Source organism: Oncorhynchus nerka, linkage group LG3 (assembly GCF_034236695.1).
Source record: "Oncorhynchus nerka isolate Pitt River linkage group LG3, Oner_Uvic_2.0, whole genome shotgun sequence".
In the NCBI taxonomy this organism is placed as follows: domain Eukaryota; kingdom Metazoa; phylum Chordata; class Actinopteri; order Salmoniformes; family Salmonidae; genus Oncorhynchus; species Oncorhynchus nerka.
In genome coordinates, this window is record NC_088398.1 from 25,551,675 (window position 1) to 25,673,053 (window position 121,379).

The 121,379-nt window shown below is 43.4% G+C and overlaps 4 protein-coding genes across 9 annotated transcripts; all 4 read right to left on the reverse strand.

Annotated features, from left to right (window-relative positions):
* Nucleotides 1-43,399: 43,399 nt before the first annotated feature.
* Nucleotides 43,400-80,095, reverse strand: LOC115105576 (serine/threonine-protein kinase 40). 2 transcript variants are annotated; one of them, XM_029627775.2, is made up of 12 exons: nt 79,865-80,095; nt 75,603-75,729; nt 75,180-75,265; nt 74,124-74,267; nt 72,809-73,039; nt 72,132-72,184; nt 64,638-64,753; nt 62,411-62,555; nt 54,852-54,971; nt 54,583-54,667; nt 51,047-51,098; nt 47,226-47,359 (listed from the first exon to the last, which is right to left on the reverse strand). In XM_029627775.2, exons 2-12 carry the CDS (start codon nt 75,718-75,720, stop codon nt 47,322-47,324), a joined length of 1,188 nt encoding a protein of 395 aa, XP_029483635.1. In that variant the 5' UTR covers nt 75,721-75,729; nt 79,865-80,095; the 3' UTR covers nt 47,226-47,321. The 2 variants fall into 2 exon arrangements, with proteins under 2 accessions (XP_029483626.1, XP_029483635.1); XM_029627766.2 differs by lacking the exon at nt 51,047-51,098 and having other exon boundaries at nt 43,400-47,359.
* Nucleotides 80,096-82,759: 2,664 nt separating this feature from the next.
* oscp1b (organic solute carrier partner 1b) lies at nt 82,760-92,882 on the reverse strand. 5 transcript variants are annotated; one of them, XM_029627787.2, is made up of 11 exons: nt 92,681-92,882; nt 92,157-92,186; nt 90,940-91,094; nt 90,094-90,261; nt 89,922-90,002; nt 89,280-89,383; nt 88,534-88,662; nt 88,244-88,313; nt 87,765-87,904; nt 85,413-85,476; nt 82,760-85,033 (listed from the first exon to the last, which is right to left on the reverse strand). In XM_029627787.2, exons 1-11 carry the CDS (start codon nt 92,880-92,882, stop codon nt 84,908-84,910), a joined length of 1,269 nt encoding a protein of 422 aa, XP_029483647.1. In that variant the 3' UTR covers nt 82,760-84,907. The 5 variants fall into 5 exon arrangements, with proteins under 5 accessions (XP_029483647.1, XP_029483666.1, XP_029483656.1 ...); XM_029627806.2 differs by lacking the exon at nt 92,681-92,882 and adding an exon at nt 92,360-92,646; XM_029627796.2 differs by lacking the exon at nt 92,157-92,186.
* Nucleotides 92,753-94,425, reverse strand: LOC115105616 (PLAC8-like protein 1). The gene is made up of 4 exons (XM_029627845.2): nt 94,320-94,425; nt 93,628-93,775; nt 93,340-93,476; nt 92,753-93,069 (listed from the first exon to the last, which is right to left on the reverse strand). The coding sequence occupies exons 2-4, from the start codon at nt 93,737-93,739 to the stop codon at nt 92,971-92,973; spliced, it is 348 nt and encodes a 115-aa protein (XP_029483705.1). The 5' UTR covers nt 93,740-93,775; nt 94,320-94,425; the 3' UTR covers nt 92,753-92,970.
* A 422-nt stretch (nt 94,426-94,847) lies between these two features.
* On the reverse strand, nt 94,848-99,327 carry LOC115105608 (small ribosomal subunit protein uS15m-like). Its single transcript, XM_029627836.2, has 8 exons — nt 99,046-99,327; nt 97,653-97,721; nt 97,497-97,572; nt 97,213-97,261; nt 96,933-97,017; nt 96,767-96,825; nt 95,852-96,043; nt 94,848-95,356 (listed from the first exon to the last, which is right to left on the reverse strand). The coding sequence occupies exons 1-8, from the start codon at nt 99,218-99,220 to the stop codon at nt 95,246-95,248; spliced, it is 816 nt and encodes a 271-aa protein (XP_029483696.1). The 5' UTR covers nt 99,221-99,327; the 3' UTR covers nt 94,848-95,245.
* Nucleotides 99,328-121,379: the final 22,052 nt, after the last annotated feature.

Genomic DNA, 121,379 nt, shown 5'->3' on the forward strand with positions numbered 1-121,379 from the left:
GCCATATACCCCGGGCCAAGGAGACGCACTGGAGACCAGATGCGCTGAGCCGGTTTCATAGAACCTGGCTCGATGCCCACTCTAGCCCGGCCATACGAGGCGCTGCGATGTAGCGCACCGGGCTATGCCTGCGCACCGGGCTATGCCGTGCACCTCACGGCATAACACGGTGCCTGGCCGATCCACCTCTCTCCACGGTAAGCACAGGGAGTTGGCTCAGGTCTCCTCCTATTTTTTTTATACAATAAATGAACACTGAACAAAACAATAAATGACAAACGAACAGTCCCGTAAGGTGAATGGAAAAAACACTAAACAGGAAGTAATCACCCACAAAACACAGGTGGGAAAAGGCTACCTAAGTATGATTCTCAATCAGAGACAACGAACAACAGATGCCTCTGATTGAGAACCATACCAGGCCAAACACAAAACCACAACTTAGAAAAAAGAACAAAGACTACCCACCCCAACTCACGCCCTGACCAAACTAAAATAAAAACATAACAAAGGAACTAAGGTCAGAACCTGACAACCAGTCAAAGTTTGAAAACACCTACTCATATTTTTACTATTTTCTACTTGTAGAATAATAGTGAAGACATCAAAACGATGAAATAACACATATAAAATTATGTAGCAAACAAAAGAGTGTTAAACAAATAAAAATATATTTTATATTTGAGACTCTTCAAAGTAGCCACCCTTTGCCTTGATGGCTTCTTTGCACACTCTTGGCATTCTCTCAATCAGCATCATGAGGAACAACATATTAATTCTTTCAACATCACCAAGAATGGTTCAGAGTTGAAAGCTTAGCAAACAAAGCCAGATCTCTGCTTTTATATAGAAAATACAACCCCTTTCTGTATACGTGGCAGTCAGCAGATAGTGTATAAAAAGTCATTAGTTGTCTGTGCAGACTTTAAGATAGCATGAGGTTGATAGCACTAGCATATACAGTGCCTTGCGAAAGTATTCGGCCCCCTTGAACTTTGCGACCTTTTGCCACATTTCAGGCTTCAAACATAAAGATATAAAACTGTATTTTTTTGTGAAGAATCAACAACAAGTGGGACACAATCATGAAGTGGAACGGCATTTATTGGATATTTCAAACTTTTTTAACAAATCAAAAACTGAAAAATTGGGCGTGCAAAATTATTCAGCCCCCTTAAGTTAATACTTTGTAGCGCCACCTTTTGCTGCGATTACAGCTGTAAGTCGCTTGGGGTATGTCTCTATCAGTTTTGCACATCGAGAGACTGAAATTTTTTCCCATTCCTCCTTGCAAAACTGCTCGAGCTCAGTGAGGTTGGATGGAGAGCATTTGTGAACAGCAGTTTTCAGTTCTTTCCACAGATTCTCGATTGGATTCAGGTCTGGACTTTGACTTGGCCATTCTAACACCTGGATATGTTTATTTTTGAACCATTCCATTGTAGATTTTGCTTTATGTTTTGGATCATTGTCTTGTTGGAAGACTAATCCATCCCAATCTCAGGTCTTTTGCAGACTCCATCAGGTTTTCTTCCAGAATGGTCCTGTATTTGGCTCCATCCATCTTCCCATCAATTTGGGCAGGCCCAAACCATGATGCTGCCACCACCATGTTTGACAGTGATGAGCTGTGTTGCTTTTACTCCAAACATAACGTTTTGCATTGTTGCCAAAAAGTTCAATTTTGGTTTCATCTGACCAGAGCACATTCTTCCACATGTTTGGTGTGTCTCCCAGGTGGCTTGTGGCAAACTTTAAACAACACTTTTTATGGATATCTTTAAGAAATCGCTTTCTTCTTGCCACTCTTCAATAAAGGCCAGATTTGTGCAATATACGACTGATTGTTGTCCTATGGACAGAGTCTCCCACCTCAGCTGTAGATCTCTGCAGTTCATCCAGAGTGATCATGGGTCTCTTGGCTGCATCTCTGATCAGTCTTCTCCTTGTATGAGCTGAAAGTTTAGAGGGACGGTCAGGTCTTGGTAGATTTGCAGTGGTCTGATACTCCTTCCATTTCAATATTATCGCTTGCACAGTGCTCATTGGGATGTTTAAAGCTTGGGAAATCTTTTTGTATCCAAATCCGGCTTTAAACTTCTTCACAACAGTATCTCGGACCTGCCTGGTGTGTCCCTTGTTCTTCATGATGCTCTCTGCGCTTTTAACGGACCTCTGAGACTATCACAGTGCAGGTGCATTTATACGGAGACTTGATTACACACAGGTGGATTGTATTTATCATCATTAGTCATTTAGGTCAACATTGGATCATTCAGAGATCCTCACTGAACTTCTGGAGAGAGTTTGCTGCACTGAAAGTAAAGGGGCTGAATAATTTTGCACGCCCAATTTTTCAATTTTTGATTTGTTAAAAAAGTTTGAAATATCCAATAAATGTCGTTCCACTTCATGATTGTGTCCCACTTGTTGTTGATTCTTCACAAAAAAATACAGTTTTATATCTTTATGTTTGAAGCCTGAAATGTGGCAAAAGGTCGCAAAGTTCAAGGGGGCCGAATACTTTCGCAAGGCACTGTACAAGAGACTATTCTTTAAGCAGTAAAACATGGGATAGCATGACTAATTATGTAATTTTCCACGACATTCCCTTCCTTTTCAGACTAAGTCTCAAACTAATAAATTTTTCAATAAATTAATAAGCATTTTCATAAAACAAGCATTTACCATAAGGAAAAAGAGGAAAGGAAAAACTCTTCTTACACTTAGTACATTACAATGCATTACAATTATAAATGACCTCCGATGTCATTGAGTTTCAAACGTTCACATAGTGCAAGAAATTAGGAAAGGAACATGTGAATATTAACACCACCATTAATACATTATCACCACACACATATTACCACAGGTTCACCATGACGGTAGGCCACCATTAACTTAATTTTTTTATCTTGGTGCTATGAATTTTCATAGTCTTCATCAGACAAGCAATCAGACACAGGATGTAAATCAGGTAAATAGGGTTCTGAGTTGTCTCCTTCAGGGGTTAGTAATGGCATTGGCAAGAATAGTCTCAACGGCTTTGCTGCACAATGTCTTAACACAAGTTATAATAAGCATTATTGTAAAAAAAAAAAAAAATCAACCATTGAAATATTGTTGCTCCCAGAACACCAAATAATGACTGAACCCATCCAAATGGATTCCAATCGTTGTCTGGTTGGTGTTCGTTTGCAAGATTGCCGCTGAGCTCTTCAGATGTTCCACTACCATAGTCAATAGGGGTTAGAACAATTTTGCAGATAATTTTAGAAAGAGAGGGTCTAGTTTGTCTAGCACGGCTGATTTGTAGGGGTCCAGATTTTGCAGCTCTTTCAGAACATTAGCTATCTGGATATGGGTGAAGGAGAAATGGGGGCGGCTTCGGCGAGTTGACCGGGGTAGGGGTAGCCAGGTGGAAAGCATGGCCTGCCGTAGAAAAATGCTTATTGAAATTCTCAATTATAGTGGATTAATCGTGGTGACAGTGTTTCTAAGCCTCAGTGCAGTGGGCAGCTGGGAGGAGGTGCTCTTATTCTCCATGGACTTTACAGTCTCCGAGAACTTTTTTGAGTTTGAGAACTTTTGAGCAGTATTTAGAGAGGGAATTTATAAATACATTTGATTGATTGATTATTATTATCGAAAATCCTGAAGTGGTTAAATTTCCCAAAGATTCTAAATGATATCCTACTCGATCTAAATCATGGGCATTTTCCAATGCCCCAAACCAAGGAATTAAGTTTCGAGGATCGTCGTTTTTGTTTGAATAGTGGGGTACTCCACATTCAGTTTAACGGGAATGCTAGAAGCGCATGTTTCATTTATCCAGCTATATCCTAGCTATATCCTATTGGTAAGACACTGTAATTAACATGTTGACATTTCCAGATAGGATTCATTGAATTGTGGTATGGAGATATACTTGGGTTGTGACAATGGCAGATTCAGAATGGGGTTCACCAAGGTTGGATTAGAATAGGCTCTGGTACACGGTATCTGGGTTCTAAAATAATTTTACAAATCAAATTCGCCTCTCATATCTTTTGTCAATGACAAATCACCATTAATGCATTTTCCCTCAAAGATTTACCCTGTGAAGGTTTACACCATGAAGTTTAATTTGATAAGATCACTTCCAATGCACATAGAGTGTCATTAATGCTGGCCTCTACTGAATACTGTAAGAATGGTGAAATCGCTGAGTGTGGAAAAAGACTACATACATAGCAGGAGGTGTTTTCTACCACCAGTTCAGTTTTTACTGCATGATTAACTTCTTGGTGACAGGGGGCAGTATTTTCACATCCGGATGAAATGCATGCCCAAATTCTGCCTGCTACTCATCCCCAGAAGATAAAATATGCATATTATTAGTAGATTTGGATAGAAAAAACTCTAAAGTTTCTAAAACTGTTTGAATCATGTCTGTGAGTATAACAGAACAAATTTAGCAGGCGAAACCTCGAAGACAAACCATTCAGATTTTTTTTTAGGTAACTCTCTTTTCAATGGATTTTCATTGGGAATACAGATTTCGAAGGGACCTTCTTGCTGTTCCTACCGCTTCCACTGGATGTCACCAGTCTTTAGAAATTGGTTGAGCTTTTTCCTTTGTGTAATGAAGAAGTAGCCCTGTTCAGAACAGGGTCACTTGCAGTGTACTGTTAGATAGAGGCGCATGACCAGAAAGCTAGCTACAGATTGTGTCCCTCCTGTATTGAACACAGATCATCCCGTCTTCAATTGTATCAATTATATACGTTACAAAAATACCTAAAGTTGTATATTACAAAAGTAGTTTGAAATGTTTTGGTAAAGTTTACAGGTAACTTTTGAGGTATTTTGTAGTCACGTTGCGCAAGTTGGAACCGGTGTTTTTCTGGATCAAACGCGCCAAATAAATTGACATTTTGGATATATATGGACGGAATTAATCAAACAATGTTTGATGTTTGATGTTTATGGGACATATTGGAGTGCCAACAAAAGAAGCTCGTCAATGGTAAGGCATGAATTATATATTTATTTCTGCGTTTTGTGTCGCGCCTGCAGGGTTGAAATATGCTTTTCTTTCTTTTGTTTACGGAGGTGCTATCCTCAGATAATAGCATCGTTTGCTTTCCCCGAAAATCCTTTTTGAAATCTGACATGTTGGCTGGATTCACAACAAGTGTAGCTTTCATTTGGTATCTTACCATGTGTGATTTCATGAAAGTTTGATTTTTATATACATTTATTTGAAATGTGCACTGCATTTTGTCTGGCTTTTGGCCCAGAGAGGTTAAGCAGTGACCACCAAGTGTTTCCGGCTGTGACGCTCATTAAGTGGATGCATCGACCTCCTGCTTCTTCTGGTATCGGAGCGGCTATTGTTTGCTGGACTCCCGTCTTGAGCCTGCCGTTGGCTTGAGCTGGAGGAGTGGCTGTTATTTAAGTCTCGCTGTGGGACTTTGCTGGTGTTTTATTCCTCAGTTGCATTGTGGCCACTTCTCACTCTGGGCCTGTGAGATAAGAGTATGGATAGCGTGAGGAATTTGAAAAGTTAATGAGCACAGTGCAACAATGCTAGCACAAGCCAACACTGCTTCTGTAGCAGCCGCTACAGCCCTGAGACAACTCTCTCTTACCTCTTATCACACTGTGAAGTCTTTTAGAATAATAAGCAACAAGCCGTTGCTTTCCACCATGGTCCTGAGTGAGGACAGATGACATGAAACCATTTTTGATGCTATCAAACAGATGAAATGGTTTAGAGTGGTCTGGCAATCCTAATCAAGGAGTAGTATCGAGAGAATTACAGCCACATGATCCAAACCCAATTTCCTACTATTAGGTATAATGTATGTCCCAGATAAGTTGTAACCTTTTCTTAGAAACTTTGTGGCCATTTTCATCAAGAAACACTAACAGAGCTCTGGTGTCGACTTAGCAAGCTTGTTGGGTTTCAGAACACATTAACAGGTTGTCGACATACTGTATTAACATACTCCCATCGGGGGGCGTGAAACCCTCTAAATGTTGCGCCAAAGCAGCAGAAAATACCGCTGGAGATTCCGAGTAACCCTGGGGGCAGACGGTCCAAGTCCAGTACTTGTTTAAGAACGTAAACATGAACCAGAACTGTGATTCTGGTGTGACGGGATTGCTAAAAGAAAACATTAGCCAAATCAACAACTGAAAACCATTTAGCCGACGTCGGCACAGCAGATATAATCGTAATGGGGTTTGATACAACAGGAGCCCTTCTTTAGTCAATTTAACCTTTCTAGGGCAGGGGTTCCGCTAGCGGCAACATTCTGACAACATTCCGCTGAAAAGGCAGTGCGCAAAATTCAAAAATATTTTTGGTTAAATATGTAACTTTCACACATTAACACTTAAAGTGTAAAATTGGGGCCCACTATACATGTCACTGCAAAGTAAGCTCTCATGGGGTATGGTTCCTGTTAGCCAATTTTGTTCATAATCTAAATCTATTGTTAATAGTGAGAAATGTGCAATGCAATGTAAGCCAGTCTGTAACATAAAACTGCCTTTCTGTTTCCATCAACTGCGAGCAGTTGAGAAAATTTTGTCATTAGGGTCATAATGTGGCACATCAATATCCTGACGTCCCATTCATAGTACCAATCAAATGTTGAGACGGTGTCTGACAACATCATGAGATGACATGTCTCCTGAGGCTGTACAACAGTGAGGCCTTTTCCTTTACAAAGAATATGAATTCCCAATTTACAGAGAAGATCTCTTCCCGCCAAATGTACAGGACAACATGCAGATTTTTTTAATGGTTTATGCATGTGTTATCAATTTTAACAGGTATGGGCATCGTGAGCAATTCTTTCATAGTCACTCCCGAGGCTTCTACAGTGGTATCTGATTCATTTGACATGGGAGGATTGGACATAGATTTTGAATTTATGACAGACATTGCCGTGTTGCCAGTATATGCTAGAAATTCAATTGACTCACCATTGACAAAGAGACGAACCTCCACATGGGGGTTTGAAAAAATGGTTGTCAATTGTCTCTACCTTGTGTGAGTCCATACATTGGCTCGCGAAAGTATTCACCCCCCTTGGCATTTTTCCTATTTTGTTGCCTTACAACCTGGAATGGATTAATTATTTGGGGGTTTGTATCATATGATTTTCCCAACATGCCTACAACTTTGAAGTTGCTAAATATTTTTTATTTTGAAACAAATGTGGTGGTTAATTTCTTTACTATCAAATAAGGAGAGACAAACTTATCACACAAGTCAGTGATACTTAAACTAAATCTTTAAAAAAAGAGCTTTGCAATAGCAATGGCTTTCAAAGATTTACCATTTCTAATGATCCGTTGAGAGTGATAAAACAAAAATACAAAGGTCTTTTATAGCCAAGATACACCACTTTCAACCTACATGACGAAAAACAGATACATAGAATGTCCACAAGGTTAAGACTCCAAACTGGAACCATCTCTTCCTGGTATGGTATAGAGCAGAAACATTAACTCATGTTCTCTGGAATGCTCTTTAGGTTTTATCATCCAAAGACATCGTAAATCTCCTCTGTCAGTGTTCTCATAGAGGCCCATCCTCAGTAGAACACACACACAATAGTTAACAGAATACTCTATTCTGTCGAATAAAACAACCATTATAATGCAATACAAGCATTATAACATAATCTTGCAATTTCCCTGACACAAACAAGAAACAAGACAAAAAAACTGAAAACTTGAGCGTGCATAACTATTCAGCAATTACAGCTGCAAGTCTCTTGGGGTGTCTCTATAATCTTGGCACATCTAGCCACGGGGACTTTTGCCCATTCTTCAAGGTTAAACTGCTCCAGTTCCTTCAAGTTGGATGGGTTACGCTGGTGTTTAAGTCACATTTAAGTCATACCACAGATTCTCAATTGGATTGAGGTCTGGGCTTTGACTAGGCCATTCCAAGACATGTTTCCCCTTAAACCGCTCGAGTGTTGCTTTAGCAGTATGCTTAGGGTCATTCTCCTGCTGGAAGGTGAACCTCCGTCCATGTCTCAAATCTCTTGAAGTATGAAACAGGTTTCCCTCAGTAATTTCCCTGTATTTAGCACCATCCATCATTCCTTCAATTCTGACCAGTTTCCCAGTCCCTGCCGATGAAAAACACACCCACAGCATGATGCTGTCACCAAGCATCACTGTTCTCAGGGTGGTGAGAGGTGTTGGGTTTAAGCCAGACATAGCGTATTACTTGATGGCCTGTTTGATGGCCTGATGGTCTGTTTTTATTAAACATGAATCAATATAACCACGCTGCGTTTTGGACCGCCTCTACTTCACCACAGGAAAAACCTTACAGAATGACCCACCACAACAGGACCAAGCGGCGTGGTAACGGGCAACAGCAACAGCGGCGCAAAGAGGAATGGACATGGGACGATGTATTGGACGGCAAGGGTTGCTACACCTGGCAGGAGATCCTGGCGGGAAAGGATCGCCTTCCATGGGAACAGGTGGAGGCAGCTAGGAGAGCAGAGGCAGCCGGAGAGAGATCTGAGGGAACACGGCTGGCAAGGAAGCCCGAGAGGCAGCCCGAAAAATGTCTTGGGGGGCACACAGGAAGTGTGGAGAAGCCAGGTAGGAGACCTGCGCCAACTTCCTGTGCTTACCGGGGGGCGAGAGCGACCGGGCAGGCACCGTGTTATGCTGTGAAGTGCACGGTGTCCCCAGTGCGGGTGCATAGCCCGGTGCGGTACATTCCAGCTCCGCGTATCGGCCGGGCTAGAGTGGGCATCGAGCCAAGTGCCATGAAGCCGGCTCTACGCATCTGGTCTCCAGTGCGTCTCCTTGGGCCGGCTTACATGGCACCAGCCTTGCGCACGGTGTCCCCGGTTCGCCTGCATAGCCCAGTGCGGGCTATTCCACCTCGCCGCACTGGCAGGGCGACCGGGACCATTCAACCGGGTAAGGTTGGGCAGGCTCGGTGCTCAAGAGCTCCAGTGCGCCTGCACGGTCCGGTCTATCCGTCACCACCGCCACGCACCAGCCCTCCAGTGGCAGCCCCCCGCACCAGGCTGTCTCTCCGGTTCATCCTTACAGAGGCTCCCGCCTCTCCAGCGCTGCCAGAGCCTTCCTCCTCTCCAGCGCAGCCGGAATCTCCCGCCTGTTCGGCGCTACCAGAGCTCCCGCCCCTCAGTCCAGAGGCGCAAAAGCCCCTCATTCCAGAGGCGCCAGAGCTCCTTAGTCCAGCGCTGCCAGAGCCTTCCTCTCCAGCATTGCCGGAGCTTCCCGTCTGCCCAGCGCTCACTGAGCTTCCCATCTCTCCAGCGTTGCCGGAGCTTCCCGTCTGCCCAGCTCCATCTGAGCTACCCGTCTGCCCAGCGCCGCCTGAGCCACCCGTCTGCCCAGCACCGCCAGTGCCGCCAGTCTGCCCAGCGCCGCCAGTGCCGCCAGTCTGCCCAACGCCGCCAGTGCCGCCAGTCAGCCAGGGGCCGCCAGTGCCGCCAGTCAGCCAGGGGCCGCCAGTGCCGCCAGTCAGCCAGGGGCCGCCAGTGCCGCCAGTCAGCCAGGGGCCGCCAGTGCCGCCAGTCAGCCAGGGGCCGCCAGAGCCACTCAGCCCAGAGCCCCTCAGCCCAGAGCCGCCAGAGCCCCTCAGCCCAGAGCCGCCAGAGCCCCTCAGCCCAGAGCCGCCAGAGCCCCTCTGCCCAGAGCCGCCAGAGCCCCTCTGCCCAGAGCTTCCGCCCCTCTGTCCCGAGCTGCCCCTCAGTCCAGTGGGGTCATTTAGAGGGGTCGCCGTGGTTAGGAGGCCACGGAAGCAGACAATAAGGCGGACTAAGACAATGGTGAAGTGGGGTCCGCGTCCCGCGCCAGAGCCGCCACCGCGGACAGACGCCCACCCAGACCCTCCCCTATAGGTTAAGGTTTTGCGGCCGGAGTCCGCACCTTTGGGGGGGGTACTGTCACGTTCTGACCTTTATTTCCTTTGTTTTGTATTTATTTAGTATGGTCAGGGCGTGAGTTGGGTGGGCAGTCTATGTTTGTTTTTCTATGTTTTGGGATATTTCTATGTTTCGGCCTAGTATGGTTCTCAATCAGAGGCAGGTGTCATTAGTTGTCTCTGATTGAGAATCATACTTAGGTAGCTTGGGTTTCACTGTCTGTTTGTGGGTGATTTTTCCTGTCTCTGTGTTTTGCACCAGATAGGGCTGTTTTTGGTTTTCCACGTTTATTGTTTTGTAGTGTTCATGTTTATCTGTTTTTATTAAACATGAATCAATATAACCACGCTGCGTTTTGGTCCGCCTCTACTTCACCACAGGAAAACCCTTACAAAGATCTTATTTAGGGGTTTCATATCAAATGGGGTGAATACATATGCACACACCACTTATCTGTTTTTTATTTTTTATACTTTTTTTAAACAAATTATTTTATTCATTTTATTTCACCATTTGGACTATTTTGTGTATGTCCATTACATGAAATCAATTTAAATTACAGGTTGTAATGCAACAAAATAGGGAAAAAACCAAGGTGTGTGAATACTTTTGCAAGCCACGGCATGTGGGTTGTAAAAGGGTTGTTTTCGGTGAAGGTCCGGTTTGCCTCCCCGATGCCCCCTGTTTGGTAGGTTTGTTTCGACATGTTCTGGTGAAATGTCCCTTTTTTCCGCAGTTTTATATATTATATATATATTTAATTATACTATGTAATTTTAAATGCTATACCCATATGGTAGTTCCTCCTATGCAAATTCCCAATGTAGGTTTTACATTTATAGCTGGTTTCCCAATCCTAAACAACTGTTTTACCAAGTGCACTGATTCATTAATTTTATTAATTTTCTAAACTGCAGGAATATTTTTTGACTTGAACCTCAGGACCCTGTCCTGGAATCACATAGCTCATGCATTTACATTTTTCGATTGTAACCCATGGTATATTTCTTCAGGACTTTGTCCTGGTATCTCTATAGTACCCCAGGATCTTATTCTGGAATCGCTTTCATCAGGGCTCTCTCCTGGTATCTCTAACACAAAGTTAACCTCCCAATTGGACGTTTGCATTTAAGAAAATCAGTCTCACCCTTAACTCTGCATGTTCGGGATGGCATATCCACTCACTGAGCTCCTAGCCGGTCTGGGGCAGGTCCCTTTCTGCTCCGTTTTAGTCGGAGTGTGGGCTCCCTGAGCCACATCTAACGCAGCCCTGCGTGCATGTAACCTCGTCTCCATCAGGAGTAATCAGCAAGTGGAGTTAGCCGTCCATCTTTGTCACCAATTTGTCAGGGAAATTCTAGAGGAAGAGAGAGACTGTAGATTTTTCCAACAACAGCTTTATTATAAAATTTTCAAATTAAGTAATCAACATCACCAAGAATGGTTCAGAGTTGAAAGCTTAACAAACATAGCCAGGTCTCTGCTTTTATAGAGAAAATACAACGCCTTTCTGTATATGTGGCAATCAGCAGATTGTGTGTAAAAGGTAATTAGTTGTCTGTGCAGACTTTAAGATAGCACAAGGTTGATAGCCCGAGGGCTCAATCGTCTAATTGTATTCACAACAACAAACACTATATTTGACTCCTTTCTGCAAGGTTCCATACATGTGACGTTCTGTAGATAGTAAACCCATGGGATTTCACATGCTGCAGTTGCAGCCAAACGTCTCTTAGCTGTAAGCCCAGTCTTATGACTAAGTCACACCAAGATAAGTTTGTATCAGGTTAGAAAAAATACTGGGATATAACAAGGGACTATTCTTTAAGCAGTAAAAACACAGGATAGCATGACTAATGATGTGATTTTCCACGGCACCTTCATTGTCGAATTGCATGATGATTGAATAGGTTTCCTGTTATATTCATCAGATATGTAGGGAGAGTGAAGTCTATGAATCCCAAAAGTAGTAATTATACAGATGTTTAACAAAACATGCTCACAACATTTTCCATACCTTGGTTTTTGTGGTAAATGTGAATGAAAAAAAAATGTTTTGATAATGCTTTTGATACACATACCTTGTCCATAATGTAGAGGCTTATGGGGTTTTCTTTAAAGAGGTAAAGGAGGGTGGTACATGTGATCGGCATAACATACCAATACCAATTGACATACCTTAGTCTGCCTCCTCATCTGTATACCTGCAGACACAGACACAAAAGTGATCAGTTCAGTCATCTGCACCCAATACAGCTAGCCTTCAACATGTTCTTATAGCATACATATGCTTACCTCTTTGTTGATTGATATACAGTTGAAGTCGGAAGTTTACATACACCTTAGCCATTTAAACTCAGTTTTCACAATTCCTGACATTTAAAAAAATTCCCTGTCTTAGGTCAGTTAGGATCACCACTTTATTTTAAGAATGTGAAATGTCAAAAAAATAGTACAGAATTATTTATTTCAGCTTTAATTTCTTTCATCACATTCCCAGTGGGTCAGAAGTTTACATACTCAGTTAGTATTTGGTAGCATTGCCTTTAAATTATTCAACTTGGGTCAAACGTTTCGTGTAGGCTTCCACAAGCTTCTCACAATAAGTTGGGTAAATTTTGGCCCATTCCTCCTGACAGAGCTGGTATAACTGAGTCAGGTTTGTAGGCCTCCTTGCTCGTGCACACTTTTTCAGTTCTGTCAACAAATCTTCTATGGGATTGATGTCAGGGCTTTGTAATGGCCACTCCAATACCTTGACTTTGTTGTCCTTAAACCATTTTGCCACAACATTGAAAGTGTGCTTGGGGTCATTGTCCATTTGGTAGACCCATTTGTGACCAAGCTTTAACTTCCTGACTGATGTCTTGAGATGTTGCTTCAATATATCCACATAATTTTCCTGCCTCATGATGCCATCTATTTTGTGAAGTGCACCAGTCCCTCCTGCAGCAAAGCACCCCCACAACATGATGCTGCCACCCCCTTTTTCCACGGTTGGGATGGTGTTCTTCGGCTTGCAAGCCTCCCCCTTTTTCCTCCAAACATAACAATGGTCATTATGGCCAAACAGTTCTATTTTTGTTTCATCAGACCAGAGGACATTTCTCCAAAAAGTACGATCTCTGTCCCCATGTGCAGTTGCAAACCGTAGTCTGGCTTTTTTATGGTGGTTTTGGAGCAGTGACTTCCTCCTTGCTGAGCGGCCTTTCAGGTTGTAGATATAGGACTCGTTTTACTGTGGATATAGACACTTTTGTACCTGTTTCCTCCAGCATCTTCACAAGGTCCTTTGCTGTTGTTCTGGGATTAATTTGCACTTTTCGCACCAAAGTACATTCATCTCTAGGATACAGATCGAGTCTCCTTCCTGAGCGGCATGACGGCTGCGTGGTCCCATGGTGTTTATACTTGGGTACTATTGTTTGTACAGATGAACGTGGGTCTACAATTTGTTTTCTGATGTCTTGGCTTATTTCTTTTGATTTTCCCATGATGTCAAGCAAAGGTGGTAGGCCTTGAAATTGTCACATCCTGACCATAGAAAGCCTTTATTTTCTATGGTGGAGTAGTTCAGGGTGTGACTGGGGGGTGTTCTAGTTTATTATTTCTATGTGTAGTCTAGTTTTTGTATTTCTATGTTGGCCTGGTATGGTTCCCAATCAGAGGCAGCTGTCTATCGTTGTCTCTGATTGGGGATCATATTTAGGTATCCTTTTCCCACCTGTTGTTTGTGGGATCTTGTTTTTGTATTGTTGATTTTGAGCCCTACAGGGCCTACGTTCATTTGTTTGTTTCTTTTTATTGTTTTGTTGCTGGTTCACATTCTAATAAATTATAATGAACCCAAATCACGCTGCGCCTTGGTCTACCCATTTTGACGAGCGTTACATAAATACATCCACAGGTACACCTCCAATTGACTCAAATGATGTCAATTAGCCTATCAGAAGCTTCTAAAGCCATGACATAATTTTCTGGGATTTTCCAAGCTGTTTAAAGGCACAGTCAACTTAGTGTATGTAAACTTCTGACCCACTGGAACTGTGATACAGTGAATTATAATTGAAATAATCTGTCTGCAAACAATTGTTGGAAAAGTTACTTGTCATGCACATTACTTGTCATGTACATGTCATGCACAAAGTAGATGTCCTAACCAACTTGCCATATCTATAGTTTGTTAACAAGATATTTGTGGAGTGGTTGAAAAACAAGTTTTAATGACTCCAACCTAAGTGTATGTAAACTTCCAACTTCAACTGTAGTTGTCTAGGGTTTAATTGAAAGGAAAAACCCAAAACCTGCAAACATTAGGCCTTCCATGGAAAGAGTTTGACACCTCTGCCCTACAGCATCACGGTGACTATCAGTTAGAATAATGACTACAAAATCACTTTAAGTAACTGTACTCTGATATATTAAGTGCAACGGGTTTCCTCAAACGTTTTTAGTAATGACAGCACATTGGGGGTTACAGTGCAATGTACACATCACCATCATAGCCACATTTGGTTTGAACCTTTAACATCAATGCATGGATCTCAAATAATGCATTAATATCAAAAGGATTTAGTCATTATCTCCTCTGCTCCACGCACTCATCCCTTTGTGTACAGTTGGCACATGTCGAAGCATGGCGCCTACTCTAGAATAGGCTCTTCTACCTGCAGGCACAGCTGAGAATAGACACCGCCTATTAATTACTGTCCATCACATTTACAAGGGAGCTACATTCCATCCTCTACCTGGACCCGCCTCCACTGATTACTGGTCCAATACGGTGTCCTTATTAGGACACCGGGCATCAAAGTAGGGAGGGCTGAAATTTAGGGAGTTCAGAGGGTCCATGCAATGATAGTGTTGGCCTTATAAGACATTAAGAGGCCTTATTCACAGCCCATGCATGTGGATATCAATTTGAGAACTTTCATCCAAACCCTGGGACTTGAAACTCAACTCTTCAACCCATTATGGAGTTTGGTGCTGCACTTTCCCCCAGGGCCAGACCATCCAGCACTCTGTGCCTAGCAACAAATCCCTTCATAACAGAAGTAGTACACACAGCCAACTTTTACTGAGATCGATCTCCTTGATCCACCCCAGGGAATGCACAACTATAATTATATAACTCAGATAGATATAGGTCTCCAGTGTGAAAACCAAATACATCAACTGAGTCCCAGTTCGGAGTACAGTACATGAAGGCAATATTTTCGGCACTGTGGTGGGGTTTGTGTGTGTGTTTGTGTGTGTGTGTGTGTGGGGGGGGGGGGGGGTTGCATTGCATTTCTCAGCTCTCCCGTGACAGTGGAATGCAAAAACACAACTCCCTGGAAGTCCAACCATTTGCTTCACTTGTAATTGGCTTGTGCCGTGTCAGAGTGTTTACAGTGAAACCGAACAGTTTGAAAAACCCTCAGACTCCACCATTAATCAATTTCCACATAGGACGTATGTAGACACACACAGAGCACACGCACATACAGACACATGCACGCACGCACACGCACACGCACACACAGACCTATGAAGATACACATACACACATGAATATGAACAGTGGTGGAAAAAGTACCCAATTGTCATACTTGAATATATATATATGTAAAGATACCTTCATAGAAAATGACCAAAGTAAAAGTGAATTTCACCCAGTAAAATACTACCTGAGTAAAAGTCTAAAAGTATTTGGTTTGAAATATTCTTAAGTATCAAAAGTAAATGTAATTGCAAAAATATACTTAAGTATCAAAAGTCAAAGTATAAATCATTTCAAATTCCTTATATTAAGCAAACCAGACTGCACTATTTTCTTGTTTAAAAAAACTGTATTTACAGATTGCCAGGGGCACACTCCAACACTCAGACATAATTAACAAACAAACATACATTAGTGTTAGTGAGTCTGTCAGATCAGAGGCAGGAGAGATGACCAGGGAAGTTCTCTGGATAAGGGTGTGAATTGGACCATTTTCCTGTCCTGCTAAGCATTCAAAAGGTGACAACTACTTTTGGGAGTCAGGGAAAATGTATGGAGAATAAAGTACATCATTTTCTTTAGGAATGTAGTGAAGTAAAAGTAAAAGTAATCAAAAATATAAATAGTCAAATAAAATACCGATACCCCAAAAAACTACTTTAGTAGTATTAAAATATTTCTACTTAAGAACTTTAAACCACTGCGTATGAAGACACACACACACGCATGCAGGCACATAGGTTATTCACCCTAACTATGCTTAATGTTGCTTATCAGCAATGACATCATGTCTGGGCTCAAGCCAGAGAGCTTTGCCCAGAAACATTGAATTGTTAATAGGCACCTCTAACTGCCGTGGAGGGTCAAAATACATCAGACTTTAACTCCCAATCCATATAATTTATGACATCAGATGAAATCTACAATAGTGGATGGAAATGTGAACACACATAACCTAAGATGTTATTATTTCATAGAATGATACATGGTAAAAAAAGAAGAAAAAAAGACCTTGTTATTAGCATGTCACATCTATACTGAACAAAAATATAAAAGCAACATGTCCCATGATTCATGATCAGAAATAAAAGATCCCTGAAATGTTCCATACACACAAAAAGCTTACAGTTGAAGTCGGAAGTTTACACATACCTTAGCCAAATACATTAAAACTCAGTTCCACAATTCCTGACATTTAATCCTAGTAAATATTCGCTGTTTTAGGTTAGTTAGGATCACCACATTATTTTAAGAATGTGAAATGTCAGAATAATAGTAGAGAGATGTAACGGATTTCCGCCTCTTCGTCTGAGGAGGAGTAGCAAGGATCGGACCAATACGCAGCGTGGTAAGTGTCCATGATACTTTAATAATCACTGAACACGACAAAATACAAAAATCACAAAGTGAATGAAAACGAAAACCGAAACAGTCCTGAATGGTGACACAAACAACAAAACAGGAAACAATCACCCACGAAACACAGGTGGGAAAAGGCTACCTAAGTATGATTCTCAATCAGAGACAACTAACGACACCTGCTTCTGATTGAGAACCATACCAGGCCAAACACAACATAGAAAAATTAACATAGACAACCCATCCAACTCACGCCCTGACCATACTAAAACAAAGACATAACAAAAGAACTAAGGTCAGAACGTGACAAGAGAATGATTTATTTAAGCTTTTATTTCTTTCATCACATGCCCAGTGGGTCAGAAGATTACATACACTCAATTAGTATTTTGTAGCATTACCTTTTAAATGGTGTAACTTGGGTCAAATGTTTCAGATAGCCTTCCATAAGCTTTCCACAATAAATTGGGTACATTTTGGCCCATTCCTCCTGACAGAGCTGGTGTAACTGAGTCAGGTTTGTAGGCCTCCTTGCTCTCACATGCTTTTTCAGTTCTGCCCACACATTTTATATAGGATTGGGGTCAGGGCGTTGTGATGGCCACTCCAATACCTAGACCTTGTTGTCCTTAAGCCATTTTTCCACAACTTTGGAAGTATGCTTGGGGTCATTGTCCATTTGGAAGACCAATTTGCGACCAACCTTTAACTTCCTGACTGATGTCTTGTGATGTTGCTTCAATATATCCACATAAATTGTCCTGCCTCATGATGCGATCTATTTTGTGAAGTGCACCAGTCCCTCCTGCAGCAAAGCATCTCAACATGCTGCCATACACGTGCTTCACAGTTGGGATGGTGTTCTACGACTTGCAAGCCTCCCCCTTTTTCCTCCAAACATAACGATGGTCATTATGGCCAAACAGTTCTATTTTTGTTTCATCAGATCAGAGGACATTTCTCCAAAAAGTACGATCTTTGTCCCCATGTGCAGTTCGAAACCGTAGTCTGGCTTTTTTATGGCGGTTTTGAAGTAGTGGCTTCTTCCTTGCTGAGCGGCCTTTCAGGTCATGTCAATATAGGACTCGTTTTACTGTGGATATAGATAATTTTGTACCTGTTTCCTCCAGCATCTTCACAAGCTCCTTTGCTGTTGTTCTGGGATTGATTTGCACTTTTCGCACCAAAGTGCATTCATCTCTAGGAGACAGATCGAGTCTCCTTCCTGAGCGGCATGACGGCTGCGTGGTCCCATGGTGTTTATACTTGGGTACCATTGTTTGTACAGATGAACGTGGTACCTTCAGGCATTTGGAAATTGCTCCCAAAGATGAACCAGACTTGTGTAGGTCTACATTTTTTTTCTGAGGTCTTGGCTGATTTCTTCTGATTTTCCCATGATGTCAAGCAAAGAGGCACTGAGTTTGAAGGTAGGCTTTGAAATACATCCACAGGTACACATCCAATTGACTCAGAGGATGTCAATTAGCCTATCAGAATGCTTCTAAAGCCATGACATCAGTTTCCGGAATTTTCCAAGATGTTTAAAGGCACCGTCAACTTGGTGTATGTAAACTTCTGGCCCACTGGAATTGTGATACAGTGAATTATATGTGAAATAATCTGTCTGTAAACAATTCTTGGAAATTTGTGTCATGCACAAAGTAGATGTCCTAACTGACTTGTCAAAACTATATTTTGTTAACAAGACATTTGTGAAGTGTTTGAAAAACGTGTTTTACCAACCTAAGTGTATGTAAACTTCCGACTTCAACTTTCTCTCAAATGTTGTGCACAAATTTGTTTACATCCCCGTTAGTGAGCATTTCTTCTTAGCCAAGATAATCCTTCCACCTGACAGGTATGGCATATCAAGAAGCTGATTAAACAGCATGATCATTACAGGTGCACCTTGTGCTGGGGACAATAAAAGGCCCCTCTAAAATGTGCAGTTTTGTCACACAACACAATGCCACAAATGTCTCAAGTTTTGAGTGAGCTTGCAATTGGCATGCAGACTGGAGGAATGTCCACCAGAGCTGTTACCAGAGAATTTAATGTTCATTTCTCTACCATAAGCCACCTCAAATGTCAAGAATTTGTCAATATGTCCAACCGGTCTCACAACCACAGGACATGTGTAACCACGCCAGCCCAGGACCTCCACATCAGGCTTCTTCGCCTGTGGGATCGTCTGAGAATAGCCACCCGGACAGCTGATGAAACTGAGGAGTACTTCTGTCTGTAATAAAGTCCTTTTGTAGGGAAAAACCTATTCTGATTGGCTGGGCCTGGCTCCCCAGTGGGTAGGCCTATGCCCTCCCCGGCCCATCCATGGCTGCACCCCTGCCCAGTCAAGTGAAATCCATAGATCAGGGCCTAATAAATACATTTCAAATGACGGATTTTCTTATATGAATTGTAACTCAGTAAAATCGTTGAAATTGTTGCATGTTGGCTTTATATTTTTGTTCAGTATAGTTCTATCAAAACAAAGTTCTTTCAACAATGAGATGGAGTCTTGAGAGTGTTGTGTATGGGCTATAAAACACCTTGATTCTTTATTATTAAAGAATGCAGAAACTCCAGAGTGCATTGTCTGCTCTCTGCATACAGTACAATGAACCCAATGGCATTCATTCAATCACACAATCCGTAGAAATCTCCTGTGGCTCCACTGGGTGAAATGTAATAAACATCTCCTGTTACCGCACATGCATTCCATCCGTGCAGCTGTGGCCACCATCTACAAAGCAGGCCTGGCTTTAGTGATGCATATGTGACCCAGTCTCACGAACATACCTGTGTTCAAATACTATTTGAAATACTTTCAAATACTTCAGCTGGGCTTGATTTTGTTTGCCTGGCCCAATGGAACCAATAGATTAGTCATGGAAAGTGCAAACCCCTTCCATCTGTCATCCAAGGCAGGTCAAAGCAAACGCTTAATGATTTTGAATCGTTTTTGAACCCAGGTCTGTTCGCAGATGTTTCACCTTCTGAAACAGCACGTAGCACAAGTCCATATGTCCCCATCAGTTAAACACCATATTTCTCAAGGGTGCTATAGGGTGATAATTCTATTGGAGATAGGTCATTAAAGGCCCAGTGCAGTCAAAAACGTGATATCCCTGTGTTTTATATATATTTCCACACAATGGAGTTGTAATAATTATGATAATGCAATTTTAATGTAAGAGCTGTTTGAAAAGACTGCCTGAAATCTCAGTCTGTTGTGCTGGGATGGAGTTTTACAGCTAATTTCCTGAAATTCTACACATTTTGCCATAGGGTGTCTCACGGCTTTCTTCTGTTGAAGGAGAGGCGGACCAAAACGCAGCGTGGTTATTTTGATACATCTCTTTAATAAAGATGAAAATAGAACAATATACAAAAACAAGAACTGTGAAAAACCAAAAACAGCCCTATCTGGTGTAACAAACACAAAGACAGGAACAATCACCCACAAAACCCAACACAAAACAGGCTACCTAAATATGGCTCCCAATCAGAGACAATGACTAACACCTGCCTCTGATTGAGAACCATATCAGGCCAAACACAGAAACAGACAAACAAGACATCCAACATAGAATGCCCATTTGCATTAGCGTAGCCTCTTCTGTAGCCTGTCAACTATGTGTCTGTCTATCCCTGTTCTTTCCTGTCTGCACAGACCATACAAACGCTCCACACCGCGTGGCCGCGGCCACCCTAATCTGGTGGTCCCAGTGCGCACGACCCACGTGGAGTTCCAGGTCTCCGGTAGCCTCTGGAACTGCCGATCTGCGGCCAACAAGGCAGAGTTCATCTCAGCCTATGCCTCCCTCCAGTCCCTCGACTTCTTGGCACTGACGGAAACATGGATCACCACAGATAACACTGCTACTCCTACTGCTCTCTCTTCGTCCGCCCACGTGTTCTGCACACCCGAGAGCTTCTGGTCAGCGGGGTGGTGGCACCGGATCCTCATCTCTCCCAAGTGGTCATTCTCTCTTTCTCCCTTACCCATCTGTCTATCGCCTCCTTTGAATTCCATGCTGTCACAGTTACCAGCCCTTTCAAGCTTAACATCCTTATCATTTATCGCCCTCCAGGTTCCCTCGGAGAGTTCATCAATGAGCTTGATGCCTTGATAAGCTCCTTTCCTGAGGACGGCTCACCTCTCACAGTTCTGGGCGACTTTAACCTCCCCACGTCTACCTTTGACTCATTCCTCTCTGCCTCCTTCTTTCCACTCCTCTCCTCTTTTGACCTCTCCCTCTCACCTTCCCCCCTACTCACAAGGCAGGCAATACGCTCGACCTCATCTTTACTAGATGCTGTTCTTCCACTAACCTCATTGCAACTCCCCTCCAAGTCTCCGACCACTACCTTGTATCCTTTTCCCTCTCGCTCTCATCCAACACTTCCCACACTGCCCCTACTCGGATGGTATCGCGCCGTCCCAACCTTCGCTCTCTCTCCCCGCTACTCTCTCCTCTTCCATCCTATCATCTCTTCCCTCTGCTCAAACCTTCTCCAACCTATCTCCTGATTCTGCCTCCTCAACTCTCCTCTCCTCCCTTTCTGCATCCTTTGACTCTCTATGTCCCCTATCCTCCAGGCCGGCTCGGTCCTCCCCTCCCGCTCCGTGGCTCGACGACTCATTGCGAGCTCACAGAACAGGGCTCCGGGCAGCCGAGCGGAAATGGAGGAAAACTCGCCTCCCTGCGGACCTGGCATCCTTTCACTCCCTCCTCTCTACATTTTCCTCTTCTGTCGCTGCTGCTAAAGCCACTTTCTACCACTCTAAATTCCAAGCATCTGCCTCTAACCCTAGGAAGCTCTTTGCCACCTTCTCCTCCCTCCTGAATCCTCCTCCCCCCCCCCCTCCTCCCTCTCTGCAGATGACTTCGTCAACCATTTTGAAAAGAAGGTCGACGACATCCGATCCTCGTTTGCTAAGTCAAACGACACCGCTGGTTCTGCTCACACTGCCCTACCCTGTGCTCTGACCTCTTTCTCCCTCTCTCTCCAGATGAAATCTCGCGTCTTGTGACGGCCGGCCGCCCAACAACCTGCCCGCTTGACCCTATCCCCTCCTCTCTTCTCCAGACCATTTCCGGAGACCTTCTCCCTTACCTCACCTCGCTCATCAACTCATCCCTGACCGCTGGCTACGTCCCTTCCGTCTTCAAGAGAGCGAGAGTTGCACCCCTTCTGAAAAACCTACACTCGATCCCTCCGATGTCAACAACTACAGACCAGTATCCCTTCTTTCTTTTCTCTCCAAAACTCTTGAACGTGCCGTCCTTGGCCAGCTCTCCCGCTATCTCTCTCAGAATGACCTTCTTGATCCAAATCAGTCAGGTTTCAAGACTAGTCATTCAACTGAGACTGCTCTTCTCTGTATCACGGAGGCGCTCCGCACTGCTAAAGCTAACTCTCTCTCCTCTGCTCTCATCCTTCTAGACCTATCGGCTGCCTTCGATACTGTGAACCATCAGATCCTCCTCTCCACCCTCTCCGAGTTGGGCATCTCCGGCGCGGCCCACGCTTGGATTGCGTCCTACCTGACAGGTCGCTCCTACCAGGTGGCGTGGCGAGAATCCGTCTCCTCACCACGTGCTCTCACCACTGGTGTCCCCCAGGGCTCTGTTCTAGGCCCTCTCCTATTCTCGCTATACACCAAGTCACTTGGCTCTGTCATAACCTCACATGGTCTCTCCTATCATTGCTATGCAGACGACACACAATTCATCTTCTCCTTTCCCCCTTCTGATGACCAGGTGGCGAATCGCATCACTGCATGTCTGGCAGACATATCAGTGTGGATGACGGATCACCACCTCAAGCTGAACCTCGGCAAGACGGAGCTGCTCTTCCTCCCGGGGAAGGACTGCCCGTTCCATGATCTCGCCATCACGGTTGACAACTCCACTGTGTCCTCCTCCCAGAGCTCTAAGAACCTTGGCGTGATCCTGGACAACACCCTGTCGTTCTCAACTAACATCAAGGCGGTGGCCCGTTCCTGTAGGTTCATGCTCTACAACATCCGCAGAGTACGACCCTGCCTCACACAGGAAGCGGCGCAGGTCCTAATCCAGGCACTTGTCATCTCCCGTCTGGATTACTGCAACTCGCTGTTGGCTGGGCTCCCTACCTGTGCCATTAAACCCCTACAACTCATCCAGAACGCCGCAGCCCGTCTGGTGTTCAACCTTCCCAAGTTCTCTCACGTCACCCCGCTCCTCCGCTCTCTCCACTGGCTTCCAGTTGAAGCTCGCATCCGCTACAAGACCATGGTGCTTGCCTACGGAGCTGTGAGGGGAATGGCACCTCAGTACCTCCAGGCTCTGATCAGGCCCTACACCCAAACAAGGGCACTGCGTTCATCCACCTCTGGCCTGCTCGCCTCCCTACCACTGAGGAAGTACAGTTCCCGCTCAGCCCAGTCAAAACTGTTCGCTGCTCTGGCCCCCCAATGGTGGAACAAACTCCCTCACGACGCCAGGACAGCGGAGTCAATCACCACCTTCCGGAGACACCTGAAACCCCACCTCTTTAAGGAATACCTAGGATAGGATAAAGTAATCCTTCTCACCCCCCTTAAAAGATTTAGATGCACTATTGTAAAGTGGCTGCTCCACTGGATGTCATAAGGTGAATGCACCAATTTGTAAGTCGCTCTGGATAAGAGCGTCTGCTAAATGACTTAAATGTAATGTAAATGTTTATGAGCAAATATGTATATAATAACCATCATATCGAAGTAAACTTGGAGTCACGTGATGTTGTGTGTTCCTCCCACTACGACTCGGGAAAGCATAAAGTATATTGGCTACAGATGAAATAAATGATGAGCTTCACAGGGTGGTGAAAGTGCACGTTAATGAACTTGATGCTCCTTTCCAAGAAATACTGAGGATCTTAAATTCTTATTCTGGTGACATGATGATCAATGCTTGGCTTCCTTTTGACAAATAAAATAATTTAGCTATTTTGTCCATAATAATGTCATCATGTAGGCAAGCCTACACTTCTGGCGCCGACAGAGATGGCCGCCTTGCGTCGCGTTCCTAGGGAAATATGCAGTTTTTTGTTTTTTTACGTGTTATTTCTTACATTGGTACCCCAGGTCATCTTAGGTTTCATTACATACAGTCGAGAAGAACTACTGAACATAAGAGCAGCGTCAACTCACCATCAGTACGACCAAGAATATGACTTTCGCGAAGCGGATCCTGTGTTCTGCCTTTCACCCAGGACAACGGAATGGATCCCAGCCGGCGACCCCAAAAAACTACTTCGTAAAAGGGGAAAACGAAGCGGTCTTCTGGTCAGACTCCGGAGACAGGCACATCGTGCACCACTCCCTAGCATTCTCCTCGCCAATGTCCAGTCTCTTGACAACAAGGTTGATGAAATCCGAGCAAGGGTAGCATTCCAGAGGGACATCAGAGACTGTAACATTCTTTGCTTTCACGGAAACATGGCTCACTGGAGAGACGCTATCGGAGTCGGTGCAGCCAGCTGGTTTCTCCACGCATCGCGCCGACAGAAACAAACATCTTTCTGGTAAGAAGAGGGGCGGGGGCGAATGCTTCATGGTTAACGAGACGTGGTGTGGTCACAACAACATACAGGAACTCAAGTCCTTCTGTTCACCTGATTTAGAGTTCCTCACAATCAAATGTCGACCGCATTATCTACCAAGGGAATTCTCTTCGATTATAATCACAGCCGTATATATTACCCCCAAGCAGACACATCGATGGCTCTGAACAAACTTTATTTGACTCTTTGCAAACTGGAATCCATATACCCGGAGGCTGCATTCATTGTAGCTGGGGATTTTAACAAGGCTAATCTGAAAACAAGACTCCCTAAATTTGATCAGCATATCGATTGCGCAACCAGGGCTGGAAAAACCTTGGATCATTGCTATTCCAACTTCCGCGACGCATATAAGGCCCTGCCCCGCTCTCCTTTCGGAAAAGCTGACCACGACTCCATTTTGTTGATCCCTGCCTACAGGCAGAAACTAAAACAAGAAGCTCCCGCGCTGAGGTCTGTTCAACGCTGGTCCGACCAATATGATTCCACACTCCAAGACTGCTTCCATCACGTGGACTGGGATATGTTCCGTATTGCGTCAGACAACAACATTGACGAATACACTGATTCGGTGAGCGAGTTCATTAGAACGTGCGTTGAAGATGTCGTTCCCATAGCAACGATTAAAACATTCCCAAACCAGAAACCGTGGATTGATGGCAGCATTCGCGTGAAACTGAAAGCGAGAACCACTGCTTTTAATCAGGGCAAGGTGACTGGAAACATGACCGAATACAAACTAATGTAACTATTCCCTCCGCAAGGCAATCAAACAAGCTAAGCGTCAGTATAGAGACAAAGTAGAATCTCAATTCAACGGCTCAGACACAAGAGGTATGTGGCAGGGTCTACAGTCAATCACGGATTACAAAAAGAAAACCAGCCCCGTCACGGACCAGGATGTCTTGCTCCCAGGCAGACTAAATAACTTTTTTGCCCGCTTTGAGGACAATACAGTGCCACTGACACGGCCCGCAACTAAAACATGCGGAGTCTCCTTCACTGCAGCCGACGTGAGGAAAACATTTAAACGTGTCAACCCTTGCAAGGCTGCAGGCCCAGACGGCATCCCCAGCCGCGCCCTCAGAGCATGCGCAGACCAGCTGGCTGGTGTGTTTACGGACATATTCAATCAATCCCTATCCCAGTCTGTTGTTCCCACATGCTTCAAGAGGGCCACCATTGTTCCTGTTCCCAAGAAAGCTAAGGTAACTGAGCTAAATGACTACCGTCCCGTAGCACTCACTTCCGTCATCATGAAGTGCTTTGAGAGACTAGTCAAGGACCATATCACCTCCACCCTACCTGACACCCTAGACCCACTCCAATTTGCTTACCGCCCAAATAGGTCCACAGACGATGCAATCTCAACCACACTGCACACTGCCCTAACCCATCTGGACAAGAGGAATACCTATGTGAGAATGCTGTTCATCTACTACAGCTCGGCATTTAACACCATAGTGCCCTCCAAGCTCGTTATCAAGCTCGAGACCCTGGGTCTCGACCCCGCCCTGTGCAACTGGGTACTGGACTTCCTGACGGGCCGCCCCCAGGTGGTGAGGGTAGGCAACAACATCTCCACCCCGCTGATACTCAACACTGGGGCCCCACAAGGGTGCGTTCTGAGCCCTCTCCTGTACTCCCTGTTCACCCACGACTGCGTGGCCACGCACGCCTCCAACTCAATCATGAAGTTTGCGGACGACACAACAGTGGTAGGCTTGATTACCAACAACGACGAGACGGCCTACAGGGAGGAGGTGAGGGCCCTCGGAGTGTGGTGTCAGGAAAATAACCTCACACTCAACGTCAACAAAACTAAGGAGATGATTGTGGACTTCAGGAAACAGCAGAGGGGACACCCCCCTATCCACATCGATGGAACAGTAGTGGAGAGGGTAGTAAGTTTTAAGTTCCTCGGCGTACACATCACAGACAAACTGAATTGGTCCACCCACACAGACAGCATCGTGAAGAAGGCGCAGCAGTGCCTCTTCAACCTCAGGAGGCTGAAGAAATTTGGCTTGTCACCAAAAGTACTCACAAACTTCTACAGATGCACAATCGAGAGCATCCTGTCGGGCTGTATCACCGCCTGGTACGGCAACTGCTCCGCCCACAACCGCAAGGCTCTCCAGAGGGTAGTGAGGTCTGCACAACGCATCACCGGGGTCAAACTACCTGCCCTCCAGGACAGCTACACCACCCGATGTCACAGGAAGGCCATAAAGATCATCAAGGACAACAACCACCCGATCCACTGCCTGTTCACCCTGCTATCATCCAGAAGGCGAGGTCAGTACAGGTGCATCAAAGCTGGGACCGAGAGACTGAAAAACAGCTTCTATCTCAAGGCCATCAGACTGTTAAACAGCCACCACTAACATTGAGTGGTTGCTGCCAACACACTGACTCAACTCCAGCCACTTTAATAATGGGAATTGATGGGAAATGATGTAAAATATATCACTAGCCACTTTAAACAATGCTACCTAATATAATGTTTACATACCCTACATTATTCATCTCATATGTATACGTATATACTGTACTCTATATCATCTACTGCATCCTTATGTAATACATGTATCACTAGCCACTTTAACTATGCCACTTTGTTTACATACTCATCTCATATGTATATACTGCACTCAATACCATCTACTGTATCTTGCCTATGCCGCTCTGTACCATCACTCATTCATATATATTTATGTACATATTCTTTATCCCCTTACACTTGTGTCTATAAGGTAGTAGTTTTGGAATTGTTAGCTAGATTACTTGTTAGTTATTACTGCATTGTCGGAACTAGAAGCACAAGCATTTCGCTACACTCGCACTAACATCTGCTAACCATGTGTATTTGACAAATAAAATATGATTTTGATTTGATTTGTATATGTGAGCTGTTGGCATGTACCAAGACTATAACTAAAAATATTTTTGGACAAAACCATTTGTAGAGTTGAAAATACGACGTAAACTCATTTAACTTCAAATTTTTATTGGGATAGATTGGAATTTAACCACAAAAGTAATATTTATGTGCGTTATGTCATCATGCACATCCTTTTATCCTCAACAAGTCAATTATATGGAAACATCTCTGGTGGGAATTTGTGCATATTGTTTTTATGCAGATTTTTTAAATATTCAAACCAATTGTCAGTGACTGACATAAGAGAAACTGCTGATGCACAACTACATTTTGAAATTACACCTTGTGTATTCTACTATTCTCACTCTCAACAGTAAATTGAGACCCCCCCCCAAAAAATGTTTTATTTGCTTTATTACATTACTATTATTTATAGATTTTTTTCAGGAAAACAATGTCAGGATCTGAGCCTAGCAGCCCTCCACTTGCCAGGTCAGTACATCCCCTTTTTCCAGCGCCAGGCCCGGGATTCGAACCAGCAACCTTTCGGCTACAGGTCCAACTCTTAGCCACTTGGTTATCTACCATCCAACCGTTTCTAAGTTTGGAGCAGTGAGACCGTGTCAGATGCCCTTTATTCAGATTCTCCTGAAAAATCTTGTTGGAAGTTGTCTCCCAAAGTGCTATCACTACAATTGTACGCACCACATCTGACCATTAATGCACTGGTATAAATTGCGTGTGTATGCCATGTTGAGAAAAACTGAGGTGTCTGACCTCAGATCTGGGACTGTCGTTCCCGATAGTCTGGGACTGTCGTTCCCGTGTCTCCTCATCTAAACTAAGCTTTACTCATCCTAAAATTAAAGGTGTGTTTGACTGTCCTTTTATCTGGCCTAGAATTGAAACAAATGTGATTTTCAGATAAACCACCAATATGTTCTGTGGAAATGAGTTGTACGGACAAAACTCCCTCAGTTCTCAAACCATTCAACACAGTATCACTGTGTCTCAAAGTGTTGTTCACTTTTGAATCATTGTTGTTCTATCTCTATCCAAAAATAAAACTAAGTACGGAAGGCCAGACCTATAATCTGGAAATGTGGACATGGTGAGTTCACTCCAGGACACAGACAAAAAGAAAATGTTCTCACAAATAATTCCCTTGAAACTAAAAGCTGTTTGTGGGGGCAATAAGTAAATAAGCTTCAGATCGTTCCTCCCCATGCGGGGTTGTCTGTGTTTTATATCAGAGCATAAACACAGCTGATACCTTGTCAAGAGAAGTAAAAAAAAAAACTCTTGGATGGATGCACACACACACACACACACAGGCGTATGAAGAAACATACACAGGCATATGAAGACAGACACACACACGCACATACACGAACACGAACACAAACCACACACACAGTGCATTCACAGGTATGCTCCATCCTCCTCATATGTGCCTGAAAGCGAATTGAAGGTCTTGCAGTAAACCACAGTGCCTCGTTCTCCTCTCCTCTCTCTCCTGCAAAAGCATTCCACGTCATCCACTGTCTGCAGACCTACTGTACCGATACAGTATGTTTATCAGCCGGTCTGGTCTGGATGGGCCAGGTGTTTTGAATGAGGGCCTCTACGTAATGCACACATACACCTCAGTCGTGGAGGACAGAGATGACTGTGTGGATGATTTAGGGTGATTGGTGGGGTAGCCTAATAAATAACAGAAGCACCGTGCGCTGCCTTTAAAGCGCCATTTTACAGTGGGTTCTCATTTTTCAACATTAGCACTACAGCACAAAATACAATCTCGCCCCCAGTGCCAAGATCTCCAAAGCATTTCCACAGATGGAAGATAGTTATATTGCCCTGACGTACACCAGGAGTACAGGCTTATTTTATTACTGTTTGGGGAGATTTGAAGTGCCTCAAATCCTAGGCTTGAGTTTTTCTTTCAGGTGCAGAATTTCAGTCTGTCCTGAGCCCTCTACTTGCATTTCTTCAGGGAATGTGTTGACTAATTGTTTTGCGTTTATGGCTTGGCTTACACTATTCTTTGGTATAGAGAGAGAGAGAGAGAGCGAGAGAGAGAGAGTGCGAGAGAGAGAGAGTGAGAGAGAGAGAGCGAGAGAGAGCGAGAGAGAGAGAGAGAGAGAGAGAGAGAGAGAGAGAGAGAGAGAGAGAGAGAGAGAGAGAGATTGAGTTTTATGTTTGCTGAAGCTGAAATACCATCTTTGGTAGCTGAATTCAATTAACACAGGAAGAGACGCTATTGGCATAATATTCTGCGATTCTGACTGAAACAGTTAATTTCTCCTTGTTATTTCAGTGTTTCTTAACATGGAACGGTCTGAGACTGCGTCACCACCCAGAGAAAGAACAAAGATATGACCTTTCCACCACATTTCAGGAATTCAACAGCCTAAAAAAAACTCCTTAAAATTTAAAATTAAACTCTACTGCTCTTAGAATGTCTAAATCAGACAAATTCAAAGGTTTTTAGTTTCCAAATCTGACAAAGGTCTGTGGCACACCGCCCGTTTACTGTGATATACTGCTATCAGGAAGTTGGATCATTTTGTAACTCCTCATTGGATATAGACTGAACATTTGCAAATGAATGATCTACATTAAAACTATTTGGGTTTGTATTTGGGATTTGGAAGATTTCCTATATTTCCATAATTAGACCCCTAGGTTATGTGGAAAGCTATGATCTATAGAGTATATGAAAAATGGTACAGTGCAGTTCAGCAAAGTAAGACAGCGCATATTTTATGCTACAGAGACACCATCCTTTACACACGCCTGGAATGAAAACATAAACACACTTCAGTTACTTTGGCTAGAGAGGTGATGACACTGTCGAGGAGGCTTGTTATGATGTCGACCAGACCGAGCCCCATTCTCCTCGGCCAGATTGTTTAAATGATTGACAGCGACGGCTTGACCTCATAACAGACCATATACTGCACCAGGTGACCCCCACAGCTCAGACAGGCTCCAAACATGGGCATAATCGAGCTACCAGACTACCCAGGAGACTCGACTCCTTTCCCCTTAGCTTGTGGTTAGGACAGCACTCCACCCATGTCCCATTGTAGCCGAAGGGACAGCCACAAGAATTACACCCTGCAGGGTTGTTTGACGCTACACTGCTTCTAAGAACCACCACCACCCTCTAAGATTGGGCCTGAATCAGACTGCCGAAGACGGGAGTCGTCAGTTAAGCGTTACCCACGTAATCCCATAATGACCACCTAGTTGTGTTGGCCTCTCTGTGGCTAAGAGGACCGACTGAGAGAGAAAGGGAGAGCTCGTTAAAAATAGTAGCTATTCCAGCCACAGAGCTCCATTGGTTGTTGTTCCCTCCCGCCCCCTGGTTCTCTCCTGCTTTCTTCCCATGTTCATAACGGCAATCAGAACAGTCTGTTTGTATTGTGTGGAGGGTTTGTAAGTGTGCAGGAGATTGACCTACGGTACAATTGCAGTCCGAGTTCTTTAAGAAAAGCCCATTACAATATTCCCATATCACTGTGTGTCGACAGCTGTAAGGTTGATGTATGGCAAATATGTCATTTATTCATAGTCACATTATGTAAGCCAACCGAGTTGCAGTAAGATGTACCTCACAAACCATACACATACACAGCCAGTCGGCCACACACACTAACTCATGTACGCAGTCCTGTGCCTAGCTCATCCTGTTCTTTGATGAGAGCTGCAGCGATGGGCTTTAACAGATTAAACTGGGCTCTGAAGTTTGGGTGCTTTAATTACAGAAACTATTTACTGCATGTTACAGGGAGATGTGCTCCTACCACCGCCCACCCACACCAAAGCCTCCTTTTGAAGGGGCGGATTGAGACAGAGGAAGTCCAAGGGCTGTTTCCCATCACTAGATAGAGGGGGAGAAAAGAGGAGGTTGGTTACTTGCAGGGGTGATATGGGGGGGGGGTCACTCCATGAAACTTCCAATACAACATCCTAGAAATTCACTTTAAAAACCACTTTTGATATGTCGTATAACTCTGTTCTTAAGCGTTCCTCCCAATTCTACCCCCGGTTATTTTTGTATCCATAGCCCTGGAAAAGCCTCAACAGCACGGTTGGAAAATCCACGCACCTTCAGTTTTCTGCTGCTGCTAATGGTATATGTTCATCCCAGTGAAAGTAATACAGCAATGTATATACTTACAGTAAATCCCTTGTGATATGGTCTCCATTCCCCTTTTGTTTCTTACAGTCACCCAAGGTGAGAAGGTAACATGGTAGGCTAAGCTCCTGTATTAGCCACTTCAAAGTGCTCAACCTATTCAACAGACCCATATCACCTTTCCGTAAATGGGGTGCCTGCAAATGAGGTTCATGTGAATGGAAATGTTCTACCCTCACTAGGGGTTTCTACGGCAGAGTATGAAAGTGAAAAGTAGGAGCTCCCAAGACAAAGAGAGCCCTTGCATAAAATAACAAAATGAAGACTTTAAATCTGTTTCAGCAGTCCATTGTTTTAGCCTTTCTGTCGAACAAGCCCACTATCATTCATGTCAATCGTATGTACAGCTATCACCAAAGCAAGACCGGACCAAGTGTAGCCAACCATTGACATCATCATTCAAAATGTCGAAGCTCAGCAACATCATGAAAACATGACATATTTCACTGGCGAACACGGTGAATGTACAGTAATTGAATTATCCGTGTCATCTCATTTATGAGCAAGAAGTGAGGGGTCGAGGGAGTATGCTTCTACACATCATGAGGAAGGGAAAGTGTGGAAAGAAAGACAGCTGTGTTTCTTTCCTGGAACATTCCCGATGCTCTGACTGGAACCAAAGTGAAGCACAGCCCAATGTTTCCTCATTCCCTGGGAGCTGTGTGTGTGTGTGTGTGTGTGTGTGTGTGTGTGTGTGTGTGTGTGTGTGTGTGTGTGTTTTGACAGTGTGAATGCGGACAGCTGTTAGGGTTGTAATCACTAAGTGTTCGAGACTTTCCCCACATTTGGCCGGCGCTAGACCTCTGTGGGATAGGTGACCGTGTGTGTGTGTGTGTGTGTCTATATCCATTAAGTTGGGCTGCACTTGGATCTACCATCCAGCAAGACCGCTAGAGTATTTGAGTAATATCAAACTAAATGGCACCAAAAATGTTTTCCTTTTCAAAACGACTGAAAGGTTGGACGGGACACCATCATATTTCAACATTTGGTGTTTGGAAAACATTAAAAGCCCATTTGTTCAAACCACTTTTATTTCATGTCAGACTCAAGTAAATTTGTTCTCTTTCTATCGGCTTGGATGTCTCTTTATGCATTCCAAATGAAAACTCTACCAAAATGATTTTCATCCACAACTTATTTCAATTCATCACATAATGCGCCTCAGTATGAATTCAGCATAGTGTTAATATGTGAGTGGATACAGGTAACTCTATCCATGAATAAGTGTTTGTAATAAGAAAAGTAGATATGAATGGTGCTTGCATTTGTGAGGCTTCATACAATACTTACAGTTGGGAACCAGCACTGGCTTCCTGTAAGGGCAAGGATAGACATTCCTGAAGTGGAACAGAAAACTGGGTCGTATTCAGTAGGCACCAACTGGGATAAAACAGACCCAAACAGGGAGGGCACTACCTGAACTTGTCTAATAAAAAACACTCATTTGTGTTTCCTGTTGCATAGTGCTTTGGTACGATGTGCACCAATAAACACGACCCAGTATGGTAGGAGGAGCAAAAAATGAGACAAGACACCAAGGACACAGTACAGTTGTGGATATTATAATTTATTTTTTTAAATATTTTTTCAAAATGTCTGTTGCAGTAACGGTACATTGTTACTGTGACAAACTCTCTTGCTGGGTGACGCCAAGCAGCAACGCCATCAGCGATCATCTAACAATAACCTATGCAGTTAAATACATTTCTGAAATATACCCGACAGTGCAATTGCGTCCCTTTTTAAAGCAAACGTTTTTACCTGAACTGCAGTGCAGGTTAACTTTGGCATGCCCACACCTGTATGATTAACTTTACCACTCCTAAGACATACTATTAGTAAAAGTGCAAACACCAACAAAACACCACAAATGTACACATGAACATACTCAATACTGTTCTGCACAGTGTCCACATACATGTACAGGAACTCAAACATGCATACTCTTGCACGTGTTTTGTGCACACATGCTTGCACGTTCGCACAGGGACACAAACACACACCCACACACGCAGGCAGGCAGCCAGAGCGTGCGCACACACAGCCACACACACCTCCTTGTTCACCTTGTGGTAGGTCGGTATCCTGCGTTGACAGCGGTGCACAAGGACTCCCATTGAAACATTCACTCTTCTACTCCCCCATGGCAGATGTTCAGAGTTAGCGGGCAGTTTGATAATGACAGACGCTCACGCGCCATTTTAGATATCGCAAATACCCTGAGACATGTCATGGACAGAGGGAGAGAGGCAAAGAGGAAGGAAGAGAAACCATGCATACCTCACATGCTAAATGTATGGGATAGTCTCGTCTGGCTCAGTTGGTGGCGCTAGAAATGTCAAGGGTTTCATTCCCACAGGGATCACATAGACATACTAAAAACGTATGCACTCACTAAGTGGCATGTATTAAGTTACCTTACATTGCTGTATGCAGCAATCGACAAGTGACTTGACATCTATGAATCTCTATGGTACAGAAGAGTGACTGCACAACAGTCCCGGAAATCTTCGCCCCTTCAGAGGACTCTAAAAAGCATGTCTCTTTATTGCCTGAATTCCAATCTTCTCTAGCACAGTGACCAGACTCAGATGCGTCATTCTTTGAAGAATCAAACATGTTGTTTATCCTAATTCCTAGAGTGGCCCAGTCCAGTTGGACTGGCTCATCTCATCTCTCACCCCAGAGAGTTATGTGAGAAGTACATTTCTCCACGTAGAGCGGAGTGGAGTCCAGAGAGAAATATGAAAGGAATGGACAATCTTACCCCCATTGCCCTGCAACATGTCAAACATGAACAATGTGTGCCTGTGCTGCACAAAACGGGATGAGAAAGAATCATTAATGCCCACTCCAAACAGACAAGAACCAGTGCAAAGTTGGCCAAAGACAGGGCCGCTGCAGGAGCCTCACTGCAGCGCAAGAGTGGGAGAGAGAGAGAGAGAGAGAGAGAGAGAGAGAGAGTGGGAGAGAGAGAGAGAGAGAGAGCACAAGATTGAGTGAGAGACAGAGAAAAAGACAAAGGGAAAGAGAGAGAGAGGGGAAGGAGAAAGAGAGAGAGGAGAGCGAGAGGCAGGGAGCAGGAGGGGGCAGCTGAAAGCAACCATCTGTTATGGGAAGAGGCCATTACTGATGTGTTTCAGATGATTAAGAGGTTATTTTGCAGGTACAGTATGTGAAGGTTTAATAGAAATTGCCTCTATTATCCGTTGAGTTCATGAGGGCACACTATAGCAAAATGTTTCAAAACATTGTGCAACGGGAAACGAGCATGTTCGAACAGTACCTTACCGCATCACTCAGTTTCGGACCATTTTCCTTCGTTTCCTGCCAGTAAACAAGATCCTGGTTTCGCTCAGAGGTGGGTGGGTAGGATGATGCTGTACTCGTGTCAGGAAGAGAAAATCAGCCTATGATTGGACATGAGAGGCTAAAAAAGATCAGAGATTTGGATTGAATGCACCGGATAGTCTCTGGACATTTTCCTACCTAAAACTTCTCTACGGTAGGGGGTAGCATTGGACATTTTGGATGAAAAGCATGCCCAAATTAAACTGCCTGCTACTCAGCCAAAAAAAGCTCAAATATGCATATAATTAGATAGAAAACACTCTGAAGTTTCTAAAACTGTTTGAATGATGTCTGTGAGTATATCAGAACTCATATGGAAGGCAAAAACCTGAGAAAAAATCCAACCAGGAAGTGGGAAATCCTATGGGGTCATATTGCACTTCCTAAGGCTTCCACTAGAACGCTGTTTGATGCTTCTACTGTGAATTGGGGGCGAATGAGAGGGGAATGAGTCAGAGGTCAAATCAAATCAAATTTTATTTGTCAAATACACATGGTTAGCAGATGTTAATGTGAGTGTAGCGAAATGCTTGTGCCTCTAGTTCCGACAATGCAGTAATAACCAACGAGTAATCTAGCTAACAATTCCAAAACTACTACCTTATAAACATAAGTGTAAAGGGATAAAGAATATGTACATAAAGATATATGAATGAGTGATGGTACAGAGCGGCATAGGCAAGATGCAGTAGATGGTATCGAGTACAGTATATACATATGAGATGAGTAGGTAAACAAAGTGGCATAGTTTAAAGTGGCTAGTGATACATGTATTACATAAAGATGCAGTAGATGATATAGAGTACAGTATATACATATACTGTACATATGAGATGAGTAATGTAGGTATGTAAACATTATATTAAGTAGCATTGTTTAAAGTGGCTAGTGATATATTTTACATCAATTCCCATTATTAAAGTGGCTGGAGTTGAGTCAGTGTGTTGGCAGCAGCCACTCAATGTTAGTGGTGGCTGTTTAACAGTCTGATGGCCTTGAGATAGAAGCTGTTTTTCAGTCTCTTGGTCCCTGCTTTGATGCACCTGTACTGACCTCGCCTTCTGGACGATAGCGGGGTGAACAGGCAGTGGCGAGGGTGGTTGTTGTCCTTGATGATCTTTATGGCCTTCCTGTGACATCGGGTGGTATAGGTGTCCTGGAGGGCAGGTAGTTTGCCCCCGGTGATGCGTTGTGCAGACCTCACTACCCATTGGAGAGCCTTACAGTTGTCGGCGGAGCAGTTGCCGTACCAGGCGGTGATACAGCCCGACAGGATGCTCTCGATTATGCATCTGTAGAAGTTTGTGAGTGCTTTTGGTGACAAGCCAAATTTCTTCAGCCTCCTGAGGTTGAAGAGGCACTGCTGCGCCTTCTTCACGATGCTGTCTGTGTGGGTGGACCAATTCAGTTGGTCTGTGATGTGTACGCCGAGGAACTTAAAACTTACTACCCTCTCCACTACTGTTCCATCGATGTGGATAGGGGGGTGTTCCCTCTGCTGTTTCCTGAAGTCCACAATCATCTCCTTAGTTTTGTTGACGTTGAGTGTGAGGTTATTTTCCTGACACCACACTCCGAGGGCCCTCACCTCTTCCCTGTAGGCCGTCTCGTCGTTGTTGGTAATCAAGCCTACCACTGTTGTGTCGTCCGCAAACTTGATGATTGAGTTGGAGGCGTGCGTGGCCACGCAGTCGTGGGTGAACAGGGAGTACAGTAGAGGGCTCAGAACGCACCCTTGTGGGGCCCCAGTGTTGAGGATCAGCGGGGTGGAGATGTTGTTACCTACCCTCACCACCTGGGGGTGGCCCGTCAGGAAGTCCAGTACCCAGTTGCACAGGGCGGGGTCGAGACCCAGGGTCTCGAGCTTGATGAAGAGTTTGGAGGGTACTATGGTGTTAAATGCTGAGCTGTAGTCGATGAACAGCATTCTCAAATACGTATTCCTCTAGTCCAGATGGGTTAGGGCAGTGTGCAGTGTGGTTGAGATTGCATCGTCTGTGGACCTATTTGGGCGGTAAGCAAATTGGAGTGGGTCTAGGGTGTCAGGTAGGGTGGAGGTGATATGGTCCTTGACTAGTCTCTCAAAGCACTTCAAGATTACGGAAGTGAGTGCTATGGGGCGGTAGTCGTTTAGCTCAGTTACCTTAGCTTTCTTGGGAACAGGAACAATGGTGGCCCTCTTGAAGCATGTGGGAACAGCAGACTGGGATAGGGATTGATTGAATATGTCCGTAAACACACCAGCCAGCTGGTCTGCGCATGCTCTGAGGGCGCGGCTAGGGATGCCGTCTGGGCCTGCAGCCTTGCGAGGGTTAACACGTTTAAATGTTTTACCCACCTCGGCTGCAGTGACGGAGAGTCCGCATGTTTTGGTTGCGGGCCGTGTCAGTGGCACTGTATTGTCCTCAAAGCGGGCAAAAAAGTTATTTAGTCTGCCTGGGAGCAAGGCATCCTGGTCCGTGACTGGGCTGGTTTTCTTTTTGTAATCCGTGATTGACTGTAGACCCTGCCACATACCTCTTGTGTCTGAGCCGTTGAATTGCGATTCTACTTTGTCTCTATACTGACGCTTAGCTTGTTTGATTGCCTTGCGGAGGGAATAGCTACACTGTTTGTATTCGGTCATGTTTCCGGTCACCTTGCCCTGATTAAAAGCAGTGGTTCGCGCTTTCAGTTTCACGCGAATGCTGCCATCAATCCACGGTTTCTGGTTTGGGAATGTTTTAATCGTTGCTATGGGAACGACATCTTCAACGCACGTTCTAATGAACTCGCTCACCGAATCAGCGTATTCGTCAATGTTGTTGTTTGACGCAACACGAAACATATCCCAGTCCACGTGATGGAAGCAGTCTTGGAGCGTGGAATCAGATTGGTCGGAGCAGCGTTGAACAGACCTCAGCGTGGGAGCTTCTTGTTTTAGCTTTTGTCTGTAGGCAGGGAGCAACAAAATGGAGTCGTGGTCAGCTTTTCCGAAAGGAGGGCGGGGCAGGGCCTTATATGCATTGCTGAAGTTAGAATAGCAATGATCCAAGGTCTTACCAGCCCTGGTTGCGCAATCGATATGCTGATACAATTTAGGGAGTCTTGTTTTCAGATTAGCCTTGTTAAAATCCCCAGCTACAATGAATGCAGCCTCAGGATATGTGGATTCCAGTTTGCAAAGAGTCAAATAAAGTTTGTTCAGAGCCATCGATGTGTCTGCTTGGGGGTAATATATACGGCTGTGATTATAATCGAAGAGAATTCCCTTGGTAGATAATGCGGTCGACATTTGATTGTGAGGAACTCTAAATCAGGTGAACAGAAGGACTTGAGTTCCTGTATGTTGTTGTGACCACACCACGTCTCGTTAACCATGAAGCATTCGCCCCCGCCCCTCTTCTTACCAGAAAGATGTTTGTTTCTGTCGGCGCGATGCGTGGAGAAACCAGCTGGCTGCACCGACTCCGATAGCGTCTCTCCAGTGAGCCATGTTTCCGTGAAGCAAAGAACGTTATAGTCCCTGATGTCCCTCTGGAATGCTACCCTTGCTCGGATTTCATCAACCTTGTTGTCAAGAGTTTGGCCATTGGCGAGTAGAATGCTAGGGAGTGGCGCGCGATGTGCCCGTCTCTGGAGCCTGACCAGAAGACCGCTTCGTTTGCCTCTTTTACGACTTCGTTGTTTTGGGTCGCAGGCTGGGATCCATTCCGTTGTCCTGGGTGGAAGGCAGAACACAGGATCCGCCCCGGAAAGGTCTACCAGAGAGCCACGAGCTCAGTCTTGCGCGTTCACGTGATAGTTAGCTCTGTTCCATTGCAATTCTACAGACAAAGGAATTCTCCGGTTGGAACATTATTGAAGATTTATGTTAAAAACATCCTAAAGATTGATTCATACATCGTTTGACATGTTTCTACGGACTGTAACGGAACTTTTTGACTTTTCGCCTGCTCCTAGTGATCGCACGTCGTGAGTTTGGATTGTGTACTGAACACGCGAACAAAAAGGAGGTATTTGGACATAAATGCTGGACATTATCGAACAAAACAAACGTTTAATGTGGAACTGGGATTCCTGCGAGTGCATTCTGATGAAGATCACCAAAGGTAAGTGAATATTTATAACGCTATTTCTGACTTCTGTTGACTACACAACATGGCGGATATCTGTTTGGGTTGTTTTGGTCTCTGAGCGCCGTACTATTGCATGGTGTGCATTTTCCGTAAAGTTTTTTTGAAATCTGACACAGCGGTTGCATTAAGGAGAAGTGGATCTAAAATTCCATGCATAACACTTGTATCTTTTAGCAATGTTTATTATGAGTATTTTTGTAAATTGATGTGGCTCTCTGCAAAATCACCAGATGTTTTAGAACTACTGAACATAACGCGTCAATAAAAACTCAGATTTTTGGATATAAATATGAACTTTACCGAACAAAACATAGATGTATTGTGTAACATGAAGTCTTATGAGTGTCATCTGATGAAGATCATCAAAGGTTAGTGATTAATTTTATCTATATTTCTGCTTTTTGTGACTCCTCTCTTTGGCTGGAAAAATGGCTGTGTGTTTCTGTGACTTGGCTCTGACCTAACATAATCGTTTGGTTTGCTTTTGTCGTAAAGTCTTTTTGAAATCAGACACTGTGCCTGGATTTCAACAAATGTATCTTTAAAATGGTGTAAAATACATGTATGTTTGAGGGATTTAAATTATACGATTTCTGTTGTTTTGAATTTAGCGCCCTGCAGTTTCACTGGCTGTTGACGAGGTGGGACGCTACCGTCCCACGTACCCTAGAGAGGTTAAAACTTTGTTGTATCACATTATGTCAATTACACAGTTATTGAGACAGTTATAATCAGTGGTGGAATAGGTAAAAATGTACTCTTGAAACTGATCATGTAAAATCCTAGGAATTCACCTTCAAAACCATTGCCTGATGACTCAAATTGATGACTGAATTCTTCCTCTTCTCGATGTTTGCTACACACTTCAGTCTGAGACTGCCATTTTTGAAGTTGTTTGTTGTGACATTAAAATGAGGGGTGTTGTACAAATCAAAGTAATCAGTGATTGGATCATCTCTAACCATTTAGGGTATCAAAGCCAATGGCACATTTTTTTGTAAAATGCTGCTTTACCCACGTACAGTTGAAGTCAGAAGTTTACATACACTTAGGTTGGAGTCATTAAGACTTGTTTTTCAACCACACCACAAATTTCTTGTAAACAAACTTTAGTTTTGGATAGTTGGTTAGGGCATCTACTTTGTGCATGACACAAGCAATTTTCCAACAATTGTTTACAGAGAGATTATTTCACTTAAAATTCACTGTATCACAATTACAGTGCGTCACAAGTTTAGAAATCACAAAGTTGACTTTTAAGTTGACCTTTAAACAGCTTGGAAAATTCCAGAAAACGATGTCATGGCTTTAGAAGCTTCTGATAGGCTAATTGACATAATTTGAGTCAATTGGAGGTGTACCTGTGGATGTATTTCAAGGCCTACCTTCAAACTCACTGCCTGTTTGACATCATGGGAAAATCAGAAGAAATCAGCCAAGACCTCAGAAAACAAATTGTAGACCTCCACAAGTTTGGTTCATCCTTGGGAGCAATTTCCAAACGCCTGAAGGTACCACGTTCATCTGTACAAACATAATACGCAAGTATAAACACCATGGGACCACGCAGCTGTCATAACGCTCAGGAAGGTGACGCTTTCTGTCTTCTAGAGATGAACATACTTTGGTGCGAAAAGTGCCAATCAATCCCAGAACAACAGCAAAGGACCTTGTGAAGATGCTGGAGGAAACATGTACAAAAGTATCTATATCCACAGTATAACGAGTATTATATCGACATAACCTGAAAGGTCACTCAGCAAGGAAGAAGCCACTGCTCCCAAACCGCCATAAAAAAGCCAGACTGCGGTTAGCAACTGCACATGGGGACAAAGATTGTTATTTTTGGAGAAATGTCCTCTGGTCTGATGAAACAAAAATAGAACTGTTTGGCCATAATGACCATTGTTATGTTTGGAGGAAAAAGGTGGAAGCTTGCAAGCCGAAGAACACCATCCCAACCGTGGAAAAAGGGGGCGGCAGCATCATGTTGTGGGGGTGCTTTGCTGCAGGAGGGACTGGTGCACTACACAAAATAGATGGCATCATGAGGGAAGAGGAAAGGTATGTGGATATATTGAAGCAACATCAAGACATCAGTCAGGAAGTTAAAGCTTGGTCGCAAGTGGGTCCTCCAAATGGACAATGACTCCAAGCATACTTCCAAAGTTGTGGCAAAATGGCTTAAGGACAACAAGGTCAAGGTATTGGAGAGGCCATCACAAAGCCCTGACCTCAATCCCATGAAAAATGTGTTGGCAGAACTGAAAAAGCGTGTGCGAGGAAGGAGGCCTACAAACCTGACTCAGTCACACCAGCTGTCAAGAGGAATGGGCCAAAATTCACTCAACTTATTGTGGGAAGCTTGTGGAAGGCTACCCGAAACGTTTGACCCAAGTTAAACAATTTAAAGGCAATGCTACCAAAAATGAATTGAATGTATGTAAACTGCTGACCCACTGGGAATGTGATAAAATAAATAAAAGCTGAAATAAATCACTCTTTACCATTATTCTAACTTTCCACATTCTTAAAATAAAGTGCTGATCCTGACTGACCTAAGACAGGGAATTTTTACTAGGAATAAATGTCAGGAATTGTGAACAACTGAGTTTAAATGTATTTGGCTAAGGTGTATGTAATCTTCTGACTTCAAATGTATGTTCTGGCTCTGGCCGAACCCAATGGTTCTGGGATCAATCAGAATGTTGCGTTTGCGTTTTAGAAATTGTCGGGGAGGTACTCAGATCCAGACTCATTGCAGAGAAGAAATTAGCTTGGTGTGGCCGGAGTAAAGAGTTTGGGTAGCCAGGCAACAAAAATCACACCTTTACATGTCAAAAATGTTTCCACTCCTACTTGTCATGTCTTGTGCAGAACAAATCTTTCACTGAGAGCAGTGATGTGTTCTGAACATGGGCCTGTGCAGTTGTCTTAATCCATTTAGAATGGACACTCCCCATGTGTACATCCCATAGCTGACTCCAATGCCACAAAAAGTATTCATTTTAGCTAGCACCAGCTTTACAACTGTGTCGAAAGTCAGTAACCATCGTTGGATTTGTCTGTCCCCTTTAATGTGGGGACAGAAATAATCCCTTGTGGTTTGGACGAGAGACCCAGCTGGATTTATAAGTCTTAATTAACGTGGAATTCAGAACTCCGTTAGTCGTATCAAGTTCAGCAGCGATGACTTGATCTGTGTCCATCTGATTAAATCAACTAAAGTCAACAGGAATTCCGTGGCTATAAACTGCATCACCAAACAAATTAAAATAAAGACGTACATAGTCACTCAGTCACGGTAGTGACTGTACAACTAAATTACCCTGTGGTCAATGAATCCTTCAGTTTATTGCATCTTAATCCATTCTTAGATCTTTGGGTTTATTTCCTGTATTTACTCGAGTGGGACAACAAAAATTAAACCCATATATCAAACTAGATGGATGGTTGTTTGAACAATAACTGAAGGGTAGGAACCAAATCTCAACTATTTGAACGTTTATTTCCAACCTTGGACACCGAAGTGTTTATAATAGACTTTAACATGATCAGTTGTGGCATCTTTTTTTTTTGACTCTGCAAAATGATACTCTTTGTTGACATGGAGTTGCATGAAAGACAAACCCTTATGAGCGAATCGGGACATCATGACAATGGTGAAGCCAAAGTGCAGTGTTGTCTTTTGTTCGGAGCCTGCCAGAGAACGTGTCAGCCCAACAGGACACACAGCTGAAACACACGCACACTTTAAAACATATCTGCATAGTGAAACATTACAAAATGTACAAAACACACATCTGGGGATCTAGTGCACTCTCAATGTCCTCATCAGTGGCCAGATTAAGAAAATGTCCTGCTTTCTCAATTGAAAACTATGTAATGCTCCAATGCAATAAAGTAGACATCACAGCCCATGGTGTTTGCCTTTAATGAAGCATCCCAACTTGAAACACACAGGAATTCTAGATGGACCCCCACTAGAACAGGGGGTGTGGGTTTAAAAGGCTGAGGTGAGGCAGCGGCATAGGGGCACATGACCGCGGTGCAGGGGGAACCAGCAGGGGCCTTCCTGTTGGAGCAGATCTACCTTGGCCCATGGTCCAGTAGTCCCTCAGAGAGAAAAGAAAAATACTCAATTGAAATGTTGTGGGGTTAGGACACAATCACTCGCTGCAGGGAGTCTATACACATTCTGTAATGGCATGAGACAGACCCAAGAGAGTAGAAACTATAGGAAGATACCCATTCCTTTCCATTTTGTGAACTGAATACATAGTGTTTCATTGATGATATAGGATTCAACACTTGGGGTCATTATCATTACTAAACAATATCTGGTGTTCTTGGTTATACATATAGCAAATGCATTTCTATTCTTTGACACAGTACTCCACCTACTGGCAATGATAGGAAGTATTGTCAACATTCAAAGTATCACATGAAATAAACGGTAGGAATATAGAGAATGTTTCCATATCAAAGTTTATTGCTGACATGCATGTAGAGATTTGATGAAGTACAAAAATAATGTATTTTATACAAACTTTTAATTTTCTTCCATCTCTGTACAATTAGCCAGGTTTTTGTATTAGATGCCCTTTTCCAACCAAGCAGCTTACAACAAATCCTGCTGGTTTTCAACCATTTTTACCACCGCATATCATACACCATTATCTATTTTCCAGTTCAAATATTCAGCAAATCAAATACATCATTAAACTGACAGACATTTCCTCCATTTTAGAATTATGGTAAAAATTATGTTGAATGTTCATTAAATGAAAATCGGTTGTATTATGAAACACATTAGGTTTTTCCTTAAGACTCAAATTCCCAATTCTTCTCAGTTGGTGGATTACAGGGAATTATATTGTGGGACCACCTTGCAAGTAAAAAAATTCATGCAAAAATCGCATTTTACAAAGAGCTCAACATCATGCTTCGTATGGTGCTTTCAGTCCACAGACCGTCTGAAGGAGACAACTTTCATAGAAAAATGGGACAATTCCAACAGCTAAATGGGAACACTATCTTGATAATGCTACAGATAATACATTACTATCAAGGGTCTTATCCAATAAACCTACATATTTATATCCAATAGTGGGTTATGGTCACCCTCAAGTAAGATGGGATGAGAAATTTGCCTTCAACTTCAGCAAGGGCTGTAGTGTTCACAAAATACCTTTTTCTCATGAACTACTGACACTATCAACTACAATACTGCTTTTATACCCAGAAATTCACATTGAGGTGGGGGGGGGGAAAGCGTACATTCCTCAAAATCTAATTTAAATATTTTTTCATTCAAATGGGGTGGCTAGTACTGCCTCTAATGCATGTCTATATATAATTTGTGTTACAGCGGGCTGTTCAGGAGTGTGCAATGTTACAAAACTTTCAGATAGAAATTAAGATAGGATTCTGAATTCAACATGACAGGAAATCTTGTCAGTTCTATTCAACACATTCCTATCTGCAACATTTCACCTCACTGAATATACCCCTGATCAGAGCTGGATTCATTCCACTAGATGGAAGCTCTACTGGTGTTGTCACTGCCACGATGGTATTATATTTACATACTGACCAAAAGTCTGGTATGGGGCAATAAACAGTTGGCCTGGTCCCAGATCTGTTTGTCACTGTCAAGGCAACAGTTGGCAAGACAGCACAAACAGAACTGTGACCAGGCTAATAAACATCACTACCATAAAATCATTATAATGTGCGATTATTTTCTGTGTAAAAAATAGAACTATTATGCAGTCAGTCTCATTATTAGTAGTGTAGCTTAAATTGACCACGAGTGTGGCAATGGTAAAAAATTATAATAAAAAGATCTTTAGAGAAAAAAAAAACTGCAATGGTGGCTCAAGTTTGAATGTTTGGAGAAACAAATGGAACCAGAAGACTTCTTGCTTAAAGCTAAATGGCAGAGATTTGATGCCTGAAAATGGACAGTGAATAAATAACAAAATCAACAAACATGAAATTGAGGAAAAAGACAATATACAAAGAAATAAGAGGAAACTGACTCGAGTTTCTACTCATGTGATCAATTTGGATATAAAAATAGGGTGATGGTCTAAGCAATGCGGATACCCATAAAGATGGGCAAGCCTATGTGAACAGATGCCTAATATCGTTCACAAGTTAGTAGCTTAGCAACATAGCTAGCTTTTTTGGACAAACTTTGCTAACTTATGACATTGCCATCTGCCTAAAGTAAATTTGACGGCAAAGTTGTTTCCTACTAAATATCTACCTACTTTAGGCAATGCCATTGTATTTCCAGGACACTGGTTTAATTTAGACGAAACAGCCGTTAGCCTCTGTGGAGAATGATTGGATTGATCATGACGTTTGGCACCACAATGGCACCGCCAGCAGAGGGAGGCTTGAGAAAGTGCATAACAATGGCATGACAGAGTGATGGAGACGCAACCTCATTGTTGAGTTTCTCTGAAATATCACACTATCTATTCAATTATCATTATCATAGTAAGTCTTTCATGATCAGCTACTACAATATCACTTACAAACAGCTAAAAGGGCTTGAGAGCTACTGTGATCATTACAGTTTTGTTTGATTTTAAACTTAAGACATTGCTACGCACTAGAGGATTCACGACTAAGACAGGGCCAACATGAGGGATGCCCATCTTTCATAGCGGACACATTCAGTCCAGACAGTCTTAGAAAAGCCTATATATTCTCAGTGTGTGCAAGCAACTGAGGCAGGCAAGATAAAGAGATTGAGAGGATGGCTAGTTTAAGGGTGTGCACTGACTCACTGGGCTTAAATAACGTGGCTCTAGTCGACACCTACCACTGAAAAGGACATGGCTTTGTCTAATACAGCCCCCTGGCCCAAAATCACACGCATCTACACACTGACAATCACTGGCATTACCAATCATTCACATTCATGCCCAATACTTGTCCCACAATGATGATGTCACACAGGATAAATGGGAAGTTGAATACCTGGAAGTTGTTCAGTGGTGAACGAAGGGGAGGTATCATTTCCTTGGCTAACAATCCGTTAAGACTCTACATGATTTTTCACCCCCCAGAAAATTATAGCGTCCACGTCGTGATTAATAATCAAAGATCCCAATTAGAACAGCAATAACGAGAGAGGATCAACCTTAATCTAATAAAACATCCCCCATCCAGCTCTCGGCGTCACAACCTCCAGGTATTTGACACTAGATGCCTAAATGGGAAAAAAAGTTCCACAGGGGGTGAGCGAAAGCAAGAAAGCAAAGCAATCGGCTAGACGTAGGCGATTTGGCCACCCTTTGATTGTTAGCATCTTCAATGTAAGATGGGTAAAATGCTACTTATTATTCATAAGGAAAAAAGCTTATTCATATTCCACATTGCAAACCTTTACGCGCCAAAACATAGTAATGCTTTCTGTCTACGGTGACAACACTACCAACAATTCCTTGTTTTTTGAGAATGGTGGACATGGTGAAAAATGGACACATGAAAAAAAAAAAAAAAAAAGATTTAAAAAAAAGATTGCGAGAGGTAGATTTGAAGTCGTAGTTTAGAGACAGGACTAGTCCAGATCATTTTGGTTATGAGGAAACTGAAGAGTGGAGCGGGTGGGCACGTGAGTGATGTCCATGATCAAGTGATCCCAGTTTGGAGAGTTGAGGGAGGGAGGTTAGAGGAAGGTTGCTACATGATTATTTTGGCCCTGTATTGCTCAGGGTTTTCAAGAAGAAATGGGGGTAGGTAGGAGGGCGATGGCCAGGTCTCAGCAGATGGAAACAATAGGGGAGCTTTCCATGTCCAAACACACATACAACCGTGTCTGGTATCCCCCTGGCCTGCAAGACTCCATATGTGCCCATTGCTGGCTGAGAGAACCGTGTGTTTAAGATCAGTGGGAGCCTTTGGTTCAGATCTTCAGATTCTCCAGCCTTGCCATTCCTGTGCACACTGCCAACACCCAGACTTGACGTGTGAAAACTATGAGAGGTTGTTAGGTGAGTGATCAGTTCTGGTGCCCCCTCCCCACATGTCTGTTCCCACACCACCTAACTTACCACAGCTAGGGGCCTCTCTACCCAAGGGAGGGTCTAGCTGGGGCTAAGCTCCCACAGATATTCTCAGTTTTAGGGTACCTTCCCGACCCAACCCTTGTGTCCCTCACGCCACTTGTCAAGGCGATGAATGAAGGGGCTACTTCCGGAGAAAGCGCTGGGCCAGGATGGCGGCATCCAGAGGGCTGACGGGTGTGGCATCGTGGCCCAGGCGCCGCACGGGCGGGATGGCACCGAACTGGCGCTTGGTGAGGAAGCTGGCCTTGGCCTCGTGACTAGTGTTCTTCTCCTCGGCCAGAAGCAGCTGCTGGCGCATGTAGTTCTCAAACTCGTACTGTGACGACTCCTCTGTCATTTTCACCTGGGATAGAGACAGAGATGCTTATTAGTTAGTTACACACTGGGTCGTGTTCATCAGGGCATTGATTTTCAAACCACGTCTCAGTGACCCTCAGACAGTTTACAATATTGTTATTGATTAGTTGACTCAAGTGTACTAGATCTGGTATAGCTCAGATACATGGAACGTCTAGAGGTCCCTGAGGAAAGGTTTGAAGACCCCTGCATTAGAGCACATCATGGAAAAGTTCTTGAAACATTTTGCAACAGAAAACTGGGTTTCTTATTGGACCAGGTCTACCAAGTCCACATAGTCCCTTCCCAGTTTGTTCGTTTTCCATTTGGTGCCTTCTGAACACGACCCTGCTGTTACACAGAGATACTGTTACACAGTGAACACAAGTTAGAGCCAAGGTTAATGATCAAGAGATCAGCATCCTTGTCAAAACCGAGCTGATGAACCTACGCCACCAAGCTCATCGACGGGGCTGTAGCAGAGCAGCTTAAGAGCTTCCACATCAACACGCTAACAATTTGCATCCTGTAGCTCTAACTCAAAAGTTTTGGGACACTAAAGTCCATGGAGAATAAGAGCAGCTCCGCCCAGCCACCCACTGCAGAGACTAGGTAACACTGTCACCACCAATAAATCCACGACAATCAAGAATTTCAAGAAGCATCTCTACGGCTGGCCATGCGTTCCTCCTGGCTACCCCAAACCCGGCCAACAGCCCCACACCCATCACTGCAACTTGCCCAAACCTCCCCAGCTTCTCCTTCACCCAAATAGCAGATGTTCTGAAAGAGCTGCAAAACTTGGACCTGTACAAATCAGCTGGGCCAGACAATCTGGACCCTCAAATTATCCACCGCCATTGTTGCAACCCCTATTACCAGCCTGTTCAACCTCTTTCGTATTGTCCGAGACACCTAAAAATTGGAAAGCTGCCGAGGTCACCCCCCTCTTCAAAAGGGGGTGACACTCTAGACCCAAACTGTTATAGATCTACAGTGGGGCAAAAAAGTATTTAGTCAGCCACCAATTGTGCAAGTTCTCCCACTTAAAAAGATGAGGCCTGTAATTTTCACCATAGGTACACTTCAACTATGACAGACAAAATGAGGAGAAAAAAAATCCAGAAAATCACATTGTAGGATTTTTAATGAAATTATTTGCAAATGGTGGAAAATAAGTATTTGGTCACCTACAAACAAGCAAGATTTCTGGCTCTCACAGACCTGTAACAACTTATTTAAGAGGCTCCTCTGTCCTCCACTCGTTACTTGTATTAATGGCACCTGTTTGAACTTGTTATCAGTATAAAAGACACCTGTCCACAACCTCAACAGTCACACTCCAAACTCCACTATGGCCAAGACCAAAGAGCTGTCAAAGGACACCAGAAATGAAATTGTAGACCTGCACCAGGCCGGGAAGACTGAATCTGCAATAGGTAAGCAGCTTGGTTTGAAGAAATCAACTGTGGGAGCAATTATTAGGAAATGGGAAGACTTACAAGACCACTGATAATCTCTCTCGATCTGGGGTTCCACGCAAGATCTCACCCCGTGGGGTCAAAAGGATCACAAGAACGGTGAGCAAAAATTCCAGAACCACACGGGGGGGGGGGGACCTAGTGAATGACCTACAGAGAGCTGGGACCAAAGTAACAAAGCCTACCATTAGTAACACACTACGCCGCCAGGGACTCAAATCCTGCAGTGCCAGACGTGTCCCCCTGCTTAAGCCAGTACATGTCCAGGCCCGTCTGAAGTCTGCTAGAGAGCATATGGATGATCCAGAAGAAGATTGGGAGAATTTCATCTGACCATATGACACCAAAATATAACTTTTTGGTAAAAACTCAACTTGTCGTGTTTGGAAGACAAAGAATGTTGAGTTGCATCCAAACACCACCATACCTACTGTGAAGCATCGGGGTGGAAACATCATGCTTTGGGGCTGTTTTTCTGCAAAGGGACCAGGACGACTGATCCGTGTAAAGGAAATAATGAGGCCATGTATCGTGAGATTTTGAGCGAATACCTCCATCAGCAAGGGCATTGAACATGAAATGTTTCTGGGTCTTTCAGCATGACAATGATCCCAAACACACAGCCCGGGCAACGAAGGAGTGGCTTCGTAAGAAGCATTTCAAGGTCCTGGAGTGGCCTAGCCAGTCTCCAGATCTCAACCCCATAGAAAATCGTTGGAGGGAGTTGAAAGTCTGTGTTGCCCATCAACAGCCCCAAAACAGCACTGCTCTAGAGGAGATCTGCATGGAGGAATGGGCCAAAATACCAGCAACAGTGTGAAAACCTTGTGAAGACTTACAGAAAACGTTTGACCTCTGTTATATTCCCTTTGTTGGCAATGACAAAGTATTGAGATTAAGTTTTGTTTTTGACCAAATACTTATTTTCCACCATAATTTGCAAATAAATTCATTAAAAATCCTACAATGTAATTTTCTGGATTTTTTTTCTCCTCATTTTGTCTGTCATAGTTGAAGTGTACCTATGATGAAAATTACAGTCCTCATCTTTTTAAGTGCGAGAACTTGCACAATTGGTGGCTGACTAAATAATTTTTTGCCCCACTGTATATCCATCTCTAAAGTCACAGATTACTGATCATTTCGAACCCCACCGTACCTTCTCTGCAATCCGGTTTCCGAGCTGGTCACGGTGCACCTCAGCCTCGCTCAAGGTACTAAACTATATAACCGCCATCGATAAAAGAGTACTGTGCATCCGTCTTCATTGACCTGGCCAAGGCTTTCAACTGTCAATCTCCGTATCGGCAAACTCAACAGCCTTGTTTTCTCAAATGACTGCCTTGCCTGACTCACCAACTACTTCTCCGAGTTCAGTGTGTCAAATCGTAGGCCCTGTTGTCCGGACCTCTGGCAGTCTATGGGGGTACCATAAGGTTCAATTCTCGGGGCGACTCTTTTCCATGTATACATTAAAGATGTCGCTCTTTCTCCGGGTGATTCCCTGATCCACCTCTACGCAGACGGCGCCATTCTGTATACACCTGGCCCTTCTTTGGACATTGTTAACTAACCTCCAAACAAGCTTCAATGCCATACAACACGCCTTCCATGGCCTCCAACTGCTCTTAACTTCTCTAGGATAGGGGGCAGCATTTGGAATTTTGGATGAAAAGCATGCCCAAATTCAACTTCCTGTTACTCATCCCCAGAAGATGTGCATATTATTAGATTTGGATAGAAAACACTGAAGTTACTAAAACTGTTTGAATCATGTCTGTGAGTATAACAGAACTTATGTAGCAGGCGAAACCCAGAGGACAAACCATTCAGAATGTTTTTGTTTGAGGTCGCTCTTTTCAATTGTTTTTCATTGGGAATCCAGATTTCTAAGGGACTTGCTTGCAGTTCCTACCGCTTCCACTGGATGTCTCCAGTCTTTAGAAATTGGTTGAGGTTATTCCTTTGTGTAATGAAGCCTCCAACACTCTACTCAACAAATTGGATGCAGTCCATCATAGTGTCATTCGTTTTATCACCAAGGCCCCAAATACCACCCACCACTGCGACCTATATGCTCTAGTCGGCTGGCCCTCACTACATATTCGTCGCCAGATCCACTGGCTCCAGGTCATCTATAAGTCTTTGCTAGGTAAAGCTCCGCCTCATCTCAGCTAACTGGTCCTTATCTCAGCTCACATATCAACACCCACCCATAGCACGTGCTCCAGCAGGTCTCTCACTGGTCGTCCCCAAAGCCAACACCTGAATGAATGAAATATTCTAATTAAATACTTTTTTCTTTACATAGTTGAATGTGCTGTAAACAAAAATCACAAAAATTATCAATGGAAATCAAATTCATCAACCTATGGAGGTCTGGATTTGGAGTCACATTCAAAATTAAAGTGGAAAACCACACTACAGGCTGATCCAACTTTGATGTAATGTCCTTAAAACAAGTCAAAATGAGGCTCAGTAGTGTGTGTGTGGCCTCCACATGCCTGTATGACCTCCCTACAACACCTGGGCATGCTCCTGATGAGGGGGCGGATGGTCCCCTGAGGGATCTTCTCCCAGACCTGGACTAAAGCATCCACCAACTCCTGGACAGTCTGGTGGATGGAGCGAGACATGATGTCCCAGATGTGCTCAATTGGATTCAGGTCTGGGGAACGGGCAGGCCAGTCCATAGCATCAATGCCTTCCTCTTGCAGGAACTGCAGACACACTCCAGCCACATGAGGTCTAGCATTGTCTTGCATTAGGAGGAACCCGGGGCCACCGCACCAGCATATGGTCTCACAAGGGGTCTGAGGATCTCATCTCGGTACCTAATGGCAGTCAGGCTACCTCTGGCGAGCACATGGAGGGCTGTGCGTCCCCCCAAAGAAATGCCACCCCACACCATGACTGACCCACCGCCAAACCGGTCATGCTGGAGGATGTTGCAGGCAGCAGAACATTCTCCACGGCGTCTCCAGACTCTGTCACGTTAGTCACGTGCTCAGTGTAAACCTGCTTTCATCTGTGAAGAGCACCAGTGACGAATTTGCCAATCTTGGTGTTCTCTGGCAAATGCCAAACGTCCTATAATTTCCACCTGTTGTCTATTCCATTTGCACAAAAGCATGTGAAATTTGTCAGTGTTGAAGTGTTCCCTTTATTTTTTTGAGCAGTGTATATACACACACTGTGTTTTCTGTTCTACTCCATACCATTTGAATAAAAAAATTGAAAAATATATATATCTGACATGGAAAATATACACAATGTAACTCCAAGTCAATCACACTTCTGTGAAATCAAGCTGTCCACTTAAGAAGCAACACCGATTGACAATAAATGTCACATGCTGTTGTGCAAATGGAATAGACAACAGGTGGAAATTATAGGCAATTAGCAAGACACCCCCGATAAAGGAGTGGTTCTGCAGGTGGTGACCACAGACCACTTTTCAGTTCCTATGCTTCCTGGCTGATGTTTTGGTCACTTTTGAATGCTGGCGGTGCTTTCACTCTAGTGGTAGCAAGAGACGGAGTCTACAACCCACACAAGTGGCTCAGGTAGTGCAGCTCATCCAGGATGGAACATCAATGCGAGCTGTGGCAAGAAGGTTTGCTGTGTGTGTCAGAGCATGGAGGCGCTACCAGGAGCCAGGCCAGTACATCAGGAGATGTGGAGGAGGCCGTAGAGTAGCAGTATTTTTTACAATACTGCTACTCTGTTATTATCTATGCAGTCACTTTAATAACTCTACCTACATGTACATATTACCTCGACTAACCTGTGCCCCAGCACATTGACTCTATACCGGTACCCCCTGTATATGGCCTCGCTATTGTTATTTTACTTCTGCTCTTTTAATTTGTTAATATTATTTCTTATCATTTACTTTAACTGCATTGTTGGTTAGCATTGCTTGTAAGTAAGCATTTCACTGTAAGGTCTACCTACACCTGCTGTATTCAGCACATGTGACAAAATCAAATTTGATGTGGATTTGATTTGAATCTACAGCTTTATAACTGAGAATGTGCAGTGAGGGAAAAAAAGTATTTTCTCCTGCTGATTTTGTACATTTGCCCACTGACAAAGAAATGATCAGTCTATACTTTTAATGGTAGGTTTATTTGAAAAGTGAGACAGAAAAAAAAATCCAGAAAAAACACGTCAAAAATGTTATAAATTGATTTGCATTTTAATGAAGGGAAATAAGTATTTGACCCCTCTGCAAAACATGACTTAGTACTTGGTGGCAAAACCCTTGTTGGCAATCAGAGGTCAGACGTTTCTTGTAGTTGGTCTCTAGGTTTGCACACATCTCAGGAGGGATTTTATCCCACTCCTCTTTGCAGATCTTCTCCAAGGAATTAAGGTTTCGAGGCTGACGTTTGGCAACTCAAACCTTCAGCTCCCTCCACAGATTTATGGGATTAAGGTCTGGAGACTGGCTAGGCCACTCCAGGAACTTAGTATGCTTCTTCTTGAGCAACTCCTTTGTTGCCTTGGCCATGTGTTTTGAGTCATTGTCATGCTGGAATACCCATCCACGACCCATTTTCAATGCCCTGGCTGAGGGAAGGAGGTTCTCACCCAAGATTTGACGGTACATGGCCCCGTCCATCGTCCCTTTGATGCGGTGAAGTTGTTCTGTTCCCTTAGCAGAAAAATACCCCCAAAGCATAATGTTTCCACCTCCATGTTTGACAGTGGGGATGGTGTTCCTGGGGTCATAGGCAGCATTCCTCCTCCTCCAAACACGGCGAGTTCAGTTGATGCCAAAGAACTCCATTTTGGTCTCATCTGACCACAACACTTCACCCAGTTGTCCTCTGAATCATTCAGATGTTGGCAAACTTCAAACGGGCATGTATGTGCTTCCTTGAGCAGGGGGACCTTGCGGGCGCTGCAGGATTTCAGTCCTTCACGGCGTAGTGTGTTACCAATTGTTTTCTTGGTGACTATGGTCCCAACTGCCTTGAGATCATTGACAAGATCCTCCCGTGTAGTTCTGGGCTGATTCCTCACCGTTCTCATGATCATCTCAACTCCACGGGGTGAGATCTTGCATGGAGCCCCAGGCCGAGGGAGAGTGACAGTTATTTTGGGTTTCTTCCATTTGTAAATAATCGCACCAACTGTTGTCACCTTCTCACTAAGCTGCTTGGCGGTGGTCTTGTAGCCCATTCCAGCCTTGTGTAGGTCTACAATCTGGTCCCTGACATCCTTGGAGAGCTCTTTGGTCTTGGCCATGGTGGAAAGTTTGGAATCTGATTGATTGCTTCTGAGGACAGGTGTCTTTTATACAGGTAACAAAATGAGATTAGGACATTTTATAAAAATTGACATGGGTTTTCTGGATTTTTTTGTTTGTTATTCTGTCTCTCGCTGTTCAAATAAACCTAACATTAAAATTAGACTGATCATTTCTTTGTCAGTGGGCAAACGTACAAAATCAGCAGGGGATCAAATACTTTTCCCCCCTCACTGCATGTCAAGCTATACTATACACACTTCTGTATTTCTTACAACACCTTTAGATTTAAGAAGATTGGATTCAAATGTAATGAAAGTGCTAGCCTCATGGTGGCGCAGTGAGAACATCAAACACCAAGGCACCAGTCAATAAGAGAGGAGCATTTGGCTCTTTTCCCCAGAAGGCTTTGGGTGAGCTGAAGTTCTGAGGATTAGCCATGTGCTAATGCTAAAGGAGGATCAAGGGGCTGTTTGACCACAGGGATCTCACCTCCTGGAGATGCTCTGGGTGGCTGACCTGGTCATCAATGTCCGGTACAACCTGAAGAGGTCCGGTCAAAGAGGATACTGACTGCCTGCAAAGCGTACACACAAAAGGCAATTTATAGACAGAGCAAGGGTTGACTGATGATTCTATTAATGCCACCAAGTTAAACATGATATTCTCAAACCAGATGAGAATGCATTGTTATGCCCTTTTTAAACCACAACTGGCAATATTTACAGTTCTCTCCCTGTCCACCAGAGGGCATGACTCACCATGAGGCAATAATGCCGCTGAGAGACTCCAGGACCTCGGCAGCGGTCAGCCTCTGCTGGGGGTCCAGTACCAGCAGCTTCCGTATAAGACACACCGTGTTCTCCGACACACGCCCGTCCCTGAGGGGAGAGAGGGAGGAAAGGATAGAGGGGGAATAGTTATATTTATGGCCGTCAACCAGAAGGAGAAACTGTTGCATAATACATAGGAGGAACCAATAAGAGCACGGTCCTCCGTAGCTCAGTTGGTATAGCATAGCGTTTGCAAAGCCAGGACAGTGGGTTTGATTCCCAGGACCACCTGTATGTAAAATGCATGCATGACTAAGTCACTTTGGATAAAAGCATCTGGTAAACAGCATACATTACTATTAGTTAACCTCTAATGGCTGCATCACTTGTTCTCAATTTCTGCCTGAAGACATACCCTAATCTAACTGCCTGTAGCTCAGCCCCAGAGGCAAGGATATGCATATTCTTGGTATCATTTGAATGGAAACATTCTGAAGTTTGTGGAAATGTTAATTGAATGTAGGAGAATATAACAGTAGATCTGGTGGAAGAGAAAGAAAGAGCATACATTCTGTTTTTTATTGTTGTAGCACCATCTTTCACATGTACTAGAATAGCCACAGTCAGATAGGATGCTGGAGATAATTTTGATGGATAACACAAGAGGGCAACTGTAGGTGTGCAACGTGTCAGACTGATAACTTCAGGAATGGGTGAGCTACATGACATTTAGCATGAAGTCACCCAGGTGTCCCACACAAGTTTCCCAAATGTACCCAAGTGGCCAAATTGGTGAAATGACCTATATATACACACACACACACACACACACACACACACAACAATGCAAATAACTACATACAACAGTGCAAATAACTATATAAAACAAATCAAAAAGCAATTAACACAAAAAAAAAGAAAAAAAATACAAAAATGATTAAAAACAGTACACCCTTTGGAAGTACTCTACAGAATATTTTGCTGCCTGTGCCATGTCCCATAGCAGTCTCTTTCTGATGTAAAGCAGAGGCAAACTGAACAAGTGGTGCAGTTCATGCGACACAGAACCCAACGACACCTCCATGCTGTGCCCTTTTGGCCATGAGGCACAGTCATGCCTGCAGTAATGAACTGTGGCATATGAACACCACTGGAGGCAGGAGTAGAGGGGGCAGAGGTAGAGCGGGCAGCTTGGCACCGGAGGCTCCCAGTCGGAGTCACTATCACTGTGAAAGAAGCAAACAAATATTTGTATTGTATGAACCTTCTATCACCACATAAAATAAACAGATATGTATTGTATAGAGCAGAGGGAACAGTCACTACGATAAGTGCTGTTCCATTCAACTCCAGCCATTGTGGGCCTGCCCTCTGAACAGCACCAAATGGCTATTTCATATGGAAATGGAGAGAAGTAGCAGGCGCAGTGGTCATGTGTGTTTGCTGTTCTACTCCATTCCATTTGAATAAAAAAAAAAGGAAAAATATATATCTGACATGGAAAATATACACTGCTCCAAAAAATAAAGGGAACACTTAAACACAATGTAACTCCAAGTCAATCACACTTCTGTGAAATCAAGCTGTCCACTTAGGAAGCAACACTGACAATAAATTGCACATGCTTTTGTGCAAATGGAATAGACAACAGGTGGAAATTATAGGCAATTAGCAAGACACCCCCGATATAGGAGTGGTTCTGCAGGTGGTGACCACAGACCACTTCTCAGTTCCTATGCTTCCTGGCTGATGTTTGTCACTTTTGAATGCTGGCGGTGCTTTCACTCTAGTGGTAGCAAGAGACGGAGTCTACAACCCACACAAGTGGCTCAGGTAGTGCAGCTCATCCAGGATGGCACATAAATGCGAGCTGTGGCAAGGTGGTTTGTTGTGTCTGTCAGCGTAGTGTCCAGAGCATGGAGGCGCTACCAGGAGACAGGCCAGTACATCAGGAGACGTGGAGGAGGCCAACAACCAGGCAGCAGGACCGCTACCTCCGCCTTTGTGCAAGGAGGAGCACTGCCAAAGCCCTGCAAAATGACCTCCAGCAGGCCACAAATGTGCATGTGTCTGCTTAAACGGTCAGAAACAGACTCCATGAGGGTGGTATGAGGGCCCAACGTCCACAGGTGGGGGTTGTGCTTGCAGCCCAACACCGTGCAGGACGTTTTTCATTTGCCAGAGAACACCAAGATTGGCAAATTCGCCACTGGCGCTCTGTGCTCTTCACAGATGAAAACAGGTTCACACTGAGCACATGTGACAGACGTGACCGTCTGGAGACGCCGTGGAGAATGTTCTGCTGCATGCAACATCCTCCAGCATGACCGGTTTGGTGGTGGGTCAGTCATGGTGTGGGGTGGCATTTATTTGGGGGGGCCGTACAGCCCTCCATGTGCTCGCCAGAGGTAGCCTGACTGCCATTAGGTACCGAGATGAGATCCTCAGACCCCTTGTGAAACCATATGCTGGTGCGGTTGGCCCTGGGTTCCTCCTAATGCAAGACAATGCTAGACCTCATGTGGCTGGAGTGTCAGCAGTTCCTGTAAGAGGAAGGAATTGATGCTATGGACCGCCCGTTCCCCAGACCTGAATCCAATTGAGAACATCTGGGACATCATGTCTCGCGCCATCCACCAACGCCACGTTGCACCACAGACTGTCCAGGAGTTGGCGAATGCTTTAGTCCAGGTCTGGGAGGAGATCCCTCAGGAGACCATCCGCCACTTCATCAGGAGCATGCCCAGGCGTTGTAGGGAGGTCATACAGGCACGTGGAGGCCACACACTACTGAGCCTCATTTTGACTTGTTTTAAGGACATTACATCAAAGTTAGATCAGCCTGTAGTGTGGTTTTCCACTTTAATTTTTAGTGTGACTCCAAAACCAGACCTCCATGGGTTGATAAATTTGATTTCCATTGATAATTTTTGCGTGATTTTGTTTACAGCACATTCAACTATGTAAAGAAAAAAGTATTTAATTAGAATATTTCATTCATTCAGATCTAGGATGTGTTATTTTAGTGTTCCCTTTATTTTTTTGAGCAGTGTATATATTTTTTGCAAACAAAATTATATATTTATATTTCATAAAACGGCATTAGCACTTACCCGTCCAGAAGTACGTCCTGTCCTTGCCGAAACAGCTCCTCAGTTCCTGTTTGATTCATAACACTCAAAGATTCCTGATTTATTCGCCATGATGTCTTCAATGAAATCGTTGAAAATACAACTTTCCGAAATACTGCTGCGCGTAAAAAGCGTCACAGCAACTCCTCTGATAGTCAAGGCGAGAATGGAGTTAGTTACACGTGCATTTACAAACAAGGAATGGTGGTCCAACCCAAAACCATTACATACTGGCGTTTACCTCAACTCATTGGCTATCTACCCAGCTAGATTTAAAGAAGATCAGTGGTCATTGGGCAGAAACAGTCAATCAACGAAGCTTTGCTAAAATAATTGGTGCGCAAGGAAGTCATTGCTCGTAGTCTTCAAATTAGTTCACGTCGGTCAATACTCCCCGCAAGAATCCAATGACGTTTGGCTGTGTTTCAAACATCCAGAGGAATGCACTGAAACCAACCATATGACTAGATATACGATTGTTTACCGTGTGTAATTACGTCGAATGCTCCGTAAAAAAATTATAGGGATGGAATACACGGCACAAACAGGTTTCAAAATGTTTTGATTTAGGGTATAAAAATGGATTTAATCACAGAAAATCACACTTCATTTGATCACTGGGACCCTCAGGAAGAGAAATAAGAACACGATATCAGAATGTAAGTCATATTTTTACCCTGTCATGGAGGAAAATATTTGTCGATTGCTCTTCTCAAACAAAAGCATGGTATTTGTTCTCTGTATTAGCTATTTTAAATCGGAAAACGTAGTTTGATTACCAAGATCCTAATCTTTTGAAGGATGTAAGACACAGAATGTTTAATGTTACGTTGTATTTTTAGTTGTCACTCTGAAATTTCCCCTGATGTTGATCTCTGTACGGGGATCGCACCATAAGAGGTTATGACTTCCGGCGCCGACAGAGATGGCCGCCTCGCTTCGCGTTCCTAGGAAACTATGCAGTTTTTAGTTTTTTTACGTGTTATTTCTTACATTGGTACCCCAGGTCATCTTAGGTTTCATTACATACAGTCGAGAAGAACTACTGAACATAAGAGCAGCGTCAACTCACCATCAGTACGACCAAGAATATGACTTTCGCGAAGCGGATCCTGTGTTCTGCCTTTCACCCAGGACAACGGAATGGATCCCAGCCGGCGACCCAAAAAAACGACTTCGTAAAAGGGGGAAACGGAGCGGTCTTCTGGTCAGACTCCGGAGACGGGCACATCGTGCACGACTCCCTATCATTCTTCTCGCCAATGTCCAGTCTCTTGACAACAAGGTTGATGAAATCCGAGCAAGGGTAGCATTCCAGAGGGACATCAGAGACTAACGTTCTTTGCTTCACGGAAACATGGCTCACTGGAGAGACTATCGGAGTCAGTGCAGCCAGCTGGTTTCTCCACGCATCGCGCCGACAGAAACAAACATCTTTCTGGTAAGAGGGGCGGGGGTGTACGCTTCATGGTTAACGTGACGTGGTGTGGCCACAACAACATACAGGAACTCAAAATCTTCTGTTCACCTGATTTAGAATTCCTCACAATCAAATGTCGACCGCATTATCTACCAAGGGAATTCTTTTCGATTATAATCACAGCCGTATATATTCCCCCCCAAGCAGACACATCGATGGCTCTGAACTAACTTTATTTGACTCTTTGCAAACTGGAATCCATAGGCTGCATTCATTGTAGCTGGGGATTTTAACAAGGCTAATCTGAAAACAAGACTCCCTAAATTGTATCAGCATATCGATTGCGCAACCAGGGCTGGAAAAACCTTGGATCATTGCTATTCTAACTTCCGCGACGCATATAAGGCCCTGCCCCGCTCTCCTTTCGGAAAAGCTGACCACGACTCCATTTTGTTGATCCCTGCCTACAGACAGAAACTAAAACAAGAAGCTCCCGCGCTGAGGTCTGTTCAACGCTGGTTCGACCAATCTGATTCCGCACTCCAAGACTGCTTCCATCACGTGGACTGGGATATGTTTCGTATTGCGTCAAACAACATTGACGAATATGCTGATTCAAACCAGAAACAGTGGATTGATGGCAGCAGTCGCGTGAAACTGAAAGCGCGAACCAACCACTGCTTTTAATCAGGGCAAGGTGACCGGAAACATGACCGAATACAAACAGTGTAACTGTTCCCTCCGCAAGGCAATCAAACAAGCTAAGCGTCAGTATAGAGACAAAGTAGAATCTCAATTCAACGGCTCAGACACAAGAGGTATGTGGCAGGGTCTACAGTCAATCACGGATTACAAAAAGAAAACCAGCCCCGTCACAGACCAGGATGTCTTGCTCCCAGGCAGACTAAATAACTTTTTTGCCCGCTTTGAGGACAACACAGTGCCACTGACACGGCCCGCAACTAAAACATGCAGACTCTCCTTCACTGCAGCCGACGTGAGGAAAACATTTAAACGTGTCAACCCTCGCAAGGCTGCAGGCCCAGACGGCATCCCCAGCCGCGCCCTCAGAGCATGCGCAGACCAGCTGGCTGGTGTGTTTACGGACATTTTCAATCAATCCTTATCCCAGTCTGTTCCCACATGCTTCAAGAGGGCCACCATTGTTCCTGTTCCCAAGAAAGCTAAGGTAACTGAGCTAAACGACTACCGCCCCATAGCACTCACTTCCGTGCTTTGAGAGACTAGTCAAGGACCATATCACCTCCACCCTACCTGACACCCTAGACCCACTCCAATTTGCTTACCGCCACAGACGGTCCACAGACGATGCAATCTCAACCACACTGCCCTAACCCATCTGGACAAGAGGAATACCTATGTGAGAATGCTGTTCATCGACTACAGCTCGGCATTCAACACCATAGTGCCCTCCAAGCTCGTCACCAAGCTCGAGACCCTGGGTCTCGACCCCGCCCTGTGCAACTGGGTACTGGACTTCCTGACGGGCTGCCCCCAGGTGGTGAGGGTAGGCAACAACATCTCCACCCCGCTGATCCTCAACACTGGGGCCCCACAAGGGTGCGTTCTGAGCCCTCTCCTGTACTCCCTGTTCACCCACGACTGCGTGGCCACGCACGCCTCCAACTCAATCATCAAGTTTGCGGACGACACAACAGTGGTAGGCTTGATTACCAACAACGACGAGACGGCCTACAGGGAGGTGAGGGCCCTCGGAGTTTGGTGTCAGGAAAATAACCTCACACTCAACGTCAACAAAACTAAGGAGATGATTGTGGACTTCAGGAAACAGCAGAGGGAACACCCCCCTATCCACATCGATGGAACAGTAGTGGAGAGGGTAGTAAGTTTTAAGTTCCTCGGCATACACAACACAGACAAACTGAATTGGTCCACCCACACAGACAGCATCGTGAAGAAGGCGCAGCAGCGCCTCTTCAACCTCAGGAGGCTGAAGAAATTCGGCTTGTCACCAAAAGCACTCACAAACTTCTACAGATGCACAATCGAGAGCATCCTGTCCGGCTGTATCACCGCCTGGTACGGCAACTGCTCCGCCCACAACCGTAAGGCTCTCCAGAGGGTAGTGAGGTCTGCACAACGCATCACCGGGGGCAAACTACCTGCCCTCCAGGACACCTACACCACCCGATGTCACAGGAAGGCCATAAAGATCATCAAGGACAACAACCACCCGAGCCACTGCCTGTTCACCTCGCTATCATCCAGAAGGCGAGGTCAGTACGGGTGCATCAAAGCTGGGACCGAGAGACTGAAAAACAGCTTCCATCTCAAGGCCATCAGACTGTTAAACAGCCACCACTAACATTGAGTGGCTGCTGCCAACACACTGACTCAACTCCAGCCACTTTAATAATGGGAATTGATGGGAATGATGTAAAATATATCACTAGCCACTTTAAACAATGCTACTTAATATAATGTTTACATACCTACATTACTCATCTCATATGTACATTATATGTATATACTGTACTCTATCATCTACTGCATCTTTATGTAATACATGTATCACTAGCCACTTTAACTATGCCACTGTTTACATACTCATCTCATATGTATATACTGCACTCAATACCATCTACTGTATCTTGCCCATGCCGCTCTGTACCATCACTCATTCATATATCTTTATGTACATATTCTTTATCCCCTTACACTTGTAATAAGGTAGTAGTTTTGGAATTGTTAGCTAGATTACTTGTTGGTTATTACTGCATTGTCGGAACTAGAAGCACAAGCATTTCGCTACACTCGCATTAACATCTGCTAACCATGTGTATGTGACAAATAACATTTGATTTGAATAGTGTATGGCTCAGAAATTAATTGATATTGGCAGACTTGCACCAAGTCCTTGAGTAGACCAACTGTCATGATATGCATCATTGTAGCAACTCTGTATGGGGTGCTTGGAGTAATAATGGGGGGGGGGGGGTTGTATGTTGACCTACTCTGGGATGGAGTACTCTGCAGCCTTGATCTTGCGGAATAGCTCCTGAGGTATGCTGTCGTAGAAGGGGAACTGGCCGTAGAGCATGGTGAACAGCACCACGCCAAGGGCCCACATGTCACTGGGCTTACCGTGGTACGGCCGGCCTGCAAAGGAAGACAATAGATTCATTTTTTAAAAATTCACGAACTAGGTTATTACAAATGGCGACAGATTTTCATTCAAATCTTCTTTGTTTTAAGAAAAAAGTGAATTTTCCCATCAAAGATGCGTTTCCATCAACTGGACTTGTACAGATAAAAGGCTGTAAGTGATGACGTAATGCACATTAAAATACCTTTTGCAGTTAAATTCCCATGTACCGGATAAAAAAAATTCAATGCTGGCATGGGCACTCCAGCCAACAATGCTATCTGGGCACTGTTGGCTAGAAAACACGTATAGCCAACATGAGATTATCGTTATGGACAACAAAAAAGTGCATTTTTGTCTAACGGCAGCCAAGCATTGTCTATCCTGTCACCAGAATAAGACCCTTGATATTTATTGGAAAGCAGCATCAAGCTCATTACTACGCACTTTCACCACTCTGTGAAGTGCATAATTTATTTCATCTGTAGCCTAAACTGCATGCTTTTGTGACAAGTCATAGTGGGAAGACAACACGTCTGACTCAATGTTATTATATTCATGAGCATAAAAGCATTTGCACCAGCATTTCACTGACAAAGTTTAAATGTTGTCAACATTTTGAAAGTTGACCAAAAAAAACATGTTGACAATATGAAAATGTACCGTTTCCATTATTCCCGTCATTACATTTTGTATCCGACATATACACGCATGAAAAGTGTGGAGGGAAAAAGGGTTTGACATTTTGCGACTGAGAAAATGACACTTCTTTAAAAAAACATGTTTTGCATATAGGCTTTCACATCATGTACGTACATGCACCAGTACAATCACACTATCGAATCTTAATTCAACCACAAACATTGTTTGTCTTTACTCTTCAACCCACTGTCCTCCTCCAGTACCACCCATAAGATCTCATTAATCAACCTCAGAATGATTAACCAATTGGACACAGAAGAAGACAATGTGACTCTACACTCCAACTGCAGCTCTAGACTCATCTTCCAAGAAATTCCCAACCGCAATCCCATCTGGCAAGACCATACCTCCATTATGCTTAAACCTATATCAAACAGTAAAGGCACAAGGAGTCAGAAGACAGTGATGTATGGGAGGACAAATGAGCATGGTGCTCTTCTTTAGAACCAGAGAAAAGTGTTGTTATAAAGTGGTCGGCAGTCGCTTGCTTCCCTCCCTCCGCCCATGGGGCAATAATGGTAATGCATTTGACACACAGAGGGGGGGGTTGGGAGTAGTTTCCCTCTCGGTGAGTCATCAGGGTGACTCACCGGAGCTCAGTTTCATTGTTCTGTCTCCAACATGTCATGTTCCGCTCATATAGGCCTGGGTTCTGCGTTTTAAATGGAGCGGGGAAGAAGACACCATCCAAATCTGCTCGTTTCACACGTTTCCCTGACAATCGTGTCTAGACTGAAGGGCTAAGAATACTTATCAAACTGTGTGCACGAAGTGCGTGCACAAACTACAGAGTGATGGAATATTGTGTGCCGTCTCTACAGCAAGCGATTAAACTAATAGCAAAATGTAGCACAGTATACATGTTTGCAATCAACACCACATACCCTAACACGTAGCTTATCACGAGAGAACATCATGCAACGGAGATGATCAAGTCAATAAATGAAAAACAAAATACCTTGAGATTTTCAGCCTTCACTAAAGTTCCCAAGTTTGCAAAATAGGCTTTGCCTAATAACCGGAAATATCCAACGCAACAGTGGCCTGCCAAACATTACGCAAGCCTACTGACTGATTCGCAGTTTCCCAGCTCGACCCAGATTAAACTTGGCTGACCCTTTCAACAGAACAGTAAAAGATATAACAGGAGCTTATCAGTCAAACCTCCAACACATTTCACAAATAACATGCGAGTTACCCTTGGAAATCAATAGGCCTACATGATTTGCATCCACTTGTTACATAAAGTAAGCATGGAGATATGGAAGTTTCAATTGAACTGTTATGCGATTGTGTTTGGCATCAGTCAGTAGCATTTGTGACAGACTGACAGAACTTCCTTCTCCTTTCCCCACTCATGCCATCTGTGTGTGTGTGTGTGTGTGTCCTCTCACCACTCAGTACGTCAGGGCTGATGTAGGCTGGACTTCCTCGCTGGTCCTTCAGCAGGTCGTCCTCGCTCACCAGGTGCTTGCCCAGGCAGAAGTTGGTGATGGTAATCCGGTGAGTCCTAGGGTACACAGAGAGACACCAACACACCAGGGTCATATTCAGTAGATACAAAACAGAAGTACTGTCAGAAACTGCATGAAAGAAATGCACCACAGTATGCCCTAATGAATATGACCCAAGGAAACTGTACTCCACTTCCTGACTGTAATGGTCTGCCTCGTCATCACAAAAAAATAAGTGTTTGGTAGGCCTGTGTGATACACAATGCTTCATGAAACTAAATAGATGCAGACTGACTTGGGAGGCGTAGGTCACTCACTAATTAATTTGACTGCAGCACATTTAACTGATCAAAGCATTAGACTCCTGTTTTTTTTTTTTTTAAATGCTAAGAAGAAGTTTCAAAGAAACACAAGACTATATGATCACAAGCAGCAGTTGAAGGGACAACTCCAAACCAGGAGGACAGTGATATCTAGAGACAGGGTAAACTCCAGACAGTCTGGCACTCAAGCGCTGTTGCTAGGGACATCATATTGGTTTCTGTAGAAACATAGGCCTATCAGATGTTTGCATGAGTCATCATAGATAAACAGTGTGTGTGTGTGTGTGTGTGTGGGGGGGGGGTGCAGGGTTTAATGGTAGGCCTTCATACAGTAGAGAGAAACATGTAGAGAGAAAGAGGAAATAAAAAAGGCTGCACTTTGACAAACATGTGAGTCAACGTGTGGTTTGGGCTAATTATCTCAATGACTAATCCTGCATGGAATTGAATTGACGAATGTGTATGCAATAATAAGCTTGTGTGTGCACTTTTCCTTAAGTCCACCCACACAACGCATGCACAGGCTACACTAATCACAACTGAAATTTAGCGCCTTAGTCCACTCAAGTTCACGTTCTCACCCCTTTCTCCAAGGACCGAGGTCAATGCAGCTTCCCCTATGCTCTCACTTTCACACTGTATGCGGTTCACATTCTGCTCACACAGACAGAAGGCCACATTTAGGCTAAGGTTAATTCCTGTGAAAACATGCTTGCTAAAAATGCCACATTGTAAAAACATTTTTAAAGATGATACAATTCTGTCTTGACAGTCTACCATCTGATGAGGCTGTTCAAAATTTGTGAGCATGAATTGTCTATAATGCAGTAGCCTTTTGAACTTCACAATGACAGGAAGCTGCGCTTGAAGGGCTCTAGATAAAAAGCTGCTTTATGAAGGGGGCCTTTCTTTTGCCTGCATGCATCACACAACTGCGGTTGCTATTCTTACTCTGTATCCTCTCCATGAAAGAGATAGCGTGTTCGCCTCGTGAGAGGGACCTTTAGGACTGGGTTGACCAAAAGAACCACACCGTCTCCGCTTTCTGGTCATGTGACCCCAGGAGACAGGAAACCAGAAACCTCCACATCCCTTGTGACCCCCCCCCCCCCCCCCATCCTGCCCAAAATAACCAGACTGATGGGAAAGGGGTTGAACATGGCATCCTCTGGCTCTACATGAAGCTCAAATTACACAAAAAAAAATTACATTTTTTTTTATACCAATTTCAGCAGGAGTGTCCCTCAAAATGATGCTATATTTGAGAGATTTTATTTAAAAAAAAACAGTGGTGAGGTCAAGGATTTCCCTCAAACATTTTGGGATTTACCTGTGTGACTAGTGTCCAATCAAACACAATTTACAATATAAAAAAACGGTCAACTTTGCTTTCCAGTTTTAAACACAGATGGACTTTGAAATGCTACTAAAAGCTGCTCCTATTTTTGAAATGTTTCCTTTTTACTTATTTGTGAACCCTGCACCACCCTTTTCAAATTTGGTTTGCAATGTTTATTTCCAGCATAAGCAAACCCCTGACAATGATACAGCACACAGCTTTGCAGGACAGGAAGTTGGTGAAGGGAAGATTGAAGATTAGTTTACACCTGTACAGCACAGTCAGTGAGAATATATGCAGAGGCTGATGTCACCGTCAGTGGCAGCTGACAGAAGCATGATGAGAAACAAGCACCTCGCAGTCTAAAGACTGATTACCTGACAAGGAGGCTCAAGTCTAGATAGCAATCAACCAAACATCTTACAACCCTAAAGTACACCCTCGGTTATTTAAGTATTACTAGCCTACAAACACCAGCTATTTAAAACAACTTGCTGGCGAAATGCAATAATAGCCTAATTTCCATTCATCTCCTGTGGATTAATGACCTGAACCATGATGGAAACAGGAAATACAGGTACCTTTATTGTCGGCAAGCAATGTTTGTCAAAAATTACACGAGAAATAACCGTGTAAACGCCTTTATGTACAAATATTTATATAATAGCAATCATATCGAAGTAAACTTGGATTCATTCGATGATAAGACCACACAACATAGCCCACCACTAGGACTGGGAAAAGCATGTAGTTTATTAGGCAGATTAAATAAGTTATGAACTTCACAGGGTGGTGAAAGTCAGAGATCGAATATCAAATCGGGGGTGCTTACATTTGTCCTGCTTCACATGTACAAGTGTCTGGTGTAAAATCGTTTTTTTGCATACCCCAAATCTGGGAGAGGCCTTTCTCCATCCATCCCTCCCCCATACTGTATGCATGCACATTCAGCGAGGACACATGAAACCACGGAGAGCAAAGGCAAAAGCCAAAAAAGGAAGACAATGAGAGGGAATGGAAGAAAGGAAGCATGAGAAAACCGAAAGGAGTAAGGAGCAAAGAGTTTGTGAGAGAAAAAAAGCTTCTGACAGACAGAGCAGAGGGAGGGAGGGCGAGTAAATAGAGGGCTGAGAGTGTGAGAGAGCGAGAGACATGTGTGTCCATGGTGAGTCAGCCCTGAGCTATGGAGGGCCTTTGGCAGGCCTCTCCTTTTGTCTCCAGCTGGGACAGAGTGTTCTACTCGTCTGCTCTGTTCTGTGCAGCAGCCCAACCGGCCACAACAAAACACTTTGTTTCATCACCACTACGGCGGCCGAATGGTGCTCACTAGGGATGCACGATTAATCTACTTTTGATTTAAGATTGCAATACTGACATCCACAATATCTATATCGCAAGAGGCTGCGATATCATTCTAGATTCACTATAGATGGTTTAGCTGACCATGTCAGGAAAATGATGTGCGCGCTTCCATGGTGCAGAAGTTAGCGTGTTGAGATTCTGGATGGCCAAGTTTAGCTAGAAAGAGCTGACAAGAACCTGCCATGTGGGGAATCATAAGTGGCTCGTTTCATATTATTGATACAATGCCTTGAGGTGTTGACTGATTTCATGTCAACGCTAGTAAGGCAAAAATTCACTAGCTAGCTAACCAATAACTAACAATGTATTTGAGAGACAAGTGCTCATTGTGCAAAATGTACACTACCGTTCAAAAGTTTGGGGTCATTAAGAAATGTCCTTGTTTTTGAAAGAAAAGCACATTTGTCCATTAAAATATCAAATTGATCAGAAAAAAAGTGGACATTGTTAATGTTGTAAATTACTATTGTAGCTGGAAATAGCAGATGTTTAATGTAATATCTACATAGACATACAGAGGCCCAATATAAGCAACCATCAGTCCTCTGTTCCAATGGCACGTCATGTTTGATAATCTAAGTAGATCATTTTAAAAGGGTAGTTAATCATTCGAAAACCCTTTGCAATTATGTTAGCACAGCTGAAAACTATTTTTCTGATTAAAAGAAGCAATAAAACTGGCCTTCTTCAGACTAGTTGAGTATCTGGAACATCAGCATTTGTGGGTTTGATTACAAGCTCAAAATGGCCAGAAACAAAGAACTTTCTTCTGAAACTCGTCAGTCTATTATTGTTCTGAGAAATGAAGGCTATCCCATGCGAGAAATTGCCAAGAAACTGAAGATCTCATACAACGCTGTGTACTACTCCCTTCACAGAACAGCGCAAACTGTCTCCAACTAGAATAGAAAGAGGAGTGGGAGGCCCCGGTGAGCAACAGGGCAAGTACATTAGTGTCTAGTTTGAGAAACAGATGTATTTACATTTACATTTAAGTCATTTAGCAGACGCTCTTATCCAGAGCGACTTACAAATTGGTGCGTATGGGCAATAGTAATTAGATATGAATGTGTATGCATGAATGAAACCCATTCAGACCCATGAATATGCCACTTTCCCGTTGTTTAACCCTCGTGCATTGTTGTGGGTCAATTTGACCCATTTCTACTTTTGAGTTGCCAAAAATACTAGTTAACCTCTTTCTCCATGAAATTCAATGACTTCTCTCATTTAGGGTCATGAACCTAACTTCAAAATGTGCACATACTGATGTGTTGGGGAATGTCTGCAGATTTTGTATACAAACATGTGGGTCATTCTGACCCGGAGAATTTCATGTGTATAGATATTCGCACGGGTCCAAAATAAACCAAGTGTCTTTGATGGATTCGGCTTTGACTGGTTCTGGTTGCACTTTTATAATTAGGGGGTGAAAAGGACTTGCCCAACCTTCTCAGTGCGAGAGCAGCAGATCTGACAGAGAGTCAAAAATGAGCTCCAAAAGATTCAATCAATGAAGCCTCATCACAAATTCTGGACTGCGAAATAGAAGAGGTTTCAGAGATTGGATCATCAACAGCATTGTCCTCCTGATTGTGAAGTTGCTTTGGTGAAGAGGTTTCAGAGGTGTCTGGAATACCATCTCCATCAAATGAGAGCACATGCAACAACCATCATCCAGAGAAGAGGACACGGAAGTCCAAAGACCGTAATATAGAATGGTCACTGTCACCACGACAAAGTCAATTTGCTCTGCCATTCTCGCCAAGACAGTAAAACCAACACCACTTGTGTAGAATGCGATAAATACATCTGCAGAAAGCACACGTACATTGCGTTCAACATGTGGAGAGAAAGACTGAAGGGATGCTTGACCAATAAAGTCAAATCACACCTAAGTGTTAATGGAAAACACCAGGGGGAACAAGCCTACCCGGGGGAAACACAAAATGATAGTTTGTGAGAAATATTTTCAACAAATAGTTCTTAGAGTTTTTTAATTCAAATATTATTGTATTTCTTTCTGAAAGATCTGACAAGACAAAATAAAGTTGTTTTCACTTGATTCTTTGTTTGAACTTTGTTTAAACTGTGCGGGTCAACCTGACCCATACCACAATGGACAATTTTTTTCCAGAAAAGCACAAGGGTTAATTATCTTGTTTGCTAGCTAGACAGTTGCATCCAGGTAATGTTATAGCCAGTTAGCTGAGATGGCCAGTTACATTCTGCGGTTAATGTTGATTGCTGATGTACAAAACCAGGACAATATGTTTGTCAGTTTGTCATGTTTAACTAGCTAGCTAACGAAAATAGCCACTGTGGAGCAAGCTAATCAAACCAAGTTAAGTGACAGGCACAGATGAAATGGCTAAATAGCTAGATATCGACATGTTCAACTAGCTGACCAGCTAGATTAATACTAGGCTCGTAAAGAAATTTGACAGTGAAATAGTTACACTCATCTCTAACATGTAGGCTCAGCATTCCCGAACAGTCAGAATGTTAACCGATGTCCCTAAATTGAAATGAAGTTGACAACCTGTAATCTATGTCGGAGGTAATTTGATAAAACAATATCCACAGGGAAGTGTTACCAACCCAACCTTTGGTACACTGGTCTGTATTTCCAGTTGTTATTTTCAATACTGATGCAATTTGCACATGACAAAACACTTGAAAAATATGGCCAAGCCTAACTAAAAGGCAAACACTTCCAGCTGATTGCAAGGAAACGTGTGTCAGGCGACATTTCGGTTACATTCGGCTATTAATACAAGCAACAAACTACCGGTACTGCAAAGAGTCAGGTAAACAGCACTATCCTGTGGATACCCCATCTCTACCTCCCATCAACAGCATGTACAACCGGTAAAGTGGAAATACAATTTCATTCAATATACTGGCTTGTAGAGAATATTACATTGTTTTTTAGTGTGACTTCTGTCAACCCCCCAAAAATTCCATGGAGTAACCATGGCATTTAGGCAAGATGAATACCATGTACATCTAGCCTGCTGGTAATGATGAAGTTAAATGTTTGCTAATTATTAGCTAGTTATCTTGTAATGTCTGCATTGCCATTGTTTGGCTGGATACAAGTTGAGTGTATACAGGGCATTTTAGTAACAGGCAATAACAAGCTATAGGAGATTAATTCACACATTTTCTTTACCTATTGATCTGGAATTTGTCTTTCAGCAGAAACCTGCTCTCCCCACAAGTGTAAGGAGATGAACAAACAGCACTACAGGTATTTTTCTTAGTACTTAAATGCAAGGTTTTAATGCCTTGTCTACTTTTGTCTGCCTTTCTCCTTCACAGCTTAAATTGTCTGGAGCCTGGTGTTCTGGCCAAGGACCTTTCACACTGATGGAACTAGCTATCAGCTGCTGCGCAACGATGATGTCCTTCCTCCCAGAGATGAGCAAGCATCCATTGGACTGGACACAACCCAGGAAACACATAAGATCAGGACTATTGCAATGACAAAGGCCATGGACATTACATGCCCTGCTCCAAAGGGCAAGACAAAAATATGTTCAGTTTGCTCATATCATAACCTGAACCAAAGTCACTCAAAGGATCTCATGATAAAGGCCTAGGTAGTGTTTTAACGACACCCTTGTGTTAAATTTCTAATTTTAGGCTACTACCTTTAGCACTTGGAAGTTAGTGTTTTAATCTTGAAACATTTTCAGTCACGTGTTCACGTGACTTTAAGAGATGGTTGGGTCTAAGGCTTAACGGGTGTAAACAAAGAGCAACACTGTAGTTCTTCAATGTGAAAGGTCATCTTTATGATACAATAGGCAATTTAATACTGTTAATGGTTTGCCTAATGTGTGAACTTGGTGAGAATGTACAGAGAAATTATTTTGGCAATTTGGTGAAAGTATTCCTTTTCTAAATATACGTTTCCCAAGGATTAATGTGGAGCACGTGTGAAAAATCACAGCTAAATGTTTGAATGCCCTTCTCTTAAATGGGATAAGTTTATTAACTTTTAAAAACAGCATTACTTCCATGTTTTCTCCAAATACAGTGTATGATGTACCATTTTGAAGCTCTGAGTCTGTACTTTTACCCAATGTAAAAAAAAAAATCAAATAATGGAACATAGGACTGAAAATATATTTTTGGGGGGAGGGGCTTTATGGATAAGGAGCTGGCTGAATTCTGCAGGGCCCATCAGATTAATGGCAGCACAGCACTGTGCCCTGATGTGTACCTGAGCCAGAGTTCCAACCATGTGCATTTCCACCCCCCCTCAGAGCACAAAGTAAGTGTTCTTCAACCTCTTTTTCGCACTAGGTTCCCATCACTGAAGCCCAGTTGCACACCGGATACACACTGGATGGGGCCTCTCGCATGGCTAAACCAAATATGAAAGCATGACTGTGTCCTTACCGTTTGTTCAGCACCATGTTTCCAAGCTTCAGGTCTCGGTGCACAATGTTTTTCTGCAGGGTGAAAGAGGTAGAGACGGATGAGATTGATTGTCAGACGGTTGTTGAATGAAGCACTGGAACAAAAGCAACTCAAGTCAATGCTGTTACTGCTCTATAGGAGCGGTTTAGCTTGGACGACTCAACAAAGGGGCTACATTAAAAAAAGTAACATTTTGATTTGTCTGAACCCGCCCAAGACTTAAGTTGGAGACCGTAAAGAAAATACACTTTAATTCAAATATTTTCAAGAACATAATCGTCAAAGCTATGGGTCATAGATGACTATATAGTCAAGTCCGTGACCAATTACTTGATCATGAAGGTCAGCCTGTGAAGGCACTAGGCAGTGACCAGATAATCTGACATACAATTTCCCAACAACTGGCCATCAACAGATAATTTAAGGCCTGGTCAATCTGCAAAGCACAGACTGAACCCTAGACGAGAAGCAGATGGAAGTGTTCGAAACAGCCTAAATCCAAACAGCTACATTGTAGTCGGACTGAGTTGAATCACTGATCTACAAATCGCATCGTGTTCCAAATAATTAGGCATACGCATTGTGATCAAGATTAGCGATTCCGCACCTTGTCTTCCTCAAAAACGCGCTGTACATGTTTTGTTGGTCGGACTCACCTTGTGCAGGGCCTCCACCACACGCACCACGTCGTAGAAGATGACGATGGCCTCGCGCTCGCTCAGCCGCTTCTCCTTGATGACGTAGTGCTGCAGGTTGATGAGGTCCGCAGTCTTGTCGCTGAAATCGTGCGCACAGAGGCAGTCCAGCACTAGGCAGATCCGCTTCTTCATCCGGCGTACCTTGCCATTGTTGGCCTCCGGGTCCTCCACAATCTCGTACGCCCGGTCCTAAAGTGGACAGGGGAGAGAGAGCGGATTGGTTAGGGTGATTAAAGAGGAGACCGTATCCTTTATCAGCGCGCTTTTCGATCTGTTGTTATGGGTAGTGTTCAGTAAGCACAAACAAAAGGCCACAAAACATAATTAAAATGTGCTTGTCCAATAAAACCTTTTAATTGTTTTAAATTGCAAAACATTTTGCTATGTGTGCCCTAAACAATACAGCTCTGGGGCATCTCTTTAGAAGATTGTAAGAAAGAACAAATTCGGACTAAAGACATGACAATTGTACGGCTTCCATTGTCGAGTGAAATTGCAGTCTGACGATCAGCTATGAGAGAGAACAGTGGAGGAGATGACAGGGCTCAGTGATCTGTGCACAACCATCCCATCACCAATGTGAATAGGACACATTCACCTCTACTGAGCCTGGGGGGGTTGAGATGAATAACAAAGGTCATTCTTCTCTATTCACCTCAGAGCGAGCCACCGTCCCCAGCTGATCCCCATTGGTATTGGTTTGTCCAGATTTAGATGGCTGGGCCTCAAGGCTTTCCTGAGACAAATCATTATTAACTGGCCCTCTTGGAGACGGAACTATAATAAACCAATCAATAGCGTTGTAGCCTTGAATGAATCATGCCGCACGGCTCAATGTAGCTATTCTAGGAAGAGCGCGTTGAGGAATAGGGTTGTGAAAGAGAGAGGCGGCAAAGGGAACAATAACAAAGTTATAAAGAAATGGGAAGGGCGGGAGGGCTGAGTCACTGTGCGAGTGGTCGACTAGGAAAGTGATGGCTTGAAGAAAAAGGTGCTTCAATATTTCTATGGAAGTGTCTCTAAGCTCAACTGGACTGGGACTGTGCAGTGTGGTTGGTAGGGGGTGTGAATATAATGTTTTCCCTGAATGGGTGTCTTTGGGAGGCAAGTAAAAAACTATGCAAGTCTCTCATCAGAAAGAATAATGTACAATCACAGTAATTCAGTACAGGTCTTGTGAAGTTCTCATCATTGAAAGACATTACAAAGGGCTGCAGCACCAAGCGATGTACCTGAAAGTTTGTGACGCACCAAGTAAACTATTGCCATTTACCTGGAACAGGCCATGGTGGTGCACCACTCCGTCCTGGTTATGTAGCAGCGAGAGGAGGGAGTACTCGGTGTGCAGCAGCATCTTCCCCTGCCTCTCTTCCTGGGTCTCTGCGGCCGCATCTGCCCGCTCCTCCAGCGTCAGGATCTACAACAGAAAGCAGCAGCAAGGTTGTGTTCATTAGGCACCAAAAAACAGAAAACTGACTGGAACAGGCAGGGCCTACCTAGATTTGGCCAATAAGAAATGCTTGGTTTTTGTTTACCATTGCAAAACATCTTGCTACGGTGTCGCCTAATGAATTCGACCCCGAGAACACAAGCTCTGGGACTGGGGAGAAATCTCTGAACCACATGGAGTCCTCACCCCTACAACAATGCCTAAAGATGTACCATTAACAGCTGACGCCAGCAGCTGATCTAGGCCTTGGGAAAGAACTTAGGAAAGGAGGGGAGGGGGAGGGGTTTGAGAGCCAGAGGGGACAAGACAGGCCTGCATTTTTGGCACATCAAATCAAATTTTATTTGTCACATTCCAAATACAACAGTGAAATGCTTACTTAAAAGCCCTTGATCAACAATGCAGTTTTCAGAAGAAAAAAAAGTGTTAAGTATTGACAAAAATAAAACTGTTTTTTTCATGCTCATTTCATCCTTTGCAAAAACATGTCCCTACAAGCTACGGTCAACACACTCAGGAGACACTGGGGGGGGGTAGAGAGACTTTGCACTGGGACTTAGCATTGGGGCCGAGGCAGGGTGCCACCTTTTCGCTCTTCCTCCTAAAAACACCTTGTGTGTAAAACAGATTATTGGATTGCCCCAATAAACAAATAGCCTCTACAGTTTGTCTTCCGCCTAAGCAAGCGCAGGCTGCTGCACTGAAATAGGGCCGTAAAGGCATAACTGAACACCAACAAAGACGTCTGTTTAGGAAGGTCAAAGGTTCAAAAGGCTATTGGGAGACTGTAACTAACTAGCCATTGTTTGAAGACACTAATTCATCTCCATCGAACAGTGAAAATAGATCATTCAAAAGAAACAGATAATGTCCACTCACTTTTAGCTGGTAGAAGTCATCCGTCCCATCCTTCCTGGCCAGACACTGCACTATACTTGGCACGGGCGAGTTCCCCAAACGAGGCCCTGTAAGGAAGAAGTGGCAACAGCTGCATGACCAAAAGGTAAGGAGAGTGTGCCCTAATGCAAACAATTAGGAGGCATGCAAACTTCAACACCCCTAACATAATCTAGCAGACAGCAGAAGCCTTATGCTAACATTTCAAAGTTTACAGTATACATTTCCTGAAAAGATTGAAGAAACTTTGCAGAATAGATTCTGAGCCATCTACCCAACGTCAAATAGTTCACATTCTTGCCTCAAGCTAACTGAATCCCCCCACCTCTTTCCTAGTTTCCTGCGCAAACAGTTGTAAGAGGCCAACCTTTCCCCTTTTTGCCCCCGGGTACCACCATCTCTTACCCAGGATGAAGGGACCTGCCCTCTTCGCGTTGCTTCCAGCAATTCCAGGACAGAGGAGCTTGCTGGCCCTGCCTGAAGTCTCTCCGGCCCCCCTCTCCAAAGAGTGCCGCTTAGACATGCTGGAGCTCTGCAGGAAGAACACAGCAGCAAAAAGCTAATCGGATAACATCAGATCAAGATAGGTACATTAAGTGGTGTAGGACAGAAATGTGACCACAAGGAAGCAAAACTCTCAAACTAACTGATAGTCTTGATGTTCCTCCAGGCCACTAGCAAAATATCCATCTTGAGTTGCATAATTAAACCGCTAAAATGACCAAAATTCTACCAATGTGTCATACAGTAGAAAATACATTAGTTCTCAATAATACCTGGCACTGCATGACTATACATGGGGTCTCTCCAAAAGTTCCAGACTTGAATAATGCAGCAGACTGTCTGTCTTGTGGTATGAGAGAGGAGAGGGTTTAACCCCACCCAACCACTTTAGAAAACCCCTCCCACAAGTTTACCAACACAGTGTGAATGGCTAGCCATTATAGGCTCATTCAGATGTTGTCTCTGGTGAGAAAGATGACGCCTCAGCTTTAATCCTCAATGTGGCATGCAAACTAAACATCCATGTGCTCACATTGAATGACAAATGTGATGATGCAGAACGCAGTAAAATGACTGCAACATCAAATCCTGCAAGGGTGGAATTCTGGTGAAATGCTAAAGATGGCAAAACATGTATTAGGCTGAATGCCATTTTGTGCATAGATGCTTTTTCATGCTGGTTTCATTTTATCCTTAGCAATTACTTTCTGAAAATCCTGCCGCGGCTTTTAGGACCTCCATCAGGCTGTGTGAAAGGAAGGCCCGGAAAATCGTTAAAGACTCACCCCACCGTTCGCTCTGTTTCCACACTGCAAGTGGTACCGGTGCATCAAGTCTGACACCAACAAGCTCCTGAACAGCTTCTATACCCAAGCCATAAGACTGCTAAATAGCTAGCAGAATGGCTACAAGCGCTGACTGAGTTGACCCTTTTATTTTTTACACTGTCTATGCACACTCACATTCATACTGACACCACACACATGCACTCATCATTTATGCTACTGCTACTCTGTTAATCATATATCCTGATGCCTAATCACCTTACCCCTATACATATCTAACTATCACTCCAGTATCCCTGCACATTGTTAATATGATATTGGAACTGACTGTATGCATGCATCTATGTATATATATTTTTTAAAAAATTGTACATTTAACAGGCAAGTCAGTTAAGAGCAAATTCTTATTTACAATGACTGCCTACTGTGGAACAGTGGGTTAATTGCCTTGTTCGGAGGCAAAATTACAGATTTTCACCTTGTCAGCTCGGGGATTCGATCCAGCAACCTTACGGTTACAGGCCCAAAGATCTAACCACTAGGCTACCTGTGTGGTTTCTATGTAGTTTCTTACTTTGTGTTCTTATTAGTACTACATTAATATTGATTACTGCATTGTTGGGTTTACAGCTAGCAAAAGGCCTTTCACTGTACTAGCGCATGTGACATTAACTTGAAACTCAATCTGCACTGGTTCGTGGTTCTCTAAGTCTGTGCCGAGTTATAACCATCGACAGTAAAATGCTACGACTTTCTCTCAGAAGACAGTTTCCCATAAAAGGTTGGGCTCATGGCTTTTTTTCACGACCGAAAAATAAATAGCAACCCTACCATTTCCGATAAGGAAGTGAAGGCACATGCCAGGGGAACCTGTGTGACATCTACCTACAGTAACATGCCAACCTCTATAAAAACCTATGGTACTCTATCTTTGAGGGGTATATGCTTTGTTTGCTGCCTGCTGATAAGGAGTCCCTAAGTGATGAAACGCGCTCTGGTTCCCGTAACAGGAAAGTAATGCTCAGAACCAACTGGAGGAGAGTGAATCACTCGGTTCAGTCGCCCCAGGGTTACCATGGACTAGGATTTGTCAGAAATGCTAAAAATGTCAGAGGGACGACACCAATAAGAGTGTAAACTGAAACATGTCCCAGGGTGTAAAAGGGGGGCATCGTTTCAGAGCGAAAACACGTGTAAATTTCTGTAGTGAAACTGCAGCACAAAGATGGTAGGTCAATGTGCCTAAAGACAGCATTGTGGTGACCGTAGATCTTTAGTGGACACATGCGAGTACAAGCTCAACCCTACTAGAGACATTCCAAAGAGATGATTCGTGCTGATAAAAGTGGCAGCAGAGAGCAACAACAACACATTTGAACAACCTGCATGAGAGTCGATATTGGAAACTGACACCACCAAAAGACTCAAAGTATACAGTGCAGGCAACACTCGTCAAAATGCTCACACATTAGCAAACACAGTGAACCCAAGGAAAACAAGAAATCTTTCCATTTTGAAACTTCCGCCATGGGCCAGACAGTTTGGCTCTGGTGAGGACATTACAGGTTGCAGAAGTCAGCGGGCCTACACAAATTCTCACTTCTAAGAGGATTCTTTCAAATCTCAAACAGCATACAGTGTCGAAATCATGTCTCTCGCCATCTCAACCAGTCATCATAAGCCTGCCTCCCTTGGTGATTGAACAGTGCTTTTCATATGACTCCCAGTCAAATGTGCAACTGTAGGAGAGCAGCATACTCAATCAATTACCACACCATTTATTTACACAAGTCATCTAAACTAAATGTTAGACATTGCAATTTGCAAAGATGGAATAGTACACAGGGTATGCTACTAAAATGACTGTCCAACAAGATAACTATTACAAACAGCACCTGTCGGCTCTGATTCAGATTTCTACAAGAGCACTGTACTGCCCTAAAACCATGTGACAAAACAATTACCTTTCTGTAATGCATGCACCTTAGGCTTGCCTGAAATGGGCAGCTCACAACTTGACTTCAGATTAGTTTGGCATTTGATGAATGTAAGCAAATTACCAATAGTTCAAGAAACAAAAGGTCAAACCACCCGAGGAAAGCACAATGATTGGCAAGATTAGGAACACAGCCTACTGAATCATATCAGACAAAAGGCACCAGAGACAATATCCCACGCCATCCACGGGAACATGCGCTCTTTAAATAGCTAGAGAGCGCGCACACACCGCCGCGATAGGTGACCGGAGAACCACCCACGTCCTATTATAGCGGCATGAATCATGCATTCCACAGTGTTCTGTTGCAAAACAAAATTATTAGCTAAAAGCACTAGTTAAGGAGCCAACCCTAAATACATCTTACAGATCCAAATGTCATCTTTACACATTCATACCTGGAACCGAGGCTACATCCGAACACATAATAGTCCAAGCTATCACAATGTTGTCAGAGGAGATGATTTATACGTTGCACCAGTCAATATGTTGGACATCATGATAAAGATGCCCATTACGAGCTTGCTAGGTTTATTGATGTACCTGGATGAAAGCTCAGCCTTCTGCGCTCTAGCTACCTACCATCTTGCAGCTGGCTGCCTATTGTTACATTTTGAATGCCCTTAGCCATACAAGGTCACCAAAATTAACTAGAGCGGAATGACGACAAATAAAAAGGAGCACGCATCGCAGGGATGCAATCCCGCAAGTAGTGTACACGAACCCTTTTGACTCCTACAACAGACACTAGTGCCGACCATCACCGTTTGTCCTCAAGCCATCCTGCTCTTATGTCATGAGTAAAATCTAACTAGGTACCATTTATAGTACCGACTGACCGACAACCCAGAAGCGTTTCCAAACGAAACGAGCCCCACGCCCAAACGCAATGTTGAAGCAAAATAAGTTTGTAAATGAATAGGAATTAGTGAAACACCGCGCATGTACGGTGTATGGGAACAGTGGGTATGTTAATTACAAAACCATGTACGATAATCCGCGTCATTAAAGCTACGCTAGGTAACCTTAGCTAAATCGGACACGTTCCATTTGTCACGAACAACCCAAAGCTAGCGAACTACAACAATGCACGCCGTTCTCACACATAGGAACAACCCCAATGACAAATATGCATGGTATTTGTGGAAACACATTTGTTCAGTTTGAATTGACCAATTGTCTGCTAAACAATACACATTGCGCAGAGCGGGGAGGCCATTTAAACAAAGTACATGTTAGCTAGGTAGCTGCTGCTGCTACTACTGCTACTACTACTACTACTACTACTACTACTACTACTACTAAACGTTACTACCGCTAGAGCAAACTCATTCGCCACCTCGCTCACTCAGGTCTTTTTCTTTTCTTTATCAACAACTTACCTCGAGCTGAAAACGCCGAGGAAAGTCTGCGTTGTATTACTACAGCATGAACATTTCTTTAAACGTATTTGTTCGGTGCATACGAAGTTGGTTATCCCCAACGAAAGGAGACCGTATATGGAGGATTGATATCGCGCTGTTTGTTTTAGCCACTATTACCGAAATGACCACTCAGCAACAGCTTCCATTCGTCAGCTTTCTGATCGCATCTTTCCATAGCAGCGCCACCTGACAACGGAAATGACGCAAATTGAATGACTGACAGACTTGCCCAGCCAATAAAAAGAGAAACATCATTTGATTGAGTAATTTTGTCTAGCAGATACAGCTGATTGTTTAAGAATTTGATTAAATGTGTTTGATAATAGGACTAGGAACAACATAACGTTGGGCAGAGGTGCAGTGCCCAACTATGTGTCCAATTAAATTCGATATAGTTTCAAATGCACACGTGATTTTACAACACTGTTATACAAAGATGAAAAAGTAAATTATGAGCTTGGAGGAAAATATTGTATCCATTCAACTAATCCGTGGCAACAAAAGGTCCAGCATTACACTCCATTCTCCACTCACATGCTGTGATAGATTTGTGCTTTAGAAAAATTCTAACATTATATCCTTGATTGCTAACAATTCCTCCATTCATGAGAAAGGATCTAGCAAGTGAGAGGAAAGCCCATTGAGAATGAAATTGGCTACAATAACTTTATACTCCTATCATTATCCTCATCTCTACTCAGATGGATAACAGGCTTTTGGTTTAACTCCCAAACATATCTACACCTTCATTCAAATGAATGCCTGTCGTACATATCGTACATATTGTACGAGATCATTTGAGTATTATACAGTTATACATCCAGTACATGTATTTGATTGATTAGAAATCTTATAAGTATAAATGAAAGGTGTAGATTCACTCTGAAAAAAAAATGTGTCTGAAATGTGCTCCCTTTCCTCCCTGACCAGTTATGCTGACTAACATGTCTTTTGGCTCCAAAAAATGAATCCTTCTACAAGCAGACCCTCCCATGCTGATTCAAATGTAGCATCCCTCTTATGGAACAATAATCCCGCCCCCACCTACTAGTTTCGATCCAGTGGGTGGGTATAGGGGGATATAAAGGGCACAAAGTGATTTGGGTTGCACTAGTCTTCCTGTGTTGACTCAGCACACTGTATGCCCCTGGCCACATGAAACACTTGTCAGCCTGTGTGGTTAACATTGTTCCAGCCCACAGCTTTTGATGAGGAAACTGTGAATCATACCTCAAGAGAGCTTAGAGGTACAGAGGGACATACAATATCATTCTAAAGTGTCCTATTTAATTCTGTGGGAAGTGACCCAGCCTTGTAAGAGTCATCAATTTGCATCCATGGATATGGCACATTCCCTCTTTACATGCTTTAATTCAAACATGAAACATGGTGGATGATTGGTTTAGGAATATAATGTATCTTTTTGTTGGTTTGTTTGTTTTTTTTAACCCTTGTTTAAGAAAATAAGCAGACTGAGAATTCTCCTTTACGGGAACAACCTGGAGATGAGTAGCAGAGGAGAGAAGGGTGCTGCAGTGCTGCAGTGCCTTTGTTTTCCAAATAAACCATGCCCTTGGGTAAGGCGCTGGTCTGACATCTCTCTCCCCAGCAGACTGTCAGGAAGGCCTCACCTGAATCCTCCAACACAGGTCCATTCAGCACAGCCATGTTTCAGCATGTTTTGACTGCTTGGTATGCACTGATCTTGTGTCTGTGTGTGAGTGAAAGAGAGAATGTGTGGATGAATGGTTGACTGGGAGAGAGGGTTCTTCAGAGACATGCCCAGACTATCCAGTTCTCTTTGACTTGATTTCTGGAGGCACTCAAATAACCCAAACCCATGCAGGTACAGCATTGTGCTGTTTCCACTGCAATCTGAATTGTTGGCGCAGACGAGGGAGTTGAGGCCAAATTCGGGATGGGTGAGATTTATTTGGACATAGTGTTTGTGTCAGATATTAGGTTTGTATGTTATGATGGCTAATCCCATGTTCCATACAATCCTGTGATGTTTATATAGAGATGAGTTGACTATAGTTTTTCGTGACAGATTTGTTTCTAGGTGCCAATATGAGTTGACTGACATTAGATGGGCAATGTGAGTGTCTTTATGCAAAGGTAAATGAGTGCTAAAGTCACAACCCAGGGAGTGGGAGTAGACTTGTCACCCCTGTAATAAGAACACAACTTTTTCAATATTGCTCGATTCAAAAACTCATTAAAAACGAAATGTCTGAGCAGTGTGTGGGCAAGGAGGTGATCGTGTGGGCGAGAATAAACTAGACGACAAGAAATGAGGAGCAATATTCTCCCCTTGAAAATTACATGGAGGGATTGAATGGTGCTGAATCATGGTTTTGCCTCAAGGCAACGTGTTTGTACTCTGAATGTAACGAAAATTCTTGAGAGAAAAAAAAAATCTTTCTGCACTCTCATACTGCTAGTCGAGCAGTATAGACATGACTAAATACAAAAGGTTAAAGCAACAGCGCCCTCTAGTGACAGGACTCCTATACAACAACAACTGTAACTTAAATATAACTAGGCAAGTCAGGTTAAGAACAAATTCTTATTTACAATGATGGCCTACACCGACCAAACTTGGACGACGCTGGTCTGATTGTGTGCCGCCAACCACGGCTGGTTGTGATACAGCCTGGATTCGAACCAGGGTGTCTGTAGTGACGCCTCTAGCACTGAGATGTAGCGCCTTAGACTGCTGCACCACCTGGGAGCCCCATTAGTTATATTCTTCAGGAATCAATGGGTATATATAATTAATTTAGTCCAAAAATGGATGTAGCAACCTCAGATTGCCCCTTTAAATATAAATGAACACAGTACATAAAAAACTAATGAGAGCTCCATATTTTATTTACTTTTCAATCTATGCATTACGACATTTCTATAAAAACTTTTATTTTTAACAATCATTAATATTTCACCCGACAAAAAACATAAACATGTACACCATGCTAATTAATAAATAAATAATTCCATAAATATACATTTTGGACCATCTGTCATATTGCATCAAAGGATCAGCTGCTTCGATACATTAGTGTTGTGTCACACTTAATCCATTAATCTATTACCATCCCATTTGGTGACGGGAATTATTGCAATATAATATATTTACAAATAATTTGTCTTTATTTGAAGACACTAAAGGTCACCCTAAACATACAGTATATATTTATCCCATACCAAAACAAAAATCAAGGTACAGTAGAAATTTCTCAAAATGTTTTGGGATCCATGTTTTTGAATTACAATGACAAGTGCACTTGTGTTTCTTTCATTTCCACCAGTCTCTTTAGGTCAGGGGTGTCAAAATAAATCCCTGGAAGGTTGTGTGCTTGCTGTTTTTTGTCATTTATGTCAAATTAAGGCCTAGAGAACTAGATGAGAGGAGCGAAAACCCTCAGACACAAGGCGCTCCAGGAATTGAGTTTGACACCCTCTAGTTTAGGTCCTGTTCATTACTCAGTCAGAGTAAATCAGATTAGGAAAGTCAGCAAAAATACAAATACTGTATTACAGCAGGTATGTGAGAGAAAACAGCGTTATCTTAACATCATGCCGTGATAACAAATGAAAGAGGAACTTACTTTTCCTTCCAGATAAATAGTCAAAAGAAATATTGTTTAAATGTGACATCCATGGAATGTCAACTTGAAATACATTGATTGAAGCGGGATCAGCAGAGCAGAAATCATTGAAGTGGAACAAATGTCCCATTTGACATTTCAGGGGGACTAACTAGTACAGAACTGTTGTATCTAACTTTTAAAAACTCTTGAGATTACCACCATAATAGCACAAAATACAATCAACGGCCAGTTTATTAGGTACACCACCCTGTTCACAAAAATGAATCGCTCTTACAGACAGTGAGTCATGTGGCCTGCTATGTAAAGCAGACAGGCTTCAAGGCATTGAGTTACTGTAATTGAATGTTAGAATGGGAAAAATGAGTGACCTACGCGACTTTGAGCGTGGTATGATTATCGGTGCCAGGTGCGCTGTATCCAGTATCTCAGAAATGTCCGCCCTCCTGGGCTTTTCATGCACGACAATGTCTAGGGAATACCCGAGAAAGGTGCAACAAATTAAAAACAGCAGTCCTGGGGTAAAAAAACAGCTTGTTGATGAGAGGGGGTCGAAGGAGAATGGCAAGAATCGTGCAAGGTAACAGGCGGGCCACAAACAGACAAATAACAGAGCAGTACAACAGTGATGTGCCGAACGGCATCTCTGAACGCCGATTGGCATCTCTGTGCACAACGCACAAATCGTCACGGATGGGCTATTGCAGCAGACGATAACACCGGGTTCCACTCCTATCAGCTAAAAACAAAAGGAAGCGGCTCCAATGGGCACGTGATCACCAACACGGACAATTGAGGAGTGGAAAAACATTGTCTGGTCCGACGAATCCCGGATCCTATTGTGTCATGCTGATGCCAGTCAGGATTTGGCATAAGCAGCATGAGTCCATGGTCCCATCCTGCCTAGTGTCAACCGTACAAGGTGGTGGCGGTGGTGTAATGGTGTTGGGAATATTTTCCTGGCACAGGTTAGGTCCCTTGATACCAGTTGATCAACGTTTGAATGCCACAGCGCAACTAAACATTGTTGCTGACCATCCCTTCATGGCTACTGGGGGGTCCAAACGGGTACAAGATGGGTGTACCTAATAAACGGGCCACTGAGTGTAAGCGTAAAGTTTTCCCACTTTTGCAAAATGAACAGTCGGTCCTTGCTGAACAAATGAATTGACCTGTTCACGTCAGATCAGCATCGAAAAGCTTGACAAACGAACAAAGATGAGGTTGGTGTTGTGTGTGCTTTTGTTAGACAGCTGCCATATTTGCAGAGTGAGACAGACGGCTAAGCACAGCAGAGCAGACAAGACACTGTCCTACAGTAGAACACACCGTTCCTAACCAACTCAGCCTTGAGCCCCGCCCTCGGATTCTGGTCACCATGGTAACACTGTCACAGCCCGTCCATCATGGCCAGAAGGTCATCCCCTTTACTGTTGGCACTCGATGAGCACGGCTCACCAGCCTCCTCCGTGAAGTCCCCCATGATCTTAGCCAGCTCTGCATTGGCTTGCTGGTTCTGAAATAGAAAGCAAGCCACCAATAGTAGATCTGAAAGGTCTCGATTGGGGAGGGGCTTACATTTGGTTATATCACAGCTTGTTAGTCTGGCCTATCCTGATCGTAGTGCAGCTCAGATAACCTACAATCGTTAGCCTGTCAATTACAGAAGCTATTCTGTAAGTGCTAAGAGATGACTGCACGGTAGAGTAAGTCTCCTGTGACAGGTTTTCATGGGGGACCTGTTTGACGGTTACATCACAGCATGTACAGTAAGACAGTCTCAATCTACGAAATGCTTCCATATCATCCCTTCAAGTTACATAAAAGCATGTTATATGGTTGAATATTTATCTAGCCTCTGTGACAGAAATAATATAGGTTAGAATGAGCTTTACCTTCGTCGCTTGGATTTTTATGACGTCATATGAAAACTCGTCTGGTCTCGATATCAAGGCCTCCCTAAGAGGAAGACAAATCCACATTATTGTTAAAGGCCCAGTGCAGTGAAAAACTTGATTTTCTGTGTTTTATACACTATATGACCAAAAGTACGTGGACACCTGCTCATCTAACAACTCATTCCAAAATCATGGGCATTAATATGGTGTTTGTCCCCCCTTTGCTGCTATAACAGTCTTATGGGAAGGCTTTCCACTAGATGTTGGAACATTGCAGCGGGGCACTGAAGTCGGGCACCGATGTTGGGCGATTAGTCCTGGCTCGCAGCCGGCCTTCCAATTCATCACAAAGGTGCTCAATGGGGTTGACATCAGGACTCTGTACAGACCAGTCAAGTTCTTCCACACCGGGCTCGACAAATCATTTCTGTATGGACCTCGCTTTGTGCAAGGGGGCATTGTCATGCTGAAACAGGAAAGGGCCTTCCCTAAACTGTTGCCACAAAGTTGGAAGCACAGAAGCGGCTAGAATGTCATTGTATGCTCCAGCGTTAAGATTTCCCTTCACTGGTACTAAGGGGCCAAGCCTGAATGAAAAACAGCCCCAGATAATTATTCCTTCTCCACCAAACTTTACAGTTGGCACTATGCATTGGGGCAGGTAGCGTTCTACTGCCAGCAGCCAAACCCAAATTCGTCCGTCAGACTGCCAGATTGTGAAGCGTGACTCATCACGCCAAGGAACGCGTTTCCACTACTCCAGAGTCCAATGGCGGCGAGCTTTACACCACTCCAGCTGACGCTTGGCATTGCACATGGTGATCTTAGGCTTGTGTGCAGCTGCTCGGCCAAGGAGCCCCATTTCATGAAGCTCCCGAAGAACACTTCTTGTGCTGACGTTGCTTCCAGTAGCAGTTTCGATCTCGGTAGTGAGTTTTTGTGACCGAGGACATACGATTTTTACGTGCTACGTGCTTCAAAACTTAGCGGTCCCGTTCTGTGAGATTGTGTGGCCGATTACTTCGTGGCTGAATCGTTGTTGCTCCTAGACGTTTCCACTTCACCGTGTCAGCACTTGCAGTTGACCGGGGCAGCTCTAGCAGGGCAGAAATTTGACTAACTGACTTGTTGGAAAGGTGGCATCCTATGACGGTGCCACATTAAATGTCACTGAGCTCTTCAGTAAGGCCAGTCTACTGCCAATGTTTCGCTATGGAGATTGCATGGAGGTGTACTCAATTTTGTACACCTGTCAGCAACGGGGGTGGCCGAAATAGCCTAATCCACTAATTTTAAGGGCGTCCACATACATTAGTATATATTTCCACACAATGAGGTTGGAATAATACTGTGAAAATTACGATAATGCCCTTTTTGTGTAAGAGCCATTTTAAAAGACTGAAATATCAGCCTGTTTTGGTGGGATGGAGTTTTGGCTTGCCTGGTGACATCAAGCAGTAAATTAGTTAATAGACCACTAAGAAAGCCAATTGAAAACCTTTCTGCCAATAATAGCTAGTTTTCAGCTTCCCCTCCCCACTCAGACCACTCCCAGACAGTCCTAGCAAAATTCTTAGTTGAGAATTTGCTCTGCTAAGAAACTAGTTGTTTCTTTCTGACCATTTTTATTGGAAACAATCACAGTAAGGTACTTAAATGTAAGGTACTTAATTCTACCTTTAATTAAGGTACTTAATTGTAATTTAAACTATTTGATAATGAGATGAAAACGGCTGCACTGGACCTTTAACGCTGATACTGATTCTTAACACTGACAGTGATTTTTAACACTAACTTAACATAATTCAAAAATCAGGTTCAGTTCGTTTCATCATGTTGTGAGGAGTACCAATTTCGTGATATCCAATTGATAGGTACAGTCTTGTCCCATCACTGCAACTCCCATACGGACTCGGGAGAGGCGAAGGTCGAGAGCCATGCGTCCTCCGAAACACGACCCGCCAAGACACACTGCTTCTTGACACACTACTCGCTTAACCTGGAAGCCAGCCGCACCAATGTGTCAGAGGAAACACTGTACACCTAGCAACCGTGTCATCGTGTGTGCGCAAGGCCCACCACAGGAGTCGCTAGAGCGCGATGGGACAAGGACAACCCAGACTGTCAAACCCTCCCTTAACCCGGACGGCGCTGGGACAATGGGTCTCCCGGTTGTAGCCAGCTGTGACATACCCCGGTATCGAACCCGGATCTGTAGTGATGCCGCTAGCACTGCCTGAGACCACTGCGTCACTTGGGAGGCACGGTACGGTTGTAATTCCATATTTAATTTAAACACAATGACACAAAAATACAACAAAACAATGCTCATAACATAAGAGGACTTACTCTTCTTCCTCATCTGTGGCAAAGAGGTTGACTCGGAAGCCACTGTCTGCATTTCCTGGTTTCTGGACTTCCAAACCCCCCATTAACCTGGCCAACATGTTCAGCTCCTCTTTTGCCAGGGGGTTTGGAGCTGTGTTGACCTGTATACACAGTGAAGGTGCGCATAATCATTAACACAACGCATTAATTGCATGATTTAGCTGATTAGGGCATTTTTCATTTAATTTAAGGCTGATTTCCATTACATTTAAGGCTTAATTACAGATGGAAGCTTAGTCTGACTTGGACAGATTGTCCTTTCTGTAGCCTAATCAATGATGAAATAACACAGATATCAATACAATTTCGACCCTCTGTCAAAAATATATTATAGGACATACTGTAAAATGACATTTATAAGCAAAAATGCAAGGCCTTGCAGGATACATGCCTGTGAGAGAAATAGTACAGCGTAGTGGTTAAGCATAATTTCAACTCACCGACTTTTTCTGTGTAGAGTTTTTGGACGTCCCTGACATGTGTGTTTCTACCGGACGGCTTACACTGTACCTGTGGGTAAACAGAATCCAAGCACTTGACAAGCTGAAATACAATGTAGCATCACGGGGGAGGCAAATAAACATGTCACTGTGTAAATTACTAAACAATTTGCAGTGACTTTTAGCTACCATGTTGATGTAGGCCTACAGTATATGACCATTGACGACAGTAGAGGAAATAGTAGAGAATGTAGTAGTCTCAGTGGGGGTAAGTGTGGAGCAGCACATACATGTTGGTGCCCAGCTTGATGACCCGCTCTCCAAACATCTCAAAGGAACCCTCGCGGAGAACACCGGTGTAGTTCCCACCGTTGCGGAACTGCAGTCTCTTCACCTCTTCGCCATTGCAGCTGAACATTCTGATGGTAACAAAAAAATACACACACACACACAAAATATTCAGCAAAAACACTTTTAACATCATATGAGGCAACCAATAATTTCCTAAAGATAATTTGCAACTTCTCCTGTTTCCCAGAAGACACTTCTAACAATGCAAAGACGTTTAGCTAAGCGGTTGCAATGTACTTGTAACAGAGTGGTCACTAGTTTGATTTCATCTGTCTACACTTTCACATTGTTCAATCTCAAGTTCACCACGTGAGCTTAAGTTCCTAAGACGCAATAAATGAGTTTTAAGCCCCGGCTGCACTCAATCCCTTGGCAAATACAGCTGTGCTAAAAGTAAGCTTTTCTAAATTTAGGCAGCTGCTCATTCAACACCCTCAGTAATGCAATTAGCTGCAGATATGCTGGTCTAAATTAAGCCGACAGCATCTGCGAAAGGAGAGCAAATAGTTGCCATCAAAAAGCACAACAAAACAGTAAAAATAAAAAATAAAAAATGTAACTATGGATACAGCCATATTCAATGCATCTAATAAAATTGAGATTTTACTCTACTGCAACAAACTTGGCTTGGTTGGATTGGCGAGATTCCATGTTATGTGGGCATGGACAATTATAGTGGTGGTACCTGATAAGTCCTGGGATGTGTGTTCCATGGGGCACAGGACCCGAGATCGGGAGGACAAAACGTCCATTGGAATTCTGCACTTTGTCTTTGAGGAAGATGGACACCTGCAAAGACAGATGAGCAAAACGTAGTGATAATTGTGTAACACTTTGTGTAATCTCTCGTGGACAGACTACTAAAACATAAATTATACTGTAGATCTGTCCTGATACAACGGGATGAGTGAGATAACGAGCAGCATTAGTTCCGGTGCTTTGGAAAAATCAAGATTTCGCAGGTGTTAGCATCTGACCAATTACGCAAGACTTTAGTTCTGGGTTAACCGAGATTACAATGTGTATAATTCCTTATGATGGAGTTATAATGCATTGTAAAGGGATAAATCACCCAAATTACAAAATTAAATACTGGCTTCCTTACTTTGTAAGCAGTTTACGGACAAGTTATGACAGCAATTCATGCTTTGGTTTAGCTTCCCTGGCACGGTTTTCAAATGCTAACGTTTTAGCGTTTAAAAATGTTAATAGTACCAGAACTCTGTCAATCTCTGAAACCCATCAAAATATGCCACACTCCCCCTTCCCAACACGCTCATCATCTGTGGAAAAAAATTGACAAACTTCTGCGAGATCCTGAACTCACCCTTATGTGCATGTCTTGAAAGAAGATGAGGAGCGTTTGCCGGATGAGCTGAAATTCACCACTAGACAAGGGTGTGTACATCTAGAAATAAGAGCACAAAACATGCAATGAATAAGAGATCATACTGAACACTTAGCTGAGGTTTGAGCAATTGAAGGGAAGTTTATTGTACCTCTATGAGCTGTCTGTATGTCTCGTCAACCTGGCTGAGAACGCTTGGGGTGTCCTTCACAAAATCCTTGATGGCATCCATATGGTTGAAGGACACAAGGAGGATATCTTTGGCCCGCGGGCAGAGGAGCACCTGGTACTTGAAGGCCATGGTCATCAAGTCATACAGCTGTGTGCATGAACAACAGTCATATGGATGATGAGGGGTTATTGTTATGCTCAAAAATAGCTGCTGCCAGTTCATAATGTACACCAGATGGAGCCGTCAGCATATTTGAACAAACTAGGATCATGCTCTGCAGGTGGATTTATGCAACATTAAACTTATAATCAGGATTATAATGTCAAAATGCTGAAGATATTCTGTTTGATAGCCTACATAAAACCACTTTTTAAACACAACAGATAGAACTCTTCAAAATAGTCAAGCAATGATGGTGCAATAAATGATGAAAGCTTTGAAAATTATAGGTCTACATAGGGTTTTCAGTGACTTGGGCAATTTAAAGGGTCACTAGGTAAAGAGGACGTGATTCTGAGAATGTGATAAAAGTGGTAACGTCGCCATGACAGCTTCTCAGCTGACTCCAAAACGAGGTGAATGATAGAGATGTATCTAACAACTTCTATCTTTCTCAGAAAGGAGATAACTCGATGGCCTTTCACTTCCAATAAAGGGTCCTTTTAATCAGGGATGAAACAGAAGAAAACAGACTGAAGCACAGAGGGATTACACATCATTGTCCAATAAGGAAAGCCTAGTTTTGTTTTCTGGTGCAAAACATTTTGAAATGTTTTGGTACAGCGTGCCCTGAACATGAACCAGGTGACACGATTCCATCCATACCTTGTCCATGCTGGCCTGGTTGAGTCTCATGATGGAGGCGTGGGCCAGTCGGTCAAACACCGTCCTGAGGGCCTTCTTGGAGTACAGCTCCTGTGGCTTGAACAGCTCCTCCAAAAACTTTTTATTGAACATGGTGGTGATGATGTCATTCATAACTGGCAGAGTGAGGGCACGGGACACAAGGTTGATGTCAGGTCACAAGTGGGGACTGGAATAATGTCAGTCTGTAAAGTTAGACTCAATCAAGATGACATCTTCAACATAAACATTGGGAGGTCTTTCCAACTTTCACAAACAACCAAATCTGCTAAAATTGTTATTATTGGCTCTTTCTAATGTAGGCGTGCAAATTGTAAAGAGCCCATGATATAATGCAGTCTTGATAGAACTGGGCCCATATTCAATAAGTGTCTGAGTAAGAGTACTGATCTAGGATCAGGTCCCCTTGTCCATTAATTATAATATAAAGGGCAAAACTGATCCTGGATCAGCACTCATACTCAAATGTATTATGAATTCGGGCCCTGGATTTAACTGTTGATGTTTGTAGATGTGAAGTCGCCCCCTTGTTTATGATTAGTACAACTGGGTGTATTCATTACGGAAACCGTTAAAGAACCAAACAGAAACAAACTAAGCAAACAGAACGAAACGGGGAGGGACCTACCTGAATGTGTCCAATAGAAACTGGGTGGATGTAATTTGTGGAACGTTCCACAAATTATACCCACTCATAGAAACTCTCGTTTGCGTTTTCAGTTAGGAGTAAACGGTTTCTGTTACATAACGTTTCGCAACAGACGAAATGTTTTGCAACAGAATCGGCGTAATGATTACACCCCTGGCAGAGTCTACCTTTAAAATCAAGAAGTTCCGTGCTCAAAGGAGTCTACCTTTAAGCAAGCAGATATGCATTCTATAGGCAAGGCTTAACGTCCACCTATTCCCAATTGCTCTAAGAAAGCAACAGCCTTTTAAACCATCAGCAGCATTATCAGCTAGCAAAGTTATTTGATTGGGAGGTAGAAACCGGATCTCTTCTTAATGAAGCCCATGGCTGAAATCTCTACAATCTTGGAGGCAGAGTGAATGAATATCTCTGGGCAAAGATTTCATCCAGATTATTGCATTTGTAGAACACTCTGTTGGTTTCCTCGAAGGCCTCAAAGCAGAGCATGTAGGCCTAGTGATGCATTGCATGAGAAATATCAAAATACCTCTCCTTCTGTCATCCTCTATCCAATCAGCTACAAGTACAATGAAGAATTTGCAGGTTAAAACACAGGCAGGGAGACAAATGAATGTGCTCCAATTTATGGCAACCAGTTTGTGGACATGACAAGGTCAGTGATTCACCTGTAGCTAGTTGAATTCTAGCCTAATGCAACCAGACAGTTTTGCTAGCTAACTATAATGTTACCTTTCTTGGCTTTGTCAACGGGAATATTCTGAGCTCTTAAGCGTTGATCCAAGATGTATAGCATTTCTCCACCGAGATTAATAAAAAGCAGGGGTAGCGTCCTCGAAGACATATTTGTCGTATTGTGCTGGATAGCTAGCTAGCGAAAAGTCCCTTCTGCCTTGTTTAAGCGTATGTAAGCTTCCACTTGGTTGCCAGGTCACAAAGAAAAAGGACCAATCAGGTAGCACGTAGGCTAACGTGCAAATATATTTTATGTTTTGTGCAAATCAAAAATTGAGACGTATTTGTGAAGGCTCGACCGTTTATGTTAATTTATACCTGTGTTGTGAACGTCCCTGAGACACTGGGACAGCAGCCTGTAAATCATCCTGAAAAAGAACCCAAATGCCATTGAAAACAAGAAAAAAAAACATAACTTTATTGTGCATCTTATGTTCATACATGGTGCTATGAATTCTTTAAGCAGTACTGTTTGAGGGTAGGGGTCAAATTTAAACAATACAAAAGTAAAACTGTACATAGTATAACATTGACAATTTGTATCAACAATATGTGACACAAGGTTAATTTAACTTCCACTTGAAAATGTCTTCAAGTGACTGTACAAGTCAAACGTCTCCATTTCTGATGCGAATTTCACGGGCCATCCTGCACATCTCAAAGAATCCACAGCAACAGGTCATCAATGCATCATTGCATATTGTCCCCTGTAAGAAAATATAATATTCAAATATGAGAATGAATCCACCAAATATTTGACAGTTCAAGTTCCTCAAACTAGGGAAAATCATGAGGCTAATTTATTTGTCAGTATGTGTACTGATGAAACGCTCCATTCCTGTCTTTCATAATAAAAGGGTGAGACTGGCTCAGACAGGAATGAGTTGCAGTTCTCCCTAGTATGCTATAAAATTACATACTCAATGCATGAATGCATCACTATCCCTAATTTCTTTAGGCTCCTAAGGGTAACATACCTGAATCCCATAGGTCAATCTCATGTGGGTCCTCATGGCTGTCATGCCTCCTGGAACACAGGCCAGGCACACGTTCTCACCGTACTTGTGAGCTGTGTAGCAACTTAATGCTATTGGGCAGATGAAGCCCAAGGCACCTGTATGACAACATTTGACATTGTAAAATCCAGAAAATAGGAAACACTTTTTACTTGAAACACTTGACAACCATTAAACCCTATGGTATGGTACGAGGTAGGCCTACTTAGTGATGATACTTAAGGTCTTATTATTTGTCTTAATACTCACAGACTAGGATGTCACTGCAGCAGGAGCACAGCCCAGTGCTCCACTTGCCCGTCTGCACATTTGTCCCATAAGAGCCTGCTCCTGGCTGGTGGGTGATGACTGGGTTTGACATGTCAATCAAATGGGGTCAGCTTCAGTCACCTAAAAACTAACCACATCCAACAGTTAGCACAGTGGTTGAAGTTTGATCATTTCCCCAATAAAGTAATAAAACAAAACTAGCAGCATGTTATTCCTTCTGGATAATTGCTCATAGGAAAGTTCAAATAAAGGTTCCATACACTGGTACTCAAGTAATTGATTTGGTACTCAAGTTTATACACAGGTCCATTCATACCCTGAACCACCATCTTACGTCATATACTACAACCCTCTCATGTATTGCAATAGGTTTTAATATAATTACCTATGTAAAATGGGATATTTTTGTATTGCCATTTCATTAAACAAAGACTAATAATAACTGTTGTATAACTGTCATGTATCATCAAAAGGACAAGACATGGTGTTCAATCTCTGGGAAACCACTTCAAATACTTTGTATACTCTAGTATAGAAATATACCAAATGTCATACATGTACATCACTTTCAACTGATCCTCAGAAACATTTTAGGTAGTTATTGATAAGTAGTTACTCTATTGTAGCTTTTTCTACATATGTGAGAACAGAGGAAAGAGCATGTCACTTACCTATCTTGTCTGCAGCTCTGAGCCTCTCCTGATCTGAGTCAATACACTAACAGGAAGTTACTAAAGCTGTGAACAAGCGCTGGTTACACACTCCTACAATGTTTCTCAAGACAACTCTCAACAGCCGTGAAAACACCAAATTCACAGTAGGACAGTTAAGCTGTTTAATGACCTCACCATTCCACAGTATTATAGGTTTTAAGGTCAATTCACAGGTGACAGATCATGAGTATAACCTTGGTTTAACATAGGTCGGTCGATAAACACCAGATATCTGATGTTCTTTCAGTTCTCGTAAACACGATTACAAGCTATGTTCAGGAAAGTCATCATATGATTAATCTTACACTTCAGTTTCAACCACAGTTCAACCATAGGGCGTAATGTTCTTTTTTCTCATCTTTCATTAGCATTTTAATCAGCATCAAGTAGAAGTGTTTTATCTCTTTCAATTGGGGTAGTTACATATCACCATACACAAGTGACTATATGTGATAAGTTTTTTTTTTTAAAGAGAGCAAACAAATGGATTGTACAATACATTTTATTAAATGATTCATTGTGGGTTTATTTGACACTCTCAGGTCACATATGCAGAGCACATAGACATTGCCCACACCAAAACCACATATCTGCGTCACTGCATTTATTTGATGATGCATCTACTTGCAGAAGGGACAAGAAGAATGAAGACTTGGTGTACTACAGACAATAAGTTATTCATGTTTCTTATTACAGTATAACAATACATGGGAAAATTAATTTTACATGAACTGGTGGCATGGGTGGGTGGAGATCTCTACTTAGGACAAATGGAATGGTCGAAAAGGAGCAAACCCCACTCACTGGGCCATGCAAAACTAATTTGTCCATTGAGAGCAAGACTGCATGCATAGAGTAAGACAGACATTGGATACTGTGGCAGTTTATTGGGTTCCTGTAGCTTCTGTCCTGGCTGTTTCTGCCAACGTGGGGGGAGGGGTCTGCTTAATTTTCTTCCTTTGCTCCAGTTTCTGTTTCTGCACCTCTTTGAAGACCTAAGAAAGGACACAGTCAGATAAACCTACAGAAAAACACCCAACAACAATGACAACAACAACCAAATTATAAATGTCTTCATTTTGGGCGGCAAACAGCCTAGTGGTTAGAGCGTTGGACTAGTAACCGAAAGGTTGCAAGATCGAATCCCTGAGCTGACAAGACAAAAACCTGTAATTCTGCCACTGAACAAGGTAGTTAACCCACTGTTCCTAGGCCGTCATTGAAAATAAGAATTTGTTCTTAACTGACTTGCCTAGTTAAATATAGATCAAATAAAAAAGCTTTGCTTTGACTTTTAGATTAAGTCATGCATTAGACTAATGGTAAAAGCCATGGTTCAACAGCCTGCATACAGCAGAAATAGTAACAAGAAAATTGCTAGTCTGGTCCCAGATCTGTTTGTGCTGTCTTGCCAACCATACAGTACAAACCACTCTGGAACCAAACTAGAAAATTGCGCTAAATAAAGTGAATAGAGTTTTGTTGTGTACCTTTATGCACAGGGCCTTCTTGGCCAGCCAGCGTCGGGTGGCATGTCTGTAGTACTCCGGAGGGAAAGTGTAGGTGATGCCCAGCTGCTGGCAGACATGTTCAAAGGCGTCGTAGCGCGTTACCCTGAGGTGCTTGAGCAGCTTCTTCCTGCGGTCAATGGCCATGAGCATCCATCGCTTGTTCGCTTTGTCCTGATACAAAGATGGGGGGCCGAAACACAGAGTCAGAGGTCAAATGGAGAAAAAATAAGCTTAAAGAGATAACATTATTTAAGGCTTGATTCAATCCATAGCGCTGAAGAGCAGCACTGTAGGGCGATTGAAATGTAAAGGTAATATCTCATTGAGCTGACCAACGCAGCATTCACCGTGAATGATGTCTCCGCAAGAATATTGCCTTTAAATGTATATTGTGCTGTAACGCAGCTCTTCATGGCTACAGATTGAGTCAAACCCCTAGTCTGGGAACATGTCTTTTACATAATAGAGGGTTTTTTTCTAATTAAAAATAGCATAGTGATTTTGAGACTTTCAAAACCAAACTAAAAAAAGCGTAGGGGGAGTGAGATACAAAAGTGAGACACAGTATAGTGACAGACTGCTTAACCTTGGCTTTAACATTTTAGCTGTGCTAAAAGAGTTATATTTTGCAATATGTCTGCAAAAATGTTTGATTCAATGTTACGTGTATACGTTGTGACAGTTTAAATTCCCAGCATGCAGCAGCACCACCTCTACTACTCTGTCAAATGTCATGGTGGGTGTATGCACTACACAGGAAATCCTGTTGACAAACCTCACACCAGACAGGGAGCGGATAGGAAATTACACGTGTGGAAATAATATGCATTCACGTCACTGTTACTATAGGGACTTAAAATTACAGTCTTGCATTTACCCGTCGCCCATACACACCTTTGTATGTTTGTGCAGGTGCTCCTGGTAGTTTCGGATTTTGGAGGTCAAAATGGCCACTAAAAGGTCAAGAAAGGGGTTAAGGAATGAACAAACGATTGCTGAAATAAGGTGGTTCCTCAGAGGAAAAGCACGGTTGTTCACTAGTCCCAAAACGGGAACCTACCCTTGACTTCTGAAGAGCTGCGGTCAGCTTCATCCCTCTGGACTTTTGCAATCAGCTGCTCCGTTTTCAATTTCAACTTCTCGCTCTGGTGACACACAACATGGTGTTTTGATTATGCAATATCCAGCATAGGTATAGAAAAACGGTCGTATCATAATGTAAACTATAGCAACGAACAGAGGTATACACAAACTGTAGTTACTCTATTGTAGTTATCCTTATGAGCGCAAAGAGAAAGACTAGATGAATAGAATGTAGTAACAAGGTGAAAAGAACATACATGGCTTGCTAGTTCCAGTGTCAGAAGTCTTTTGACAAGGTCATCAGCTCTGTAAACACATAATAACAGATCAGCATTAGGAAGAGATGTACTGTATAGTAGAGGTATAGTACAAAGGCAGAGTAGGCCTATATATTGTACAAATAAAGACAGAATAACTATTTTAAACAACATAATCTCAATGCTGTAGTTGTTTGGACATGGGAGAGTTGAACATACATGAGCCATGTCTGCATGACATAAAATACATTTAATTTAAGTTTGGACAAATTAAATGTACATACGTTTGAGCGAGTGGAACAGCGGCATATTCCATTTTCAGCATTGTCGGAGGAAGATCACTCAACTGACTTGTCATCACTGATGGAAAAAAACTTAGACAGTAAATATCAAACATCCAAGTGGTCTTAGATCAAATAGTTGACCCTGGTCCTCCATACCTTCTTTCTTCTTCTTTCTTACGACACGGGCATAGTTTCTCACAGACTGAATGGTGAAACTCCCAATACCTGGTAAGAATTAAACAAATGATCAAACAATACATAATTACTCATAGTCCATTGCTTTATGAACCATAGGATGGTGCCAGATTTTTGCCTGCAACTACACTGAGTGCACAAAACATTTTGTGCACTCCACCACCCCAAGAACATCCAGACAACGTGGTACAACTGTGGGAAGCATTGGACTCAACAATGACCAGCATTCCTCTGGAATGCTTTTCGACACGGTCTATGCACTGACGAATTGAGGCTATTCTGAGGGGAAATGGGGGGGGGGGGGGGTCAACTCAATATTAGGAAGGTGTTCTTAATGTTTTGTACACTCAGTGTATGTGTCTGCATGAGAAAGCATCTGTAAGCATGTTCAGCAGCAACATGGATTGCAGTAAGAGTTGGGATATCTTACTGTAGTAGTACTTGTTTTGATGTACGCCTACATTTTGTGAACTGTAGTGCTGAGATAATAGAAACAAGAGTTGAGTGTCATGTTCTGCATACATGACCAAGAGTGGTGGAGTGAGAAGAGAAAAGCTGCTGCAGACACATTGCAGGGGGCCTGTGGGGAAAATAACTCTGGTTCCCACATCCTTTTCATAAAAAACACTTACTAGTAGACCGACTGATTAAATGATAGGAAATGTATTAGTCATATGTCTGGGTTAAAATGGCATTACCTTCGCACCAGTCGGGTTAAAAAAATATTCCTTTCATTTCAGCTGGTTAGATAGGTAGCTACTAGCTATAGTTATCACTACATTAGTATACAATAAGGATCACTTTTATGTAATCTATTTTTATAATGAAACCATATAGCTAGCCTAGTTAGTACACAGGATGATAAGGACAATGGGGTAGTGAATTGATGTCCCTATACAAATAGAAAGCCTGTGTCACTGTGTACACAAAGAGAATAACTCGTGTACCTGTCTATCATGTTTGCTGCTGTTGTGATTAGCTATATGTGCACTAAATATCCTAGCTAATTGCTGCAGTGCCCTCTCCTGGCCTGCCCAAGGAAGAATTGTACTCACTACATGACTAATGGAAAAACACATTTTTACGAGGTGTTCTGATGATGATGTTAAGTGGGGTTTCACACAAAATCTACCTATTCCGTATTTTTCAGTAATGGTTCCTTGATTCTTGCTCGGCGGGTGCAGCTAACTAGTTGACATGCATATGCGAGCAATTGCAGAAAATTAACAGCCGCGCGCATCGACAAGACGTTTCATTGTTGCATTGACTTATACGGCCTCCTTAGCTAACGAACATATCGCAAGCACACATGTCTACTCTGTGAAATTAGGAGTATAAATATATATTTATTTACCTGTCAATGCAGTCTCATTGTTGTTGTGTGAAGGCCCTGTGGTGACAGAGGTTAATGCCTTATGTTTCAATTGGAGAGACGCATAGGTTCCTTTCAGCCTGGATAAAACACCACATTCTCGCAGAACGACAGATGTCGATTTAAAAGCACTTCTTAAAGCCATGCTTGATAACATGGCTGATTCAGAGATGATTTGATATATGTCCGGTATTAATGGTCAAAATGTAACGAGTAAACAGCATTCGCCCCTCACATGAGGATCGCCATTTTGATTAGACATAACCAATCAGACGGAGAAGTCAATTCAGGAAATGAGAAGGATGCTTGAATAATCGTACCGGTATGTTCAAAACAGACTAGCGTTATTATCCTTGGTATTTGCAGTATTTATTTTATTAACGTGAACGAGTTACATTTTTACAGAATCCTTTTTTTTATGCAAGAGTGAAAAATAGTAAACTGTATAGGGCCAATACCAATACATTAAAGGTATTGCACACTCATCCTATTTCCCAAGTAACAACAGCCTTTGAATGACTAAAACATCAACCATAATATTTTCATGCTATTAAAATGTTCAGAATTTAAGAAATCATCTCAAACTATCAGGAAGCCGGGGGAAAAAATAGGTTGAGTGGGCAGGGAGCAGAGCCGGGTTGCTATGTCTGCAGTTTTCAGGTAATTGGGCTACATTGAAAACTATGCTGCTGGTGAAAATGTATTGGTCGCGGGTTATAGGTTTTTGAGCTAATTCTAAATTGCACTGCGGCCGCCAGGGCATCTCTTTACATTTGTGTTTTATTAATTGCACACTGCTACTGCTGACTAGCACATGTACATATGGTATTGGAACTGACTTTTCCCCCAAAAATCCTGTATATTGTATGCTTTCTTACTTACTTACTTTATTGTGTATTTCAATTTGTTTTTCTTTTCTAGTAATACATTGTTATTATTGCATTGTTGGGTTTTGGCTTTGCAAGAAAGGCATTTCACTGTACTTGTGCATGTGACAGTAAAAGTTGAAACTGACAGCTCTTTGAAACACCCTTGTGGTCGTTGCCAAGTAACAAGGTAAACAATGGGCCACATGTCATTGATGACAAGGTAAACAATGGACCACATGTAATTCTGAGCCTAAATAGTTTGTCTCAACCCATTATCTCTGCAAAATGTTCTCATGGTCAGCGTTGCTGATCATGGATTGTTGGATATCAGACAAACAGCAATACACAATTGCATTTCCATTGTTTTGTAACTATCTACAGAATACAAATCAAATCAATCAAATCAAATTTAATTTTTCACATACACATGGTTAGCAGATGTTAGTGCGAGTGTAGCGAAATGCTTGTGCTTCTAGTTCCGACAATGCAGTAATAACCAACAAGTAATCTAGCTAACAATTCCAAAACTACTACCTTATAGACACAAGTGTAAGGGGATAAAGAATATGTACATAAAGATATATGAATGAGTGATGGTACAGAGCGGCATAGGCAAGATACAGTAGATGGTATCGAGTGCAGTATATACATATGAGATGAGTATGTAAACAAAGTGGCATAGTTAAAGTGGCTAGTGATACATGTATTACATAAGGATGCAGTAGATGATATAGAGTACAGTATATACGTATACATATGAGATTAATAATGTAGGGTATGTAAACATTATATTAGGTAGCATTGTTTAAAGTGGCTAGTGATATATTTTACATCATTTCCCATCAATTCCCATTATTAAAGTGGCTGGAGTTGAGTCAGTGTGTTGGCAGCAGCCACTCAATGTTAGTGGTGGCTGTTTAACAGTCTGATGGCCTTGAGATAGAAGCTGTTTTTCAGTCTCTCGGTCCCAGCTTTGATGCACCTGTACTGACCTCGCCTTCTGGATGATAGCGGGGTGAACAGGCAGTGGCTCGGGTGGTTGTTGTCCTTGATGATCTTTATGGCCTTCCTGTGACATCGGGTGGTGTAGGTGTCCTGGAGGGCAGGTAGTTTGCCCCCGGTGATGCGTTGTGCAGACCTCACTACCCTCTGGAGAGCCTTACGGTTGTGGGCGGAGCAGTTGCCGTACCAGGCGGTGATACAGCCCGACAGGATGCTCTCGATTGTGCATCTGTAGAAGTTTGTGAGTGCTTTTGGTGACAAGCCGAATTTCTTCAGCCTCCTGAGGTTGAAGAGGCGCTGCTGCGCCTTCTTCACGATGCTGTCTGTGTGGGTGGACCAATTCAGTTTGTCTGTGTATGCCGAGGAACTTAAAACTTACTACCCTCTCCACTACTGTTCCATCGATGTGGATAGGGGGGTGTTCCCTCTGCTGTTTCCTGAAGTCCACAATCATCTCCTTAGTTTTGTTGACGTTGAGTGTGAGGTTATTTTCCTGACACCACACTCCGAGGGCCCTCACCTCCTCCCTGTAGGCCGTCTCGTCGTTGTTGGTAATCAAGCCTACCACTGTTGTGTCGTCCGCAAACTTGATGATTGAGTTGGAGGCGTGCGTGGCCACGCAGTCGTGGGTGAACAGGGAGTACACGAGAGGGCTCAGAACGCACCCTTGTGGGGCCCCAGTGTTGAGGATCAGCAGGGTGGAGATGTTGTTGCCTACCCTCACCACCTGGGGGCGGCCCGTCAGGAAGTCCAGTACCCAGTTGCACAGGGCGGGGTCGAGACCCAGGGTCTCGAGCTTGATGACGAGCTTGGAGGGCACTATGGTGTTAAATGCCGAGCTGTAGTCGATGAACAGCATTCTAACATAGGTATTCCTCTTGTCCAGATGGGTTAGGGCAGTGTGCAGTATGGTTGAGATTGCATCGTCTGTGGAACTATTTGGGCGGTAAGCAAATTGGAGTGGGTCTAGGGTGTCAGGTAGGGTGGAGGTGATATGGTCCTTGACTAGTCTCTCAAAGCACTTCATGATGACGGAAGTGAGTGCTACGGGGCGGTAGTCGTTTAGCTCAGTTACCTTAGCTTTCTTGGGAACAGGAACAATGGTGGCCCTCTTGAAGCATGTGGGAACAACAGACTGGGATAGGGATTGATTGAATATGTCCGTAAACACACCAGCCAGCTGGTCTGTGCATGCTCTGAGGGCGCGGCTGGGGATGCCGTCTGGGCCTGCAGCCTTGCGAGGGTTGACACGTTTAAATGTTTTCCTCACGTCGGCTGCAGTGAAGGAGAGTCCGCATGTTTTAGTTGCGGGCAGTGTCAGTGGCACTGTATTGTCCTCAAAGCGGGCAAAAAAGTTATTTAGTCTGCCTGGGAGCAAGACATCCTGGTCCGTGACGGTGCTGGTTTTCTTTTTGTAATCCGTGATTGACTGTAGACCCTGCCACATACCTCTTGTGTCTGAGCCTTTGAATTGAGATTCTACTTTGTCTCTATACTGACGCTTAGCTTGTTTGATTGCCTTGCGGAGGAAATAGTTACACTGTTTGTATTCGGTCATGTTTCCAGTCACCTTGCCCTGATTAAAAGCAGTGGTTCGCGCTTTCAGTTTCACGCGAATGCTGCCATCAATCCACGGTTTCTGGTTTGGGAATGTTTTAATCGTTGCTATGGGAACGACATCTTCAACGCACGTTCTAATGAACTCGCACACCGAATCAGCGTATTTGTCAATGTTGTCGTCTGACGCAATACGGAACATATCCCAGTCCACGTGATGGAAGCAGTCTTGGAGTGTGGAATCCGATTGGTCGGACCAGCGTTGAACAGACCTCAGCGTGGGAGCTTCTTGTTTTAGTTTCTGTCTGTAGGCAGGGATCAACAAAATGGAGTTGTGGTCAGCTTTTCCGAAAGGAGGGCGGGGCAGGGCCTTATATGCGTCTCGGAAGTTGGAATAGCAATGATCCAAGGTTTTTCCAGCCCTGGTTGCGCAATCGATATGCTGATCAAATTTAGGGAGTCTTGTTTTCAGATTAGCCTTGTTAAAAGCCCCAGCTACAATGAATGCAGCCTCCGGATATATGGATTCCAGTTTGCAAAGAGTCAAATAAAGTTTGTTCAGAGCCATCGATGTGTCTGCTTGGGGGGGAATATATACGGCTGTGATTATAATTGAAGAGAATTCCCTTGGTAGATAATGCGGTCTACATTTGATTGTGAGGAATTCTAAATCAGGTCAACAGAAGGACTTGAGTTCCTGTATGTTGTTTTGGCCACACCATGTCACGTTAACCATAAAGCATACGCCCCCAGCCCTCTTCTTACCAGAAAGATGTTTGTTTCTGTCGGCGCGATGCGTGGAGAAACCAGCTGGCTGCACTGACTCCGATAGCGTCTCTCCAGTGAGCCATGTTTCCGTGAAGCAAAGAACATTACAGTCTCTGATGTCCCTCTGGAATGCTACCCTTGCTCGGATTTCATCAACCTTGTTGTCAAGAGACTGGACATTGGCGAGGAGAATGCTAGGGAGTGGTGCACGATGTGCCCGTCTCCGGAGTCTGACCAGAAGACCGCTTCGTCTTCCCCTTTTTCGAATACAGTTAGTTCAATGATGCACTTCTTCACAATAATTATTAAAGCCTGAGTCAGCATAGAACAGGGATCAACTATATTCAGCCACGGGCCAATTTGTTTCTTGAGCGGATGGTTGGGGGGCTGGAACATAATTACAAATCATTTGTTGACAAAACATTGACAGCAAGAAGCCATACATAAAACATAATCATTTCAAGCCTTACTAACATTTTAGACGCTCTTATCCAGAGCAACTTACAAATTGGTGCGTTCACCTTAAGACATCCAGTGGAACAGCCACTTTACAATAGTGCATCTAAATCTTTTAAGGGGGGTGAGAAGGATTACTTTATCCTATCCTAGGTATTCCTGAAAGAGGTGGGGTTTCAGGTGTCTCCTGAAGGTGGTGATTGACTCCGCTGTCCTGGCGTCGTGAGGGAGTTTGTTCCACCATTGGGGGGCCAGAGCAGCGAACAGTTTTGACTGGGCTGCGCGGGAACTGTACTTCCTCAGTGGTAGGGAGGCGAGCAGGCCAGAGGTGGATGAACGCAGTGCCCTTGTTTGGGTGTAGGGCCTGATCAGAGCCTGGAGGTACTGAGGTGCCGTTCCCCTCACAGCTCCGTAGGCAAGCACCATGGTCTTGTAGCGGATGCGAGCTTCAACTGGAAGCCAGTGGAGAGAGCGGAGGAGCGGGGTGACGTGAGAGAACTTGGGAAGGTTGAACACCAGACGGGCTGCGGCGTTCTGGATGAGTTGTAGGGGTTTAATGGCACAGGCAGGGAGCCCAGCCAACAGCGAGTTGCAGTAATCCAGACGGGAGATGACAAGTGCCTGGATTAGGACCTGCGCTGCTTCCTGTGTGAGGCAGGGTCGTACTCTGCGGATGTTGTAGAGCATGAACCTACAAGAACGGGCCACCGCCTTGATGTTAGTTGAGAACGACAGGGTGTTGTCCAGGATCACGCCAAGGTTCTTAGCGCTCTGGGAGGAGGACACAATGGAGTTGTCAACCGTGATGGCGAGATCATGGAACGGGCAGTCCTTCCCCGGGAGGAAGAGCAGCTCCGTCTTGCCGAGGTTCAGCTTGAGGTGGTGATCCGTCATCCACACTGATATGTCTGCCAGACATGCAGAGATGCGATTCGCCACCTGGTCATCAGAAGGGGGAAAGGAGAAGATTAATTGTGTGTCGTCTGCATAGCAATGATAGGAGAGACCATGTGAGGTTATGACAGAGCCAAGTGACTTGGTGTATAGCGAGAATAGGAGAGGGCCTAGAACAGAGCCCTGGGGGACGCCAGTGGTGAGAGCGCGTGGTGAGGAGACAGATTCTCGCCACGCCACCTGGTAGGAGCGACCTGTCAGGTAGGACGCAATCCAAGCGTGGGCCGCGCCGGAGATGCCCAACTCGGAGAGGGTGGAGAGGAGGATCTGATGGTTCACAGTATCGAAGGCAGCCGATAGGTCTAGAAGGATGAGAGCAGAGGAGAGAGAGTTAGCTTTAGCAGTGCGGAGGGCCTCCGTGATACAGAGAAGAGCAGTCTCAGTTGAATGACTAGTCTTGAAACCTGACTGATTTGGATCAAGAAGGTCATTCTGAGAGAGATAGCGGGAGAGCTTAATGATGATGATTAAGTGCACAAATGCAGATACCTCACACAGCCAACATCAGATATGTAATCATATATATGGTAATGGCTATAATGTAAAACACAGAATCCCACAACTGTCATGTCTAATCCTGCTTCCTCCCTCCGGCACTTGATGTCACCGGTCTACTAACCACTGGTCCTGGCAACTATTTTTACGCACACCTGGTCATAATTTTGTCTGTGATTACTCCCCCTTTATATAGCCCTCAGTTGACATCAGTCATGAAGTAGTATTGTTTTCTTTCACGTTCTGTATGCTTCTCATTTTTGTTTATCGGTATCGTTTCTTTACCTTCTGCACCTGACTCCCAGCGTATATGTTACATTTGCGTGACACCCAGAATGCATTGTATAATGTCAACAAACATGGTGCCACTGGCAACTAGCTTAGCATTAGCTCATCATAGTCAATACAACCTTCAAAAAAGTATTTTACACACACCATAGGTGTCCATTACAATCTTTGCAATAATCTGAATGCATTATTTGTCACCAGTACTTGAAATGGCGAATAAAACTGTAAATACATTAGGCTCCATACATATGCAGTTGAAGTTGGAAGTTTACATACACCTCAGCCAAATACATTTAAAACTCATTTTTCCCCTCACAATTCCTGGCATGTATTCCTAGTAAAAATCCCCTGTCTTAGGTCAGTTAGGATCACCACTTAATTTTAAGAATATGAAATGTCAGAATAATAGTAGAGAGTGATTTATTTCAGCTTTTATTTCTATTATCACATTCCCAGTTGGTCAGAAGTTTACAAACAAATTAGTATTTGGTAGCATTGCCTTTAAATTGTTTATCTTGGGTCAAATGTTTCAGGTAGACTTCCACAAGCTTCCCACAATAAGTTGGGTGAATTTTGGCCCATTCCTCCTGACAGAACTGGTGTAACTGAGTCAGGTTTGTAGGCCTCCTTGCTCACACACGCCACCAGTACACCAGACCCCCACCCGTCTAGTCAATAACTCAACTCTCTCTCCCAATACAATTTCCTTCACAGTTCACTCAAAAAAAAGAAAAGATTTGGAAACAAAAACAAATTTAAAAAACACATACCTCAAATATACATTCAAAAACATTATCAGCAAATCCTCCATATAATTAATCTCATAGGACTAATAGTACTGAAGAACACTTTTTACTTTCACACAATATATCTGGATCGCCTGTCCTGTCCCTAGGAGTCCACCACCCTGCAGCACCCCAACCCAACACACCCTACTCAGCTTTTAGATCTTAGTGAAACGCTAATTATTGCATTTCTTAGCCACTATAAATGCTTGGTTACACAGTCTCCTCAGATAACAGTTTGCAGTATCAACATTTCCAAGCAAATGAAAAACAGGGAGAAGGGACCATCTGTACACATGCTGAGATAAAATAACATACTATTTGCCAGAATTCAGCCAGCCTTCACAAGACCATAACCAATGCAAATATGTCCCCTTTTGTGTTTTACACCTCCAGCAGAGGACTTACATTTCTTAGTGCATGTAAATCAGTTTCACTGGCATATAGTACGTTCAGTAACTGCAGTAATTTTTGTCTGAGATGATATGAACATGACTGGGCATTCAAAAATTTGTGTGTCCATTCATTATCATCAATAGCTTCTACCTGGTTTCCTCACATTTTTGTTTGACATGTTTTGTGTCATCGAGATAAAACTCTATCAACTCTTGATACAGTTTGGAAATCAACATTGGAGGTTTGTTAGACTGCCTAAAAATAGCATCTGGCTTGTCCAGTGTTTGCTGCACAGAGAATAAAGTTTTGCATCTGCAAAAATGTACCTCACCTCCGTAACATACTGGTCTTCCCTGTCTGCCTGACCCTGCTGACACCCCTGTCACCGTCTGATCCTCTTAAAATGAGGTATGACAAAGAATGACCTTGGTGTACATTTCAACATTATATTATCCAAGAATAGAATCAATGGTTCAATCATTAAAATGACCATTATTCCCAGATCCCAGAGTGCAGCTTTAAGATGCTGTCCTGTAGCTACTGTAGGTCTACCCACCAATTCCAGATGGAACTTTGTATCATTCACTGATATTGTTAATATACTGCAAAATTCACATGAGCTCCGTAGACTGGTCTTCTTTGGCTGTCTGATCCGGCTGGGACCCCTATCACCATCTGATCCTGCTTAGACATGATGAGGATAGTGTTGTGTACTGACTGCACTAGAGGGCTGCATCCCGCGGGAACTGCGGCCCCAACAGATCATTGCGGCGCGGGCGGCATTTTTCATGCTGCAGACAGGAGCAGGAGGTCAGACAGACAACTTTGGGATGAAAATATTGTCTGCTTTGTATGCGTTAGCCTACCTACTGTATTAAAAGGACACATTTTTGCATTTTTCACACACTTAGAATTTGCTGCTTCAACTTCAGTAGCCTACCTCTCCAAGTTGGGCATGAGAGATCAAGTATGCATATTATGTGTGGTCTGATTGAATAGAGTAGCCTGCCTACATGGATGGAGAATCACGTTGCACTTAACTTGAATATGAAATTAACTTAAATATGATTAGACTAGTTTACTACAGTGTCTGTAAATAAATATTGATAATGGAATGAAGTGGAGGACGATCAACCAGCCTGAGCCGAAGAAAAATATACAGTTGAAGTTGAAAGTTTACATACACTTAGGTTGGAGTCATTAAAACTCATTTTTCAACCACTCCACACATTTCTTGTTAACAAACTATAGTTTTGGCAAGTTGGTTAGGACATCTACTTTGTGCATGACACAAGTAATTGTTCCAACAATTGTTTACAGACAGATTATTTCACTTACAATTCACTGTATCACAATTCCAGTGGGTCAGTTTAAATACACTAAGTTGACTGTGCCTTTAACCTCTTCAGTCGACCCTCTACTTTTTTGAACATTTTGTTAAAAATCGCGCAACATTTCAGCGCCCTGCTACTCATGCCAGGAATATAGTACGTTCATATGGTTAGAATGTGTGGATAGGAAACCCTCGGACGTTTTTAAAACTGGTTAAATCACGACTGTGGCTATTACATAACGTGCGTTACATCGGAAAGCGCAGGAAAACCTGATCACAGAAAATGGAAATAAATATCCTTGCGCCACTTCCAGCAATTGTTAACAGTGAGCCGAATTAGATAAGACCGAGCATTCAACTCCCACAGCATCCCCATGTTGTCGAGAGTCTTGTGAATTTAATCATCTTTGATTCTTGGTTGAACCGAAAGAGGGGCACCGCTTACCTCCGGTCTCCGCCCAGATCATTCCGGAAGAGCTCTCTCCTGAAATGTTTTCCAAGACGACAGCTAATGATATTTACATCGCCTACGGATGATTTTTATCGCTTATTAACGTTTACTAATACCTAAAGTAGCATTACAAACGTATTTCGAAGTGTTTTGTGAAAGTTTATCGTCTACTTTTTGAATTTTAAAAAATGACGTTACGTTGTGAAATCGCTGTTTTTTTCGTTTATCACACAGTCTACATATAACGATATCTTGGCTTTATATGGCCCGATTTAATCGAAATAAAGACCCAATAGTGTTTATGGGACATCTAGGAGTGCCAACAAAGAAGATGGTGAAAGGTAATGACTGTTTTCTATTTTATTGTGCGGTTTGTGTAACGCCGAAATGCTAATTATTTTGTTTACGTCCCCTGCTGTGCTTTTCTGTTGTAGTGTATTGGTGCATGCTATCAGATAATAGCTTCTCATGCTGTCGCCGAAAAGCATTTTAAAAATCGGACTTGTTGCCTGGATTCACAACGAGTGTAGCTTTAATTTGATACCCTGCATGTGTATTTTAATGAACTTTTGAGTTTTAACTAATACTATTAGCATTTAGCGTAGCGCATTTGCATTTCCAGAGCTCTAGTTGGGACGCAAGCGTCCCAAGTAGAGGCAACAGGTTAAACAGCTTGGAAAATTCCAGAAAATATTGTCATGGCATTAGAAGCTTCTGATAGGCTAATTGACATCATTTGAGTAAATTGGAGGTGTACCTGTGGATGTATTTCAAGGCCTACCTTCAAACTCAGTGCCTCTTTGCTTGACATCATGGGAAAATCAATAGAAATCAGCCAAGGCTTCAGACAACAAATTGTAGACCTCCACAAGTCTGGTTCATCCTTGGGAGCCATTTCCAATGCCTGAAGGTACCACGTTCATCTGTACAAACAATAGTACGCAAGTATAAACACCATAGGATGACGCAGCCATCATACCACTCAGGAAGGAGACACCTTCTGTCTCCTAGAAGATTAACGTACATTGGTGAAAAAAGTGCAAATCAATCCCAGATCAACGGCAAAGGACCTTGTGAAGGTGCTGGAGGAAACAGGTACAAAAGTATCTATATCCACAGTAAAACAAGTCCTATATCGACATTACCTGAAAGGCCGCTCAGCAAGGAAGAAGCCACTGCTCCAAAACCGCCACAAAAAAGCCATACTACGATTTGCAACTGCACATGGGGACAAATATTGTACTTTTTGGAGAAATATCCTCTGGTCTGATGAAAAAAATAGAACTGTTTGGCCATAATGACCATCGTTATGTTTGGAGGAAAAAGGGGTGGCTCAGGGGTGGCAGCATCATGTTGTGGGGGTGCTTTGCTACAGGAGGGACTGGTGCTCTTCGCAAAATACATGGCATCATGAGGATGGAAAATAATGTGGGTATATTGAAGCAACATCTCAAGACATCAGTCAGGAAGTTAAAGCTTGGTCGCAAATGGTTCTTCCAAATGGACAATGACCCCAAGCATACTTCCAAAGTTGTGGCAAAACTGAAAAAGTGTGTGCGAGCAAGGAGGCCTTCAAACCTGACTCAGTTACACCAGCTCTGTCAGCAGGAATGGGCCAAAATGTATTTACCCAACTTATTGTGGGAAGCTTGTGGAAGGCTACCTAAAACGCTTGACCCAAGTTAAACAAGTTAAAGGCAATGCTTCCAAATGCTAATTCAGTGTATGTAAACTTCTGACCCATTGGGAATCTGATGAAAGAAATAAAAGTCATCGGAATTTCAAAATTCCTATATGTGTACATTAATTAAATCACTCAGTCTATTTGTAAGAATTTGTAAAATTATTATTTGCATAAAATAGACAGAGACCAGTCTTATCAAAATTAGATAATAGTATTTATTCTCTGAGCTCGCTGCCATGGAACCACAAACAGTTTGTATACAAAATATGACGTCATTGGTTATAGAATGAATCTCCTCCTCTCGACCAAGACAAAACAGGTTCAAAAGTTTATTCCAACCTCCTAGCTCACTCCAGACACACAATATATCAAGATTTAACTTCTGAAGTCTCACCTTCATCCATCACTATTTAGAAGACAGTTCCAGATAATGGAAAACCTAGGGAGGCACTCACTGCCTTATCTAAACATCCCAGAGCTAAGTTGAGTCGGTTCAACCATAGGTTAACGATCTTTTTTGCTTACTTAATAACCCACAACACATACCTCTCCAACTAAGTTGGAATGGTGTTTATTACATTTGAATTAATCCTTGTTCATGCTACATAATCCCTTCCTTTTTAATTAACATTATTAATCAGATATAAAACAGGGTAGAGTTTAATTAGTTATAGTTATATTTAAATGTAGATATTGTTTAGTCATTATTCATAAAATTCCTAACACTCTATTATTCTGACATTTCACATTCTTAAAATAAAGTGGTGATCCTAACTGACCTAAGATAGGGAATTTTTACTAGGAATAAATGTCAGGAATTGTGAAAAACGGAATACTTTAAGTATTTAAATACTTTAAATGTATTTGGCAAAGGTGTATGTAAACTTCAGACTTCAACTGTATTTTTTTAAATCATAATTGAAAAGGGCGCAAGGTGCATATAGGTTAGGCTACTATGGGGAGCGAGCGTTGCGTCTTTTCATCGTCAATAAGTATTTATTACCCATTTATTTGTCTTTGCCTGCAAATTGTCCCTCTAAAGGATAGGCAATATCTAATAGACCTATGCAAAACGTAGCAAGTGTCGCTGTGTCATTCTTGCGGCTTTCAGTTCAGTAGCCATACCTGCGAGATCAGGTGTGCGTGTGGTCTCAATTAAAGAGAATAGGCTATAGCCTATGCATGGGCAGAGAAGCACGGAGCAGTTATCCTTCCAAGGAGATGTACCTCCTAAATAGGCCTTTGATTTGGTTATAGTTTACTACATTGCCTAGAAATTGGCCTAAATATTGATTGCCCATATTTCTTCGTCTGAAAATCTTCCAATCTCCTAAAAGGTAGGCTACAAAAATAGCTCAAGAGAAAGTGAAAGTCTCTCCAACTAGTCTCTCTTCTAACTACATCTAGCATATTGGCTGGCATATCCTAGTAATAGGGGAGTTAGAGCACTCATTATGCATTTGGGTCCCAAGTTTTTTATACGACCAATCACATCGAGAATTTTGATGCGAGCCACCCTTGCCTTGTGGCATTCAACAAAGATGGCTGACAAAACAGTACGGCGGAACTAAATGTAAGTTAGGTCATAACGAGTCAAGCAAAAAATGTACAATTGAGAGGAATATGTTAGTTAATGGAGACAAACATTTGTGCATATTGTTTTGTCAAAGTTAATTTACAAAAATCACTATTTAGCAAGTTCTGACTAGCTAACATTGCCAGCTAGCTAGTGTTAGGAGAATGAATTTGTAATAAGGGTTGTTTAATGTTTTAGGGACTCCTGAGAAAACCAACAAACAAGGCAGCCGTCTTGTGAAACAGGATGTAAAAATCTACCTAGCTAAAGCATTTACTGTAACTTGAATGTACAATTGTGTAAGCTTGCCTTGCAATGCTGCTGAAGTAACATAGCTAGCTAACTATCTACTTATTGTGTAGTGGAGGATAAAAATAACTGTATGCCTATGGATGTGTAGCTAGCTATAGCTACCCTAAAATGTTTGGAATGAATATTAGTTCGGAACCTATGAACCTCAGCTATCATAGTTGTATCAACTTCAAGTCTGAATGGCATTATGAAGCATATGGATAGAGTAGAATATAATAACTTTGTGCCAAGGATGCAAGTACTGTAGTTATTACCACACATAACATTCCCACATTGTAGCCTGTACATTGAATATATACACTGATCATGTACTCTTCCTTGGCAAATAAAGGTGCGGTTCAGGTATGAATCCGAGACATTCTTTGTCATATCAAACTGCATTATTTGAATGATGCCGTGTCTGCATGTATGTGTTTACCACTCCTGCTCCTGGAACATCAATGATTACACATTGTAACTATGCAATAGACTAGAAACATCATTGATTTGTAATTCATATATACAGAAAAAACTACTAAAACCCTTCATCTGCATTAATCTGAGGACACAGGATAGTATTTCAATGAGATACTTAATTTCAACCAGTGGAGAATGTGAAACACTATTGAAAGAAGTTCATTATCCAGGTTTCATAAATACATAAATGCATTATAATTATGATAATTGTAATATTATAAATACAAGTTCAAACTGTATGGTGTGCATTATAAAATGAGGAAGAAAGTCAAGGTGGGGAGAGAGGTGTAGAAGACAAAGGGAAAGAGGTAAGAACAGCAGCAGACAACATACGATTCATGAATTACAGTGCTACCCTAATATTCTCAGTTCATCATAATTGCGGTGTCTCCTAACCAGCCTTGGGCCCCCAGAAGGCGAGGAAGAGTTGATGAGGTGGGGATGACGGGACTGGCTTCCTCTCACATCAAAACATACCTGCAGACGAGTGATGGATAGAGAGAGCATGATTAAGCCTTGTTTTTTTTATTCTAACACGGTCAGTCACCTTAAATCAGTAGGTAAAATGCAAAACTGACCTTGGATCATTAACTCTGGGACTACTACAACTTGGTCTGTATTTCAATGTAAAGCATCTCTTTAGTAATACTTCCTGTTGACCCGACCAAGTGACATCTCACCTATGATCATGCTGTGCCCTCTGTTTCAGCCATTTCAGATGCTGGAGGGGTTCACCAAAACAGCTGATCTAACCTAGAGGATTTAGGGAGAAGGGGGAGAGGGATGAAGTTACTTAGTGTGTGTGGTCTCGACACTAAGTGGCTACAGAGTACTTCATGCTGAAAAACAGACACATTAGGACAAACAATAGAAGATAATGTCAATACAAGACAATATGCAGACACCTATCGGAGTGTACCTGAAACATTTAAATACAGAGGGCTATGTGTCTCACCACTTGGTTATTACAAGGCTAACCCCCAGGGAAATCATGACTTGGCAGCAACAGATAAACAAACCTTTTCACTGGACTATGTGGTGTAAATCTGAAAATTAGCAGCTGACATCTTAAGGTTTTTTTAATTCATGCATGCGAGACAGGTTCCATGTACAAGAAGACCGGCAGATTTGGAGAAAAAGAACACAGAACAGTTTAATTACCTCTGTTTATGGAGACTTTTGCCAGCAATAAAGCTTTCACAGCCTGTTCCTCGGACAGTGAACATCTGGCAATATCTACATTTGACCCCTTGATCAGCTCGCTCTCTGAAAGACCGTTCAATTTAAAGCAGCAGATGTCATTTTTAGGATACGTCAATACAGCCCGGTGCTGCTTTACCTGAGATGCCATCTTCGTAGTTGTCCGCTTTGACTTCCTTTGTGTCTGAAAAAGAGTTGCTTTCAGAATAATTATTTTAGATTGAAAATAAAAAAGGTTTTGCTCTCGACAAAAAGATACAAATGTACCTCCATATCATATAACAATTGAACTGTTAATAACCACACAAATGTGCTACTGTATGCAGAATTCTTGATGCACACCTGAAGATGCTGCCATATCCTGCCAGCACACCCACAAGCGAGCCACTCAGGAGCAGAATGATGACACATGAAAGAGGGAAAGGAATGAGATGGGAACAGCAATTTGTTGCAAGTTGGGGAGGGTTAATAGCTGAACAATAGACTATTCAACCTTTACTAAAGAATAGTTTAATCAGCTGACCACACCGCTCATTTCGCGTGCGCGAGAGTTGCAAAATAAATTTAGAAATCTGCGTCATTCAGTTAGTGCACCCACACTGCTCGCGAGCGTCTACATTACCATGGGCTAAAATAGAACTCCATTCTATTTCTGACGCAGATCCATGCTGCAAGTCCTGCCTCTCCAATCTCCTCAGTGGTTATACCCATGAGGGTGATTGAAAGACGAACTGTGTTGCCGTTCGGTGTAGTAATACTATGAAAGTTTAGATGCCAATCAATATATAAGTTGAAAGATGAAAAAGCCTGGCAGGAGGAGAGAACCAGAAACGAGTCGGTTGACCGTTTTATGTGTGGATTAATTGTCGGACTAGAGGACCTTGTGCATTTCAGGTAAAATAACAAATCAATGTTTATATCCCAGGACAAATTAGCTAGCTAAATAGGACAAATTAGCTAGAAAGTGCAAGCTAACTAACTAAATTGCCATAAATGTTTAATGCTTTTAGACCTATTCCCAAATTAATGCAATTGGTTCAGAGTTTGTTTTGATGTTTTGATATTTTAACCTGGTGTCTTATTGGTGTAGGGGGACAAAATACATTTGCGCACGATGGCGCACGCATGCAGCAGGTTTGGGTTCTGTGTAATAGCTGAGCATTTGTGCCAGACACAGCGTTTTCCTTGATGGCTAAAATGCTAAATTTAGTCTCATCTGACCAGAGTACCTTCTTCCATATGTTTGGGGAGTCTCCCACATGCATTTTGGTGAACACCAAACATGTTTCCTTGTTTTTTTTTCCTTCAAGCAATGGCTTTAATCTGGTAACTCTTCTGTAAAGCCCAGCTCTGTGGTGTGTATGGCTTAAAGTGGTCCTATGGACATACAGTATATCACAAAAGTGAGTACACCCCTCACATTTTTGTAAATATTTGAGTATATCTTTTCATGTGACAACACTGAAGAAATTACACTTTGCTACAATGTAAAGTAGCGAGTGTACAGCTTGTATAACAGTGTACATTTTTTGTCCCCTCAAAATAACACAGCCATTAATGTCTAAACCGCTGACAACAAAAGTGAGTACACCCCTAAGTTAAAATGTCCAAATTGGGCCCAATTAGCCATTTTCCTTACCTGGTGTCATGTGACTCGTTAGTGGTACAAGGTCTCAGGTGTGAATGGGGAGCAGGTGTGTTAAATTTGGTGTCATCGCGCTCACACTCCCTCATACTGACTGGTCACTGGAATTTCAACATGGCAAAGAAGTCTGAGGATCTGAAAAGAAAATGTGTTGCTCTACATAAAGATGGCCTGGGCTATAAGAAAATTGCCAAGACCCTGAAACTGAGCTGCAGCACAGTGGCCAAGAAGATACAGCAGTTTAACTGGACAGGTTCCACTCAGAACAGGCCTCGCCATGGTCGACCAAAGAAGTTGAGTGCACGTGCTCAGCGTCATATCCAGAGGTTGTCTTTGGGAAATGGACGTATGAGTTCTGCCAGCATTGCTGCAGAGGTTGAAGGGGTGGGGGGTCAGCCCGTCAGTGCTCAGACCATACTATGTACACTGCATCAAATTGGTTTGCATGGCTGTCGTCCCAGAAAGAAGCCTCTTCTAAAGATGATGCACAAGAAAGCCCACAAACAGTTTGCTGAAGACAAGCAGACTAAGGACATGGATTACTGGAACCATGGTCTGTGGTCTGATGAGACCAACATAAACTTATTTGGTTCAGATGGTGTTAAGCGTGTGTGGCGGCAACCAGGTGAGGAGTACAAAGACAAGTGTGTCTTGCCTACAGTCAAGCATGGTGGTGGGAGTGTCATGGTCTGGGGCTGCATGAGTGCTGCCGGCACTGGGGAGCTACAGTTCATTGAGGGAACCATGAATGCCAACATGTACTGTGACATACTGAAGCAGAGCATGATCCCCTCCCTTTGGAGACTGGGCCGCAGGGCAGTATTCCAACATGATAACGACCCCAAACACACTTCCAAGATGACCACTGCCTTGCTAAAGAAGCTGAGGGTAAAGGTGATGGACTGGCCAAGCATGTCTCCGGACCTAAACCCTATTGAGCATCCGTGGGGCATCCTCAAACGGAAGGTGGAGGAGTGCAAGGTCTCTAACATCCACCACCTCCGTGATGTCGTCATGGAGTAGTGGAAGAGGACTCCAGTGGCAACCTGTGAAGCTCTGGTGAACTCCATGCCCAAGAGGGTTAACGCAGTGCTGGAAAATGATGGTGGCCACACAAAATATTGACGCTTTGGGCCCAATTTGGACATTTTCACTTAGGGGTGTACTAAGGAGTTATTGAGGGGACAGCAAATTTACACTGTTATACAAGCTGGACACTCACTACATTGTAGTAAAGTGTCATTTCTTCAATGTTGTCACATAAAAAGATATACTCAAATATTTACAAAAATGTGAGGGGTGTACTTGTGGTATACTGTATACTCCAATCTCTGCTGTGGAGATTTGCAGCTCCTTCAAGGTTATCTTTGGTCTCTTTGTTGCCTCTCTGATTAATGCCCTCCTTGCCTTGTCTGTGGGTTTTGGTGGGCGGCCCTCTCTTGGCAGGTTTGTTGTGGTGCCATATTCTTAAAATGTTTTAATAATGGATTTAATGGTGCTCCTTGGGATGTTCAAACTTTCCGATATTCTTTTATAACCCAACCCTGATCTGTACTTCTACACAACTTTGTCCCTGACCTGGTTGGTGAGCTCCTTGGTCTTCATGGTGCCTCTTGCTTTGTGGTGTTGCAGACTCTGGGGCCTTTCAGAACAGGTGTATATATACTGAGATCATGTGACACTTAGATTGCACACAGGTGGACTTTATTGAACTAATTATGTGACTTCTGAAGGTAATTGGTTGCACCAGATCTTAATTAGGGGCCTCCTAGCGAAGGGTGTGAATACATATGCATGCACACCTTTTCCGTTTGACATTTTATAGAGTTTTTTTAAACATGTTTTTTTTTTTTTTTTTCACACCAATTTGGACTATTTTGTGTATGTCCATTACACAAAATCCAAATACTTTTGCAAGGCACTGTAAGGGCCATGTGAGAACTTCTGGTAATTGAACCTATTTCTTAATTTTTGCTCATTTGATATTGCCTGTAGGGCTCAAAATTGCTGGGACCATGGCTGGGTTTGTGACAAGTTCTTATCCTGTTAGTGATCCCTTCGCGCGCCAGTCCCTTTAGCGGGATCGATTTGACAGCATCCAGTGAAATTGCAGAGCGCCAAATTCAAACTACAGAAATATCAATATTCAAGACTCACGACAATATAAGTGTAATACAATAAAGCTTAAGCTGTTTGGGATAGGGGCAGCATTTTCACGTTTGGATGAAAAGTGTGCCCAGTGTAAACTGCCTGCTACTCAGTACCAGTTACTAATATATGCATATTATTAGTATATTTGGATAGAAAACACTCTGAAGATTCTAAAACTGTTTGAATGATGTCTGTGAGTATAACAGAACTCATATGGCAGGCGAAAACCTGAGAAAAATCCAACCAGGAAGTGGGAAATCTGAGGTTTGTTTTTCAACTCTTGGCCTATCGAATACAGTGTCTATGGGGTCAAATTGCACTTCCTAAGGCTTCCACTAGATGTCAACAGTCTTTAGAACCTTGTTTGATGCTTCTACTGTGAAGGAGGGGGGAATGGGGGCTGAATGAGTCAGTGGTCTGGCAGAGTGCCATGAGCTCGTGACGCACGTACACGTGAGAGTTAGCTTGAGTTCCATTGCATTTCTGAAGACAAAGGAATTCTCCGGTTTGAAAATTATTGAAGATTTATGTTACCATCCTAAAGATTGTGTCACGCCTTGGTCATAGTGTTTTGTGTTTTCGTTATATAGTTGGTCAGGCAAGGGTGTGACATGGGTTTATATGTTGTTTTTCGTATTGGGGTTTGTATAGTTGGGATCGCGGCTGTTTAGGGGTGTGTCTAGTTTTGCTTGGCTGCCTGAGGCGGTTCTCAATCAGAGTCAGGTGCTTGTCATTGTCTCTGATTGAGAACCGTATTTAGACAGCCTCAGTTTCGCTTTGTATTTCGTGGGTGTTTGTCCTGTCTCTGTGTTATAGTCACCAGATAGGCTGTAATTAGTTTCACGTTCCGTTTGTTGTTTTGTATTCTCACAGTTATTTCATGTACGTATTCTTTCATTAAAGTCATGAGTAACCTACACGCTGCATTTCGGTCCGACTCTCTTCATTCAACAGACGAACACCGTTGCAGAAACACCCACCACTCACGGACCGAGCAGCGTGTGAACTGGCAGGAGCTAAAGGACGACGTTATGGACTGCAGAAGTATGGAGTATACTACGTGGGAAGAAATCGACAGGTGGGCGGCCGATCCAGAGCGAGTGCAGGAGCCCGCCTGGGATTCCCTACAGCAATGCGAAGAGGGCTATAGACGAATGGAGTCGAAAAGGAAAGCACGGCGGCGCAGAGCGAAAACGGAAAGTAACGGGGGAAAGCGCAGAGAGAGAGTGGCTGAGTCAGGAGTCAGACCTGAGCCTACTCTCCCTGTTAATCGTGAAGAACAGTTGCAGTGGGAGAGACTGCACCATTTGGAGATTTGGACATGGGAGGAGGAATTAGACGGTAAAGGACCCTGGGCGCAGCCGGGAGAATATCGCCGAGGAGGAAATAGAAGCAGCTAAAGCGGAGAGGCGCAGGTATGAGGAAGCAGCACGGCGACTCGGTTGGAAACCGGAAAGTCACCCCAAAAAATTTATTGGGGGGGGGCTAGAAGGGAGAATAGTTATGCCAGGTAGGAAACCTGCGCATACTCCCTGTGCTCACCGTTGGGCTAGAGAGACCGGGCAGGCACCGTGTTATGCTATGGAGCGCACAGTGTTTCCAGTGCGGGTGCAGAGCCAGCTGCGACACGTACCAGCTCTTCCTATTGGCCGGGCTAGAGTGGGCATCGAGCCAGGTAAGCTTGGGCAGGCTCGGTGCTCAAGAGCTCCAGTGCGCCTGCACGGTCCGGTCTATCCAGAGCCACCTCCACACACCAGTCCTCCGGTAGCAGCTCCCCGCACCAGGTTTCCTGTGCGTGTCCTCGATCCTATACCACCAGTTCCAGCACCACGCACCAGGCCTTCAGTGCGCCTCGCCTGTTCTACACAGCCAGAGCCTTCCTTCCCTTCTACGCTGTCGGAGTCTCCCGCCTGTTCAGCGCAGCCAGAGCCTGTCTCCTCTCCTGCGCTGTTGGAGTCTCCCGCCTGTCCAGCGCAGCCAGAGCCTGTCTCCTCTCCTGCGCTGTTGGAGTCTCCTGCCTGTTCAGCGCAGCCAGAGCCTGTCTCCTCTCCTGCGCTGCCGGAGCCTCGTGCCTGTTCGGAGCAGCCTGAGCTGCCAGTCTGCAGAGAGCTGTCAGTCTGCATGAAGCAGCCAGAGCTGTCAGTCTGCATGAAGCAGCCAGAGCTGTCAGTCTGCCCAGCGCCGCCAGTGCTCCCAGTCTGCCCAGCGCCGCCAGTGCTCCCAGTCTGCCCAGCGCCGCCAGTCTGCCAGGATCCGCCAGAAGTGCCAGACAACCAGTCTCTTCCAGATCTGCCAGACAACCAGTCTCTTCCAGATCTGCCAGACAACCAGTCTCTTCCAGATCTGCCAGACAACCAGTCTCTTCCAGATCTGCCAGACAACCAGTCTCTTCCAGATCTGCCCGACAACCAGTCTCTTCCAGATCTGCCCGACAACCAGTCTCTTCCAGATCTGCCCGACAACCAGTCTCTTCCAGATCTGCCAGACAACCAGTCTCTTCCAGATCTGCCAGACAACCAGTCTCTTCCAGATCTGCCAGCCAGCCAGGATTTACCGGAGCCTACTACCTGCCTGAGCTTCATCTATGTACTGGGCGTCCTCTCAGTACTGGGCTTCCCCTCAGTCCCGGGCTGCCCCTCAGTCCCGGGCTGCCCCTCAGTCCCGGGCTGCCCCTGTCCCGAGCTGAGCCTCTGTCCCGGGCTGCCCCTCTGTCCCGGGCTGCCCCTCTGTCCCGGGCTGCCCCTCTGTCCCGGGCTGCCCCTCTGTGCCGGGCTGCCCCTCTGTGCCGGGCTGCCCCTCTGTCCCGGGCTGCCCCTCTGTCCCGAGCTGCCCCTCTGTCCCGAGCTGCCCCTCTGTCCCGAGCTGCCCCTCTGTCCCGAGCTGCCCCTCTGTCCCGAGCTGCCCCTCGGTCCCGAGCTGCCCCTCTGTCCCGAGCTGCCCCTCAGTTATGTGGGGATCTGGGTGAGGACTATTAGGCCATGGTCGGCGGAGAAGGTGGATGATCCCAGGACGCGAAGGGGAGGTACTAGGACATTAATGGAGTGGGGTCCACGTCCCGAGCCAGAACCGCCACCATGGACAGACGCCCACCCGGACCCTCCCTATGCTCTTGAGGTGCGTCCGGGAGTCCGCACCTTAGGGGGGGGGGTTCTGTCACGCCTTGGTCATAGTGTTTTGTGTTTTCGTTATATAGTTGGTCAGACCAGGGTGTGACATGGGTTTATATGTTGTTTTTCGTATTGGGGTTTGTATAGTTGGGATCGCGGCTGTTTAGGGGTGTGTCTAGTTTTGCTTGGCTGCCTGAGGCGGTTCTCAATCAGAGTCAGGTGCTTGTCGTTGTCTCTGATTGAGAACCGTATTTAGACAGCCTCAGTTTCGCTTTGTATTTCGTGGGTGTTTGTCCTGTCTCTGTGTTATAGTCACCAGATAGGCTGTAATTAGTTTCACGTTCCGTTTGTTGTTTTGTATTCTCACAGTTATTTCATGTACGTATTCTTTCATTAAAGTCATGAGTAACCTACACGCTGCATTTCGGTCCGACTCTCTTCATTCAACAGACGAACACCGTTACAGATTGATTCGATACTTCGTCTGACATGTTTCTACGGACAGTAATGGAACTTTTTGACTTTGTCTGCTCGTGTGTCATGAATTTGGATTATTGGGCTGAACGCTCTAACAAAAATGAGGTATTTGGACATAAAGAGGTACTTTATCGAACAAATCAAACATTTATTGTGGAACTGGGATTCATGGGAGTGCATTCTGATGAAGATCAAAGATAAGTGAATATTTATAATGCTATTTCTGACTTCTGTTGACTCCAACATGGCAGATATCTGTATTGCTTGATTTGTTATCTGAGTGCCGTACTCAGATTATTGCATGGTTTGGTTTTTCCGTTAAATTAAAAAAAAATCTCACAGCGGTTGCATTAA

Excerpts from the sequence above, each read along its gene's own strand:
- LOC115105576 (XM_029627766.2), bottom strand. The coding sequence starts at position 75,720 with ATGTCTAAGCGGCACTCTTTGGAGAGGGGGGCCGGAGAGACTTCAGGC. Across the intron at positions 75,266-75,602 it reads GGCAGGTCCCTTCATCCTGG|GGCCTCGTTTGGGGAACTCG; the intron begins GTAAGAGATGGT and ends TCTTCCTTACAG. Across the intron at positions 73,040-74,123 it reads ACCACCATGGCCTGTTCCAG|GACCGGGCGTACGAGATTGT; the intron begins GTAAATGGCAAT and ends TGTCCACTTTAG.
- LOC115105608 (XM_029627836.2), bottom strand. The coding sequence starts at position 99,220 with ATGTTATCAAGCATGGCTTTAAGAAGTGCTTTTAAATCGACATCTGTC. Across the intron at positions 97,722-99,045 it reads CAATGAGACTGCATTGACAG|GTATTGGGAGTTTCACCATT; the intron begins GTAAATAAATAT and ends AATTCTTACCAG. Across the intron at positions 96,044-96,766 it reads ACCTGCACAAACATACAAAG|GACAAAGCGAACAAGCGATG; the intron begins GTGTGTATGGGC and ends TCTTTGTATCAG.
- oscp1b (XM_029627787.2), bottom strand. The coding sequence starts at position 92,882 with ATGTACAGTTTTACTTTTGTATTGTTTAAATTTGACCCCTACCCTCAA. Across the intron at positions 88,663-89,279 it reads CACATCCCAGGACTTATCAG|AATGTTCAGCTGCAATGGCG; the intron begins GTACCACCACTA and ends TGTTACCATCAG. Across the intron at positions 85,034-85,412 it reads TAAAAATCCAAGCGACGAAG|AACCAGCAAGCCAATGCAGA; the intron begins GTAAAGCTCATT and ends TTTCTATTTCAG.
- LOC115105616 (XM_029627845.2), bottom strand. The coding sequence starts at position 93,739 with ATGTCAAACCCAGTCATCACCCACCAGCCAGGAGCAGGCTCTTATGGG. Across the intron at positions 93,477-93,627 it reads CTGCAGTGACATCCTAGTCT|GTGCCTTGGGCTTCATCTGC; the intron begins GTGAGTATTAAG and ends GTTGTCATACAG. Across the intron at positions 93,070-93,339 it reads GATTGACCTATGGGATTCAG|GGGACAATATGCAATGATGC; the intron begins GTATGTTACCCT and ends ATTTTCTTACAG.